Genomic DNA, 144,179 nt, shown 5'->3' with positions numbered 1-144,179 from the left:
TGCTGTTGGGCACACGCAGTGCCCCACAAAAATTCCTCTTCCCAGTGCCTGGAAAACTTTATCCCTTGCCCATATTCACCCATTCCTCCTCTTGTGTCTCAGTTAGTCATGCTCCCCTCCTTACACACACACTTCTTCCACGCAGACATTACAATTGTGCAGGCTATAACGCACTGGAAGATTTCTTTTCCTTCCTCCACAAACATCTAAACTTATCCTCAACTACCTAGCTAATCTGTCTGTAAGATCCAAATGTCCCCAATATCTGAGGCTGTTTGGGTTTGGGGTTCTAATTCAGGCTTATCTAGAGAAAACATTGAAAGGTTGCTCTGTGTGTTTTAATTCATCCAGCAAATGGTGCTACTGTAGGAATGTGCTGCCTGAAACCAATATCTACTTGCAAAACTGGTGGGACTAATTCAGATCTGACAGAGTTTTATGTAAGTATTGTTTTACTTTTAATATTCTCTTTACTTCTCATCACTTCTCTAAATCCTACCAAAGACATGTTTTCTCACAAGATGATGCCTTGGCACATTCACTCAACGATATTGACTCCCCAGTGGCAGCAGGGGAATAAACCAGGAGATTAAGCTGTCCAATCAATTGCCCTCCTGCCTGTGTTATGTGCGTTATTTCCCACTGTGCACATTCAACATTACACCCTGTGACCATTAACACAGTGGGTGCTGTTAGACATTGAAATGTTAGACAGGAGCACACTAATAAAAGGTTTAAGTTATAACATGATATCCTTAGCAGCAGCTACAGAAGAGCTGGTCTGGGGAAACAAGGTCTTTGAGCTGGGGAATGTTGTACGTGAAATAGGGGCGTCTGTGCTAATAAGCAAATGCTCCTTTATCACAGGGCTGGTGTAGAAACATCGATCTGGAGAGAAAAATGAGTTTGAGGAAAATATCCCCCTGTATTAGAGAGGTGGACAGAACAGGTATTACCTCACAACAACTCACTTTTTGATGCCATATGGTTTAACATCTCAGCAGGACATGAATGCCAAGAAATTTAAGAAGAATTTTTCTGCACTGCACTGGTTAACAAGGGTTACTCCTTGCTCCCCAAATCTGCCATTCAAATCTTACCTGCTGCTCTCTTCTGCTTTGTGAAACATGACACAAAACTGTACTTCTTCCCAAGGAGAGGTTTCAGCTTTGCAGCTGCCCTGTTGGGGCTTCTCATTCCCAGCTGACACCCTTTCCCACCAATGCTCTTGTACTTGCCAGGTTAGAGAAGTCTCATGGCCATCTTCTGGACAGCCTGGATTTGGCAAAACTGAATTTGTGAAAAAAGCAGCACCATTCTCCTGGCACACAATCATTTCTTGTTCAGGAAAGATTTGAACCAAGGAAGAGAAAGATGATTTCTGATGGGATGGGAACTAATTCATGCCCAAAAGAGCATCACAGGGAGTGCGAAGCCATTATCCAGCCACGGGCAGAGCAAGGGCATAGGGATGCCACCAACCAGGATCTGCACATAAAACTGGTCACTGCCTTGTGACATTCCTCAATGAGAAGTGAAAGGCTGAGGTAGGCCAAGGGGACATCAGCCACTTCCAGCTGGGCAGCTGAAGCTGCCCACTCCTGGCTGTTCTCTCTTGAGCGTTTTTTTCTCAGGTTTTCAATGGGCCAAGTGGAATTTCTTTCATTATGTCTCCTGCAAGATCACTGTGCAAGTTAATGGTGTGCTGTTAGGAAAGGGGCTGTTGACATATAGTCTGGCCTCCTCTTTACCTAGTTTCACCTAGTCATTTATGTTTGCTTTGAATTAGCTGGTGAAGGGTCTTTATCAACATTATTTATAGGTTTTATGCATTTCAAGACTGCTGCTTTGTTCCTAGGCTGTACTTTTCTCTTAATCTAACTAATCATCTAATAAATTTTGAAGTCTTTTCATTCTTCCTCATAAATCAATTTTTGGACCTTGATGAATCCATTTGCTGTGCTGATCTGAATTCTCTCTCTTTCATCAGATCTTCTTCATCTCATAAAGAAGTGAAGAGGCTATTCCAGGTGTGCCTGTGAAAAGATTTCATCTATGTATTCCAGTCTCATTATATATTTCTCTGGTTATTTTACCTTGTTATCCTGCGTTGAAGGTACAGCCCCCTAAGATTCTTCCCATGTTGTTTCTTTGCAGGTTTATTTGTAGCACATCTGAGATTTTTCTATCCCCTTGTTAATTAGAATAGCTTTTCATTTCGATTGCATTTTAATCCATAAATAGTATCTCATTTTCTCACTTTCTCCCTGTATTTTTTATCTGGGTGAGTTCCATCCTATTTATTTCAGGTCTTCTTTGTATTAGTCATTTCCTTCAATTTAATACATATGTGACTTCAATTAATTTATTCTCTGCTCCAGATAATTAGTAAAAACACAAAGGAACATATGCATGTCATTTAACAAAAGCCTCTGCTAGTGTTCTTGCCAATCTATAAGTTGTTAGTTCTATCATTTATTTCTAATGTTTAAATTTATTTATAAAAGATGTGTGATCATCTCTTAACCCTAATAAATGATGATGAGATGAAGATTTTAGGGACCTTCACATAAAATATTCTACAAATAACTCCAAATATAACAGTAGGAGGAGGTCATATGAGATGACCATTGCAGTCTCTTTTGTCTGAATAATCTGTATTACACATGTTGTTTTCCCATAGTTGCTTGGTTTGTAATGTTTCTGTTACCTATTAACCTTGACAAAAAGAGGTACTCAGAAAGGCATGGCATTTCTGTGCTTTGCATTACTGACTGTTTTATTTTTAAGTTAAATTTTGTGGCCCTGAAAGGATATTGCCTTTCAAAGGAAAAATAGATGGTCTTCCTTCTGTGACAAAATTACCCCAATATACTGGAAATAAAAATTACTCTTTCTAGCTTCAGAACTCCACAAAGCCTTTTCATTACTGTTTGTGTTTACAGTTGTCGTGGTTTAGGAATTTAGTGCTCCCACTGAAAACATGCTCCATTTGTGCCCCTCACCCCTCACTTCCCATTCCCCCTCCAATTCTCCCCTGTGTGGACTGGAGAGGAGAACTGGAGACACAAAAGGCAAAGATCATGGCTAGAGATGAGAACAATTTACTGGAAACAGCAACGAGAAAAGCAAAAGAACAGTAAACAAGAGTGTACAAGTGAGAGACAGAGTGATTCACATGCAAAATGCTCACCATGGAATCCAGCCCATCCACTCCACGCTTCCCCAGTATGGAAAATGAAGTGAGGTAGTACAGAGTAATCTCCAGGTCCTAGCCAAGCCCTCTCCTGGCTACTGCAGAAATCAACCCTGTCCTGAACAGAACCAGGACAGCAGTGAAATTCATCAAAATTCTGTTCCATCTGCTATGGAAGTCGCCTCCATGAAAGGTAAAGTACTGGATTTTACAGCATAAATCAGGGACTTGTTTTTTGAAACATGATTCAGTTCTTCCAATAACTTACTGACGAGTTATTGAATCCCTCTGCAGTTCTCCTTTTACAAACCATATGTACAAGAATTTAAAAAAAAAAAAAAAAAAAAAAAAAAAAAAAAAAAAAAAAAAAAAAAAAAATGGAATGTATGTAAGCATACTGGGCCAGAATTGCAAAAAGGGTCACTTTTCTGCTTCAAGAGGAAATAATGATCCCTGTTTCTCTATTAATCTTTGTATAAGCAACAAACTGATGGACAAGCAGTTACTCGTATTGCTTTAGTTTATCTCCTCCTGGTTTTGTGGTACTGCCTGCTTACAGTATCCCAGACTTCACACTATGAGAAGTGGTCCCAAGACCTTCAAAGACTTGTATGCTTGTAGAGAGAGCATCTGTTCCTCTCTTGGTGTTCCTGGCTAGAGCAGAAAATCAAAATCCTGAACAATTTTTACTGAACTTTAACCTTCTAGAAAGCCTTGGGCCTCACCAAATTTCTGAAGTTTGCATCTGTGACATGGTTTCTTAGCCCATACTACCAAAGACCAGTTGGGTTTCATTGATTCTCACCAACTAGTGGGAGAAGTAGAATATTTTCAGATCCTTAGGACACATCTCCCATCCTGATACCAAAGAACTTCTGCAAAATCTCTAAGCCCTTGCAAAACAATTCCTTATCAATATTTCTTTTAATAATGAGGGGCGAGGTGGGGTGGAGGAGTTCCTGTTCAATTAGAAACAGTCTAAAACAGCCCACAAATCTCCCATTACTATTATTTGCTTATTTAGAGATCATACCTGTATTTTGTGGAAGCAGTGCACAGATATGACACCTTTCCTTTGCCCCTTTTTCTTTGTTATGGAAGGTTTTTCTACACAGCTATTCAGCATGACAGCCATTCTCCATTCATCATTCATTTCACATCCTTTGTAACTTGTACACTGAATTGCAGAATTGCTCACACAAACACTGTAAAAAAGATGATTCAAAGTGCATAAAGGTCTCAGCTGAGTATTCCCTGTCTGTACAGATAGTTGTGCTGAGGGTAGTTTTGTAGCCCCAAAAGAGCTTCAAATATTTCTAATTGTTTGTTTCTGCAAAATCAAACTCACAGCAAAAAACACAGTGTGAGAAATGCCTTGACTTAATGTAAAATAAACAATGAGACTGAAAAAGAATGTTACTATGGCACATGACTGTCAGTACACAACTAAAGTGGTCCACAGGTAGAGAGAGAGGGTGTCAGGGTACATACATTTGTTTCAGACTTTAATTACACAGACCAAGTGGATCAGTCTGACAAAAAATAAAAAGCAATTGTTCTCACTCAATTCAGTGATATTTCCCACTGAAGAGATATTACTAAGTGATAGTGCATAATTTTGCTAGGGCAGCTTCACCTTTTTGCTTGTTTCTCCCTGGTAATAAGCAAAGACAATTAATCCCACGTGTTGAGCTGATGAGTAATGGTTCCTTGTAGAAACGATGGTGTCACATGCCAGGACATACATCAGCATTAATCTCTATTAATCACACAGAGAACAATGACAGTTTACTGAATTTTGTTGTTCAGTAAGCTGTACACCAATTCCCCAGACTGCTGGAACATTGTTCAGGAAACAGAGCTGCACTGTAAGTTGAAGAAGTAGATGGAAAATCTGCCATACTGCACACAGACCTGCCGAAACCTGTGCTGAGCTTCACTTCCAGCTCCACACAGCACAGTGACCGATTTCGTTGGAAACCTGTGTCACTCTTCCTCTGAGGTGCCACCTCACTTGTCTGCAGGCTGTCTTGTAAGTGCAAGTGCACTCCCTGGCACACAATTTTTTTTTAATGCTCGCATGCTCTCCTTTTTGAAAATAGTAAAATATTTAAGGTAGAAGAAAGAAAAGAAATGGAAACACATTCCCTAAAAGTCTAGGAGCTGGCCTGCTCTGCTTGCACATTGTCAGACATTCCTTTTCTTACCTCCTCTGCAGTGAGCTCCTTTCAAATGTGAAATCTTCTTCTGGGTGCAGGGTGCAACTACTGGCTAGTGCTGACTGGGATGGCTGTCAGACAAAGCTGGCTGCCAGGAGCTGCAAACACCAAGCCAGAAACACACGCAAGGACCTCGGCATGTTCTTTAAAACACAGGGCACGGGAAAGTGCTCCGCTAACCCAGAGTCAGGGAAAGGAGAGTGATGCTCAGAAAAAGAGGGACATTGAAATGTAGTTGATAACTTTGCATTGTACTGTGTCCCCCTGCACACAGAAACAGCTGGTAAGTCTCTCATTTCCCCAAGGGATGTTGTGAGCTGCTCCAGGCATGCTGCCCAAAGCTGCTGCTTCCCAGAGCTCCTGTGAGAACTCTGCAAGAGCAGCAGCAAGCGGCTTTGGAAGTGAACAGTCAATTTGCTGTATCAGTTGCCCTGGCAGTCTGATAATTGCAATGGTGAAAACTGAGCCAGGGGATCCAGAAGAGTTTTTTGGAACAGGCTTTCTGCAGGTTTCTGACTCCTGTTGTGGAACACCTTCAACATTCACAAAAGAGCAGTGACCTAATTGTGAAAAACTGCTCTCAAAGGCCCTGTCTCCTGTTTGCTGTTTCATATCATTTTGGTGAATTCTTCTTTAAAGGCATTTTCTTTCCATTTTCTTGAAGCACTATTCTGGCTTTGTACTTACGCCAAAGCCTTTGGGCTTTGTCTGCAGTGAGTCTGGAAATCTTTCATTCCCCTCTCCCCAAGCCAACCACGTTCAAACAGCGCTTGTGGAGAGGTGCTAATGTGCTTTCCCAGGCCTCTTCAGACATGATTTAAAAGCTGGTACTTAAAAGCATAACACAGAGAAATGCATTTGCAAAAGGATACATTTTTCTTCCACTTGGACAGAACTATCTAATTTTCTCTGAGAAACTGAGCCAGAAGTCATTTGACTTTGTGCATACTAGCTGAGTTATAATTTAATTGAGGATGTATTTTATCTTTGGTGTTGTTTTTAATCTTCTTTTTCACTGTTTCAAGCACTGTGATGGCTCTCCTTCAGACTTTACCAGGCTCACCTCACGTCCTCTCCACCTGTGGAATGTGAGTAATGTGTGATGCATACTGAAACTGGACGTGGTCTAGGTTCCATCTGGAAGATGGTGCCTTCCATTTTAGAAATAAAACTTTATCTTAGGTTTTCACTGTCAGCTCCAGATTTTCTATAATATTCGGCTCTTTGGATGTTTCATTCTTTCTTCTGAATAACTCTTTCAGACAATACATTTTTTCTGTCTGTAGCTGTACATTCCTGTCTAACTAATACCTTAATATTAAATCTTCTGCAGAAAAATGCTATTCTGTGGTCAAGTTTTCAACTTCCAGAAATTAAACAATCCATTCTTCCTTGTTTCACTCAAGGCTCCGTACTTACTGAACTCCTTTCTTTGCTTCTACACCTTTGGATGTGCTGACATTACTTTTTCTTGTGCTGAGGCTGTTCTCTTGCACTCTCCCAGACACAGCTGCCCCTACCTCTCTCCAGTCCCTTGATACACTGTGCTGAGGGGTGGAGGCACGCGGACACTTAGTGGCATTTGTTTTGGTAACCTTCATTATTTTCTTAACTGCCTTTAGCCTTTGGAGATAGACCACTGGTTCCTTTCATATTCAGCCAGTTGAGTCAGTGTTTTGGCAACTTGCTGCTGTCTCATTATGGCACATCCAGTAGACTGAATACAGTTTAGCCTGTGCTAGAGTTGAGGCAGTGCCTGTTAGATTACAAGCATCTTGTGATGCCACAAGCAAACCACTTGTTACAAAGAAAATAAGACACCTATATGTTTAATAAGACACCTATATGTTTCCCAACATGAAATCCATCAGCTTGGATCCTCACCTCAACCCTCACTGAAACTCTACTGGCAAGGAGCGGGTCTCAAGATACCTTCAAGGGTCCATGCTGAAATGTTAAGCTGCAAGTGTTGCTCTAATGCTTTCCCTGAGACTAATTTTTTTTCAGGTTCTGGAGTATGTTGAGCCTGGAACAGGATAGGTTGAACTTCCATATTAAACACTTTGTTCAATAAAGTGGAACAGTTTGGAGAAAATGCCATCTGTACAGCCTGGCCTGAGAAGTGATGGAGAAGTATCTGCCTGCAGCCCCTGTTTCTGTAAACTTCTTAATCAGAGCTGCCTGACTGCATCAATTTCCCAGGATGACCTCATTAGGCAGGTGCTTCCACTGTCCCTTTTAAGGTGGCTACATGCTCTGTATATGAGCAGATACTGCTTATTTGGGAGCTAATGACATAACGTGTATGTAAGAAAGAGCTACTGCAAAATACCTGCAGATAGAAATAATTTTCCCTGCTGCAATAAACTTCATGTGTTTGTGTCACAAATACTGCAGTACCAGGGAGAGTGCCTGAAGTGCAAGCTTTTAATATAGGTATCTTTTTTTTGATAATGGATAGGGAGGATGTTATTCTTAAAGAAAAAAAAAAAAATTGTTTGGTTTAGTCAGCAATTTACTGAGTTAATTTACTTCCTGTATATGAACACATTCACACTCCTGGGCAAGTGCTACATTATTATAAATTGAATTAAGTAATAGGATGGAAAAAAGGATTTGGATGAATGGTGCTTTATGTGAGCAGGACATACAAGAATCTTGAGCTTTATTGTGCTGCATTTTTTAATTGCTGTCCCCTATGAATGCTTTTTTTTTTTGCCACCTACAAGCTAGATGCTCTAGCAGCACGAGGTCAAGTCTGCCAAGTGATGGGGCTCTGGTACTCAATGGAAATCTAAATGTCTTTAGATTTAACAAGGTAGTATCTCCTAGGGCTTTGGGTCAGTGAGAAGATAAACAGCTGAGAGAATGGCAGTGGCATGAATTCCCAATCAGATAGCTTGGGTCCTCTTCCTCAGCTGTGGGAGGTCTTTTTTTCTCCCACAGTTGTGTCCTAGGCAGAATGGCACAATGAGAAACACATAGAAAATTGGTAGCATTCCTAGGTGTAAGCTGAGAAAAACCTGTTGGCTTCAATGGGGTTATAGAAGAGCACAGTATTTATCTCAAAAATAGAAAACTAAATAAAGACTAATATCTTTGGTACTATCATAAACGGAGGGAGGAAATCTCAATATACTTCTCTTAAGCAGAAATTAACATTAACTGTGGCTCTTTTTGGAATAAGCCTGGGGAAGACAGGCAGGAGGAAAAGTTGTAACCCTGCAGGGTGATTGTGTTGAGGCTGTCAAACAACGGCCAACTGAAGACCAGGTACTGTAGCTACTTCAGCCCCTTCGAGGAACAAAGTCTGAACCTCATATTATCATGGTAAATTCCTGAGCCACTCCAACTCCCCTGCAGCTGAAGGACTTCATGTGGCACACAAGGAGCAAAGGGTGTCTTTTTTTCTGTGCTGCATTGGGGTAGCTCTTTCTCATAGCAAGACTTAAATGCCTTGTCTTCTCAGTATTTCAGCTTCAGAGTTAGTGGATACCAAGAGATGGAAATGCAACTATTTGCTATTAAGTATAAAAATGAAAAAAAAAAAAAAAAAAGTAGATTGAGCTAATTGATCTACAACCTCCTTGCTTACAGTTTAGGAACCTCTTGGAGAATAAGATAAGGGGGTCTGAGTAGTACTGATCTGAGGAAATAAAGAATGCACACAAATGAGAAAGAAAAACATTCTCCTTGCCTCACTGCACTGAATTCCCTAGCAACACAGGAAAAGTTTCCACCACCTTAAATGGCTTTTTGTTCTGTGCTGGAACAAGATTAATAATCTCTCAAAATCACCAGGGACAGGACTGCCGACCCAATGGTGCCTACCACCCACCAGTAAGGCATTGATTACCTCTACAGCTCTGAGTGCTCTAACCACCCAGTTTCATGTGCAACACGGCAGTGAAGCCTGCTTAAACGTCCCAGTCAGCATCTTTGTAAACCAGGATATCCTTCTCTGGACTTTCTTAGGGGTAGAGAGCCTGTCAAATTTTTTAGAACAGCATTTCTAACTTCTGAAACTACTCATGCTCAATTTTCATGCAGCTTTGCGCAGTCTATCAGGTGTTTAATCAATTTTAATTTCTAGTTGGGCTTTGAAAGGATGTTTTGTAACAGGTGCTGTAAGGAACCAATGGCATCATCAGGCTAAAATAGCAAAATAGGATTTTACAGCAAATTTATTATAATAAAGATGAAACTTATGCATCTGCTGAGTCACTTTGAGAGACATTAATTGAAAGAAAAAGTGCAAAGGTTGTTGCTGACATTTAATCCATCCCCTTGGTTTTAATGATGACAGATAGCTAAGGACAGGAAAGAAGACCTGCTACAGGTGATGGTCTTCAGCCACACAAGCTCCCTGCTTCCACGCTGTACCCAGAGCTGTCTCAGCTGGAACTCATTTGAATGTTTCATGCATGCTCTTGGGCTCTAAATGAGCTATCACTTCTCCATTAAAACAAAAAATGCTCAAAAAAACCTCCCAATATGGAAATGATTGCTGGGTTCTGTTTAACAAAACTGCATGTCCAAAATACCTGAAAGAGGGCAGTGGAAAAGGAGTGAATTTTTTTCCCTGCAGTGATTCCTCTTATGAAAGCCCCAGCATGAGGCATCATTACATCTGCCTGGTGTGAATGCAGTTGATCAGGTTATAACGTGGCTAAGTAAGTCAGTTTTGCACTCCCAAGCACTTTCATCTCTGTCATGACTATTATATGACAAAAAGCATTTTGCCAGGAAGCAGCCTTATCTTCTGGCTGAGGTAATTCATTATTGGTCGAGGAGGAGCAGCCTGTCAGCTCCCAAGCAGCGCAGCACCTTCTTTTTCCTGAGCTACTTTCCTCTGAAACTGCCTGCATTTCAGAAAGCAAGCTGAAGGCACCCCAGGAGGCTGCTGCTCCTTGAAAAACTGCCTCACTCCTCCTCCTTGCTTGTCCACCCCTCTGGCCTGAAACAGATTCCTCACCGTGGAAGTGAGAAGGTTCCTTCATCACAATGAAGGAGAAGGAGCTGAAGGCAAACAGCTCTTCTGTGACACCTCCTGCTGATGCAGCCCCGACTGGTGCTTCTGAGGGATCACCTCAGTCCTGTGAATTCTGAAAATCGTTTTGTTTTGGTTAGGTTTCTTTGTTGCCAGAAATATCACTGACAACTCTGGGCATTCATTTAGTGGTAATTCAATCGCTCAACTTTCCTGACAATTCTTTGTTTGCTTGCTGTCAGCAGCTCCATTGCTATTAAGAAGTAAATGTGATAAGCAGTGTAGATAAGACATCAGTCTTGTTCTTATCAAGACTAAACACTGTGAGAAAAGCCTCAGTTATAACACAAATCTGCTTAAATAATTCTGCAGGTCCCATCGCTGAAATTACTCATGTTCTTCACTGCGGTGTCTTTCTTCAGCTTTGTGCTATAGCTCAGCCAGTGGCATTTTAAAAACCCAATAATTTAGAAATCATTCAATTTTACAACTGATGTAACATACACCAGAGCTCTCTTTACACTCTTAGCAGCATCTTATTTTGCTTTTGAAGACATACTGCTAATGTGAGCCATGACAGAATTAATGGGCTAACAATATTCCCTCCTTCCCCTCCAAACCACCCTCCTCTGGATGTCAGCACCTGCACTGCAATCTGTAAATTCTCACTTTAAAAAACCCCCACAACTGGCAGAGTTCACTGGTGACACTGACCACATTGCTGCCCTAACCTCCTCTTTCCATCAGCCACTCCTCTCTTGTGTGCTGCTTTCATACATAGAAAAAGGTTAGCATCCATGTGAATAATTTACAAACAGCCCACTGGTTGTCCAAAAGCCACCTGAATCCCAGAAGGTGACTGTGGCTGAGGTGGGTATTTGAGGTTTGTGTACAGCTGCTTGAGACCCACCTGTGGCCACCTGTTTTTCTCTCAAGCTTAATTGCTACATAAAGAGCAAAAGCACATTGGCAAACCTCAGTTTTCTCTAATCTCTGTTGCAAGCTGCTGAAATGGTAGCTCTGTTGTGTTTGTTGTTTTTTTTTTTAAAGATGCCATACACACCAGCAGCATGATACTAATGGTAACATGAGCAAGTCATTTACCTGATTCCTGTCTCTTGAGTGGTTAAGTGGAAGCCAAAAATAGCACATCCCTTCCTGACCCCTGAAATTTGTTTCAAAAGCTCTGCAATAACTTCAGCTGGCATTAAGAAGCTGGAAACATTATTCATAATATAAAGTCTTTAAAAAGAGCCAGTCAAATTCCCTAAGCCCACTGACGTGTACTGCATGTTCATTACAAATATGAATCTGGCATTTCCTATGTTATTTAATTTACTGTTTCTCGTGGCAAACAGACTGGGGCAAAAAAAGCTTCAGGGCTAGTTCTCAGTGCAGTCTTTATAATGTGGCCTTCACCACGGAGCACTTTGCAGAGTTAGTTCTGCATCAAATGCCACGACAGACTGAATGGTGCCATAGGCATCAATCTGATGAGTGCTTTTCTGCATCCTTTTTTCCATAAAATGAAAAATACCAACCTCTCTGCTAACTCAGGGAGTCCCAGAGCCACCCTTTAGCAGGTCCCCAGGACACTAGTCACCCCAGACTCACAGCACAGCCAGGCTGCCATCAGAGTAGCCCTTCTGTGAAGCCCTGCTCTGTTTCAGAGTACCTACACTAGCACTGAAGTCCAGATTACCCGCGATTCTCCCCACTTAGTGTGCACTACTCAATACTGCCCAACCCGAGTCTTTCTGCAGGAGCTAAGCTGGAAGATGTGCTTCAGCCACTAATGGGCTTTGAGTCCCTGGGAACACACCGCAGCTACTCTGAAGAAAAAGCTCCTGAAAGGCAAATGTTGGACCCTCAGCACCACTTTGCTCCTAATGCAGACACAGCCATCCTTCACTGCCTTGGCTCTGGGCCACTTTGTAACCCAAGTGCTACAATACCTGCATGGCAAGAGTAACAATGCATAAATTCTACTGGCCTGGATGCATATCCACAGAGGAAATTAGTGTGAAGTTAGTGAGCAGGACTGGGAACTTACTGTACACCCATTCTTCCTGTAGACCACTCATAGCGATAACTCACTCTTCCCCAAAGAAGGCATATTCTCCTTCTACAAAAATGTAAATGCTACTTTATAGCACATTAAGATTCCCATGTTCATAAGCCTTCAGACAACGGGAATGCTGGATGATTAAACATTAATCTGAATGAACTTTCAGAGTGATTTTGTTAAATTATTTTAAAATTCTGTATATTGACATTTGGAATAAAAGGAGATGTCTTTTTTTTTTTCAAAATAAACTATAGTTTACTGTTGAAATCTTAGTTCTGAATCAAAGAGCCAATACAAGAGCTTACTTTGGTTTAATGATCCATTTCAAGAATCTAAAACTAGTGAATTTGGCTTAATTTTTTTTCTGAGAACAACTGTGTGAATCACCTGCTCAGAAATCATTCTCATATTATTTCTCTCACTGTCCTTGATTTTCAGCCAAATGGATTAGGAGAACCCTTCAGACTGCAAAGCCTGTATTGAAGCAAATATAATACTTTGAGATTAGATGTTAAATTTACACAATGAAATGTATTTAAGAAGCAATTTTTCCCAAAGCAGGGTAGGATCAAGCTTAACACTGTTGGATTCATTTTCCATTTGTTTGGCTGCCTGACCACATCTTTATTCAGTAAGTATGGTTTCATCTCAGAGCCATGGGTGCTTACGTTTGGTTTGAGAGAAAAAATATAATTTCCAAATTGCTTCCAGTTTATGCTCTGTATTTCTTCCCATTTACGGAATGTTTTCTGCCTTGGTGTTGTGAGTGGGCAACCCCCTACACTAGCAAAATGTTTTTTCACCCTGAGCATGGCTGCTGGGATTTGTTATACCAACATGGAGGCGGACATATCTTGATTTTTACCTCCAAACCCTTTGTAGACAAGAAGTTTCTGAGCACGTGGTGTGGCCTGCAGTCAGTGCCAGCCCCTGGGTTTGGCAGCTTGGTCAGATCTCTACACAGGGATAGTTCTCAGCGTAAGTTTGCATCTGGCCTGGAAAAAGTTGAAATCTAAGAACACATGTTGGTGTCATAAGGCTCCTCCTAAGTGTTGATATGTATACCTGGGTCTCATTTGCAAATCAGAGCCAAGTAGCTAAGAGTTTCTTGCTTGGTAGAGTTACTCTCCCCTCCACCAACCCCATGACTCTGTCAATAAACAGAAAGAACATAAACCTTTGTACATAAAAAGCTTTCTGTTTCAGGGTAGATTTGTATATACTGCCTTAAAATTTAGTTTAGCTATAATTGGAAGGTGAACTTGTATGCTGTTTGTTATGACTGCTCTCACGCAACTTGATGCAAGAGATTACAGAGATACAAATTCATTGCTATGACTCTCAGCAAAACTACAAAAACACAACCTCATGTTCTAACAGAAGAGGAAACACCAGAGTTGTAACTCACAGCAATATTATTTCCACACAAAAAGGATATGGAGTGTTCCAAAGCCATCACCACAGTGGCAATCACCACATTGCTCTATTACATCTTCCATGACTTTCTTGATTTCCATTTTCTTTTTTTAACTTAACTCTTGTGATTTTCCAACCTGAGTAATTTCCCCTGAAATAATTTTAAAAATCGGCATTAATATAAAAGTGCATCCTGCTTGCAATGTTATATAATTTATATAAATAGTTTGCAGAAAACTCTAAAGTCTCCTTTTGATACCTTCTTATACAGAAGAAGATAAGTACACAGAAAATATTATATTTATGTAATATATACACATGACCACATTTATGTAATGTACACACATGACAATTGTTCTAATAGATCATTAATATTTTTCACATGCACACGACCACTTTAGTCCCAAATAACTTGAGGGAAAAACTACTGTAATCGATACAGTTATATTATCCTTCCCTTCTGCATTGTTATCATAATTTTTTAGCTCTGAGAACCTTGTTCTGATCAGCTGCCCCAAATGGAATCGGCTGCAGTCATGTAAATAGAAGTTCAGCTTAATTATTTTCCTGTTTGAAAAATCACTTTTACCTGAAGCAAGCAATGCTTCATTTCCCTTTCTTGTTTTCCCACCACCCCCTTCCCTCCCTTCAGCTACAAAAATAATTATCTCCATGACAGGTACCAAAATTTTGCTATCTGCCTCTCTCTCCCTTCAAAAACACACTCAGCAGCACTTTGTGACAATCGATCAAAAGTGTTGCAATAATAGTGTTCAACACAGTCTTCACAGACATATTCACATACCCATCTCTGGGATTTCTGTCTGCTATAAGAGCTGAAGAGTGGGAGTCAGGCTTCCAGGAGCTTCCTTTTGTTCCTGCCACCATCTCCAAGGAGCAAGTTTCTATAACCATCTCCACAGTCTACACACACCCCAGGTGGCCAAAGTTCATCACTTTTCTTTTCCCTTTTCATGACACCTTCTTGTAGGTAGACTCCTCTTTTTAACACATAGACTTCACCTCCTGCCTGTTGCCACATTTTTAGGCACATCCTCTGCAACACCTTCCAATTCTCCACTTGGACCCTTCCAGACAGACAGCTATGGCTTTTTATACCAGTTTGCAGCTAAAACAACCAGGGTGAAATTATAAAATTACAGCTTTAGTACATGTTCTTACTGCCTCTGGTCATATACTGTTTCTTTGGTCATCCGTGAACTAATTTAACCATGGTGAGCGAATTTAACAGCTTCTTCATCTGTAAAACACATGTACTAATACATGCATAAAGTCTGATCCCTAATACTACTTATCCCAAAAGAGTCCTGAGAAGCTGAATGTATTTGAAGAGTGCTTATTGACACTCAGCTGAAGCATCTTATTGACCTGTAAAATCCCTTCTGGATTAGATGACACAAATCCTAAACCAAATTCATCATGGCATTCTACAACAATTGAGATGCTAAAATAATCGAAAAAAAATCAGCAACAACGCAATTCCAGGAGTTATTCTGTTGTGAGTCTAAAGGAAAAGGTTCCTTTTCCCCTTCACAGCTCTGGGATAGCATTCCAGCTTTTCTCAGTTTTCAGTTAAAAAAAACCACAACAAAACCAACCAAATTATTGCATTTAAATCTGCTTTTTTTGCTTTACAGAAGCAGGTCTTGGTGAGCAGTGCAAGCAAATGGCTTTATGCTTATTGCTTTTTAAAAACATTTAACATTTTTAAGAAATTTAAACTAATTGAAGAAGTGAAACAGAGGTGTACTGTGTCTTCCACGTTTGCCATGTCACTGCCACTGAAGTGGCCATCTGTGCAACAGAAGCAATAGCAACACCAGTGGGATGGATTGAAAAGAAATGGGTAAACACACCTGCAAAGCATTTAATCATACTCCTCTGAGCTTGTTGGGACTTCAGATGGTGATTTCATTTGAAGCAGGACCAAGTCCAAGTAGAAAATGAAATTTTTAAACTGGAAGACTGATGAGGCTGCACCCACACATCTGTATAAAGAGAGCTCCCCACAGAAAGCCATATAAATGTGTTTTTAATTGCAGTAGAAAGTCTCGACTGAGAACCAAACTCAATTGTATTTACTCTAAGCAAGCCCAGGAGAAAGAGTAAGAAGGAATGGTTGCTATGCCACTCTTCTTAGGCAGTTTTGTTTATGAAACAAAACTGCCAATTTACCTTTTGTGGCCCACTTCTAGAGGCAAGGGTCTTCAGGAGGACTGGAATGGTGCCTGTAGCCTCCCTGCTGCAGCTGTGGCTGCTGTGTGAGTCAGGAATGGCACACGACGTGGCCTTCAAGGAACAGGAGCACAAAGCAGCACCAAAGCAACAGCACTGAAAGAAAAAGGCTGGAGCCAGAGACCCAGTTATCAACATCAGGTCTGCCAAGACTGCACCATTTTGATCCTGTCTAAATCAGTTAACTGCTCCATGCAACCCTTTCCCCATCTGTTTAGAAAACTGGAATTGTATTATTTTTAATGGTAACTGGCATAGACCCCATAAATAACATTCTGCTATTGATCTTCAATATTACTCTTCATTACCATCAGTGAAGTAAAGAAACTGCAACTTAGTGGAACTGGGGAGTGGGGGAGATGGAATACTCTTTAATATTTTGGAATTATTAAAAGTGGAATTAGACCTGTCCAGTCATGCTCACTCTTCACTTCTGAGGATGTACAACTAATCTCCAGTGCGAGCTGAAAGGTGACCTCTGAAGATAATAGTACCACATCAGTTTGTGAATAGGAGTGAGATCCTAATCTCCATAGCCTTGTCAACCTTGTCAAATTACTTATTAGGAATTGAGAGGGGGGGAAGAAAGAAATACATACCTCCGTGTATTTTAATACAGATTGTTTTGAGGAAATACAAGCCATACACGGGTGGGATAATTCCGTGCCAAATAAATAAACAACACAGAAAAGTAACTGCACGAACATCTCATGCCAGGGTAAATATGAAGTGTGTCTAAATATCTGTGCTGTCAAGCAGCAAAAAATGAAAATAAAAAGGTCTTGCTGTACTAGAAAGACAAGTGGTTGCAAACAGTTCTTTAACACTGATACAAACAAGGTCAGATATTGTGATGCCTGTCTCGCTTCCAGGCTTCAATGAGATAGCAGAGGGGAGTGATTCATGGAGAGCACACAAGAAGGAGTGCCAAAATGGAGCTAAGAAGGACACGAGCAAGGTCCTGCTTGTTTCTTTTCATAATGCAAGACAGAATGCGAAATGAAATTAGAAAGCAATGTACTTAAATTGCCAATTACTTCTTTAGTGTTATCTTGAAAACCAAATACTTCAAGAGCAATGAATTGTTCCCTTGAAACTTGATAGATTTTGTAGTGGATGTAAGCAATAATTAATAAAAGCCATGAAATGTATATACATGTATAAAGAGAATCTCCCTAATAGCCACAGATACTATAGGCAGAACTATGTCCTGCTTTCTCTGAGACAGAGTTGGCTCCTTGCATAGACAAGGAGCTGCCCGAGACTGACAGCTTTTATCAAGTTTGACCTAACAAATTCTTGCACTTGATCCACTAACTGAGAAAAGAGACTAATTAATACACACATGATTTTTGCTTCAGTACTAAGAGGCAGAAATCATGACAGAAGCCAGAATTAGCCAGAATTTTCCCCAAGAGGAAGGTAAAGGATTATATTTTAAAAATACACCAAGAAGTAACATTAATTAATACCGGCATCCAAATAAAATAAAATAAAATGTGCTAAGATTGACAAAAATCTGGAGTCAGGTACAAGCTACAGAGGCATTTTGAAAAAAGCTGGCAGGAGACAAAAGGGGCACCTCAGGAAAAGCATTTCGATCCTTACCAATAGGTTGCAACTTGGTACTAACGGGGGTTGTGAGGGATCGGATAGGGAGGAGTCGGGGTAGAGCATCCTCGTTACTAAAACCATAAAAGTTGCGAGCGTGGTATGCTTTTCGTTTGCCTGGCGGAGCGGCATCCTGCGGCGGTGTCCATGCGGTGTACGCGCGGGCAGAGCCCGAGCACTCCCACCGGCATCCAAAGGCTGAACATTCCCCCGAGCGCCCGCTCGCAGATCGGAGGCATCCGGCAGGGTAATGATGTCTCTTCCCGACCGTGTGTGAGCGCCGCTCCCCGCTCCGTCCGCCGAGGGCTCCTGGCAGCCCCGGCACACGCCGGCGCCCGGGACAGAGGCTGAGCCCAGCCGCGCTCCCTGCGCGCCGCTCCCGCCTCCCCGACGGGCTCCGGCCGCGCCGGGCTGGGGCAGAAACTCGGGGAAAGGGCTCTCCCCGCCTTGGGCAGCCCCCGGCACGGCCCACGGGCTCTCTGACGGCGCTCGCCCGTCGGCTGCACGGAGCCAGCCGGGGCTCGGAGCGGAGCGGGAAACTCAGCCGGGACCGCAGCGCGGCCAGCACAGGTCCGGCGGCCGGGAGAGCGCGTTCGCCGCTGAAAGCGCGTCACGGTGGGGCTCGGGCTGAGTGCTTCGGCAGGTCACGCCTCTGCTCGGGCAGCGGGGCCCGCGCTGCCCCGATGCGGGGAGGGGGCTCCGGTCAAAGACAGGAATGCAGGATGAAGCCTGCCGCCCGGCCAGCGCGGTGCCCCGCCGAGGCTCTCCGGGCGGCACGCTGCCCCGGCGGGGGCGGGGGCCGTGCCCCGGCGGCAGGCGGCGCTCCGGGGCTGGCGCTGGGGCTGCGGCGGCGGCGAGCGGGGCCGCGCCGGCCGGAGCGAGCCGGGAGCCGGGAGCCGGGAGCCGGGAGCCGGGAGCCGGGAGCCGGGAGCCGGGAGCCGGGAGCGGGGCGATGGAGCGGGGCGAGGCGATGGAGCGGGGAGCAGCCGGCGCCGTCCCCGGTCCCGGCGGGGAGGAGGCAGCGCCTGAGGTGAGAGCGGCTGCGGGCGGGCGGGCCGGGGGCAGAGGCTGGGCGAGGGAATGGCGCTGGGCGGCGGCACCGTGCGCGAAGTTGCCGGGTCCCGTCCGTGGCCGGGCCGTGCGCGGAGCGAGCGGCGCTGCCGGAGCCGGGCCCGTCGCTGCCGCCTGCCCCGGGCCGGGGCCCTGCCCTGCCCTGCCCTGCCCTGCCCTGCCCTGCCCTGCCCTGCCCCGGGCCGGGGCCCTGCCCTGCCCTGCCCTGCCCTGCCCCGCACAGCGGAGCGGGGCCCTGGCCGGACCGCCCCGGAGCGCTGCTGTGCTCGCTTGCCCGCTCGGGGATTTGGGCGCCGATTCGCTCTCCTTACAGAAGCGGGATGTGCGGGGCCGCCGCCGGAATGTCACGCTGCCATGCCCGTGCATGGGGCTGCGCGGGGGCCCCAGATCCTGTAGTTTTTGCTTAGGCAGAGCTGGTTTCCCGGGTCTTTCTCAAGCTTTACACAAAATTAAGTCTTTAGTCAGGCTCCAGCATCTCCTAAATGATATGTTTAGCTGACGTGATTATGAGGTTCAGTTTGGATCCTAGGCAAAATTTGCTCTGAATAGGCATGACAGTCATAGGTAGTGTTTGCTAAATGCATTACAATCATTTTGAGCGCATATTATTAGTATGATCAGACCGTAAATTCTGAAGGAATATGAAGGGGTTGTCTTGATTCAGATCTACACCGTATGGTTTGAATATTCCAGCTTTAGCACTGACCCTGGAAACAGTGGTTAAGGTTCGTCCCAAAGAAGAAGGTACCTGACCATAAGACCCTTGACAAGCCTGATCACTTCTAGTGGAGTCTTTCTGAAAAGGCAGTTCTCTCCTTTCTTTGAAATACTCGTGTAGCAGATACTTTTGCAGGAGGAACTTTTTACTGCATCTTTTTTCCCCAAGGTAAGATTGGATAGGTCCATAAAAAGTGGCAAACCTTCACCTGAGGGCATTTTTTTTAGTTCGGCCTGAAGCACCAAAGTTACTTGAGAAGAAAAGCTGTCTTTTGAGTCTGCTTATCCCTCCTCAGGCTATTTCCGCGGTTCTGAAATGACTTGAGGGTGACCTTCACAGAAAGAAGTCAGCTTTGCTCAGAGGATTTCAAACCTTTTATTTGCCCTTCTAAAGGCTTCTCTAAAACAAACAAGCAGAGCATTTGGAAGGAAACCTGTGATTGAATATTCAGCAATTCATTTCCCTTGAGTAAAAGCTGATAGATGTTTTCACTTTCCAAAGAAAGGTTTTTAGCCAAGCAAGAAAGATCTGACTTGACACTGCTGAAGTAAAGCATGAGGTAAGGCAAAGGAGGGTAGTACTTGTTTGGGACATGACTCCAGATGTGGGGAAACAGGAGCTAGAAACTGGGTGAACTGTTGCAGGGCTTTTTACATTATCTTTTATTTTAGTGGGTTAATCAGTGTGGCAGTTTCTGTGAAAACTCCAGACTCCTGCCTTTTCAAAAACATTAGGGATATCACCGGATATTTTCAGGCAGTGCATATCTGAGACACTATGGCACTCGCCAAGAGATTAACAGCACTTGGCCTTGTGCCTCTGGGCTTGTGCCTAATAATACATCGCAGGAGCACTGCATTAACTGTCAATAAATGTTGCCATCACTTCGGGCTTAAGTATGGAGTGGCTTTAAAACAGCACAGAAAGGAAAGTTTCAGCTCAGTTTTTAAATGTCACACAGCCCTTTTTATGACTAACTCTCATGGTGCTTGGATCTATTGTCAGGGTCTCCATTAATATAGCCCAGCTTTGTTTATGTGACTTTGGTTTTGAAAACCTAAAATGTGTGAGTTCCTTTCTTTAATTTCCTCTTAGTAGCTCTGTGTTGGTAGAACAGAAGAGAGAAGAGTTTCATTAGAATTGCATTTCTTTGCTGAACTTAGGCAGGACTGTGATGGTCTTTGGATCTTCCCTTTCCTTTGCCATTGTGTTTGATTCTGGGATAAAGCCTTTTAAAGGCCTGACTATGAGATCAGAAGATATCACACTATAAGAAATTACTCCCAGATAGTCAGATTGTGCCTTGCACTGGACCCAGCACTGTCCACAGTCAGACAGGATCAGTAATCCAGCCAGTGTTGGATGGATTTTCAGACACTGTGGAAACCTTTGGACTTCTCCAGCACAAGACCAGTCTGATTGGAGAAGCCAGAGCCAGAAAAGCTGGTGGGAGCTGACAGTGCTGTAGCTGTACCTGTGCTAATATTGTGCACTGGTACTCTTGGTATTGGGCGAGTACCCAGGTAGGGAATTATTCCAGAGTATTGTCTTCTGAATGCTGGGCATAGCTGTTAGCCTGTGAACTTGCATGCACACAGCTGTTGGATTGCTTGTTTTGAGCAATTTGGGGAAAGACTGAGATGGATTTGATCCCTGTGTCCTCAGATTGTCTGCACGAAAGAAAAAGAGGCAACATTTTAGGGCTGAATGAATGATAAAAATAAATGTTCAATTTAAATGGTATTAAGAGAAGAAACAGGAAACTGAAGATAGCGCAAACTCCTAATTTTTAAAATGTTTGAGTGATTGAAGAGCTTTTCTCTTGTTTTAAGAATGACATGGGCAGAGTCAAAGACCTATGATACACATGGGTTTCAATAGAAGGTTCAAAAACTTTCAAATGCATGTAGGTGATAAGGATTATTTCTTTTCAAACTTTTTTACAGCTCTATTAAAAAAATGAAGAAACCTGTCAGCTCTGGTGCAGTATCCCTTTAAATACTCAGAGTGCCTTGAACTGCATGGAGTAATTTATTTGCTCAGTTAAGACATTAGTTTTGAGTTACCCAACTTGCCTGTTTCCCTACTCAGATGGATGTCTTCATCAGATTATATAAGGTGTCTTAATCAGTCAGGGGGCCTTAATGATTTGTTTGCATCAGGCGTTTTTAAGAACCAATTGATTAAACCTGACAACTTTAGGTTACTTGGTACTGCTTCCCTGGTGTATGCTGCCTCTGCACTACATGTGTGTTCCATTTCAAGAGGCACTTTAGCCCCATGGAAAGTCAGGGTCTGTTGCATCTGTTCCTCCTGTGTAGTGTTTTGCCTGTGGGAGACTTTTTCTTTGCTCCTCACTTAGTTTTGTTCTTCACTGGACTGAGATACAAATGCAAACTAAGATTCTGTGCACTGTGGTTGAATGGTGAGCTGTTTGTGAAGGCTCTGGTGCTGGTCACAGTGCCTGATGAAAGACCAGTGGCTCTTCCCTGACTTTCCAGCAGAGAGGATGGACACAGCCTATGTTAATTAAGATGAGAGAAGGGCTAGAGTAATTCTGCTTTCTTAATAATTGTCCTTCTGCCCTTGCCAACTCAAAAATCATCTGTGATGGTTTACTAAATGCTGATATGTTTTACATCTTCAAACTTCCAGTGCTTTCCCTAACCTTAGGTGCATGAAATGCAATTACTGGAGCATTTTTCTTCTTATTACATATTTAAAATTTCTTTGTTTTTTCACTCTGGAATTAAGATAAGAAGTATGCAGTCTCTCAGCTTCTTAATATGAACTGACATCTCTCATAATTGTTCAGGTTCTACCGGCAAATTTGCCATTTCACAACCATTTGGTGATAAAAATCTTTAAAGCAAGTCAAAGGTTTGTGGTATTTTTTCCAAGTGACAGAAAGCTAAAGGAGGAATTTCAATTACTCTAATTGGATTAAGCCACTCTAGTCTATTCCTATTCCTGAGCAGAAAAGTCCCAAATGATTTCTTTCTTCTTCTCTTTCAGAGTTCTAAATAACTACTTTAAAATTAAGGATAATTAAGATTGTAAACTGTGATGCCAGCTATTGGTCAAAATAAATGTAAAACCACTATGTTTGCAGAATATCTGCACAAACAATGATTCTCTGTGCTTTGTGCTTAGTTAACCAGTGTCTTGCTGAGCTCTCAGTAGAATTTGTGATGCTTGTTGAAAACAAGAGATCCATCTAAAGTGTGTCAAATTAGAGTTCTGCACAAGTTGCAGGAGGTAAATCAGTGTTTGACAAATGGAAAGGATATGAGCATTTAAAAGAAAAATTGTACTCAAGATTCTAGGAATATTAAAGCAACCAAGATGAAGCAAAAATAAAGCATTAAAAATGTATCTTTTCCGTGTTGTTTCAAGAAAAAGAATTATACGTGTTGGTGTTTATGGAGATTATTCTCATCTTCTTATTCGGAGCTTTGTGTTTCTTGAAGACACAAATAATATTTAGACTGAGATGGTACCCACAAGAAGCACTTTGTAAATATTAATGTGGGGGATTTTTGGCAATTGTGTTAGAGCTGTTTGTCTCAGCCATCTATAAATGGTTCTGTGAACAAAATAAATAGAGTGATACCAACTGGGCAGGGAGTAATGGGTAAGATCCATCTTTGTGTGCAGACTGGTGCCAGAATGCTGACTGCTCACCCTTTGTGAGTGGGAGCAGCTGGGGCTGTGCTGGTGAGACCCTTCTCTGCCTGACCTCCATCATTCCTTAGAGGGGAAAAGGTGCTGACACACAGCAGGGTCAGTGAGTCATTCAGGTTGCAAAAGACCTTTAAGATCATGAAGTCTGACTGTTGACACTACCAGGCCTACCACTATGCTGGATTTGTTTGGTACACCTGGGATTTGAGCATGGTCCTCTGGGAACTTTGGAGAGGATTTATAAACATGTTTATTATACATCTCTTGCCATCTTGCAATGTTTGTTGGGGTTTCTTTTAACATTTCTAGTCAGACACGTTCTTGAGATGGACTGACAATGAGGTTTCCTAGGTGTACTGTGAAGCAGTTTTGTGCTGGCTGTGAACCAGATTGCTCACATCATTTTGTGCATATTTGCCCCACTGTCTGAGTTACAAGACATCTGTGATTTTAAAATGTTTAAGGAGAAACTGGACAGATGAAGGAAGAAAGAGAAGTAAAGCAGATTTAGGATAAACTGTCCTCCAGGGATTTGGCACGGCTGTGAGAATAATTTTTTTGTGCCTAGTCCCGTATCCCTGAAAACTATACCCAGCTTCTTCTAGCACATTTCTGAGACTTCAGGATTTTATCTGTCCAGGGTGTTGAACAGAACTGAATCCTGAACTGGAAGCGCATTTCCAGTCACTTTTTAATTTCTTAAGTTAGAACTGCACCTAGACTACTGCTTTTAAATGTTTATCACATCAAACCAGCTTTGTATCAAGGAAGATACTGCTTGGGATACCCGTTTGTCTGAAAACAGGTATCTCTTAGTGCAGATCTGCTTACTGTGGTGGCTTCAAGGGTGTAGACATTTGCATCCTTTCAGAGTCTCTCCCTTTTGCCTTCTCGTCCCCCCTTGGTCCCTCCCTTGCTATGGTATTGGGAGCCCTGCTTTCTGTGCTGTGTACCATTCCTGGTTCAGGTGGCTTTGGCATTACTGGGCTGTCACTGGCCTCAGCTGGATAGAGTTCTTTCACAGCTGAACTCTGTTTACAGCTGAAGCAACATTGAACTGCATGAGCAATAATAAAAACCACCACATTCAGAGTCAGCAACAGTGGGAATATGCTGGTTTAACTACACAAGTGATGTAGATTAATGGAAGGACCAGGATATGATTCCTGTTAATGGGTCTAGCTTGTGTTGTTTGCATGAGTGGTGTAAGGCAGTGTCAGCCAGGAACCTGTCCCACTGTCTGAGGTAGTTGTCATAATGATGGACAGATGTTTGCAGTGTACAGAAAAAAACATCTCTAGGGTTTTGTTCGGTTTTTGACTTAGAGGAGTTTTTTAGGAGGGGGGGTTAATATGCTTCTAAGAATAAGAACATCCTGCTTTGGAAATGAGGCGGAAACAATTGCTAGAGAAAGTGCATTGCCAACACTCTGAATCATTGAATGTTCTAAATAATAGGATGAGGGATAACATGAGCTTGAGGGAAGATGAGGATTTTTTAAACTTCTCAGAGTGAAGTGTGAGAATCCTAGGTACTCCATGCTGAACAGATTGTAACGGACATGAGGAAAAATAGCTGTTTTCCTTCAGATTATCAGTGCAATTTTTTTCAGCTGGTAAAGCCAGGAAGCCAGAGCCTCTATGGAGACTCTGCAATCACAATATAAATTAATTCAGCAAAACTCTGAGTGAAACTCAAGCCTCATTAGAGCTTTTCAAACATTATCCCAAGGCTAAAGTCTGTAAGGGTTAGAATTCTACTTTATTCTGACCCATCAGGATGAAATTTTTACATAGTTCTCACAAATTAATTCTCTTTCCCCACAAGCTGCCTTTGGTAATGTTCCAAAGTTAAAGAAGAAATACTTGAAAAAGTAGATATTCCCAGCACATGGAGCACATCTCATAAATTTTAGTTTCTAATTCTGACATCAGAAATTATTGCTGTTGGAGATCACTATAATGTGCTTCTAGTTAATGGAGATTAAGGTAGACCATCAAGACTGATTCTTGCAGTGAAATTGCAGTGATACTTAGATGGCAGAGACCTGCTACGTGTCTCCATGGACATTCTAGTACCACTTTGTTACCATTACTGGACCTTTTGCTATCTTTTCACACTGCAAGACCTTGTTGTTCAGTTGAGTTGTTAAATTTGATTGCAATAATGCACGCTGATGTACACTAATGCATGTTGATTGCAATAATGCACATTGACATATTTCTGAACTTACCTCTGAGGTCAGAATAATGACCAGCCTTACCTGCCAGGCTTAAGCAATCAGTGAAGCCACAAGAGGCTTGTCTGTGCATAAGTATGCTAACTTTGAATGGTATCATTTATGTGATGGCTTTCACTGTACAGGAGCACACAGTAAAACCATGACCCTGTTACATTTAATCAGACACAGTTTCTGTGGCAGTGTTCAAATTAATATATTAAGTCTTAGTTCTCAGCTAAGTTTTAGGGGTTTTTTTCTGGCTTGCATTCAGTTGAACTTGTGTTCATTGTTTAAGGGAAAGTCGTATCAATTCCTTAAGAAAGTCTCCTCTATTCAGCCTAAAAGAAGGCAGGAACAACTCTAGCCACACCAGTTCTGGTTCAGATAAAGCTGATTGTTATAAGTTCTGTACCTAGCATAATTTTATTGCCTGGTTTTGTCTATTGTGTTTTTCAAGGTCATTTTTTCAGATTTTGAGGAATAGTTTTTAATGTTATTACATACTGTAAAGTCATCATGGGTGTTTTAGGAAGGACTTTTCTGAATATGACTTTGAAGCCTACAGAAACCTTTGCAAATATATATGGATTAAGGAAGCTGATCAGAGGTTACATATCAAAGAGAGAGAAAAAAAGAAATTTTGAAAGTCTTTTCATGACAAGTTTAAGTAGTCTAGAAAGAGGAATAAGGCTCCATTTCATATCTACTGATTTAGAAACAAGAGGTTGAGTCCTGTGAGGCTGGGAAATGCACAGCATGCGCAACCTTTCCTTTATCCACCAGAAGCAGAAGCAGGATACTCTCCGGGCTTTAGAGAGTCCCAGCGTTTTGTGATTGTAGACTGTGAATATCCTCTTTCGTGCATATATTCTTCAATGTAAATGTCACTAAAATATTTCTCAATTTAATACTGCGTTTAGTGTTTCCCTAAAAGCCTGATTTTGAGCTCGGCCTCACCTGGTGGTTGTATGAGGCTTCACACCATGAAGGCTTCCAGAGGGACTGGAATTTGTTCTACAGACTGATGTTCAGGGCTCTTAATGGGGAGCAATTCCTGCCTGCATGGCAGGGAAATGTTCTTCTACCTGCATGCTGAGGTAAATCAAAGGAGCCTGTCTAGACCTACCTTTGTGTAAATGAGAGCATGCCTCAGTCCTGGGTGTTTGTACTTGTATTTTTTTGTACTTGTACAGTGGCCTAGTGTTAAAACCCTCAGAATTATGGATGAATAATATCAAATTACCCTTGGACTAAGCAAGAGTAAAACTTCTGATTTTTTTTTTTTCATTTCTAGCTTTAAAATAAAAAATTGTGAGAAGAGCGTACATTCAATGTCTAATCCTGATAGACTTCACCTTTAGAATCCTAGAACCATAGAATATCTTCAGTTGGAAGGAATCCAGAATGATCACTGAGTCCATGGAAACAATTTGTTCTATGGCTTCTCAATTTCCACTGCAGTCTGCTAGTGTTCTTGCCTAATTACTTTTCAATTAAAATAGGTGGTTCTCACTTGGCTTTCTTCTTCCACTCTGAGTCCAATGCGATGGTTCCTCACTTGGATCAAGTGAGGTGAGCCTCAGCACTGCCCAGCTTGGTCTGTTTGTAGACACATATGATCAAGGGTGCCCTTTCCATCTGGAAGTCACTTTGGCAAGCTCCGCTTTTCTCCTGCACGAGGGGAATCAGCAGAAAGACCTTCAAAACATGCATGAACTTGGACTTGGCACAGCAATACTTGCTTTCTGTAGGTGAAAGTTTCAACTGAGCAATTGCAATCAAAGATTAACTGCTTCTCTGCACTATCCCAGTGGCATTGGATAATAGGACACTATGAGCTGGAAGGGACCCTTCATGAGTAATTCACACGAATGAACTGCTGAGTACGTCAGTGTCATGATGCTGATGGGCCCACAGAAAGTAAGGTGTTTCTAGAGTGGGTCCTTACAGAACATTGAAAAGCCTTTTATTTATCAAATCTCATACATTCGCTTTTATTTGTCAAATCTCATTCATTCTAATGACTAGTTCACAGTTCTTGTGCTTTGTCATGTTAATAAGCACAGTGATTCATTTTTAATAACCATTGCGTTTCTCTGCAAGCTCTGATAGCATCTGTGGGAGACTGTGACAAATAATACCTGTTTAAATGCTGCACATGTGGATATGTATGCTTTTTTGTTTCAGATCAAACATGGCTCCTTGTTCAACAACCTACTACAGTTCTAAATACTGGATCTTTCTTTCTTTCTTTCTTCTTTTCTTTCTTTCTTTCTTTCTTTCTTTCTTTCTTTCTATCTTTCTTCCTTCTCTCTTTCTCTCTTTCTCTCTTTCTCTCTTTCTCTCTTTCTCTCTTTCTTCCTTCCTTCCTTCTTTTTTAAGATTATCTAGAATTTATTTATTCCTCAAATAAAGGGATTCACCTTTAGCTTAAGTGAGAGAAGATTGGTGTATGATCCAAAACTCATACTTGGATACTTTTTAATAAACGGGATTAATTGAGCTTCTTATAAAGAAGTGTTTTAAGGGGGGCACATTGCTCTATTCACCCGTAAGCATGAAGAGCCAAACTCAGATGAGGATTTGTCCTGTACAGTGGCAGCCACCTGATTCTTTTCTGGAGCCTCTGGAATCAGCATTTCTCTGGGCTCTTCTTGCTTCCTTCTTGGTCAAAAAGATTTTTCAAGCACATTCAGACAATCAGAGTTTGGTGACATGATTCCTTCCCCACCTTTTTGCTTCCTTAGCATCCTTTAATGTGATACCACTCCTGGCATTCTCAAAAGTGGATCATTATTAAAGAGAAAAAGTAATTGTACCACCAAAACATCGTACTCTGCAATTTTTGAGTTATTCTGTGCATCACTGGAGATTTCCGGGGAAAATCTTGAAGCAAGAGACACAGCTGAAGTTAAATTCAATAGCATAAAAAAGGTATAAAACAAATCAGAACCTTTGTTTTCAGAATGTAACTGAAAATGCAGCATTGGGGTTTAGAGGCAAACTGCTCCCAAGAGCAGGATACATCATGGCTGTGCAGTATGAGGTTCTTTGAACCTTCCAGTGAAGTGTTCTATTAACTACTGATTTTGTCATCCTGTTTCCACCTATGAGAGCTAGTAGGCATGGTCCAACTTTGAGACATCCATTGCTGGAATTTCAGCTGGCCATTAAATGTATTCAGGTAGTCATAGTGTAATAATCCACTATTGCTTAAAATAAGTTAGTGTAAAATTATCATGGACTGGTGTTTTGACCTAAAATAGTGCTGGGTCGCAGTAGAACAACAGTGTTCAGGCTATTTATCTGTACAGTTTGCATTATTTTCTGTCCTTTGTAGTAACAAGCAAGAGTATTTCTCCATTCATTTTGTGCATTCGCCTTCCCATTCACAGAGATAACAGGTGTCACCTAAAGTGGTTTCAGAGTCACCAACTGTATATTCATGGGACTGTCTCTGAATAAAGGTGTGGATTCCTAACAGCTAGGATCAACAATGCCTGACTTCGGGCTTCTGAATTAAATCCTCAGCCCATGTAGGGGCTGTGTGAAAGGCAAAGGAAAGAGGGAACATGACATTGTGCCCTACATTGATAGTGGCACTGAGCTTGTGTCTTGTACGGTGATAGTGGAGGTGGAAGATAATGAATGAGTGTGATAAGGAAAAAGTGTCCCTCTGCCCTTTCCATAATTTCAACCAAGCCAACTGGTAAATGTTGGAGTGCCAGAAAACAACATGTAGGTTTCCAGGATTCCAATGATGAATTTTAACATATTTTTGTGTTGCTTATTTGCCAATGTTACATTTTTGCTATACTAGTGGGCTCTCAACAGCACAGGAATAAGTGTATTAGTACAATTATGATTAGAGCTTTGTAGTTAGGTAAAGGCAGTCTCATTTATCAGGTTTTATTTCCCACCCACATTCCATCCTTTGGTTTTTATTATTTTTCTTGAGTGGACTGGCAGGCATGAGTATGAGAGGCAAAGCCTTTGTAGCTTTGCACAGGCAAAACATGTGGAAAGTGATGACAAAGTCCCTTTGGAGAAGAGGACAGGGCAGACAGCCCAGGGAGTTAGGAATGCCTGCTATGAGCTGGCATGCAGGATGTAGCTTGAGAGAAGGCTTAGGTGAGACTGCAAGAGGGAGGTCTTGGCTGGAGCTTCATTTCAAAGCTTTTTGAGCCTGGGAATACTGGAAATGGTTGTACCCACACGTGGCTGTAAGAGTTCCATTATTCCGTAACTATCAGACAATTCTGACTCCTGATGGGCACTGGTGTCACAGAACTCTTCAAGGAGTCTCTCTTTGTACAGAAGGTCCTGCTCAGCCCCAATGACACGTACTGAAGCTTTTGTTCTCTTTAACATGTTGCAGGGATAGATAGATTTAGGCTGGGCCTAAATCTAGCAGAGCTCTTCTCCCCTTGCCTATCCCTCTGCTCCCTTGCTGCAGTGCAAGGGAATCAGAACAACACTGTGACTTCCCTTCACCTCCTCAACCCTGTGTGCTCCTCATGAGAAACCAGAAACAAAAGGTGTCACACGCGGAGGGAAAGTCTCTCACCTCCCTCCACCAATGCTTCATGTCTGTGACACAGCCTGCCACAGACCCTCAAAGGATCATGTGTCCCTATGCCATCACCTGGTGCCATGTGTGTGGAAAAGAAGCACCTGCTCCTTTGAAGGGTGCCTCAAGCACCAAAAATGTATTTTGGCGCCCTGGGGTGGGGCAAGAAGACGTTAGCCTGCCACCAAGTAAAGTGCACACCGTTTTGGGGAAGCTGAGCCAATGGACTGAAGTACACAGAGCTGGTTTTCTCTGGAGAGGATGCCAGTGAGGGAGGGATAGGCAGCAGCATATGGCAGCTCAGCTCTGAAAAGGCGCTCTGGGAAACGGCAGCGCCTTATTTAGCTGAGCAGCTTCCTCTCTGCATGCCCCAACTGGATTTTGTAGAAGACCTAATTCTTTCCTTGATAACTGAATGGATTTGGTCTGGAAATAGAGACTCTCATGGTGCCTCTAACTGAAGATTTTTTTCTGGAGTGGAAAGACATTATCAACTTCAAGGCAAATAACATATGTTTGAGAAGAATTTTAGGAGGCAGCATATCAAGATTTTAGGCCAAACCTTGAGAAAACATTTGAAAAGCATTTCAGAAGTAAGTAAATGCAAAAGATAGAATCATGGAGGGGGAAAAATGTCCATTTCCTTTTGTCTGCTCTTTAGCTGGACAAAATCAGAAGAAAAATCTTTGCTTAATCATGGATGCATCTTGGAAACACCTGCAGGTTGATGCTTCAAATAACCTCCTTCCTCCTCCTCTGAATGTTCTGGAATGGGAAGCACAGGTGGGATGAGACTGGGGCTTAGGAGAAAGAGAAATTGTGTTTGTTCTGGCAAGTTGTACATTTTATTGTCATTTGAAGCTACCTTAAGGTAGCTCTCATGCTCTCTGAGTCACCTAGAAGTAGTGACAGAGCACTGCCAGGAGCTGGCAAGCAACTGATAGTAAGTCACTAACTTAACTACAGCTGTATAGTTGGAATAGACCCAGAAGCCCAGATATGACGAAAATAGCTTAGTGTAATTGACAGATTTTATTTTCCTGTGCACTTTTATGGCCACACCCAGTTATTTTTCATGTTTCGAGTCAACATAAGAAGTACTAAGTTTCAAAGTAAAAATATTTCTTTGAATTTTGACTTCACAGCATGTGCTAGTCTAGTATAAAATTTGCTGGCCTTACCCTCCAGAAGGAAAAAAGAAAACAAAGAGATGCTGACATAATCTATATCCATTTGCCTTAGGCAAAGCAGTCAGGTAATGTAATTTCACTAAGAGTAGTTGAAAAAGTGATGAGGAGAAGAACTGTTCCGGAAATGGAAAGAAGTATATATTTTTCGAGGGAAAGAATGCACTTTTGGCTTTAGCGTTTATATAGTGCACCCAAGTTATACTTCTAGGCATTGAATGATAGATGAAGTAAAACTGGGCAAGGCTAACTAGAGAGGTGTGCTCAAAATTTGTAGTTATCTCTTATCAGGGTGAGCCTTATGTCCTCTTGCATTAGTATTGAATTTCAGCAGACCAAATTTTGAAAGGTTTTAGAACGGTCATGGATAATAAAATGAGATAAATCTGTGGAGGGAAAAGAAGTTGAAGGATCATAAAAAGTGCTGACAGTTAATTTAGTAAACTGAAAGCCTCAGGGTTACATGTGATGCCTAGCAGTAGGAAAGAAGCCTAATCAAAGGAAAGAAAGTTTGATACCAGTCCTTGTCCTAGAAGGTAAACAATTGCATAAAGAGAGCATGGGGAAGGTTAAATGTAATTGTTGCAGATAGCCATCAGAAATTTCAAGCGGAAGTTTAGTTCAGAATTAAATAGAAAGAAATGAGAGATTTAAGGTAGCCTTTACTGGAACATAAAACAACTCATTGAAAAAGGGTTTTAAGAAGAACAGATATATGTCAGCAAAACAGAGTGTCTCTAAAATAAAATATTAATATACCAATTGCAGAAGTTGGCTTGTTCTGTTTATGGAAGCGCATTCTGCATTTTGTAATAGCCTCTGACCAAACTTATTTTCAATGGATCAAATGTGATTCAGCTCCATGAAGGAGCTGAAAATGTATAAAGGGATAGCACTAACTTACACTGTTGCAACTTAGAATGTGTTCCTTAATATGCAATATCCTCCAGATTAAATAGGCAAATCTTCATCTGACTTCTGATTTGTTTACAGTCATTCAGGTATGAAAAATCAACATTTGACTGTGTACAGATGCATTTGAAAAGGCATTTGAATAGCTGCACAGCTAATTAGCTGATTCAGTCCTGTGGATGTATTTTGTATGTACAGATAAGGAGGTGTTGAAAATTTCTGCCACTGTTTTCATAATTTAAAGAGCTGTTAGTCACTGCTTATTGAAGGTCTCAGGAAAGCTTCATTTGTTGCCCTGTGTTCTAGTAGTTACTCACCAGCCGTGCTGGGCTGGCACATGCAGCGGCGAGTGAGGATGGAGAGCAGATGACACCAGGGCACAGACCCAGACATGAAAAGTCAGGGTCAATCTCAGCTTCTGAACCAAGCACCGAAGAAAGCTTGCCAGGTAGGAAGATAATTAAAGTATTGTTTCAAAAATCAATTTCAAGGCCTGTGGGGATGAGATCACAAGAGCTTTGAAAGTAGGGCCTAGGTAGATAAATTTCAAGATATTGTTTCCGAAATACAGCTTCAGTAATCCCTATTAGTCAGCTTTTGACTTCATAGCTTAGATTTGATGGCTAAAATTGGGATGAAGTTTTGCAGTAGATAACAGTTGCAGGTCAATTCTTTAGAATATATGACAATGACTGCTGATTTATATAAGCTATTTCACATAATGTAATTATGCAGGTGTCTGCAGAAAGAAAAATGGAGATGGTAATGAGGAGCTGGAACTGATGTGTGGTGGGTTAACAATGCAAGACATTTATTTGGGGTGAAAGGGTCCTTAATAAGAGGAAAAGTTTGCTGCTCTAGCAAAAAAATCTTGGAGAGAGTAAGGAAGCTGCTCAAAAGGAGAAGAGATCTGCCCAGTCATGGGAAGTAAGAAAAGAATGCAAGTGACTCGTTTGCCTTTTCAGTATTAGGAAAGCAGCAGAAACTAGGCTAATGGATAAAGGTGATTTATTCATGCTGTGGAAAAAAATTGAGCTCAACATTTGATTGAGGGGATCACTCATTAAAAAGTGACATGGACATAAGAGCAGATGTCTGTAAGAAAGGTGCTCAGCAACAACTACGGAACTTTCAGGAGAATTTGGAATGAATATGTCTGTAACTTGTGTAGAATTCCAACCCACTATCTGGGATGGCTTGACTGGGGTTGTGGAGTCTTCATTGCTCCTGTCTTTCTGGGTTGGAAATAAAGTCGTTAAGGAGTGTGAAATGAGGCAACATGTTGTCTGTTCTCTCACCTTGTCCCCTCTTATCCCTATAACCTGAGAACTCAGTGCTCCAGAAGGCTCCTTTGTAGTGGTTTTCATATTGCTTCCTCTTCTTCCTCTCATTTGGTGGAACCACACAGAATCCAGTACATTGTGCTGAACGGAGGAAGCATTGATTCTCTGCGTGCAAAATCACCTCAGTCTGAAAATCTCAACAGGTTTACATGCAAAAAGACATTCTGCATCTTTCTCTATGGAGAATTAAAACATGTTCTCAGTTTAGGTGCATGTAACTTGTCTGTACTGCAAGACTTCTTCTGCAGTTTGTAGCTGTGTATTTACAAATCTTTATGACAATCTGACAAACACGCAATGTCCAGGCATTCCAACACAGCTACCAGTGAGTGCTCACATGATGCCCTGTACATACACTATGAAAAGTAGCTTGCTTTAATCTCATAGACTGGCAAATTAAGTGGTCCTTATTTTTTTGTCACTTTAACAAATTCCCAGTTTTGTCATGTCAGTGGGAGTGCAGACTATGCATAAAACAGAAGCAGGAGGCCAAACAAAAGCATGAGATTCTAGCACATGAAAAGGTATTAGGTGGTTAGGTTTAATTTATTTTTCATAACTGGGCTTTGGTTTTGTATAATTACAATGAGTAGTAGAATTTCTAGGGTTTGGAGGAAACTAGGACTTTTTTACTGTGGTTCATAGAGGATGCATTTTAGTTCAAAATCCTTATACTTTACCAGTCCAGGATCGGGAAGGCTATTTTTAGAAAACAGTATTTATCCAGCAGCAGAAGAGGTAACACCAGTTGACATTAACCATTGCACTGCTGTCTCTTTTTCTGTTTGGCTCTTGTATGTCCTTTGGAAGGATGAGGACTGTCAGGTTTTCCATAGTGACATTGTGTGACCAAGGTATATCCCCTCCAAAAATAAGGATGTCCATTAATGTCCTCTGTTTTTCAGCCTGAAGACATGTTCATTACACACATTATAACTATGCCCAGACTTATTTCCAGTGGTCCCCATCACAAGTATCTTTATATGAGCAGACACCTGATCAAGCTGCATACACTGGGAATTCACATGCACTGGCTGGGTACGTACAAAACCAGTATCTGCAGTGATCACATTTAACTGGAGAATTAAGGAGTTTTGCTCTGTAATGCAAATTTCTGAATGTGTTCAGCTTGGGTAAAACAGGAAACATTTAGGAATAAATATAGCCGCCTAACGTGAATCTTACAGAAACTTCTTCCAGGATAGTGTTTAACTTTAATTACAGAAAATTTCAGGTTTACATGCACCAAAGCATGGTAGAAATCTACTGGGGTTTTTTAACAGTGCTTCTGCTTTTTCAGTGAGTATCTTCTCCATCTGCATGGAGAGATCTGCTGATCCACAGCACTGACTTTTGATGTAAGAGTGCCATACTGTAAAAAGTTATGAATATGGAGGATCCTTTGTCTCTGCCAAGAGATTAAAAACAAACTCCCAAAGGCTCTGTGTGCAAAGATTCTAAAAGGACCTGTTAACCTAGGGTAGTTCTGGTTGCCCAGAGATGGCTCTTTGAGATGTACTAGGACATCATTCTTGGCATCCAGCTGTTGCTGTTGTGCCCATCTGCTACCCTCAGATATACCGAGGTGTCTCATATTGCACTGAGTGTCTCTGTGCAGGCACCAGATTTAAGCTGCTTGTTTGCACTGGAAGCCAGTGGGAGCTGATGACTGATTTGACCCTCCTTGGTGCTTCCTGGCCTTGTGCTCCGGAGCGCTGGTTTTGGGGACCCACCTGTGGAGGGAAATATATGGATATCTGCATAGATATGCATGTACATGGGGGAAAATACAACATTTTCAAGGGGAGTGCTTATATATACTTAAGCATATATATACTTAGTACCAGTTATACATTTACTTGGTAATAGTTTTCTTAGGTGATATAGCAGACTGGGTTCCTGACTCTGAGACAGGGAGAGAGCTTTTTACAAGCTGCTTGGCACTTGCTAACTTACGTGAAAAGTGTAGGGATTTGGCATATGCTTGAATTAGGCTCTAAAATAATGAAGTATCTGCTTTATACCATGTTTATCTCTGTCCTTTTATCCTTCTCCTCTTCCTTCACACTGTAATTACATATTTCTTTTTTGATTTAGTAGTTGTAAGCATAAAACCACCAAGTGATTTTAGTTTATGATCATATTTTATCTTAAAACAGTACCATTTGCATTTCTTAGCTGACCACAAGAGGTTTAGCTAAGTGCTTTCTCTCTCCCACTCTCTTTCTGTAAACCCATCTGTGTTTGCTCGTGTCTCATATTTATTTCACACTTTGTTTCCCTTCCAGCTCATGAAGCTATCCTTTACAACCACAAAAAACGTCTATGATGATGATAGAGACACAGAAATTCATCTTATGAATAGGGTTTACTGTATAGCATTGGTAGGATCTTTCCAGTTCTGTCCAGCAAGCCTTCCCAGTGGCACCCTCCACTCCAGCTCCTCAAAAGCCTCAAAAGGATGGACCTCTCTAGAATCCAATTCCATAGCCCATTCAATTCCTATTGATTCGGTTGAAGCTAGGCTTTGTGGAATATCATGATACACTTCAGAACAAGGTTTCTGAGACCAAACAGGGTTTCATGGTCCTGTCAGGTTTTAGAAGTATTCACCAGCCAAATAAAATTTTGCTCTTGGGAAGGGGACTGACTGAACTGAAGAGCAGCTGCTTAATCAGAATCAAACTAAATGATTCTGTATCAGTGAGCTACTGAGACTGAATGAATTAAATAAAATAAGGTCATTTAAAGTGTAAAATAAATAATACAAAAAGAATTATGCAGTACAAATCAGATTACATGCACTCCTTTTGAGCATCTTCATTAAGTAGCTGTTAGCTACTTATTTGCCGATCTTTATTCAGATTTTTAGATGCTGATGTCTGTGCTTACTTTTTACTCAATGAGCAAGCAAATTGGATATGAATTCATATTTTATGAGATGTCTTTTAATTAAAAATTTTCAGGAGGAGAGAGAAGGAAAGTTATTCCATTGCTTATTTTTTCAGTGTATCTTTTGTGCTGACAGTAAAGGTTGGTTGTTAGCAAAAAAAACTAATAATAGATTAATGAAGTTTTGTTTGGAACAAATACCCTAGGTTAAGTAAAACTGAGGTATATAAATCTGGGGTGGTCTGCTGTATTGCATGTTGCAAATATACAGAGCTGCTGATGACATAAGCCTCATGTCTGAGAATCGCTCCTATTCACTGCTGTCACTGTGGAGGGAGACAGAAGAGTTTTTTGTAGAGACCATGCCCCAGATTATTCAGTGTTGTAGGTAAACCTTGTGTTTACCAAAGTACAGGCTTGGAATAGAGTTGGAGCCCAGACTGTATGTTAGTATCTATGAAACTCCTCCATTCTGTGGTCTTTCTCATTTAGCTGAGCATCCATCTTTTTCTCCCTGACTACCTCACTACTGCAGTGCCCTAGCAAACACAACCTGATGAGTTAGACCACCTTATTCATCTGCAGAGCACCTTCCAGGGAGCCTCCTTTGATAGTCAGGGAGCATAGTTGGAAAGAAAAAGAGGTGCAAAATTATTCCCCCACTTGCCAGTCTCCAGCTTCTTTGAGAGCCTGTCAGATCTTCTGGCAACAAAAGATAGTGAGAGCAGCTTTCCACCGCTCAGAGTGAAATAGTCATGGATATCCTCTTAGCTGCACAATGAACTGGCCAGTCAGGTAAAGGTGGAATGAGGAAGCAGCTTCCTCAACTCTGCCGGCCCAGGTCACCTTCCTGTTTTCTATTGGCAATGCTAATAAGAAACTTTATTACTTTATTTATTATTTTATATATTTCATGCATTTATGTATTTTATCTATTTATATATTATGCATAGCACCCCACAATTAACATCTCTCACAGAGCACTGCAGTAGGAACCTGTAGGGGGAAGTTAAAACCAATGAGGCAACCATGAATGAGGCCTGGAGTGAAGTCTTACCTCCCGAACAAGGCCAGTGGGTTAATTAATTACCTCCTGAGTTTTTAATGTGAGCACCACAGACTATGCAGCTCATGGAGCCTTCCTTATAGAAGGCAGAGGCGAACTGGCAGTGAACTGAAGTAACTGGAAATTCCACATCGTCTTTCTGATGGTAATAAGATTTAAAGCCTGACAACATAGGGGAAGGAACCAGTAGCTTTGGAGTGTGCCAGAAATACTGGGATCTGGCAGTGATTTATTGTTTGTCTCACTTGCAGGATAATGTATGCCTTACGTGTAACAACACGTCCTTTTGCTGCATGAAAATAACTGCTCAGAAACAAAATCCTGCCAGTAGTGGTGATGCTGTAAAATGAATTCCTTAGTGGTATTTTATCCCAATGTTTCTGTGTATTTGCTGGTATTGCAAGTAGAATGGTGATGTACAATCTGGCAGAAACTGAAGGAATTCTAAACAGAGGAGAATCTTCTCCTGGAGAATAGGAATTGCTCATTTGCTAGCCCAACTGCAAAAACAATGAGTGAATAAATAGCCACCCTAAGCATCCTTTAAAGGTCTGGATTGTTGTCATAGTCTTGATGTTATTGCCTGCTTTCACTACCGCAAGAGCTCACCTTATTCAGTGGTACCTATTGAGTCAAAAACCTCCAGGCTGTGGAGCTGGTCTTAGAATTGAGCTTCTCACATGTCTGTCACTGTAGCAGTTCTCTGGAAATGTGGAAAGAGCGTATCTGCATGACATCTGATCTACCACGGTTCTCCAGCAAGATATCAGTGAAATGTTTTCATCTATTGCATACATTAATAATTAGCCTGTCAGCCTTCCTCTTGTATCCATTCTACTGTTTTTGAAAGGAGAGGTGATTTATGAAAGATTCAATATAATTGCTGAAAATACTGTATATTTTAAGCAATGATATTGAACCTTCATAAGGATTGCTTCATATCCATCACTGATAACTGTGATCAGCCATATTTTACCTGATTTTAAAGCCATCATCTTCATAGTGGAATCCATTCATTCCCACTGCATTGCGTAGATAAGTTCATTGAAATTTTATAGAGAACAAGGTCTTAAAAATGTTAACAACCTCAGTCTGTGAGGTGACTGAAATAATTGCATTAGAGAAAGTGCAAAGTTTCATAATCATTTTCGTTCTTTATTAAGCATAAAAACTGATAACATTATCAGATGATCCTTTAATTAGTGAATTTAGGTGTTTTTCTACTGAATACAGCAGTGGCAGTTCAGTGGAGGGGAAAGTGGGTTGCTGGTGAAGGAATTACGGAGATGCCTTAGACTATTACAGGTCATTTTCATCCTCTTCAGTAGCAGGGTAAGAATGTGGAAATGCATCTGTAAGCCCAAACTGCAAAAGGCCTCTCTCTACCTGTTTGAGGGGAAAAAACCATAATCTCCCACCTTTGCAGGAACCAAAAGAATCAGTGCTTCTACACAGGTGCTGTGGCTTTGTGCTGTCAGCTTTTGTTGGGAAAGTTGATGTTGCTACCACATTTTTCTAGGAGGAATTCAGGACAGAAGATGTCATGAAACTGACATTTTGAAAGAGAATTTTGTGTTACATTTATATAAGTACATGAGGGGTTTTTTGTTAGTCATAGTACTAGTTTTCCTATTTATTTGAGCACAAATTTTAATGTTTTAATTTGCTTCAAGCTGCTGCAGTATTTCCAGTTCACCACAACTGAAAGCTGCAAAATGAAGATGTTCCTGGGTAAAGACTGCACAGAATAGAAGTGAAGGGCTCTGGAAAATTCCCGCTCCAGGCAGTGATGGTCATTCCTTGTGGAAATGCACAAATAGTGTACAGAGCAATATCTGGAACACCTTCTCATTTAAAAACACATCTGGAGGTCAGGATTCCTGAATTCTGTCCACAGCAAGTAGGACAGGTAATTCTTCCTGCAGCAAGCAGCACTGTGTCAGTATTCCCCACGCTCAGTGTGGGCATCATGCCACAGAGTTAAGAACCCTGCTCTGTTTGGGAGACACCTCATCTGGGGGCTCTGGAACCACAGTCATATTAATCTTCTGCAGATGTGTGTCACTGTGAGTGTGGGTAGGAATATTGGGGCAAACAAGGCAGAACAAGCTCTGGGGACACCAGATGTGCACAAAGAGAATTATGAGCTAAAGTGGACAGGCTTTAGGCCAGGAGCTACCCTTTAACCAGAGTCTCTCTGAGATAATTCAATTGCATGTGGAGTTCTGTTTGATCCAGTTCCTGTTATCTCCAACCATGGATTAAATATACAATCTTAATTAATCTAAATTTAAAAGGTATTCTATGCAATGATGTTAATAATTAACTACAGTCATGGTAAATTCAGAGGCAGAATTGTATATAAGTAGACATGGGAATATTTTTGAGGTCAGTGCACAATTGACTTATGAAACACACATGAGAACAAAAACGTCATCTGGAAAAAACCCATGAAAACACATAAAATCTGATGTTCACTAATTCAAGCTAACAAGAGAAGCAAGGTGCATCTGTATACCATTTATCTTTTCTGCAAAGGATTTCATGTGGAAATTAAAAAGGCTAGATCTACATCTGAAATCTGTTAGCAGTTAATAAGAGCATTTACTCATGGAATCATTTAGCTTGGAGAAGTCCCTTAGGATCACTGAGTCCAACCGTTAACCCAGCACTGCCAAGTTCACTAAACCATGGCCCTACGTGCTGTGTCTGCAGGATCTCCAGGGATCTTGTCTCAACCACTTCCCTCAGGAGCCTGTTCCAATGCTTGGTAAGTCTTCTAGTTAAGATATTTTTCCTAATATTCCAGTCTAAGCTTCTCCTGGCACAATTTGAGGCTGTTGCCTCTCATCCTTTCACATTCAGTCATATGCGTCTAACAACCATTCATACAGACCTGTGAACGGCCCTGAGAGAGACACAAGGACAGGTACAGATTTTAGGAAAAATGCCCCAGCTAGTCTTTAGGAACTTATGAATTTGAAAGTGGGCCTAGAGTGACATCACACACTCAAACCTTATTTCCAGTCAGAAATCTAGTTGGTATATTCTGTACAAAATCAAGTGTATTAATCATGTGGGTGGGAAGCTGCTAAGTATAGAATTGCAAAAACCAGTAGGATGGATCAGAAAGGAAAGATCTGTGTTAGGAGCAAAGATTGTGTTAAAAACTGCTTTTTCCCCACACAGTGATCTGCAGACCAACTGGAACACTTGACTGATAATTCTGTGATTTTCAGACACCAAAACTTGTTTGGTTTTTTGTGCTTCCCAAATTTTGGCAATAGAAATGAGACAATCTGTTCAATTTCCTGGGCGAGAGGGATAAACAATACTGTTTTAAAATACTACAGTCTGTCACTTTTGCATTTGATAGTGCCATTCAGATTGTATCTGAGGCCAGCTGTGGGTATGTAATCATGACTGGAGAAGATACTTTAAAAACTGGATTTTGATGATTGTTTTATTCTTATATGTTATTTTTTGTTAACAGTCTAAGAACAGGGAAAGAAATATTTCAGATTGGCAACTAACTCATAGTACCTTATCTGACTGGTTGATTAAATGGGATACTAACAGGATTAATCAGTAAGGCTCCTAAAATAAACTCGTGAGTGATTCATGGAAGAATAAAAACTTCACCATCTAGTGGCTGCCAGTAAGGGTCAAAGGAACCGTGTTCACAGGACTCAATCTCTGACCAAGCAAGTGCAGACAGAACACATTTTAATTTTAGGCTCTTGACACTGTATACTTAATCCAAGGTTGCAGTTAAGGGCAACTGGATCAAACAAATCTCCATGTCCAGTCTAATCTTCCCAGAGATTGGGAGGTACAGCTCTGCTCTGAAGTCCCTTCCCTTTAGCCCATCATCCACTTGGTGCATATTTGGAGTCTGTTCAGTTGTTCAGGAAATATGAACTGAGGATGAAAACACATTTTACGAACCTGATTTTCTGGTAACCAGCTGAGGGTTAATTCACCTAAAAAAATAAAGCATGGTTTGAACACGATGCTCTGTTTTATTTTAAGTAGTAATAATTCTGTGGGGAAAAGCTTTTCTGCCTAATCCTTGCTGTGTCTGCTTGTTTTTTTATTTATAGTTCTGTTTAAGCAAAATACATGTTTTAGGACCTTTGTGAAATCTTGAAGCTTGCTAGCCTGAACTGAATTCTGTAATTCTAGGCAGAATGCAAAATTAAGCTGTGCTTCCTCTGTCTGTATTTTACCTAGCATGCTTGCCTTTGTCTGCTGTGCCACTGAAGTGTGCAAGTAGCTTCTTAGAAAGAATAGTTCAATGCTATTTAGGGTACAAAGATGAATGGACACCAAAAGCTTGTGGAAGTGCAGAGTAAGATTGAGTTTAGCTATGAAGATACAGGTAAAGTTGCCATACCTTCATGTAGGTAGTTGGATCAAATCCCTGATTTTTTAAAGATGTCACAATGTTCATACTTTCATTATAGAGCTCTGGCAAGTGCAGTGACACAAGATAACTCGTAATCTGTCTGATGGAGACAAATGGGTGTATGTCAGAATAATTAATGTTGAGTCAAGTTAATTTTTTCATTTAACAAATTGAATTGTTTCAGCTAATTATGTAGTGTGGCCTAAATGTGATGAGGGATGTTCAGAGAAGAAAATGATTACTTTTTTCCTCCACTGAATTAATGAAAATGTTAAGGAAAATGTATGCTCAGAGTATGCAACAATGCCCAGCTTCACATGCTGAATTTTACAGTATGAGTCTCCTGGGCTTCTTGGACTGACTATGGCAGTGTCCTCCTCAAGGCCCCCAAAACATTCTCTGGAGAAGACTGTCTTGGCTATCGTGCTGCATACCTGTACGAGAAACCCTCCTTTCTCTGTTAGATGGGGACATCTGAGCTAGGTGTGTAAGGTGGTGTCCCTGCATCCTGTTACTCTGAGGAAACAGACAAAATGAGGGGCTGTTGAGAATTCTAGTACCTTTTTAACTTTTTGAGCTATTGCCTTCCCTAAGCAGGGGCTTAGGAGGTTAGGGATATTAAAGTTTACTGATAATAAATACAGAAATATGTAAAATTTGACTGTGTCCAAGTTGCAGTTCCCCTGAGAGTGTAGTGAGGTAAGGTTCAATCTCTTCTCCCAAGTACAAAGAGACAAGACAGCAGGAAATAGCCTCAAGTTGTGCCAGGGTAGATTTAGATTGGATATTAGGAAGCGCTTCTTCCCTGATAAGGTGGTCAGGTATTGGAACAGGCTGCCCAGGGAAGTGTGTGAGTCAGCATTCCTGGAGGTATTTAAAAGACCATGGATGTGGCACTTTTGGAAGTGGTTTAGTGGTGGACTTGGCAGTGTCAGGGTAATGGTTGGCCTCAGGGATTCTATGATAATGAGTATGTAGGGAGCCTCAATCATGTTCAGTGTGGACAAACTCAGAAGCTAATTCACCAAATCCCGTAGTCTGCCTTCTAGGCTAAGCTGCATCTGTTTTACCATATCCTCCCAGTCCCCTTTTCAGTTTTGCTTTGTTTTGTTGGGATTGGGCTTGTTTTGCTTTTAAATATGTGTATTTCTCACACCCCATCTGTTTTGCATTTTGTATGCCTCGTGGGCAGGTACTCTTCATGTTTCCACAGTGACTGGCAAGGACTCATTATTGGGAATCCAAGTTCTACTAGATTGAGTATCTACAAGAGTAACCTGTATCTCCTAAGCCTCTTTGTCCACACTGTTAGCTGTAATACCACCAAAGTGATTGTGTATGCTGTGATTTATAGATCATATCACAGTAAGAAGTGGGAACTGCTTTGCTCCCAGGCAGCAATGCCAGGCTTCAGCACATCCCTGGAAATGGCTGAGCGCTGCAGAACAGATTCACTGACTCAACTCTTATTGGAATTGAGAGAAAACATCTTGTGGTCACCCTAAGATATGTTTCATGGTTGTGCCTTTAAATTACGACACAATTACCTGATGTCTGTCAAAATGTGCTTCATTTCACAAAGGAAATCTTGAAACATTAATTACTAAAAGGTCTCAGGGCTTCCTCTTGCTACTGCAGCACAAATGTAAACTTTCAATACTTTATAATTTACAGCAGCAGTTAAAGAGACTGTTCCCAAAATCACAGAGTAGTTCAAGTAGAAAGGGACCTCTAGAGTTCGTCTGACTTACCTGCTTAAAGTGGCATCAGCTCTAGAACACATTACTGGGGCCTGTGTCCAGATGGATTTTGAATATCCTCGAGGACAGAGCCTCCACCACCTCTCAGCATTGTCTCTCAGTGTTTGACCACCCTCAGAGTAACAGCTTTCTTCTGTGCAAATGCACAAAGAGCCTTGAATTCTCCCTGTTTTCCCCCCAGGCCTTTCAGAGCCTCCTGATCAGGCTGGTTTCTCAGAATGGGTGTGAGCGTTCTGCCCATGACACTTTCCTGTACCCTCATTTATGTGCACATGCTTTATATGGCCACCCTTCCTCAGAGGTCTCTCCTGCCATGGTGCCCTGCAGTCTTTGCTCCACCACTACCTGCCTTCCATTGCTGTTTTCAAGCTCTCCTTGCCAGGCTGCTCAGCCTCTTGGTAGGGATGATTTTACCCCATTTTTCATTCTTATCCAAGGCATCTTGAGACCAAGGGAGCCTCATGCAGAATCGCATGTGACTTGGATGCTGCGATACTGATAGAATGGGATAATGAGGAATGTTTGTGTGAAGAGCAGTTTTGGGAGCAGACAAAATGAAAAGGCAGAAAACAGAGAAATAGCCCTCTCTTCGCTGAGGAAATAATTCAACAAAAAGAAGAATATGAGGCACTTGTGTGCTTCTGACAATTATTGAATCATTAAAACCTTTGATGAGAAATACCTGTATTGCACGGATCTCAGTGTCTGGTGCTGACAAAATGTGGCTGAACTTGTGTGTGTGTGCAGATATCAACGTGTACATACACAGATGGCCAAATAAAGTACTTGTTAGTGAATAAAAATTGTTTGACTATACTTAAAAAAGAAGAATCCACACAATGTATGACCCACCCTGTATATGACACTCAAACTGAAATATTCATAAAGCATTTCTCCCACAGCACTTCAAAATTATGAACAACAAATATAGAGTCAAATTCTGTCCTTCATCCCTGTGATGGGCAGCTTATTCCAGACTGTGTTTTAATAGTCTTTCATGCACCCATGTGTCAGATTAAATAGTAGAAATGCCAACTGGATGATAATGTAGTATCATTTCTGGAAGTATTGGCTTTTAATGTTAATCTTCAGTGGGAAGCTTTACTGCAGGCATGTGCATACATTAGATAACCCCGGCATGCAGAGAGTATTTTAAGACCTACATAATTTTGAAACACCCTTTCATATTTAGTGGAAGTCATGATACATTCCATGCACATAAGATCAGAAGCAGACCTTCCAGGCTTGTTTTATTTCTCAGCACAGATGCCAAATTGGGAGCTCACAGTATTTTGGTTTTCTATAGGACAGTTAAAATGGCACCACAAACTGTTCCACTGACAGCTGAGCCCGGTCTTGGGCAGTCAGCTCACAGGGTGGAAGTGCCAAGGAGAATAAGAAGTATAACTCTCGTCACATGCTCATCTTTTAATCTGAGATTAAATATGAGACTTCCAAAACAAATGCTGCCAGCTATTATGGATTCTGGGATGTTGAACTGTGATGTCAGAAAATTCATTTTCGTTACTGAACTCCAGCATCTGGTGCTACCTGCACTGTCCAGAATCAACCCACAGGCGACTAAATAAATCACAGGCAACTTTAATTTGTAACTACTTCTCTCTCACTTTCTGTTTAGCCACTGATGATTAAAATAAAAATTAAAATTAAAGAAGCTGCATTCTTAGGCTTTAGATTTAAGCAACATCGTTTTGTATCCACAAAATAAAAGACTGACCGTCTGTAATTCATAGATTTTGTAGCAAACAACATGCTTACAGATTTTCACATTGAGTTAGCTGCTGCTTAGAAGGAGTAAGAAGTGCATATAAGATTAGGTTCAAAGCAGTTCTGTGAAATGCATCTGGCCCCTTTATGCAACAACCTGCTCCACGGGAGAGGGGAGAAGACAAATCCTGGCCTTGATGTCGAAACAATGTAAACTCCTTTTAGTATGTTGACTTGTGGAACAAGTGAGGCATGAAAACAAAAGTGCAGAGCCCTCAGTAGTGACAGTGAATATTTTATCTCACCAAGAGAAAGCAAGAAGAGGCCGAATCCTTAAAGCATATGCCGTGCTGACAGTGTGCTCTCGCTGTGACAGTAATGGTATTTGCAATCCCAGCTGCACTCAAGGCTGTGCTGTAAAAGCGCCCATTCCTCGGAGTGCGTCTTGCCCTTTACTGGCCTCTAGCCAGATGAAGGAGCTCTTTGTTGCTCATGTTGCCCAGTAGAAAAGGATGTTTAAACAAATATTTCTCTCCTCCGCAGTGAAATTGGAGAGATTTTAGCATCTTTAGCTCTCCTGAAATTTTCACGGTGCTGAAAAGTACCTTTAGGTGAGTGTAACTTTTTGCACCTAAAGCAACCTTTCTCTAGCTTTTTACAAATACCTGGTTTGAGTTCAGACCCAGCATACCCTCAGCTCCCACATCTTCATTGCTATTGCTACCTAGGCTTGGTGAATTTAGGTTGAGAATTACCCACATTTCTGCCATCGCATTTCTGACTGCACTGTAAGTATCCATTTTATCCTCACCCACCCTATAAGCTTTTTGTAATAGGAACATGATGTAGATGGGCCAGAATACTCAAAAAAGCATGTGCAACTGAGTTATTTTTTTAAGTTGCTAAACGATAAATTGCCATTTATCCAAGTGACTAGATTTCTCTTCTAGTATGCATTGATGCCCAGGATATAGCTTGAACCACTAGAAATTTCTAAAAATAGTAATGCACTGATTTTGTTTCCATTCAATCACTAACTAAACTCTCTAAAAGTAACAACATTGCTTCTGACCTGATTGTAGTGTAAGTACTTTCCCCAAGAGACAATCAAGCAAAGATAGTCCTAAAATAATGGGGGGAAAAGGAATGGCACAGAGAAGAGTTTCTTGGGAGGGAGGGGTTAAATTATTAAATAATAATGTTAAATGTTAAATGATTGTTAGCATTTAAGAGTGCCCTGCTTTTCTTGTAATTTAAAAATTCTGTTTTACAGGTAGTATTTTTGGTCAAGCTCCAGACGCTTTTGTTTGAGTAGCCTCAACTTCCCTATGGACTCAACAGATGTACCACGAAATGGCATTGCTCACTGGGAATGCAGATCCTGAGTTCAGCTCCCGCTCCTTCAACAACTTGGAAAACTTGTGTGAAGTGCAAACCAAGAAAGGATTCTTCTACAAAAAGGCCAAGCTTCTGCATCCTGGAGAAGACCTGTGCTGCTTAGCCCGCTTGGATGACCGGTCCAGGTTTGTGATTATCAATGTAGGTGGTATTAAGTACAAAATTCCCTGGACCACCTTGGAGAACTGCCCCTTGACCAGGCTTGGGAAGCTAAAATCTTGCAACAATTATGATGAGATCATGGACATCTGCGATGATTATGATGTTAGCTGCAATGAATTTTTTTTTGACCGTAATCCTAGTGCCTTCAGAACGATCATGACATTCCTGACAGCTGGGAAGCTGCGGCTTCTCAGGGAGATGTGCGCTCTTTCATTCCAGGAGGAGCTGGTGTACTGGGGGATAGAAGAGGACCACCTGGAGTGGTGCTGTAAAAAGAGATTGCGACAGAAAGAGGAGGAGGCAGCTGAGGCCAGGCTGTTTGAAAGGGAGATGGTGTTTAATGAAGCTGCACAATGTGCCTTCCAAGACAGCAGCCGACTGAGTTTGTGCATGCGAAAGCTTAGGGATATGGTGGAGAACCCCCACTCAGGGATCCCAGGAAAGATCTTTGCTTGTATTTCAATCTCTTTTGTTGCCATCACTGCTGTCAGCCTCTGCATCAGCACCATGCCAGATGTCAGAGAAGAAGAGGATCGGGTAAGTACAGCTTTTTTTTGGGATAAGAGTGTGTTTTGCATTCTTGTCTCCTCAGGAAAGGTGACAGGCAAAATCACTCCAGCAGATAGGTAGGTATTGTGTTCAGTACATATTCAGATGTGGAGGGCTGGCTGGGTAGAGCACAGAAAGTGTTACGTCACTTAAAACTGAGGGAAGATTGGGCCAAACTCTGCCCTGCCAAGCCCTGCTTAGTCAGTTCACACTAGCAGATAGCCTTACCCACCAGATTTGTTTTCTGACGTGTCTAACCAGATGACAAACTAGCTACTCTGGGGATAAAAACCAGCCTTTGTTGTGGTTTAATGTCTTGAGGTTGGGTTTAAAACTAACAGATCAATTTTCCCTAAAGGTACTTTAACAATTTGAATGAACTCTCAGTGCACCAGTGCAAAAACCACATTTAAAGTATTTTGATTCTGTAGGGTGATGTAAAGGCCAGGGAAGCTGAGGCAGCAACTTAACAGCAGAAACAGAGCAATTGTCCTAATTTTCAGACCTGCTTAGTATTCTCAAGCGTAAGCTGTGGATGATTCATGCCCTTGAAAATTGAGTCTTACAGATATTTTGTTTATTCTTTACTTCATCGAATTCCCTAAGGGTTTAGTCCCTTTTTTGTGCAGGCAGTTCACTTTCCTAGGATTAATTGTATGTAGGCCAGTGAGAGCTCATCTGAAAAATGGTAGTGGAGGACATTCACATTTTCTTCACTCACGTGCTGAAATGCAATCTGAGGAGTTGGAGGTGGGGACGTTTAGAAAAATTCATGCCCTTCCTAGTTTTACCCAGCTCCAAGCTTGGCACTAAATGTTTGGGCTTATTTCCCAGCCCCCATGGTCATTAAATGTGGTTGTGAACTTCAGCGACTAAGGCAGTACTTCACCCCATGAAGTGCTGCCTCTTAGCTGAAGGCTGAGGCCCCCTGGAAGCAGCTCTTCCCAAGTGCTGTCACCCAGTGCTTGTGCCTCCCTGCCACGAGCAGAAAAGAGGGTGATCTTCCCCAGACCAGAGGCATTTACTGTGATGTCACCTTTAAAGTAAAATGCATGCTGATGGAAAATGGATCCAGCTGCTCCAGAGAGACCCCTGCATCTGACTGAGCACCCTGTGTGCAGTTAAACCCACCCTTTGCTTGCGAGATCTGCTCAGGTTGCATCTCAGCTGAATAGTTTGATTTGGAATCAGACTCATTCCGGAGCAGCCAGGAAAAGAGAGAAAACATTTGGTATGTTGACTGATGTATGATTTATTATCAGATCTTTAATTTAAAGGCTTTTTCTGATTTAAAACTTGAGGATGGTAGTACTGGGTACTAGTTAACACTATGTTGTCCTAATAATGTTTTTAAGATATCATTTCAAAAACTCATGCCTTTCACTGTAATTAACCATCAGAGCTCCAGTATCCTGAATTCTAAGCACAAAGGATTATTGAAAACAGAGATGTATTTACTGTTTAATTGTTCCCAGGTTTAAGTGAGAGCTGAGAGTTTAGGAACCTTATGTTTTTACAAATGGTCTGAACATAAATAGGGACTCATAATAATAGGCTAATAATGTTTTTTGGGTGGAGCAGGATAATCATGAGGATAGGGCAAGCATATGAGAAAAGCCTGGATTTCTTGGTAAGCTGGAACCATTAGAAGGAGCACATTTTCACAATCAAATGCAAAAGTTTACAATAAGGATGAATGCAGGTTTGCTTGTGTAAAAGCAGGGACTCTGGTTCCCAAAATGAGGCTCTAAATAATTTTTAGGGTACAAGCAACCATAAATTCCTACTGCAGCATAGAGCCAGAAGGGTTAATGCCGTCCTTGAATATCTAAGCTGGGGAGTATTAATAAGAAACTGGAAGATTTTTTTGTGCCTGTATGCAGTATTGGTGAGACTGACACTAGAATACTGCAGTGAGTTCTCACATTCATATTTTTAATGGCGTTTTGAAAAATTGGGAGAGGGCTAAAAACCTGTAAATCTTAGACACCTGGAGAAAATGCCATACAATAAGAAATTTGAACATTTCAGTTGATTTAAATTATTGGAAGGAAGCTGAGTGGATTAGGCACATAAATGTTTTTTTTATGAGGGGAGAAGAACTGTATCATGTAAAATACCTTTAAATTAAGCAGGGGAATGATGCTTGGATAAAAGCTGAATGGTTATAAATTTATAAGGGAAACTATATGCCAGTATTTACTGCAATTGCTATATGCCAGTAATACCAAAGTGATTTATTACTGGAACAGACTAGGAAGAAAATTAGTGGATTTTGTGCTTCTAGACATTTTCAATTAAAAGCTCCATGCCCTTTTGTTTAGCTCTCAGCTAAACAGATTCTACTTCAATCAAAAGAAAAACATCAATTGCAGATCAAGTTACAAAGGTGAAATTTTTGCAATACAGAGAAGATCAGAATAAATTATCCAACGTTCTTCTGTGCCCTTAAACTCTAAAAGCACAGAGCTCCTGCAAATAATTTTTCTTCTGCACTTTGCACAGGGAAGGTCTATGGGCAGCCTGGAAATGGTCATTTTGTTTGAGACAAAGGTGGCTCTCTTCTTGCACAGGGGACTGACTGAAGGATCACTGCTGGCAAGGCAAGGAGTAGGCATCTGCCCACTTGGAATCAACTGTAGGGTCAGGGACCATGGCTGCAGACTCTGAGTGTACTCCCTCAGTGGCTGAGCAAGCCAAGGCAGCTCTACAATTAACAGGTGGTGAGACAAGAGAGCTTATGTGAATTCAAATTCATGGTAATCCTCCTGAGCTGTATCCCCAGTATCTAGGTTAAAATTTGTGCCCAGGGATAGCTCTTTGGTCTGGCTTTGCAGTCTCTTAACAAGCAGAAAAAGGATGTGCAACCCTCCTGACTAAGGAGCAAATAAATAGTGAATACTGTTCCAAAGACACACCACACTCAGTGTGCACATGTTCCAGGCGTTCTGGCTGGCATTGCTGTTGGTATGGTTCCATGTCAGGGCTGTCATAGGTGCTCTAGCTAGCAAAGAGTGGCCTTTTCCTTGAGCTGGTATTACTACAGAAAACAAAAGCTCTATGTGCCATCTATCTGTCCTGTTATTGCTTCAGGGAACGACAGAGAAGCCAATCATGAAAAAAACCATGCTGGGGAACAATTTTCCATACCCTGATGCTTTAATGCCATCTGAATGGACCAGCTGTTACACTCTGTGGTGTCCTGCAGAGGTGTAAACGACCTCACACAAGATGTAAGTGTGGGACCTTAAAAGTTACAAGTAATTGCCAGGTGGGTGAGGAAATTATTTTAGGTGCCTGCCTATCTCTTTTAAAATAGAGCAGGAGGCTCAATCATACATTTTGTTAACTTTATTAGCTGCTCCTCTGTCTGAATGACAGAGGCAATCCCTGGTGGTTTAACGAGAGTGGGAAGGCTCATGCTCCCCTGTACTGTAGATACTTGTACTTACTAAAGGTCACCTTGATTCACCTTGAGTGTTACTCTTTTTTGGAAGTAGTATTGTGTATTTCAGATGCTGCACAACTGTCAGTAGAGTTAACAGAATCAGATCCTGAGCTACTTTTCACCTGCCAAAGTAGCATATAGATTTAGTCAATCTTTTTTCTCATTTAGCTTTTATTTACCAATTAAATGAAATAAAAAAACAGCAATCCAGTAATGTATATAATAGCTCCTGGAAATTTCAGGAAAGGGACACTTCAATTATGTGAAGGCAGTCAGATTCTTCCATGTAAAGTAATAAGACACTGATAAACTTTTTATTCCAGAATTTTCAGAATGGGAGGTTTCAATGCAAGATTTAGATTTAATGGTGAAAAGTCTCCTCTAAAGGCAAAATTTGCTGAGACAAAATCATAGCAGGAGCCCTCAGGCACCACACTCTTTCAAGACCACCACAAAAGTCATCTCCAAGAGATAAAAGTAGCCAGAGGCACAGAGTATTCTCAAGGCATTTTAGGCATATGCTACCTTTAAGTGGACTTCTTACCTCTCTAAACAAATGGCAGGCATCGAGTGGCTCAAAGAAAGCAGCTAATACATCAGAAAAGTCCTAAACCTGTCAGGGATACTTTACAGCAAAAGTTTTAAACACCGAGTAAGAGCTAAACAACCAAAAGACATTCAGAGAGATTCAGCTGAAAGCCAGATGGTCATCATACTAAACTTCATTTTTTTTCTTGGTGAAAACAGAAATGTCAACCATTTCTGTCTGAAGACAAACCTCTTTTTTGTTACACAGCAGCCTTTGTCATCACAGAAGAAAAGGTGGAACTTAGAGAATAATATCAAACATTCTGTCCTGATTCAAAAAAGCATTCTTAGGCCTGAGCCCCCTGAGCTCAGTCATTTGTAGCAGCACAGTGCCGAACAGGAGAAGCAGATCAGAGAGTTCGTTCTTCACCATGTTCATAACTTGTTGGGAAAAGCCTAATTAAAGATGCTGTGATAGGAAGTTACAGTTCAATAACCTTCAGCTGAAGAACATTACAACAAAGAGACTTATAAATAATGAAGTTAATAGCTCGTAAAGAAGCCAAAAGTATTTAACCTTCTAAGCTCAATTTACACACTGTGCTTCAACTTCCATAATGTTGAGGATGGGGAATAGGTAAATTGTGAATGTGCATTTTAAACAATCTTGTGACTAAAGGTTTCATTTCACAAAGGTACACACAAAAGTAATCTCAGACATGGTTAAGAGAGTCTTGTATAATGATTCTCAATAGCTTTTCATAGACAAACTGTTCTGTAAGTCTGGATGAGCAGACAGTGAGGTTGACTGAAAACGGTCTGAAGGGCCGTGCCCTGGGCATGGTGCTCAGTGACACCGAGTGTAGCTGGAGGCCAATAACTAACAGTGTGCCCCAGGGCTCTATACTGGGTACAGTCCTGTTAGACTTATTTATTAGTGACCTGGAGGATGAAACAGAGTGTATCTGCAGTGAGTTTGCTGATGACACAAACTTTGGTCAAGTGATTGATAGGCCAGACAGTTGTGCTGCCACCCTGAACCGCCCAGGCTGGAGAAACAGGCTCAGGAAGCTTGTGGACCTGTATTCCTGGTGAGGAACAGCCCCATGTACACCAGTATGTGTTAGAGCTCACCCAGATGGAAAGGAGATTGGTAGAAAAGGACCCGGGGATCCTGGTGGACACCAAGTTGACTATAAGCCAGCACTGTGCCCTGGCTGCAAAGAAAGGTATCAATATCCTGGGCTGCATCAGGCAAAGTGCTGCCAGCACATCAAGGAGGAAATGCTTCCTCTCAGCTCAGCTCAGCACTGGGGAGGCCACACCTGGAGCAGTGTCCAGTGCTGGGCTCCTCCCTGCAAGAGAGATACAGACATGAAGTTCAGTGGTGCTTGCTATCCTAAGATGGCACTCTGCTTGAGACTCTGGAATTACTGGAGAGATCATTTTTATGACTTTATCTCTTTTCTGACTGTTTAGGTGCTGTTCTGCGTGCGATACTGAGACCTTAATTTTAACTTAGAGTCACATGTGATGCATAGATGGTTTATATCCATGAATGGAGGTATTAATAAAACTGCAGCTTGTGTTTTTACTTTCATTGTGGAATAAACTGTTCTAGAAAATGCAGCACAGTCAACAAAAAACACGTACTTAAAAAAAATCTCACTGCTGGTGTTACAGATAACTATTTATAGTGTATAGGCGCTGAGGGTGACTTTTTATAAAAAGAATCTTGGGGGATTGGACTAACTAATTTCCCTGGGGATCATCTGAGAATACCACTCTCAGTTCTGCTGTTGAAATGCAAAAATCATAAGCTATAACAGTATCACCAGTTTTGGCATCTGAACTGATGTACTGTACTTGTACCCTATATTGCTATTTTCCATTTTGTGTCTGCTCCAGGCCCCTTAGGCCACAGCTGGATAGAGGCCAGGGAAAGATCAAATGACTCAGTAGCAATGGTCACCTGCCTTTTCTGCGATGCACACAAGGATGATCCTTTTATTCACAGTTTCAGTTATCAGCAATAAGCAAATGTTTGCTTTCTTGCTGAAATTCTCAACTGGCCTCATGTAGTTCCATCACCTGTTCTGTGTAGTCCTGTCTTTAGATTGTGAAGGCTTTGGGACAGAATGTCTTAAACACAATGCCTATGGCCATCATAATAACAGAAATAAAAGCTGCATCTACCTGCTGTTCAGGTACATGGGCACCTTCCTCATGTCTCACCTGCAAGATAATGTTTCTAGGCAAGAAAATTCTTTTTGCAAGTGAGACAAACTTAGTCCATGCTGAATCCAAACTGAGGAGTAACTGCAAAGTTCTCAAGTCTGAGTCATGCTAGTGTGGTCTCCCAGCTCTTCTGATGATCAGAGACATTTGCTAGGCAAGTTGTCTTTCAGACAGCTGAGGTTTGTCTGAAAGCAGTGGGAAGTGATGAGGTTTAGTTTTGGTAACTGATGTTGCTTCTGTGTGTCACACACGCAGTGTTAAAATCACGGAGCTGAGAACCTCTTGCACTGCTCCACCTAAACCTTAAATGTCAAGTTGTGTGGGGCTTTCTGAGTGGTGTGCATCTTTTATCTGACTCCCATGACATTTATAAGTGTGAGACCAATGGCAAAATGTACTTTGGAAATATCAAGAAGTGATGATCATGTCCTTTGATCATTTTCCTGGGAACTGTCTGTGAGCCATCTGAATGATGCAATCCCTAAAGTAAAAGAATACATTTATTTGTTTTTGCTTTGTGGATCTGAATCTAAATCCCTCCTTTCCCGGCTGCCCAAATCCATCTGTTATATGGATCATATCTCGGTATCAGTTTATTTTGCTGTGTTCAGGATTGCTGTACCCACACACTGAGGAGACCCATTGGGTACTGGGAGTCCCCAGCATCACTGTGGCACAGCTCTCTGTCCCTTGCACCAGCTCTGCCCAGGAACCCCGCTGCCTGCAAAACACCTGGTCAAATAGCACACCATCTGCCGCCTTGTCAACTCTTTTATGAGACAGTCCTTCCCCTTTGCAAGGCTGCCTGAAGCTGCTCATGAATAGAAAACTTTTGAAGGAATGATTGGTTGTTTTTGCTATTGTGCAAGTGCTGTATAACAACAGGCTGCATTTCTCATGACTACATTTGGAGAGTTCTCACCATTTCTTCTCGTTGGCTTGCTTGCTCTTCTTGGGAAAAAAAGAAATTGCTTTATGCAGTTGTCCCACCCCTGAAAAAAAACCCAAACAAACAATGAAACAAAAAAACCACAAAACCCAAACAAAAATCCTTCCTGCTTCATTGAAGTTCTCTAATCTTTAGCAGGTGTACTTAGTTGTTCTGTTATGGCAGCTGCTTCTAGAGCAGAATTAGGAACCATGGTCCCAGTAAGAAAATCATCCTCTGTGGCATCAGGAGGGTTAGGAGGAATGTTGTATTTTCTTTCTCCAAGAATTGCCCTTATACTGGGGATGGGGACACAGTGCTGTGTGACAGGTTTGCACAGAGTCCCTTAGTGAGCCTGCAGACCTTCTGCTCAAGATTCCCCTCGCAGCAAAGTCAGCACCTGAGCTCTCCATGCCTGCCTCTTCCCAGCCGTGAGGCTCACTGCAGCTCCTGCTGTTGGGTTGCTTTTCCCAAGTAAAGCGAGAAATCTGTGTGGGTTCTGGGTCCTGGGAGCTGCCCAGGAAGGTTTTGAGGACAGTAGGTTACAATATAGACTCTGGAAGCCACCTGAGATTGTCTGCAGTATTTTAGGCTTAGAAGTAAAAAAATGGAGAGTGTTTCTCTGCACTGCTTGGGAACAAGGCAAGAGCTGACTAAGATAAAATAACTTTTGACTTGTTAATAACTTTATTCTGTGCCAATGAACTCTTTTGGTCTGCAGGATATCTTCTCATGAATAAATAGCAAGCTTAGGTCTCCTTTTAAATATTATATAAATATGCTGCAATGTAACATTAGTGATAAATCATTAAACAGCTAAAACTATTTCATAAAAGCCTTGGTAACTTCGTCATATTGTTAACTGGTTTACGTTTGGTGCAGTGTCGCTCACCCAGCAAAATATGCTCCATGTTTAATTTCTTTTAAAATCTCTCTGGTTCCACCACTGTAAGTATCCCTACCAGTGGGTTTATTCTCCCAACTTCCAGGTAAATCATCCAGGGAGTCTCTGAAGCAATCTCACAATAATAGTTGCTTGGCCTTCAGACATGTTTGTAAAATTGCTACAGCTACTCATCACAGCCCAATATCCTCGGGGTACAGCACAGCTCCTGTATTCCATAGATTGCTCCACTGCCCTTTGCAGGAGAGCTTGGGTGCTGTGGGCTTACTGAGTACTGACCCAGTGTTCTGAAAGAGAGAACTCTTTCATTTATTTGAAATGAAAATATAATCTGGAAGTTTCATTTGAGATCTGCAGGATACATTGCTATCAATTCTGGAGGTTTGGAATGAAAGAAAGCAGGCAGATTTACATTTGGCTACACCTCGTATAGCTAGGCTGAGGTAATGAGCTGATTCATGTGTATGGCACTTAGAAGAATTGCATTAAATCATACAACATTATAAATGCTTACATTTTCATTGCCTAGAGTGTGGCAATGGAGATGAAATATAAAAGGTTTTGAAATTGGGGGTTTTTGCAGTGCCCATGGAGATGATTATATTCAAGACAAACTGAGTGGTATACAGATGAAAAAATCCAGTTACAAGATTTTTTGCAAAAGTTTTTAAACAAAGGCTTGAGAAAGGAACAGGAGAAGACTATGCTGGGTTTACTAACGGTAAGCATGATATTAGTTCCAAGTAAAAACATCAAAAATATGGTACTGAATACAGTCAGTCACATTTTGATCTAGTCTGTGTAGAACACCACTCATTAATCAAATTTAATGTAGTTTTTTCAGGTTATAAAGTTTTCAGAAGAAAGCAACTTCTGATGTAGGTACTTCCGTAAGAGATTTGAATTAATGCCACACAACATTCTTCCTTAATAAAAAAGCATTTTTTTTAAATCAGATTCCTTATTTTTTAAAAAAATTCTCTTAGATCTCATAATAGCAGAAAACCAACATAAGACATCAAGTGAGGCTTGGATACTGTGTCTGGATTGATATCCATTTGGCGGGCAACTTGAAAAAAAAGTTTTAAAAATGGTTTAAAATCTGAAAGTTCTGCTTTATAGTGAGACACTAGACATGCTCTTAATGTAGTGGGAATCATAATAAGAGAACTGTGTGTGGGCGACAGTGAACTGAAATAACTGAAAGCTGCAGCTGGGCAAACCCATGCTCTGAATTAAAGTGTGTTACAGTGTGGGTAATTAACAATGGAAACCATTTATCTAGACATGCCTGCATGCATCTCACAGAGTTTTTAAATACATTCTGTCAGTCCTTCTAAACATTACAACTCAACTTATCTGAAGCCATGCGTATGATTCATGAGTCACTTGGCAAGATCCTCTGCTCCACAGGGGATCAGCTCAAGAGCCTGTTCAGTCCTTCCAGGGTGGTGAGGCATGGCCATCCTGTCCCTGACTCGCTGGTGCAGGAGGTGCCAGCAAGAATGCTGTAAATCATCTCGCTGTCTGGGGCTTCCTTGGCCCTTGTGAATATTTGGACCTGAAGGCATCAGTAAGATGAAATGAGCAGTGACAGTTCATAATTGTGATTAAAGGCAAGGGCAGCCAGAAAAAGCTCAGAAGCCCAGAAGCTCTCTGAAGACTGAGGTGGCATAAGTCTGGTCCCATGAAGGCAGCATCCTAACCCAGGTGTCTTTTCCAGCACTGCCTGTGTTTGTAGGGGGTGCCACAGGGGCTGGGACATGCTACTGGTGGGCCCTAGGCACAGCCTGACCAGGATGTTCACTAGGATATGTGCTGACCCACCCCCTGGCCATTCACTCACTCTGCCCTCCCCCTTCCGTAAGTCACACACACACGCAGATAATCCCTTTCCCTCTGCCCCATCTCATTTCCTGAGCCTGGATTCAAATAGGAAATACAGAGAATAGTGTGAAGGTCCCAGCCATGCAATTCATCCTGAGCTATGCTGGGAACTTGGCACCTGGTACACTGGGTGTAATAAATAAAAAGAATTGCCAATGCACCCAGCAATGTAGCAAAGTTATTAATTTGCTCCATAAAAGAGTGAGCAATTACAGCGCCGGGTGCACAGGGGTCACCGCCCCAGTCAACGCACAGATTCGGCTCTCGAGTGGTGGTCTTCTTTTTCCATTCTTGACATGTCACTGCCCCAAGTTTTAGTTATTTTCTGCTTGCTTTTCTTCATAATCAGCAATTGCGGTTTTTGAAGGTCTGTTGGGGAAGTGGTCCAAGATGGTCTTCTGATGTCTCTCCAGCCCCCCTCCAGTCTTTCTTTAAAATATCTCTTTCCACTAGCATTATTTTTGGTTATATCGTTTGCTTAATGAGCATATCTATTTTGTTAGCATACATTTTGCAAGCCTCCTTTCAGTCATTACACAACCCAAAGCTACCAGGGCCCCAACACCTGTCTACATGAGGCCCCTTTCTGAGTTACAAAACCTCAAAATTAGCATGTTTCAAAATATCTCTGTAAAGCTTGTCAATTTGTGTTAGTCCCAATTCCCCTTTTAATAGTTACAAATTCTTCTATACTTATACCAAGGACAGTTTAAAATATATACAAGGTAATCAAACAAGTACAATTTTGTTATTAAAACAAACAGTGAGCTAAACCCCTACTGTTATACAGTTTTTTACAGTTTTTTTTTAAACCCTTGTTCCATGCCTTACTTAGCTGATTTAAAACTCTTTTTTATAATAATAATCCCATGGTCTCTGTCCACATTGCCCACAGACACACATGATATTTGATTGACACGAATTACAGCGTGGTTTCTCACACTGGGTAGAGATGATAACAAGAGGAATTGCAGCACTCTTCCCAAAAAGTCCCTGCAGTGACTGGGAGCAAATGCTGCAGAGACTTTCTCCCAGTCTGCAGCTCGTTGCCTTCATACACGGCAGATATGTTGGGTATTTTGAGGTAAGCTCTTGTATGCTGCATTGCTGTCACAGAAAGCACTGCTTTTACTGTTGCCTGGAGCAGAAAGAGAGAATATGAAAGTGTGTGTGGTTTTGCCATGGTCACATCCACGTCCTAACAATCCACCACAACGTGGAGCATTTCAGTGCGGTGGCACTGCAGGAGCTCACTGCCAGCTGTGCCTGAGCTGCTACCAGCAGGAAGGGCAGTCTTCCCACAGGCAACACACACAAATCCTTCCCCTGCTCTCAGATAAGAGGATAAAGGGAGACTGAGGGGGAAGAGATACGGGTTGGGAAAAAAAAAGTCAAACGAAAACAGTAAGCTTGACTCTGTCCTCCTTTCCTCTGAGGAAAAAAACAGACATCCCCAGATCTTATACCAGGTTACAGGGTTGCAGGAACTAGTAAAATTAATATGGGTCAGTAAAACAGAACTAGCAGTGAGTGAGAGGCAGGAGGAGAAGTGCTTCAAAAAATGATTGAAAGAAGGGATAAACTGGGGTAAATAAGATATAAAATGCTATTAAGAATCAGTTGATCTTTTTATATAATTACTAAGTGAGAGAGAGAGAGAGAGGGACACGAAGACTGAGATTCTTTTTTAGTGAGAGGCAGGTTTGAGGAGGAGAAGCTGCAAAGAGGATGCTGGGTTTAGAAAGACCACAGTTGTAGGCAGTGGATATCTGTGGATATCTGTGAGCACAGCCAGGTGCCACCATCTTTTCCCAGGTGTTAGGTAGGTATGAAAGCTCTGGGAATGCCACTGCTTTGTTACACAGCCCTGTCTCTCTTGGGCTGGTTCTTTTGGAGGTGTGTGCAGGTGTTCCCATTCCCTGGGGAAACTGTTCACACTGCACCCAAGTGCCCTTGGCAAGAAGTCAGCCCTGCTCTGATTCTGCAGTGTTATGCAGGTCTGGTTTAAGGGAGACAGCCCTCATCTTTATTTCTGCAATCCTGCCCTGTCTGCAAGGACCAGGTGTGCTGCAGGTGCCAAGGGCCATGGCTCAAGCTTTTCCAAGTCACAACTGAATCTGTCTTGTTTTCAGAGCACTAGGGTAGGAAATACAGTTCTTCAGAAATCAGATTTGCTAAGTTGCAGTGTAACTGGGCTTCTTCACATGAAAGCTCAGGATCAAGCATTTGCTTAGATTTACAGATACTGGATGTTTTTTAGAAAAGCATTGTAAACTTCCAAGGCTCCGATGCCTCTGTCAGAGCTAGAAAAGAGAGGGGGCTGATGAGGAAGATTTCTATTCATGTAAAACCAGGGGAAGAAGGGGACACTTGTCAGCAAAGACACTCCTGATGCTTCATTATTCTCTTCAGGATTTTTACTTTCAATTTCAATGAAAAAGTGGGCCAAACCCAAGAAAAACTGAAAAACTGGAAATCTGAAAATAGAAAACTCCAAGGTAATTTTAGTCAGAAATACTAAGAACACTGGTGTTTCTAAATTGAAACTGTTCTTTGGAGGAGACCTTGACTTGGTGAAATCATCATTCTTTTTCCTGCCTTCCTGCCTCTGTCATGGCAGTGACTGATAAACAAATCCTCTGTGCTGAGCTGCCCCCTGAGGCCAGGCTGGGCAGGTTGTGCCTAGTCCAAGCACAGCGGACTGTGCAGGAATCATGGGCACACCTGGACCCTTGTGTCACCAGAAGTGTTTCCCACGGAAGGATCAGCTACAGGACAAAGACGAGCAAACCATATGGGGTGTGGTGTGTGAAATCTTGCCTCAACTGCCATGGGAGTTGATGAGTTTCAAATACAATATCTTGTTTTCCTGGACCTGTGTCTTCCCGTGTAGCTATTCATCTTCAGACAGTTTCCCAGTGGCACAGAATGGCTGTAAAATAGCCAAAGCAGACTCCAGGTACAAAAGTGGTGTTTTGATTCAGAGTATTTGTTCAAGCAAATGGCAATAAATCTATTCTTGTACATATAATTCTCTAAATACTAGTGACAGCCTGCTTATGTCTTACACTCATGCACAGACAAAAGCTGTGGAGCAGCCAGGTGGGGGCCTCAGACCCTGAGGGCCAACTCCAGCAGCACCAAGAGATCATTTCCTTTGCCAGCCAAACCTTATGGACAGGTAGGGCTTGGAGGGGTCCTCTGAGGTGTAGTTCCTCATGGGAACTACATCACACCACCAACCGTCAAAACTGAGAAGCTTCATCCTAAAGGTCTCTGGTCTTCCCTATTCTTGCAGGGGGTCTTTTCTGGAACCTCGTGTGTCTTCTAGAGTCTAGGTTCTGAAAGCTGGTGTAGCTGTTTCTTCTCTGGCCAGCACTGTCCTGTCAATTAGTGACGGGTTCCCTTTGCATACACTGAGCATGTAAGGTCCCTTTCCTTGGCCTTCCCACCTCCCCTGCTGGTTGCACCCACTCAGCTGGTGGTGTGGCCCTTCCAGCCACTCCTGGACCACATCTGCAGAAAATGTTTCCCAGGGTATATCATTCCTCCTTATGTCACCGTATAGCCCCTCACTCCTGGTGTGTGGGGTGATCAGAGTGGGAAACAGGAGCAGCTGGCTGCTGCAGCTCATACTGTTTCCTTAAGCGGCTCCCCGCCACCATCACAGGTCTAAGGAGCTTTAAGACATTGGATGTCTTGACACTTCCCCCACTTCCTTCCAGCCTTCTCTGGATGAGGTGCTGTGCTTGTTCCTGATAGACATCTGAAAATCAGGCAAGTTTTGTTTCACAGATACTTCATGGTCTGTTTTATTCTTTCTGTGTTTCCTGCTTCTTGACAATTTTAGGTTTTGGTTGCTTTCCATAAAGTAGAGCCAGATAGCATTTTTTTCCCTCTAACAAATACTATTCCTTTGTACAGTGTGTGCTAAAAAAGGGCATGGGCATGAGGAGAGCTAGTTCAGAAGAAGGTATTAATGAGAAGGCATTTTGTCCATCTCTAGTATACTACTTACCTGCTTTCCATTCTTCTCAACAAGCAGCTCTACTGGGGCAAAAAGAGGCAGGATAGTGGACCAAAGATTAGACCTGCATGTGTCAGGGACAGCCCATGAAGGAGGCAGGGAAATGGAAGAAAACCCTAGGATTACAGTAAGTCTTTCCTGATAGGCAGGTGATTGAATCCCTTGTGTCTGTGTCTTTCCCCATAATTGAGGTGTATATGCCAAATCCATGCAGTCAGCTGTTAAGGCATCTGTAGCATTTCCAGGAGGAAAAAGTGTCAGTTAAACAGGTCTCAAAGCTCAGTATTTATATGGCTAATTTTGGTTGTACAGTTTGGGGCTGAGATGGCCTAAAGCAGCAGCTGCTTGTGGATTGGGCAGAGGAACTCAAGGAAACACAGCTGGTTCCTTCTGCAGCCGCCTGGATCAGGAGTGCCATCCCTGTTTCCTGTCTCTTAAAGTCTGCAAGGGTAGTCATTGGTAAAGTCCTCACGTGGTCTTCTCTTCCCTGTCATTGACTCCCAGATCCTTTTCCCAGATTTCCATGAACACAGCCATCTGGCTTCACAGTTATGGGTCAGGGGAGAAATTTGAGACAAATGAAAGGCCCATGCAGAGATCTCAGTAACCCTTGGCTGCATGACTGCCAGTCAACAGCACAGCATGCAATTCCACAAGCTGATTAGGCTCTGGCTGAGGATTTCAGCACAACTTCTAGCAGCTGCCATAGTCTTTTGGCATCCCCCTTGTTCCTGTTGGTGTTCCATGTTTATTTGCAGCTTCACTGGCAGGATAAAAATGGCAGGCTGAGGGGTTTTGAGAAGTGGTGATTTGGAGCTGTGCTGTCTCAGGTTCAAGGGAAATCCAGAGGGGTAAGCCAGTGTAGCTCCTGCCCACCTCCTTGCCCTTTCTCCTCAACAAAGACAAGTTGTACAAGAGCTATCTTCTGTCCCTAACAGGGCTGCACAGAGTTAGCAACAACCTCCCCTCGGAAGGCACAGGTTATCTTTGCTGGCAGCTGGGCTGAAGATGAAGCACGAACTAAGCTCGAGTTACGAATCAAAGTGTGGATAGCAAGAAGCAGAGGACTCTCTGATGGCCCTTTGGTGACTTTAAAACCAGAAACTGTTAAAAAACTTTAAAACCAGACTTCATAGCCAGCCAGTTTTGAGGACAGGCTGTGCAGTTCTCTGAATCATCTTTGTTCGGGAGCACCAGGAAATATTGGGAGCAGGCTGACTGCAAGTTCAGGCTGACCCTGCCGCTAATGGCAGCAGCAGTGAGTTACAGTCACCGGGGCTGTGGGTGGTCAGAGCAAGGGCAGCTGCCTGTGCCCAGGGCGGGGGGATGCTTCCCTTCCAAGGCAGGTCACATCGCAGGAGTCGTGCGCTCATCCCTGCTGTGAAAATTATCTGGATGCTTTCACCAGAAAATCACTTTTCATCAGAAAATTGCCTTTCATCACAGAGTGCCAGCATGAGCAATACCTTTGAGTTTTGTTGGTGAGGCACATTTCTGGGAATATTGCTCTTTTGCTGGAATTTTTCTCAGGGAAGGCTTCTTCATTTTGCAGTGACAAGCGAGGGCAAATGATCCAGCACCCAGGGCTCCCAGCACGCCCACACACTGGGACAGAGCCAGATGCAAGCTTCCACTCTGCTCTCACAGGAGTGAAAGCAGAGCAAAGGCCAAAGTGTTGGGCTGCTGGGCCAAAGCCCAGCAAAGGCTCCAAGTGTTGGGCTGCTGAATAACTGGTAGTGGAGGAGTGTCTGTCCTCTGAGCCACCCTGCAGATGTGCATTGAAACAAGTGGCTCAGCCTCCCTCCCAAATCCAAGGGAAACACTCCAAGCCTCTGGACTGGGGACTGTAGGCAGACTTGTCAGCAGCCTCAGGGCTGCAGGTCTTTTTAACACAGATCTCTGATGCCGAGATTTCAGTTGCATCAGAATTTCAAGTTCTACACTGTTGTTAAAAAGAATTTGATCTGATGTGCACAGAGAAACATTTGAAATGTGTGATCCGAAAGGCTCAAGTAACAAGGGGTAAGTGGACGTGAACAAAAATATAATTTTAGAAATGTCACAACTTTCAAGCTTATGTAAGTACTTTTGTATGCATTGCCTCTTATGTTGAGGTTTCTTTTTTTCTTAACATACAGCTTTGACAGCGAGGGAAATCTCACTATAGGGTCAAAGTGGGTAGCATTGAAACTTCTTCCTTCAAAGTGCTGTGGAGCTACAGACCTCACAAAAAAGTGCATGGAAAGTAACACAAGAACTGGAGCGGTTAGAGGTGATCTGGTTTTTGACATCTTGTAACGCAGAGGGATTAGAAGATGGTGTCAAAGCCTGCAAGAATCTAAGGAAGAGTCACAATTTCTTCTCAGGAGACCAGAGAACAAAGGCAGGGCCAAGAAGTCACAACACACAGTGGAGATTTTTTCTGAGGTTCAGTACAAGTGAAATGGACCCTGCAAGCCAAACCAAAATGTTTCTGAAAAATGTCTGTAGCTTTTAGACAGGCCACACAGAACAATGAATACAGATGGATTTGAACTCCAGTGACACGTTTTTCCTTTTTGTAATTTTCCTTTTGCCAAAAGAACTTTTGGCAAAGAAAATGTTTCTCCAGAAGAAAGATGCTGTGGTTGGCTTTTTGACAGCAAATTTCTATAGATCCTAATGAAGTAGACTCACTTAATTTGACTGCACAGAATTTACTCACTGATGCCTTTCTTAATTTCTTTCCTTGTGCCCTGTGTTGACATTAGTATATAGCCCCCAAATCCTGTGCAACTGCAGACAATTTCCCATGCTCAAGAAATTTCAGCAAGAAAAAAACAAAACAAAACAACACCAAAAAACCAAACTACTCACAGTTTGAAAGAAACAAACGTACACAGATAAATAAATATACACACGTTGTGAAAAACAACTGTTTTCCCTGCGGCTCAATTTCATCAATCTAAATATAAAAAAGTAATGATAAAAATGTATCCATTAGATTACAGGGTGAAGAAATTTCATTACTTGGAATAAGGGAGAGCTGTTTTGCTTATAAAAAGTAAAAAGCAGTGTGTAGTTGTTAATGGACCTGTTTGTTTTCATAAGTTGGTAAAGCCTGATCTTTGTTCAGAACATACAGATTTGATGAAGACCTGTTTTGGGCAGGATGCCCTATTCTGTTAGGAGTTGTTTTTCTTGTGTTCCAGTGGCTGATTAATTCCTGATTTTTTTTCCATCTGTGTGTGCCTTTCTGAGAATTTTTGCCTTGTTTCCTTGAACAGAAAAACCTCAAAAGCCCAAGCAGAATTACAGCAACCAGTTGGTCTGGAACACATAGTTAGAAGTTTTAGAAAGCAAAACATTGCCTTTATTTTTTTCTTAACCAGTGCTGTAGCCAAGCAGGAAAAAAAAAAAGCAAGGAAAAGCAGCTGCAACTGAAAGAAATGAAGTGCAAAGAGCATGAAATACAATTCTGTGTTGCTGTTTTTGATAACATGTGAGGATAATAATAGGTCACACCTAGATAAAATTGAAACAGTGTCCAAGGGATAGGAAGACATTTAATTAGTGGCAAAAAGAGACCTCTGGCAGGTTGATTGACACACAGATCCATTTTCTAAAAGCATGTTCAGACCCTTTTATTCTTAGGACAGCCTTTGGACAGAGCCTAGCTTGTTCAGATTGTGATAGGTTAATAAGGATACTGAGCAAGTTGCTGGAGATAATTATGCATTAGCTGGAAGGGGGGATTGTTTGATCCTGTTGAAGTGAAGTCTGTATGGTAGAAAATTATCACTCCACTGTACTGAAAGTAAACATTTCGACTTTCATATTATATGTTGGCTGTGGAGAGTGGGAAGAGTGGAAGAAAGCCTGGGCCCAGCATCAGCTCTGTATGGAGGAAATTTCAGCTCCTCATTGTCTTGCTGGGCAAAGATGCAGGTTGGTTCTGCAGCGTTGGATTATCCCAGCTCCATATTCCACCAGGCTTCTTGAGCTCGGCTGAACAAAGGTTGCCAGGCTGCTCCTGCACTTGCGTTTGGGATTTAGTTCTGCAGGAAGACTGAAGACATAAATAGCAATGCTTTAGGTTTGTGAACCTGCACAGGATAAACGTGTCACAGTGCAGGAGAGCAGGCAGAGTCTTCCAAAAGTCATCTTCCCTGGTAGCCCATTAGTGAGGAACAATCTTCACTCCTGTTTTCTCCTACACCAAAACTCACACACAGAAACACTTCAGAGAGGCTCCTTTCCATATGCAGCTAATAGAAAGTGGTGGGGGAATTAGGTGCCAAATTAACTATTAATCACCTTAGTGAGTTTGTAGGTTTATTTTAAGGCTAAATTCTCCATAGGCTTCACTGAATTTCCTAAACCTTTTAGTGGCATGAAAGTCTATACCTGTACATCAGAATCCAGAACACTTCCTGCCAGATAGGGCTCTCAAGGCAAGGTGTGTCCCAGTTTCCACAGATGGTGGTCCAAGTAATGGTGCATCTGTCAGAGAAAGCAAATTTGCACATTTGGGTATTTATCTTGTCACTGTTGCTGCTTTGCTCAAGCCATAGCTATTTTTCTCTGGGTCGTCATCCTAACACCTCAACCTGATCCTCTTGAGCACCTGCAAGGATAGGATGAAGAGCTGCAAATTACCTCCAGCCATTGCCCTTAGGTGTGAGATCAAGCATATCCTGATGAGAGATTCCCAGGCAGCAGAGCTCTGGGACAGTATTTGTCTGAGGGCTAACTTCTGAGTCATAAGGAGAGAAGTTCCAGTGGTAGAGGCAGAGTCCTTCCACTGACTTTGTGGGCTTTGTCCTCTGGCTCACAGATCCAGATTTGTGTTGTGGTGTGACAGCATCTTGATTCTGTATTTGATAGGAGAGCCTGACAGCATAATTATGCTGTGATAGGAGGAAAACTAGAAACAAAATTTTATAGCCTATGTATTATGATCGTGACAAAAATACTTGCTTATGACCAAATTAGTTTGGTGAGGCAGATATAAATTAAGCTTCTTCTAGCGTTCACACATATCAAAATTTGGAATTTAAAGACAGGCTATCTGAGTTACTATACTGGTAACATAATATTATCATTCCTCCCTGCAATATGCTTAAAAACTTGACAGTAATTTCAGTGAGACAAGTAATTTTTCTCTCCATATCAGCATGACCCCCTGGGATACAGTGGGAGGTACATCATGTGCCAATTGAAAGTGGAATAAAAACCAAAAATCCATAAACACAAGGCATTAAATTTTTTTTATTGTGGTTACTACAAAGACCGTAAATGCTGGCTCTGAGGATTCATTTTCACATCTGTTTTTCTTGTTGACATCTCTTTGGTTATTGTCCCTTCTTAAGTGTAAGATGTGCCTCAGCATTTTGGTTATCATATTGAGGTAACCCAAGGCTTTGCTACAATGTGATGGCACTGCTCTCCCTGCTGGCAGTGCAACAGCCCTTGAAACATATCCAGTCCCTCCACATTTTGGGAAGGCTGCAGTTAGTGAAGGGGGTAAAAGCCTCATCAGTCTTTTGCTGCTTTCTTTCCAAACAGAGAAAAAGCCTGTGCATACACACTTCAGGAGGGATGAAGTTAGGATGTGGTGCTGTGCATTATAAATTTCCTTAGCTCTCTGGAGCAAAAGACTCCTGTGGCTAGTATGTGGGCAGAACTGCTAATAGATATGCCAGGTTCTCAGCTTCTCCAGTAGTGATACGAGGGCCAGCTTGACACAGCCTTGCCGTTCTCAACTGATGTTTTATTGCTGTAATTTGGCATAGGCAAGTAAAACAAGATTGGGCACTGAGACCTAATACCTGTTGTATCCAGTGGGGTGTCACACACCCCACTAGCATGGATGGATTCCTTACAACAAACTGTTCAAACTGGCACAATGAATAAATACACCCTTCCCTTAAATAAGTATACACTTGCCTTCCACACAAAGCCCCCAGAGCATTCACACTTTTTTACAAGCATTTACAGAGGAAACAGCACTAGCCCTATAATTGTCCACATCAAAATCCGTTTGTTTAGAGAAGTTGTTTATTATTCAGCTGGAGGTACCAAGAGTGATGTAGCAGAGAATTTCCACAGTATTAACAACCAAGGAGTGGCCATCACCAGCATTATTGCTTATTGCCTTTCCAGTGCACTGAGGCTGACTTGTTTACAAGCATCATAACTGAAGAGCTAGAGCTCTCTTTATTTGCCACCAAGTGAGTCCGCAGGGAAGAGCAGGGGAAGAAAGCTTGGGGAAGGCATCACAGTCACTAGTTGTTACAGGTGCAGTAACTAGAAACACTTCTTTCTCCATACTCCACTCTATCCTGTGGTATTTTTTTCTTTTAGAAATGCCTACATTTCTCAGTACTTTATATAAGCTTTTGACTGTAGGGGTAGTGTGTTAATAAATGTTCACTGGAATATAAAATATGTACTGTATTTAGTGAATAATAGATTATAGATAACTCCAAGCGTATCACTTAAAATGATGTCGGTGTTTATGAGCCATTAGTAAGCAATTTATTATTGATCAGGAAGGGAAGGAATGATCACACATTTATCACAATCCATGAATCCTGAAGTCTTGGTTAGAAATTAAGTGTGAGCTGCTGGCCTTTTAGCAGTAGGCTCTCTGGCCAATAGCTGATAAGATCACACCAAGTTCTTGGCAGCTTTGGGACACTCCAGTGCATTGTTGACCTGCCCTGTAGCCAAACATGTCGCCTCTGGTTCTAGTACCTCTCAGCAGCCATGATTTTGCTTTGGGACATCACAATTCGTATCAATTTCAAGTGGTGCTTTCTTTTAAGAACTGACACTCTATGTGTTTCACTCCCTGGCTAAATCTGTTTCTTCTCCCTTTTATGTGTTTCCCGCTCCTCCCCAGGGCGAATGCTCGCGGAAGTGCTATGACATCTTTGTGCTGGAGACGGTGTGTGTGGCGTGGTTTTCCTTTGAGTTCCTGCTGCGATCCATCCAGGCAGAAAACAAGTGTGCTTTCCTGAAAACGCCACTCAACATCATCGACATCCTGGCCATTCTGCCTTTCTACATCTCCCTCATCGTGGATGTGGTTTCCACAAAAAACAGCAGCAAGCCCGGCGGAGGAGCTGGGAACAAGTACCTGGAGCGCGTGGGGCTGGTGCTGCGCTTCCTGCGGGCGCTGCGCATCCTGTACGTGATGCGGCTGGCGCGGCACTCGCTGGGGCTGCAGACGCTGGGGCTCACTGTGCGCCGCTGCACCCGCGAGTTCGGGCTGCTGCTGCTCTTCCTCTGCGTGGCCATGGCGCTCTTCTCGCCGCTGGTGTACTTGGCCGAGAGTGAACTGGGCGCCAAGCAAGAGTTCACCAGCGTTCCCACCAGTTACTGGTGGGCTGTGATCTCCATGACAACTGTGGGCTACGGGGACATGGTGCCTCGTAGCATCCCAGGACAGGTGGTAGCCCTGAGCAGTATCTTGAGTGGGATTTTGCTGATGGCTTTCCCAGTCACGTCCATCTTCCATACCTTTTCCCGTTCCTACAGTGAGCTGAAGGAGCAGCAGCAGCGAGTAGCCAGCAGGCAGGTGCGCCAGCGGCAAGAGAACGCTGAGCTCCCAGGTGCTGACAGTGCAAGGGGGCTCAGTGCCATGTTCCCACCAAGTGCTGGTGAGCAGGAGGGTCTCCCCTTGGTGGACCAGTAAGCCAAGAGAAGTTCTTGACCCTGAACAGCTGAAAACGTATGTTGGCAGCACAAGAAGCAGTGGACAAGGGAGGTCAGTTCTGCAAGAAGAATGCCATGAACTGCATAAATGAGGGGCAGACACACACAAGGTTTCTCTAAAGAACAACTTCTGATCTTAAGGGACTTCTGAAAAGTACCCCTAGAAATTCTACAGCTCTGCTCCATTGCTTTTCTTAGGGCTTTTCTATTGAGCAAGTATTTTTGGGTATGCCCAAGGAGCAGCCATTGAACATAGCCAGCCAGCAGAATGTAATGTGAAGCACAGCCTGTGCCAGGTGCCATACGGCAGAGCAACCAGCGTGCCACCTCCTCCCTGCCCTGCTCAGTGGCACTCCCTGTGCAAGGGGCTGAGCAAGGGGCTCCCCATGCTGCAGTGCCCCACAGCATGTTTGTTTTGGCAGCAGCACCAAGGAACACAAACCTCAGACAAGCCAAGGGGTAAGGGCAAGAGAAGGGCAGAAGCATCCCGTCAGCTTTACCAGGGGCTTGCTTTTGTCTTCTACAGATGAGGCAGCGCAGCCAGAGCTGCCAGCTCTGAATTGTGTGTGAAGCAGAGTTTGCATTATTTAGTAGAGATGCATATTTACCATTCTAAGCTTTGTATCTTAGTCCCATGACAGAAATACACGTACAAAAAATCTTCCTGACTATGGTACTGAGTGTTAACTTGGTTATTTTTCCTTTGCTAACAGTCGAATATAAAAAATACCATTACAAATTATGTTTCTCCACTTTCTGTTAACTATTTTCATCTCTCATATATCAAGAAATGTGTTTAACAAGCAACTGAACCAATCTGAACTACATGTATCTCAAGAAGGGGAGGGTGATGTTAAACCAGCAGTGACTTGCAGTTCTGCACAGCCTTCCTCAGTGGTGGTGGCTTCACTGAGTGCAGCTGTGTGCAAACAGGAGTAGGGGAGTAGTACAAACAAGGTGAGGCTAGTGAAACACCTTCAGGCTCTAGCCTGAGCTGCAGTGCAGCAGCTGTGCTCAGCATTAGGAGTAGCCTTTTGGTTTTGCCCTCCAACTAACAAAAAGACAACCCTGTCATTAGAACAAGTGTTATGGTTCTTCTTCCCGATTCTCAAAGGGTTTAAGTCAATTTAAAGGGAAAATTAATCACATGGTGACATCTGCATGTTTGCTTATTGATGCCAGCCCCGTGCATGAGCTTACCAGCCCCGACCCTGGAGGAACTGTGTAGCTGTTCCAAGTCAGGATGCTGTGTGAGTCTTTCAGTGCTCCTACAGGTAGGATGTGATCAGGGAATGGAGGGAGATGGAACCCAACAGTCTCTTGTACCTACACTCCTATTTGTACTAAAGCCATGCAGTGTCACTGTCCATATTCTCCACTCACCAGGAAGGGAACAAAACCTGAAATACTGAAGATAGGATTTGTCTGGTCTGTTGTTTGGAGTTTTTTGCCTCAGCATATGTTGTAAAACCAATCCTATGTTAGCAAACTCTCATATTAAGCCATTCCTTATAGGAATGAAGCAAGGGAAATGGAAAAGTTACACTTTATTTTAATAAAAATTAAAAGCTTTGTTGCTTACTCTTTGTGTCTGGTGATTTGGGTGCAGAGGGAGGTGGTGTTTCACTGTGCTCATGTGAAATAACTCATGTTACTTGCTGCTGAGCACTGCAGGAGATGGAGGCAGCAAAACTGAGCTCCCCCCTACTCTGCAGGATGCACCTGGATCAGCAAAGCCCCGGCTGTATTGAACTACAGGCAAAGCAAACACAGGTGCCCCTGCCAGGCCTCTGCGCGTCTTTAATGGCCCAGCAGCACTGGGAAAACATCTTTCCCTTGTGCTAGAGAGGAGGGCCAAGGGCTGGTGTCTGGGCTGACTCAGACTCCTGAGAAAGCAATGCCAGCACTGGTTTGCTGTGATGCATGAAAGATTTTAATTTTATTGGTTTTTTATTCCTGGTGCAGGCATTTCTTTCATTAAGGATTACTAAGGTCTGACATCAGGCAGACAGCTTTGCAGCCAGCTGATTGCAAACCAGCAAAGGGAGTACTGGCGAGAGGACAGTGTGGCCTGGAGCTGAGGGGCAGCACTTCATCTTCTGGTGGCATTCAGATGCTTAGCCTTAAGGTAGCACTCAGTAGACTCACTAGGCAGACTCACAAATTCACTCCTCATGGGAATTTGGTTCATGTACACCAGGTGTGTTTCATGGTCCATCTCCAGTGTGAATGAAGTGACCGTGACTGGTGCATATGGAGGGTGCAGAATGCATCTCCTCAAGGTGGTGAAACCCACACCCTTAAGTTTCTACTAGAAAAGCCACGTTGGAGTGGATATCCTTGCAGATTGAAGTTTCACACTTGCAGTGCTAGCAAATAACCATGAATCAATGCAGCTTTTGGCCTTGCAGCATGACAAAAACAGTGCTGGGACAGCAAACTGCAGCTCAGCAGCTGTGTAGAAAAACAGATTGATGACACACACTAGTATTAATAAACAGCATTATTGCTGTTCTCCATCAAGTTGCTATTGTCCTACAATAGTCAGTTCTTTGTATTTTTAAAAAGGCACATAATTAATTCCAGCATGCACAGAGTTTTAATAAAGTGACAAAACCCTCTCATTATATCGCCTAGTCAAAGCCTGGCTTTCAATAAAGTTTCATTTCATCTATTGGGATGACAGATGAGGAAACAAATATAAACCAGGAGCCTTTTAAACAAATTATTTTTGGAAGCTGTATAAAGTTGTGTTGCACACATTGCCAGACATAAAAGACGTTCAGAGGAGAATGAATTTCACCCAGGGCAGCTGTTGTTATGGGTGATCCTTATTACTTTTGATCAGCTGCTGCAGAATGTTGGTTTTGTTGTGTATGGTGGTTGGGTTTTTTTGACACAGCACACAGATTATTTTAAGGCCATTTATCTCTAACTATAATTAATGCCACACTGCTGTCTGCAGGCACACCAGTGCCAGCAGGTATTTATATCTGTTTCTTTGAACAACTAAGTGCATCATGATTGTAGCACACTAGTTTTGCCTCAAGGAAAAAGAAAAGGAAAAAAAATATTCCTCTCTCATATGGGACAAAGACTCAAAACATGTGAGCAAAGCCATCTCTTCTACATGTCCACCTTGGTGGCAGCATGCATGCATCTGGACCTACAAATTCTGGCAACACTAGTCATGAAAACCATAACTAAGGAGAGTTAAGGATGTGTTAACTGGTAAAGGGACAGAGCTAAAGGGAACGGCACAAAGTCAAACACAACTTCAGCTCATACAGTGCATGTGCACAGCCACCTCCTACCGCACAATAACTCAATTAAGAAAAAGCAGTAATGCAAATAAAAATGTGACGCTGGTGTAATCTACTCAACTGTAGGCCGGACAGAGGCTGCTGTCCCATGCTGCTGAGGCCAGAACAGGCCCAGGCTATGGCAGCCTCACAGCAGATGCTTCAGGGGACAAAGCATCCTTGGCCTTCCCCTTGGCACCTACAAGCCACAGCCTTAAGAGGACTGTGGAGCCTTGGTGCAGAAGAGGACAGAGGTACATGGAAGGGCTGCTGGCCAACCTGTGGCTGAGCTAAGCCCCTCAGTCTCCCAGCTAGCACATACCAGAGCCAAGTGCACGTAAGCTGGGACACAGAAGGGCAGCAGCGGGGTCTGAAATGCTGTGTTTGCTGTCAGTGCATTTCTAGATGCTGACATCTACTTGGGACTGGCTGCTTTACAAGGCTGTTTACAGGAAGACCTGTCCCTGCCCTAGGGTGAACCTCCCATTATGTTCTAGTCCTGTCTTTTATTTACTGCAGTTGGCACAGGTATCCAGGCAGTGTTTATTTATTGGTGCACTGTTGACTTATGTACTGATGTCTTCTTTCTTACAGAAAGCCTCCAACAAAGCTACAGTTGTCAGTCAGGTCCTGGAAGCCTGCTTGGTTCTCAAGCCTAAGGATCACAATCAGATTTAACAAACAGAACCTTTGGGTCAGTTTTTGCTTAATACCCTGTACCAAATGTGAACTTTTATTTTATGTCTTAAAATGTTTTTAATGGCACCTAACTGCATGCATCTCAGACATGTAACCATGAGATCTCTCCTTCCATGGAGCCAGAGTGCAGACCACTGCCTGCCATGCACAGCAGCTCTGGGCTGCTGCCCTGCCTGCTGCAGCACCCAGAGATGGGGTTCCCCAGTGTTTCCTTTGGAGCCAGCCCCATTGCTGACTTCCTCACAGTGAATGCCAAAGCAGCAGCCAGTAACACCAGCAGTGTCTTGGAGAGAAGGTGCAGGCACTGTGAGTGCTGAGCAGGCTTGGCTGCTGTGTGAACTGCTTGGGTGTCCACTGTCAGCAAAGTGCAACAGAGCAGGCAGGGTTTACTCCTCACCCTCACATTCCTCCTCCTTTTCCCCCAGCTTCACTGATTTATCTACCTTTACCTTCATGTTTTGGTTTTCCTTCTTTCCCTTCCCTTCAGGAGTATTACCCTTCAGGCCCTTATTTGAGAAAGCTCAGTCTCCCCCACATCTCTCCTCCCACCCTTCCCAACCCTCTCTCCTATGCCTCCAGCCCTCTGTCCTCCCCAGCTCCCCTTCTGCAGCTCCTGCACTCATTGCACACAGCAACAGCAACCCACCTCTTCATGCCAGAGCAGCCCAACATCCTGGATCAGCAGCCTGGCAGGATTCAGGAGGGGCACAGCACCTGCAAGGCTCTTCCTGACAGTCTTGGCTTGTTTTCCTATCCAGAATGAACACGGAGGGTGGCCAAGTCTTCTCTTGGGGCAGCAGTTGGCCATGAGATGACAGACTGTGTCCTCATCTTCTGTGCAGAGGCTGCCAAGAGCACATCCCTCATCTGTGTCCCAATCTTCAAACTCATTCTGCAGTCTGCATGACACAGGGTTCTTTTAAAGTTGTGTAATAATCTGTTAGTAATTCGATTTTTACTGTGAGCATTGCAAACACAAGTTATGTGGTCTCAATGGTCAAGTTTACCCTGGTATGTATGGAAGAGCAGGAGACAGAAATCCAGAATCCCTGTTGTGCATCATCACTTCAGGACAATTTATGCCTTGTGCTTACTCACTCATCAGAAGGCAAAACCACACTAGTTATTCATATCAACAATGCTCCTGACAAGATGATTTATAATAAGAGTTAAGAAGCATACATTTTGTACCTGAACAAAAACAAAGCAACACTGCAATTTATATATAATAGGTTATTTTTATTATAAAAAACCATTGCAACTGACAGAAAAAAATGAAGTCCATGAAATGTGCCATACATTCAAAGAGATGTATTTAAAGTAAGAGATTTCTTATTCTCTGAGGTGATCATTGAAACAGATACTTCGTGACGATTAGAGAACAAAACAAAAGTTCTGTAACACTTTGTCCCTAAAGTACCTTTCAAGAAGTCTGGAGTTGCTGGCCAAGAGTCCTACTTGCTAAATGCCACATACAGAAGATGACTTGGACATGGTTTCACTGGCTTCTCTTCCAGCATTTGCCGCTCTGGTGTAAATGAGACTGCTCTGCAGAGCTTGCTGGTTTAGGTACTGATAACAGACTGGAGAATCTTCCCAAGGAAGAATCCCAAAAGGAAAAACCAGAAATTGTTTTATCCTCAGTAATATATGTAGTTCAAAGCCAAAGACGTGGCCAAAATGTGCACTCCCAGTTGAAGCTGTAACATACAAAAGCATGTTTCTTATGAACCATTAATTTCTTACATCCCTGTTTTGCAGAATATTAGAAAAAGACCACCAAATACAAAAATCTTACCATTACAAGTTATTAAAAAAACCCTTCAGACCATTAAAACACACGAGAAAGTGGTTTTTTTCAAACAGTAGAAATACAATCCTCATTAAAGCAGCATACCAGAGAAGCCAGTTGTTAAGTTTTCAATTAAAAAGGACAAAAGCCCAGAGGTTCTTGTAACACAACCAGAACACTGCAGAAAAGAGAAGAACAAAACATTCATAGTCTGCCATGCTGAGTACATTGTCTTTGTAAGGTCACTTCAGGCCTAGGAGAGTATGGTATTGAACAAAGAGCATGGAGTCAGTGCCTTGGGCACAGTGTGATTCCTCTCCACTGGACAGTTGGCCACCAATGAAGACAGTCCAGACTCAAATCGTGAGGTTCCCAAAGCATGGTCGGGGAAGTATCTGACTTACACACTGAAGTTATCAAACCTCAGACTTGCTGCCACTGCTAAGAAAACATAAACTCTTGGGCTATTCTTAAGAGAAAAAATGATTCTGAAAAATCTATCCAACACCTTGCTTGTGGCCAGACAGGACTTGCCCAGCAGAGGGAGGAAGTCTCCTGAAGGAAGCAGCATGGGCACAGCTGTTCCTGGGACCAAGGGCTTTGCTACAGCCTCCTCACATCAGTCACAATAGGAGCCCAGGGGCTTGGTCACAGCCCTAACAGGTCCTCACCACCAGCAGCTGCAGAGCATGGTGACCTGTGCTGGCTAACAGCCTTTAGAGACAACTTCTACTCATAAACTCTGCTCTTTCAGCTTTCTCAGTCCCTCTCAGTATAGGCTGCTGATTCTTCTAAAAACGGTGAATCTCTTCTTTAAGAGCCTAAAAATTCACAACAGTAAAAGAAAATCATGGATGCCTTCCTAGTTGGGCCAATGCAGGAAACACCCCAAAACATAACCTGGTTCTTGTTTGGCATTGAACAACATGAACACGAATCTCAGCCTCAACAAATCAAGCTGTCAGATGCTGGTCTTGCTCCAGGGGATACAGCTTTTTCTCTGTCTCAAACTTTTTCATTTCTGAGCCAATGAAAGTGGACCTGCTTCTATCTTTGTGGCTTAATCACCATCTAGAAATACTTGCCTGGCACTACTGGCAACATCCATCTGCTGGCCCCTGGGTTTGGGAAAGACACCCTACAGCCCAGCTCTGTCCTGTGCACAGCTGCAGGGGCAGTGCTGCCCCCCAAGTGTAGGGCAGGCTATTCCCACACCCCGAAGCTTCAGTGCACGACTACGTAAGTCCCGTGCTGGCTCCTCCTTTTGCCTGGATGCTTGACTGGCTGTGCCAGCTCTAGACGTGACTCCAGCACCATCAGACCCTCTCCATCATCTCCTCCATGTGTCCTCCTGCAGCGGGGATGAACACCTGTTCACTGTTTAGCTTTGGACCATCTATGGCTGGCTCACTTCTGGCTGCTCACTTCTTTGAAGGGCCTCCCACCCCCACCTTCTCTCACCAGACACCCTTAGAGAGAAAAGAGAAAGCTCCTGGATTTGCTCTTCAATACTCTTTCCTCCATCGTGGAGATACTGAATGCTAGTATATGCCACAAACTTCCCGCCAATATACAGACAAATTGTATTATATTTATATAATACAATTATTATATAAATAGGTAGACGTTTCAGACAAAATATCCTGTAATTTCTGTGGTGTAACATTTTTAAATAGCATTAAAAACACAAACCATCCAGCCCTTGTGATTAAATATACAAACATCTGTGAATTAATAAGGCTCATAGGTACGTATGCAAAAATAAAGTGTCCCTCCCCCCACCAAGAAACAGTTCCGTACAGCTAAGTCTGAAAACAGAGCAAGTTATTTAACACAGAACTTCCCGAGCTGGATGTGCAACCATATTTTCCATCCTAGTTCTTATTTCTGCTTCAACTTGGCAACACAGGAGTATTTACAAGTGGAAGAAGAGGTGCCATGGCTGACTCCGCTGACCTGCAACCTGCCCAGCCAAATTCCTCACAAGGCCTTGGTGCTGGCTGGGTGTGCAGTGTGGGACACAGGCTTCTGAGGGTAGTGGCTGTACAAATAAACCTGCAACAGGATAGCGATGTCCACGAATACCTGCAGGAGTCCACAGATGGAGAACTGGAAAGGGGCCTGATTCAGGATGAAGTAAACAGTCTTGAACGTGTCCCCACTGCTCCACATCAGCACCATCTTGATGCTAAAAGACAGAAAAAAGGGAAGAGTGTTTACTGAGAAGAACTTGGCTTTGGATTAGACCTGCTGTGCCAGAGGATCCCACCTACTGCAGCTACGATTTATACCCAACAGTGGGTTGGGACTCCCCTTGACAGGGGCAGACAGCGTACCTAGCCAAGACAGGCAGCACTGTACTTGGAAGGGAGGATGAAATTCTCTGCTCCACAAACTGCAGCACTCTTATCTCAGCAATTACAGCTCCAAACACCTGTGGCTATGAAGGTATCCAAGATTTTAAAATATCCCGCTAGGATATTTGACTCAGTGGTGCTCTGTAAACATGACTGCCACATGCTGAGAGCACTGACTATACACCGAAGTAAAGGACTGCATGGAAAAAGAACAGCATGGAAAAGAACAGCAATTCATCACAGCAGTTACTTCTTGTGCATGCCATTCTGTGCTCATGCAAGGTAAAGTAACACACAGATTGCTCTCTCATGCATGCATACTTTCAGCACCTGCTGAAACAAAAGAGATGGAAGAAACCACTCCTTATCGCAGAAAATGCATAACCAAAAAAAGCAGACAGACAAATTGTCCAGTAATACAGAAAGAGGAGAAATTACATGCCTGCAGCTGTTACTGGAAGGACGAACAGCACTAGGGATTTTTATCAAGGACACAGATCAAGAGCAGTGCTCAGAGTTTCTTTTAATAACCAAACTTGCTTTCATCTTGCACTTCTGCTGAGCATTCCCTGTCCTATAGTCCAGCTCCTGCTCCCCCACATCAGGAGAAACTCTGGGGAATAGAAGCAAGTTCTTCAAACAGACCAAATTATTTTCACTGTCCTCAACAAAATGTGAACAATCAAATCTGAAAGGCTGTTTCTAAGCTTCATGCACTTTATCAGGAGAACTTTTTAAGCAGCTGGATAAGCAGCAATGGACAAAAGCTTTGTAGTTCACAGTATGAGCATTGTACATGATTTGTCATAATTACAAGCAATTTACATTTTGTCAGCAGAGACTTCAATTCATAAAACACAGTCAGGCCCATGCAGCAGGGCAGGACTTAATGTTCATTTTTCAAACACTCAGGCAGGAGCTCACAGGATTTGTGTTTTGGGCACAAGCACACAATGCCATTGCAAGCCAAATGCTGCAGCCCATTCCTTCCCCACATGGGAAGGATGGCCAAGAGTATCAGTTTGTACAGCCTCATCACACTATGGAAATGGGAGCCTTTTGTAACTCAGGTCATGTGGCCCAGAGCACAAAACAGGTCTACAATAAGGACCTTCCACAGAACCTGTGTGGAACTGCAAGCAAGGATATGGGTTTGAGTAAGCAGTTATTCCTCACCCAGAGTCATTCTAAAAATGTAAATAAATAAGCAGAGAAAGAAAACAACTGCTGAACTCTACACATCACTTGAGCTTGGTGCAAACAGCCTGCACCACCTGCCCTGTGCACATTCCCAGTCACACCATGTCACCTTACAACACACTTACAGGACATTTATAGATGCAGGTGGTGGTCTAAATAGATTGAGATTTTAATTAGGAGGGCAGTAAACTTTGAGGGTAATAAAATTGGAACCTTGCTTGCTGTCAGTCAATATTTCTCCTCCTTTGATTTTAAGAGTATTAGTGTTTGCCGGTCAAACAATCACAATTTAATTGTGAATCTGTGCTGGCATGGCTAGGCACTCTCACTAAAAGCACATGCTCAAACAGACCAATCAAACTAACTGCTCACTGTTGACAGAAGGGCAATTCAGGGATACCGTGAGATAGCTGAATAGGAATTTAACAAATATTCTTAATACAAAGGGTATTTGCCACTCCTTCCCAATGGGGAAAGCCAGCTGGGTTTTTTTGACCTAAAGTTCAGTGCAGTTGTGGAGGAGAAGATACAGAGTCAGAAGATGTAAAGCCTACAGAAGAGTTAACCCCCCCAAAGAAAGAATAATCAATCACTGAGGGAAAACTTAAGGACACCTGCAATTCAGCAGCACCACAGGAGCCAAGCACACCTCTAGCTGCATCACATGCTGTGCCAAGTTTGCCAAAGCAAGTTTGTGTTTTGCTAGGAAGTCACCTGTGAACTCGAACAGTCTGCAATACCAGCTGGAAAACTTGGTGCTTGTTTTGACAGCCTCTGCACATTCCAGAGCCCACATCAGTTCGTACATCTGACACTGAAGGACATCACCATCATGCCTGGAGTCCTCACTAGGATATGACAATGCTCCACACACACGAAAATCTCAACTTGTCCTTGACAAAAAGGATCTTTAAAAATGCTACAGGTAGTTTAAAGAGCTAATGCCACTGGTCTGTCTGCATACAAAAAAAAAAAAAAATCCTTCTCTGTCCAGTAGCTTGGACAAAGCACCAGAGAAAGCCTGCAATTCCCCAAGGTACAACAAAAATAAAATACAGAAAACACTTGACATCCCACAACACTCGGTTCTGCAGCTGCACCGAGGTTCTCAGGGCTGATGCAAAGTAGTGACTGTGGGAGTGCTGGCTGCCCTCCCAGAGAAGAGGCTGGGACTGGACAAAAGGAGCATGTCCAGCAGAGACCAAAATGCACATGGGGTAATCACAAAGAGCTTAGAACAGGGAAATGGGGACAGTGTCATGCAAGAGGTGAGAAAATGCAATGAAGGGCCGCACAAGAAATCAAAGGAGACAGCAGGGGAGCCAAGAGGTTGGTCAGATGAGGATAGAAAAAAAGAGAATGGACCAGGACAGGGAATGACAGGAATGAAAGAGAACTGGAAACATGGTACACAAGTCCTTGAAAATGACCTGAATTTGGGGTAGACAGTTGGTGTGGCAAGGTTTTGGTAGCAGGAGCCAGGGAGGCAGGCTACAAAGTGACTTCTGTAAGAAGCTGCCAGAAGCTTCCCCTAAGTCCAAGAGAGCCAATGCCAGCTGGCTCCAAGATGGACCTGCCACTGGCAAAGGCTCAACCCATTAGTGACAGTGGTAGCACCTCTGGGATAATGTATTTATGAAGGGGGGAAAAAACTGCTGCACTACACAGCAGCAAGGTGAGAGGAAGTGAGAACATGATAACATGTGAGTTGAACAGCCCTGCAGGCACCAAGGTCAGGGCAGAAGGAGGGGGAGGAGGTGCCCCAGGCACTGGAAGAGAGATTCCCCTACAGGGCATGGTGAAGAGACCATGGTGAAGCAGCTCTGCCCCTGCAGCCCATGGAGGTCCATGGAGGAGCAGACATCCACCTGTAGTATGTGAAGGAACCCACCCTGGAGTAGGTGGATGCCCAAAGGACATTGTGACCCGTGGGAAGCCTGTGCTGGAGCAGGTCCCTAACAGGACCTGTGGGTCCATGGAGAGTGTGGCTCAAAGCAGCAAAGCTACAGAAGCTTTCTGTCAGGACTTGTTACCCCAGGGAAGACCTATGATGGAGCAATCCATTCCTGAAGGACTGCACCCCATAGAAAGGACACATGGAAAGGACTCACACTGGAGCAGTTCATGAGGAACTGTCTCAGTGGGTGGAACCCCAAACAGAGTATGGAAAGAGCATGAAGAGGACAGAGCAGCAAAAATAACATGTGATGAACTGACTGCAACCCCCATTCCCTGTCCCTTTGTGCCATTTATGGGGAGAATGTAGGGAAGATAAAATTATCTTGGGAAGAAGGGAGACGTCTGGAGAAGTTGTTTTAAGATTTGAGTTTATTTCTTATTATTGTAGTCTGATTTTGATTGGCAATAAATTATATTAATTTCCTTGAGTGGAGTCTGTTTTGCCTGTAATGGTAACTGGAGAGTTACCTGTCCTGATCTTGACCCATGAGCCTTTCGTTGTATTTTTCTCTCCCCCTGTCCAGCCAAGGAGAAGGAGCAGTATGAGTGGCATGGTGAGCATCTGGCATTAGTCAACATCAATCCACCATGAGGGTAAAGTTAGGGAATGAGCAAAGAGGTTTGTGCTGGCCCATGACCCTCATCTCACCACTCCAAGCACCCTGGAATGCCCCCAGTACCCTCTCCAAGTTCAGTATGTGTCTCACTCCTCCAGTGCCCACTCCAGAAGGGGAAAAGCTACAACTGCTGTTGGCTCTGTCCCATCTCAATCAGCACCCATTTGCACACACAGCCTCAAAATTTCAGCTTGCTGAGAAACCCATCGAGTATCTGTGTGGCACCTTGGGGGAAACAGAGCTGCCCCCACTACCACATCACAGGTCTGAGACAGTCTGGATGAAGCTTACACCATCAACACAGCTTCTGTCAAGTCTTAGTTTCCAGATTCACAGTGCAATAGCAATGTCCTTCCCCCAACTGGGGATATGCAATTGCTCTGTCCTTGCTGCATATGCAGAGGTCACTTGCAATGATGCAGCGATGCTTGTATGACTATGAGAGATGGATGGCATGGATACACTGTCACTGTTCTCATACCTTCCAGCTATTGTGTCACTTTAGGATGTGCACTTTTAGGATGCCAATGGCACAAAAGCCATTTTTTGTCTGCAGCTTCTCAACTTTACCGAGTCACCTGGGGAAGAGATATAATTCTTACATTTGTTCTTACTTTTGGGGTAGACACCATTCTAGCTCGGGCAGATGGCTGCCCCCACACCTTACCTGCCCTAGTGGAGGAAAGAGCAGTGTCTGTGAAAAAGAGAGCATTTTATTGCCCAGAGGAAATGGGAATTTTCAACTCGTTGTGGAGAAGAAAGAACAAAAAGGAGAGAGCACACACACCTAAGCCCTTGCTCCACTGCTTTATTGTAACCCTGTATTTGCTGAGTGAATCATAGAATCATTAGGTTGGAGAAGACCTCTAAGATCACTGAGTTCAACCATTAACCTAAACTCACCTAGCCATACCAAGTCCACCTCTAAACCATGCCCCTAAGTGGTGCATCTGCTAATCTTTTAAATATCTCCATATTCTGGTGGATGTCAACCAGCACCCCCAGGTCCTTTTCTGCTGAGGACTTCTCCAGCCACTCTTTCCCAAGCCTGTAGCTTAGGCTTGTAGCAACCCAAGTGCAGGACCCAGCATTTGGTCTTGGTGATGCTCATACAACCAACCACAGCCCAGGATCTGCACCTTTGCCATGTGCCAGGTATTATGGGCTATTAGATCAGACTCTGGCACACCAGAGTCTGACCCTTGGCTTCACAGTGCAAGAGAAAATGCTACATTGCTAATGCTGATGAGGCTTTGCTACAACAGGCAGTCAGGGCCTACCATCAACACTGCCTGAGACTAGAAAGCATGGCATAAAGAGGCTGCACACAGCAAAAATTTCCCAGACTATCTCACAAAGAACAGCTTCACACTCCATCTTCCTGCTATCTGCAAAGTCACACAAGCCAAGCTGTTTTGTGCAGCACTGGCTACAAAGCAAAGCAGGACATAGAGGTAAATATTTCTTTCCCAAAATAGCCCAAAGCTAAGCTGGGGAGCCGCGGAAGGCAGAAAATGCTCACCTTGTCGATATGGAGGATAAGCTCTAGGAGGACAGCACAACTGCTCTTAGCACATATGGGCAAGCAGGTTAGAGGTGAGCAGTGCCAGAGAGCAACCTGGGGATGCAGAAATAAACAAATGGCAGCATTTGTCTGTGTGACAACAGAGATGCCAACTGGAGAGGCAGGAGCTGCGTTGAAATAGCTGGTATTGCCAGAGGCTGAGGCAGACTTGTGGTAAAAATAGCACTTCCCAGTAATGTACAACAGCATCGCAGTATCCCATGACAACAAACCTCCTCAAAAGCAAGCACCTTCCTCACAGCCGAGCTCGATAGAAGGAGTTGTTAATGTAGTAACAGCCAGTGCCAAGGCTGTGTAAATTGCGAAGGATCACAAACAGAAAAAGCTGGTATTTTTTCAACTATTTCTAAAATCTGAAAGAGCACTTATTTATTCTGCTGCTGGAATTAATTCTCAGAGAGACACCAGCCCTTCTGATCAGACACTAGACTAGGGGTGGGTTGCTAAATGATGGGTTTTAATATGGTAATATGAAAATGCCCTATGGTGCTGCTGTTCTCTACCACTGATAGCAGATTTCATAAACAAACTGCACTGGTCTTCATTTGCTAAATAAATTAATTACATGCTGGAAAACAGCATTCGCTTTTCTCATGGAATAACTTGCTTCATTCAGGTTCCCTGAATGTTGTATATTAATCATGAAGTGACATCAACTAGAGGTAAAAACCAGCTATCAGTAACATTGTATCGGCACTCAGCCAACAAACCTTAATTTTTATAGAATTATTTCTGGAATTATTTATATGTAGAAAGAGCTACATTCGAAAGAGGAAAAAAAACCAAACCCAAACCATATTCTGTTGCTTTTTTCTGTGGAACTATATTAGAGGCTGAGTGATTTGCAAAACAATTACATCAGCCAGATATTCAGGTTCAATCTGCCTTATCCAGGACCAATACCATTCTAATCAAAGCTTTTCAGCATCTTCATTCTGTCTGCGCAAAACCTGGCTGCAACAGTCTCAAGTCTCTGATTTTCCCTCAGAGTCTTTGCACACTCTGCTCAACATTCGTCACTTGGATCATTACACCTTTCTTCTTCCTTCACCTGAAAGAACAAAAGCCACCAAAAAGAAGGATCTTGTATAAGAATATGAGATGTGAAGCCCCCTCTTCCACTTCACTGGTGAGCCAGTTTGTCTTAAGACTAGTGCAACCCTACAAACAGCAGCAGGGCTACAGAGCAGCAGTTTGCAGAACACAGGCTGGGAGCACAAAACATGCAGAAGGAAAAAGACACAGCAGTCCTCGCTTCCTGTTTGCACTGCAGATTTTCTCACATTGATGTTATGACTCTGCATGTTTGTAGCTTAAGACACAAACCCAGAAATACCCTGCATGCTGGAAGACACTGAGAGAATCAGACATTAGGCAATGACTTCCACTGAAAAATCCTGTAGTGGTTTGAGCAGATGTTGCAGCACAAATAGCAACAGGAGGTACATGCTGCCCTGATCTAATTACATCCTGCTACAGCCAAAAACTTAAGGCTAACTGCGCTCAGATATTGGATGAACTCAAAATTTCTATGTTTGATAAGAGAAAAAAAGAATATAATTTATTGACCTTTACCTATGTAAAGAAGAGAATTAGCACGGACTCTTTGTTCAAGAATCAGTGGATGCTGTCCACAGCTTTTACACATCATGGCCCCACATCATGGTCAATGTCCCCACATCTTGGCCATAACACGGGTTTTGCCAAATCAGAAAATCTGATTAGACCGCCACAGTTTCAGACCTTTCTTCATATATTAGCACTTGACTTTCATCCATGTTAAAACACAGTGACAAATCTTTGAATGACGGGATACAAAAGCAGAAAAAAATAATTTAAAAGCTGACAACATGGTATTTTGTTCAGGAATAAAGTCCACACGGCAGCAGCCTGTCAGTGAGTATTTTCAACACTGCATTTGGTTTTGGGAAGTGAGGAAGAAGGTACAGAAGGTATCTCTCCAGCAACCTTTTAAGCTGCTACCTCCCACAAGCCATTTGCACAGGAATATATGGAAGAGAAAGCAGATTCAGTTGTAACATCCTGACTTTGGAAAACTTTCAGCTCCCATTTGCAGCTCCAAAATAGTCCACTTAGAAAAGAAAGCAAGCATCCCTAACACTGCACTTCAATCAGAGGCTGGCATGCCTACAGCAGTGAAACACAGGCCAGAAAACATGAAAGACGAATGCCGTGTTATTTTTAACACTGCACAAAACAAACAAAATTTAATAAATAGAGCATTTGTTTCTAGCAAAATGCCATATGGCTTAAGAAAAAAGGAGTCCTCCTCATGCTAACCAAATTGCTTAGCTTGCCAAAAACTATTAAAAGGAAAAGAAGAAAAAAACACACTGATCAGATATTCAAAGTGTCTGAAGTTTGAAAACATGGAAACGAAGTGTGCATACCATAAGACAGGTCCTTCTGTGTGAACAAGCAAAGATCTAGTTTTAAATATTGCACAGCCAGCTGGGAATTCAAGCATGAAACTGTTAACCAGTCCTACGTGCCCTGCTTGGTGTGGGTGCCTTACCTCACTTCTCAATAATTCTTCTGAGACTGGAGCTGCACTGACCATCTCCAGAGAAAGACATTTGACCAGCCCCACAGTACTAGCAGGAGTTAAGAGGAGCATGTAGCAAGAGAGATCCAGCATTTATTTTGGACCTCTGTAACCAAGCTGAAGCAGTTGAGTTAAAGCCATATCCACAAGCAATTTGATTATGGATTACAGTCAGCTGTAATCCAAGAGCAAATTTTCTTAAAGTTCCTGTGATTTTCAGGGACTGTATTCATCAATGAGGAAAGATGAAATGCAAGATTTCACTCTGAAACACCATCAGACAAACAAACCCAAAAAGGTGCAGCTAAACAAGAAAGTTTCACAGAAAAACAGGGTAAATGGGTATTAGTCAATTTTTTTTCATGCATATCTGTTTTCTAAAGTCCCAAGAATGGCAGTGTCAGGCATTTTAACCTCATGTAGCATATCTACCCAAAAGCCAGTATTTGCTAGAACATGTCTGTGAAAGAATAGTCAAGGGGAAACTACAAGACATGCCACACAGTGCTGGTAGATAGTCCAGGATCACTAATATGGCCTCCAACTATGGCAAGCAGCTGTACCTAAAGTTCAGTCTGTAGGCATCCAGAAACTAGTAAGCCTTAACAACTACAAAGTACTTCTAGTACTCTACAACAGAAAGGGCAGCAAGTCTTAAACAGCACAAATCCCCCCAAGTTCTGTGAAGCAGATGTGAAAATAAATCTCTTCTGTGGATCAGATGAGAGATTTGAGCCACAATTCACATCAGTGGCCTTTCTGCAGGAGGCAGGAGACACAGATACATGCCAGACTGCAAAGCTCAGGTCTGCTTAGACAGACATGTGGTATGAACACAGATCAGACAGGCTCTGTTTCTGCTGCTGGTGAATTGGGAAGCTTGAGACCTGCTGCCATGGCAGGGATCAGACTTCCTCTGGTGCCAGGGCAGAAAATCACATCCTGCCCCTCTCTCAATAACTGCAGTCAGCTGCCAACACACATGGTACTGTCAATGTAATGAGAATGGTGCAGAGCACACCTAAATTACACCATCCTTCAACATCTCACTCGTGAAGTTGTTCTTGAGGATCTGTCCCTGCTTCCCTGTCTCTCACCTCCCACACACGGCATTGCAATTGGTGGAGCTGCAGGCACAGCTGCTGGCTCATGCTGCTCCAGATGCTCTCCTGCTGCCCATCTTCTCTCCAGGCACCTGGCACAGCCCACCCTGGGGCCCCACATCATGCACTGAAAGGTGGGTATAAAAGGACTTGCTGCCATGCAAGGGCACAGGGAAACAAATCCCAGGAAGCAGCATCCCTTCCCACAGCTCACTTTCCTGCAGGGTGAGTTGGCCTGCCACATCCCAATAGTTGCAGCCTGCCCACTGTCAGAGAGGACATCATGGCTATGTCCTGCATGGCCAGTGCCAACAAGTAGCAACGCAATGTCCCTTTACACCACCATTCAGTGTATTTCCTGTTCTAGTTCTAAATCACTTGGGACAAATTCAGTTTGAAAGGTAACAAAAAACCAGGAGGGAACAGAGGTTTGCTTCAGCACAGCTATGTATTCCAAGGCTCAAAGCAATGCTTTTAAATCTTTCTTTCTTCCTGCCCCAGACAACCAAGAGATCATCAGACGCTTCATCCAACTTGAGGTAATTTGAGCACATTTTCCCTTCATCTTCATATGGTAACAAGTACATCGCTTGAGCACACTGCCAGTATTCTACTTCAACAACTGCAACTACCTCTTTGGTCAACATACACAAAGTAACAGTCCCAGCTCTAGATCCCTGCTTTCCTTGTTCTAGATCACTGGAGTTCACTTGTCTTCAAAGACCTTGTCTTCACAAGGACAAAATCTAATGATGTTGCAGTCACTACTTTTCATGAATGATCACATCCTTCAATTAGTAAAAATGCTTCTCACATTCTAGGAAAACACTGGGAAATTAAAACCCCAAACACACAAGTGGGTAAAATAAGGGTGATCACTCAGGGACAAAGTCCAGATTGCTGTCTGGAAAGAAATTACAGATATTTGCAAGAACAAAGCTTGCATTCTCCTCCAAAGCACTCTAGCACTATAGGGAAATAATGGCAAACCTGGCAGTGTTGGGTCAGTGGCTGGACTCAGTAATCTTAGAGGTTTCTTCCAACCTTATTGATTCTATGAAATAACCCCTTGCAAGCTCTATATGAAGGTATGCCACCTCCTAATTCTTCATCTGAAATGCCAGGTTCCTCCCTTTCCTTCCACATGTTCATGTGCACACAGAGGTGCAGAAATGAAGTTACTGGTGACAGTGACACACCCTACACATCTGTGCTGCTTCTCAATGCAAAGCCCAGTGAGAAGGCTGTGCTTTGTCAGCAGGTGCCACCACAAACTAACCCTTTCTGAGCCACTTCCCACATTGCCACTGACCCACAGTGGCTGCAGAGCTTCGAAGTCCTGCTGTGGGCAGAACTGAATGCTGTAGGGAGGAAATAAAAGCATCATGATCACATCCCACACACAGTATCATGAAACAAATCTTAAAATTTCAGCCCAAGTAGGGTTTTTGCAGTTCAATAAGGATAGACATAGCCTATCTGCCCAAACTCTTGCCATCTGCTGCACTGTACACTGAATTCTGTTTTAGGAAATTCTCTCATACAAGACTTAGTGTCTCACAGGACAAGGCTTCCACAACTACCCTAAAAGCTTGCCTGACAATGCCAGCATCCGGCTAGCCATGTAATTCCCTTACAGTGTGATGTAGACAAGTATCATTCCTAGCCATCCTCCCCAGAACAAATTAAAACCCTACCTTTCAGCCTTGTTGAAACAGGTATTTCTGATATCAAGATTTTTTTCTTTCTACATTCCACTTAGGAATACTATGAGCACTTCCTCCCCATCTCAGTTTTTGGGCACATCATTCAGTATGTCAGTCTCTGCACTTCCCACTCTTCTGTTTGCTTGTCCCTCTGTGTCTGAGGAGCAGGGGACCAAACGTACCATTACAGGTCAAAGCTGAAACAGCAAATCTGTAGTCGACCAACTCACATCTGCCCAGCTCCCTTTCTCTACCCAGCTCTTCTTAGTAGTCTTTCTGGACTACCCTGCAGAATCACTTCTTGAGCTAAGGATCTATTTTTTCTGCTGTTCTGGCTCATCTCTTAACTACCTAAATTACTCACCATTCTGCTGACTTCACAGATCTTCATCACAGTCAGTACTACTATTATGGCTGTTTGCATCCTTGCATCTCAACCAACATTTCTTCAAATCCAAATCTCAGTTTACTTCCATTCCGTATTTCTAATCCCACTCAGTCCTACTGCACTGAGGGAGACAACTCTGCAATCACATAAGCAGGTAACAACCCACTTACACAATTTGCTATGGTGAACTCTAACAAAACAATACAGGTGCTGGAATGTCAAGAACTGAGGCACTTTTGTTCCCAAATCTGTTAGGTAACAGAGGAAGACAACATTTTTAGAAAACTTTTATCTCTTAGGTGTCTTCATGACAGGCTCAATTCCCACCTTTTGTGCCTTGACTTGACCTTATCTATGCAAAATATCTTGCATGATACTTCCTTGGCAGAGGAAGATGGAGCACTTAAACTTAATGGAATGGTTTTGTAACAAAAGTACAATAAATTTTCTCTTGCAATTCAAATTCTCAAGGCACAGAGAAAAGCACCTACGAGAGAGCACTCAATAACATTAAACATGCCAGCAGAGCTTTATTCCTATTACTGTACAGAAGCCTTGAACTATTTGTAAAAGATGAATACTTTTGGTTTGAAGTAATTTGCTTTGAATTTACTTTTTGAACTGAGGGGATGAGGTGCCAGGGGAAGAGAAATGAGAGAGAGGTTCAATATGTGCAAGAACTTTAGCAGTCCACACTGTGCTACAACCTTAGAGGTGCTTAAGGGGAGTGGATACTGCTGCTCACGCTGTCAGAAGTGCTCGGAGGCTAAGGGAAGGAAGGTCTTCCTCCTGGATTTTTCCACCTATCCCTTCCTTCAGTTCCTGAAATTCTCAGATGTGTTGAGTGTACAGGGCCCAAAGAACTGTCTTTGGAGGCTCATACTGTGCTGCTGTAGGTCTTGAGAGAATTGCTCTGGGGAGACACAGCCGGCAAGCACAGAGGTGACTGCAGTGCTGACCCAGCACAGCAATCCACAGGCCACAGATCTGCAGAGAGTCATGCAAAACGTGGACCTTGAACCTGGAGCATCAATCACAGGTCTGCTCCAAGTGAAAAGAGGGTCTGAAGAAGAAGAGAGAATCCACTTAATTCCTAGGATCAGAACAAAATAGTTCCAGTCCATCTGTTCACATGCTGACAGGATTCTGCCCTCATCCAGAGTGCACTGAGACCAAGCCTGTTTATTTTCCTGATGCAGTAACACTTTCAAGGGAGAAGAAATTAGAAGTCTTCTGAGGATTACAGACTACTTTCTTTAATCTCTTAGCCTTAAAACAGGCAGTTTCAGGAAAGGAATCTGATGTTCCTGTTTCCTATTAGAACTGCAAATTAAAAGGTTAAGAGAGAAAACAAGCTGTTTGTAGTAAGCCTTACAGTTGTACAAACACCTCATCCATCCAGTCTTGAAAATTGTTCACTGGCTATTATGCAAACCTGGATGTGTATGCAAAGTCCAGAAATGAAAAACTTTGGAATATTTTACATTAAAGCCATGATAAAGGACAATAGCAACCAGCTGATCAGTGCCAGGAGCAAAAAAGGAAATGTCAGCAAAGCAAAACAATCAAACAAGTAAAACTTCCCCAGAAAACTATGAATGCTGTCTGGAGACACAGATGCAATGACAACAATTGTCGGAGGCCCACAAAGAAAATTAAGGATCTGAGTAAAGAAGAGCATTGAGGAAGACGAAAGAATACAAGAATAGAATACTGTAGAATACTATGGTAAATTATACGTATAGTTTAAAATAGGCAATTTGTAAGCACAGTGACAGTTCTGATTAACTTAGTGCAATAGGAAAGGCAGCAAAACTAAGGAATGGGCTATACAACTCTAAGTAGAAACCACTTCTAAGTACAGTTAATAATTTACATTTACTCAATGTAGTTCTGGCTTATGCCTAAGACCTTGATTTCTCTATTTGCCAGGGTCCTATATTTAACTTTCAGGTCCTAATTAGTCCCTTGAGAACTACTTTCTCTTTCATAACTTAATCCCTATGATTGTCTGCACAATGCTTTATGCCATGAAAACCTGCTTCTTAGTTGGGTCACATGATTTGAATCCATAAAACTACACTGGGTTTTTTTTATTTGTTTGAACTAAATGGCCCTCACCTCCCATACCACTATTCCATGTTCTCTGTTTAATATATAAATCAGCTGCTATTTTAAGAATAACAGAAGACACTGCTTAATCAACACCTGGAGGGTACAATGCCTAAGCCTGTGGGAAACAGTTCTCTATTCAGCATCTTCCTTGGTGTTAGTTCTGGACTGGACACAATTTACTCCTAATTCAGGTCCTCACTGTACTAGTCAGTGTCTGCTTTGTGTATGTGACATACTCAGGAAAGGAAATCTTTCACAAAGGCATCCATTATTCCTAGTCCCATTTGTTTGATTTTGCTCTCATCCATGCAATTTCTGACAGTGAGAAACAGGAGCTGAAGAGAAAAAAACCATAACATTCAGTATGGCCATTCCCTGTAGCACACACTTCTAACTTTCCTTCTGTTTTGCACTTTTTAAGTTCTTTTCCAGTTAATTTCTCTTACTCCTTTACTGAGCCTCCCCCAAAAAGAACAGATACCTAGCAAAGTTGCCATAACAGATGTGAACTGCCTCTTTTTTAATGGAACTAAATTTATTCTGAAGAAGCCAGTACATAGTTGGTGCCTGAGCAGAAACATCCACCAGTCTTGCTACCTCCCTCTAGCACAGGGTTTTGGTTTTTTTTAAATAGCATAAAGGAAGTAACTCAAATGTTACTCCAAAGGAAGTAACTCACTGAAGCTGTTTTACTTATTCACAAATAAAAAATTCCTTCAGGCTAAGAAATCCCAAGAAACCACAGAAGTAGCATTTTTAGAGCACTTGCCCAATCTTTTTAAATCTAAAATCTCACTAAAGGAAGCCAAGCATTGGTTAGCCAGTCCTGAATAAAGCCTTCTACATCTGTTCATCACAGCAACTGGTTAATACAATAGAGGGAGAAAAAATATAGCAGCTTTCATTAATCTTCACAGCATTTGAATAAGCCTGGGATTTGTCTCTGGGACAAACACTGTTTTCAGAAGTCAAAAGTTTCTCCTGAAAAATGACATAGAGCTGCATGTCTCATAAAGGAAAAAGCTATAGAGCAGTACTCAATAAAAGCAACCAACAATAAGTCTTATCTCTCTAAGAAATACTGTCTTCTAGTATTTTTAATACATCTATGGAGGAGAAAAGTAAGTAATAAATATATATACACATATTAGAATAATTTAATAGAATTTATTTCTTTCATACCTCTTTATACCACACTCATTTCACTGGATATGTTTCAGATAAACACTTGCTCCTAACTAGCTCACAGCTGTAGCACACCTTATTAAACATTTCTGAATGAAAAAGCTTCTTATAAGTTGCATCTCTTGACTACAGCAGCTTCTGAGACAAAAAAAAGCCAACTGTTTCTCTTTCAGTGATCTGTGCTTTTTAAAACAGGATAATTACTGTGACTGACCCAGCACTGCCACAGAAGGGACTAAGTTAATATTTTTCTTTCATTGCACAATAACCAGACTGAATGAAATCCTGACATTATCCTCTTTCAGCCTTTTCACACTAGATTTCTCAAGACAGTCTCCTATCAACACATAAGCAGAGTCACTGATTGTGCTGGCTGTCTCCAAGCAGTGAAATTCTGCACCCCCCAACCCAATGTCAGCCAAACACAACAATTAAAGTCGTGCAGAAAGAAGGTTCCTTCCAAGCAGACTGATAGCTGTCCATGAGCAAGAGGACAGACATGGGAGACCTGGGAAAGTGCTTGCAGAGGGAAGACACAGATTTTCCCTAGTTGTGTCCTTCTGACCCTGCAGATGCATGTGCAGCCCTGAGTCAGGCAGAGCAAGGGCCATCCTGTGCCCAGGGTGCAGCCAGGGAAGAGACAACAGTGTGTATCAGGACCTCAACTACTGCTGCAAAAAGACCTTGCTTTATTGACCCAACATGTTGCTACATCTTTCCAAGCTAACTGATGGGCACATTTGGGTATCCAATGGACTGTGGCTTTTGAGATTTCAAGATATGCAACCTGGCTCTGTCCTACTACCAGACCTCTTTCTTGGACCAGGGAAGACTGTGCCATGCAGCAGCTCTGACTGAAAAGAAACTGCTTCTCCATGGGGTTTGAGCAGCAGCTGGCAGTCAAAAAGAGTTACTGCCAGGTGATTTTGAGAAGCCTTTGCAAAAAACTTTCAATGAAAGGGCAGTTATTTTTTTTCTGGAGCAGGGCAGCAGACAGGAATGCAATACTGTCCTGGAGCAAATCAACCCTCATGCGGTCCCAAGTGTGCAGGATCACACACTTAGAACTTGCTCACAGACCTTACAGAGGAACGCCCTCCATCCTCCTCCTTTGGTGGAGAGAGGTGAGACAGGATTATAAAGAGAGAATACTAACAGCAGTGCCTCCCCTAAGAGGCTCTCCCCATACCTGCACAAAAGCACACACTGCCCCTCTACAGGACCTCCACAAAAGCTGTTGTCCACACAAGGATGTGATTCTCCCAACGCACTGACCTCTGTGTGCAGCAGTGCTGCTGCTGCCAGATCCAGAGCCAACCCTCCTGCCCTTTCCACTGCCCCCTGTTCAACACCACCTTTTCTCACAAATGCAGTTTATTAGAAAGAGAAAGTGACTGGGAGGGAACTATTCTAGAAGGAGTGGGGACACAAAGATAAATGACAGAGTAAGTTCCTGTCTGTATGTCTTTTGTCCCAAAACAAAAGCAGTTAATAATACAAGAAGCATCAGATCCCAACTGTAGCATTCAGCAGCTCTGACTCCAAACAGGTGATAGAGGTGTTCTGGATGTCAAATATTGAAATATTTTACCACATAATATAAAGAAAATTTACAAGTGATGAACAATCTTTTAATGTCATAGTGCCTTTTTTTCCCTCAAATACTCTAAAGCTCTTTAACTTTGAGGCAGCTTTTGTCCTTTTTCGAACATAATCACTTATAATTCTAATCCACCCAAATAATTAAAGTAATTAAACTACTTTTACTAGGTGACCTAACAGAACTAGTTTAGTTCTTGAAAAGAGATTAAGAGAATATTTCTTTGATAGGTATTAGCACAACTCATTACAAAGCACTTCTATCAAGTTTGGTACCATAATTTATATAACTATTACTGTAATATTTAGGTTTGCAACCATTCAAAAGTATTTAAATAGAGCTCCAAGCTTCCATATAGTACTCATTCCAAAAGTAAACAGGTGAATTGCCAAACAGAACATGATGAAGATTTCTGTTGCTTTGATTAGCTTAGTTGTTTACTTAATGATAGGAAAATTTCCATCCATCAATCATCAAGCCCACAAGGACACACTACTCCAAAAAAGCTGTTACTCAGCATGAACCTCCTTTCTACTTCTATTATTTCCATTTCTTTCCAACTTCTCCTTTGGTCTTTGCTCTGTCAGAACAGAGGAGGAAGCTACAGGACCTAGTAGTAATAATCCTATGAAAAGAAGGAAAATGAGAGAGGAAGGGAAAAATGAAAACTTAAAAGTAAGACGTGAGAAGCTCTATCCAGCAGAACAGAGATATCAAAGAACCAGCGGACTCTTTCTCAGGAGCACTACAAAGCACATAACTGTGATTCCTTCACTCCAGCCATGCTCTATTACAATAAAGTAACTGTCTAAGCTAAGATGCCCTCTGGACATTTACCTTGGACATAGAGGACATTTTCAGAAGGGGACTTTGCAGGCAGTAACAAATGGAAATACAGGGGTAAGATGATAGAACCCTTTCCATAACAGACTCCTACAGGGTATCCTAGCTGCCACTGCAGCCACCTCTCCCATTTAGCTCTCTCATGGCCCCTGGTCTCCAAGTTTGTTTATTGGGAAATGACTGCTACCTCAAGTAGAGATGTCCTCAATTTCTCACTCAAACAGGTGTTACTGGGGGGAGGGGTTGTGGGTAGTGTGGCCTTTTTTCAGAAACAAGAGTATCAGAGAAGTCTGGCAGGATACTCTGACCAGATGGAGCCACATACTTTGACCTTATTCTCCTTTTTCAACAGTTAACCTTTTGAAAAGACTTGTTTGATAAATAGAATTGATGTATCAGCTGTTCTGACCCAGTTCAGAGACAGATGCACGTTACAGCTTTTCTCAGCCAAACCATGAGGACCTGTGAACCACTTTTCTGGCAGTAGTAAAGGCTGTGATTTTTATCAGGGACACAGACTGCACTCCTGCACTGGGTGACAGAATTACTGTGGTTTAAGAAATTTTCATCTCCAACCAGGACGTGATGATTGACCAAAAGGTCACTATATAGAACAGCTTAATACTCATTAATATTAAGTTCTCCTCATTAAACTTAAAGTCACAGAGACACTAGAAACTCATCTCTTTTTCTCTGCCACTGAGGCTTGCTTTAGAGCACAGCTGGCAGCCAGCCATTTTGGCCCAGATCCTCAGTGCAATTGCTTCCAACAGTATAACCATCCACACGTGCAGTTATTTCTGTCTTGAGCTGTAAATAACTGCACAGAGCAGTGGGAACCAGCTAACCTGGGTATCAACCAGCCCTCACCTGGTAAACACTCATGCAAGTAGGCTGACCACACTGTTGCATGCTCCCGTCAGTGTTTCTGTGACTGGGGTCTCTTCTTGATATGCTCTTAGAGGAGTGGGCGCAGGAAGGGACATTCAGAGGAAGTATTTCCAACAGCTTCTTCAACAGAAGGCAATACACTGGCAGAAGTCATTTACTCTCACAGGGGGAACAGCCCAAGAATGCTTAGAGAAAGTCAGTTTAGGATTGCACAGTACTACAAAGTGTGTGTGGTACCTGCAACATATATACAACTACAATTTAACCTGAAAAAAACAAAGAGCACCAGCACATGCATGAATATCCTCCCACTGAAGTACAACAGCACAAAGTCGGGCATTACCTCATCAGTGCCCAGACCCATCAATGTCCAATGCCACACAAAGTACTGCTTCAAGTGTGGAACCAGAGAGGGGAATGCATTCTGGAACTGTGGCCAAAAGTGATAAGGAGCGTGGCTATGCTTGACCTAGTTCTGTTCCATGGCAAGGATACATGAGGTTTCATACTATTTTCTCTTGACTAAACACAGCATTCTTTTGCCAAGCAGTCTTAGATGACAATTCTGCAATTCTATGCTTAGCAGTTTACGAATAAAGGGTTTTTTTAAATCCTTTTTCTAGGAGCACATACAAGAAATAAGAAAACTGAAACTCAAGCCCCCAGGAAGGACTTAAAGAAAAGCAAAACACAACCAGTGGCCATCATTAATATGCCATTATGATTAACAGATGAAAAATAGAAAGGGAAAAGTCAAACCAGAGCATAAAAAAGGTCTAGTAGATAAATTGCCTTCTGGATATCATGGGTACAGAATTTTCCAAGACAGTGGGTGCATGAAAAATACCCCAATAGTTTGGAAGCAAATCCTGACTCATTCCATACCAAAGGGTCTCCCAATCAGAAAACACATAAAGTATCAAAGCAAATTTCTGAACATTTCAACATTTCAAGTTAGAAAAGATTGCAGAGTAACTAGTATAAACCTGCTCAAGCCAAACAAGTAAAGAGAACAATGTGAGCAGAGGACAGAATTACTTTGGTTTGGGGGTGACATGGTTAATTGTTTTGACCAAAGTAAAAATTATCCCAGCAAATTTTAAAACAAATGCAGAGAAGTCATAATGAAACAATGAAAGAGAAGACAGAGTCACATATAATCACAGCACTCTGTGAACTGAATCTACTGCTGTATTGTTTCTACAGACCAGTGCACTGATGCACCACTGTGAAGGTTTCCTCTCTCAAAAAGCTTCACAAGTTGCCTTTTGTAATCTTAGTGTTACCATTTGAGTTATCCAATAAAGAGTGTGAAAAGATAATATTATTTATTGACTCAAGAGTGGGCACACGATTAAAGTTTTCTGTCCCATATTTTTACAGTCATGACTGTAAAAGTCGCATCAGAGCTTTCATAAATGTCAGTTTCAAGCTCTGACACAAAAATAAATACTGATGTCATTTGCTACAAATGTAGTAATGGATTATGAAGAAGTGATGAGCAGATATGTGAGAAAAAGCTAATTATGTAAGTTACACTGATAGTTATAGGCTGCAGGCAAAATATTTTCATCCATTACTTTTGATATGCAAGATGTCATTAGTCCATTTCTAATTATCGGCGCAGCACAGCTTCACTAGAACTGCAACATGTTGCTAATGGCAACATAAGTGGTTTCACATGTTTATTTCACTAGAACATGTTTCACCTTGGAACTCTCCAGCTGGACGTGGATAATAGGTCAGACTTCAGAGGTGTCATGCAACTCTCACTGCCTTCAGCAGTGCTGCACCGGCTCCTACTGACAGCAAGTCTACTCTGATTGCTGCTGTGTTTTCAAGTAAAAATTGTAGAGACAACACTGCCCTTGCTGGGAAAGTCTTCCCAAACTGCAGAGACAACCCACACAAAGGTACACACATGTGTTTGACAAGCACTGTACCTCATTCCTTCTGTCGATCTGTTCTGGTAGTTGCGGTACAGCTGGGGGACGCCCAGCATGGCCTCAGTGAACACAGCAAGGAACCCCAGTGTTTCCACAAAGAGCGACGAGTCCAGCCACAGGTAAGTGATGTAACCAGTCACACCAGTGAAGGTGAGGACGCACTGCACGTAGTCTGTAAACTTGCTCCAATGCCAAAAATAGTTCAAGTCAAAATCTGCAACACAACAAAAATGCAGGAAGAATGAAATATGTTTTCCCAATTAACTCAAAGTTAATCAGGGTGGAATTGAGAACTGCAAAGCATGAGGGAGCCACAGTCTTTGATGGAAGTGGTTAGTAGAAAATGAGGGACAGGATTAAAAAATAAAAACAAAACCACCAAACACACTTGCAATCACCCCCATCCCTCTCCCCTCCAAAAAACATCCCCACAAAAACATCAAGAAATATAAGAGTAATAGTCCTGATTTCAAAAACATTTTGGGGGGGTGTTTGATAAAGAAACAAGAAAACAAAGGCTTGCAAGCCAATAAAGTATTTACAAAGATAACATTTTAAAAGAAAGCATTTCAAAAATACCTTCCTGTATCAAACATGAAGGACTCTGTATACTGCAGTAGTGGAGTTGGCACAGGAAACATTTCCCAAAACCCTTCCAATACTAATAACAGGCCCTAGCATCACAGTCCAAGTGTTCCTTCTCTTAGGTTCTATCTCTGCCTTCCAAGTGCCATAATCCAAGCTGCTTAGAAGGTCACTTGAAGTCCACAGCTCTGTTCCCTGGTGCAGTGCAGCTGCCTGTGGTGAATGGCAAGATGCCAGTGCAACTGCTACAGTTTTACTGAGACAGGTACTAAACTGAGGCAAGATTTTCCCTGGAAAAATACCTCTCACAGACATCACCATTTTCATTCCTAGGCCAAAACTTTACTCTTGCCTTTGCCAGCACCAAGGAGTGCAAGTTGAGCACTCATTTCTGCATCCGCCCCAACAAAATGCTCAGCCACAAAACACAATATCCCCTCTTGATGGAAGAGAAGGAACAAACCAATCATGGCATTTGCATGGCACATTAACAGTGTATCACAGGAAGATACACAGCTGTCTTACTGATAAATAATAATATACACAATCCTATAGCAATTGACTGTATAGCAATATAACAAGTTCATTTTAAACAAAAATGCTACAATAACTGCTCATTAGCAGGTGCTGTTCCTGCCTTCCTTTCATAGAAGCACCTACTTCAGACCAATGGAACTCTCTGGATGAACTACTGTCCTAACAGGGATATTACAACCAGCCCAATGCCGTGCAACACACAGCACATCACTAGAAGATTTCTGTTGCTGCCACTTCAGAACTAGTCAAGAAAGCTACAGAAACAATCCCACTGCTAACTCAAGCAAGGAAGACATCGACCTCCATTGACTAACATGACCAGAAAATTCTTGAGATGGGAAGATAAGCACTTAGCTGCCTCAGGCTACATACAGACAGCAAGTGATAGTTTTATTTTCTGCATCTCTTCATACCTTCATATCAATATAAATCTGGCCCTCAGACACCCTTTATTAACTATTCTCGTTTTAGTACCTGGCAAACCCACCCCTCAGGACCCCTCCTGACTGCACCTAGCTGAATCATTTTATTTTGCCACCTAAAGAGGAAGGCACAACTGGCCAGGAGCCATACCCAACCTGCAGCATTGTTAGCCATTACCCAGAATTGAATGAAATTACCTGGAGCAAAATCACTGTCAATGTTGACTTTCAGTATTTTATGGTAGTGGCTCAGAATTCAGGGACGCAAGACTAAATAAAAGTTAGACCCAGAGCTGGCACAGCCCAATCCACTCGAGCCTCGTGCATTGCTGGAGCTTTGTGAAAGCTCTCCTTTTTGACTAAGATGAAGGGCCCATGGCCCTTCACTCATTAAACCTTCCTGCCAACTGTCACATATGCCCTGCATAGACTATGTTTTTCCTCCTGCAGTCTCTACATGCCCAAGGACCCTTTTAAAAACACCCATCCCTGGACATCAATTCCTAATTTGCCTAGGTCATTTTCATAATAGTAATCAAAGAACTAAAACTACATGAAAGGAGTTTAGGAAGTTCATGAAACCAAAAAAGTCAACATTCACACAGCTATCGTGAGGCAAACTACAAAATCCATGGATCCATGAGAACACTTGAGTATAGATGAGAAAAATACTGTGAAACAGGATTTCACCTGAAGCAGAACTAATTACTAGCACAGAGATTCTCTTTTGCTCAAAACTATCATGATGCTAGATAATCATCATTTCACTGTAGTAGTTTATAAGTTGTTGTTTCTGCTATAAATTTTGCTTGATAATATAGTTAAGAAAGAAAGGAAGAGAAGACAAAACAGATAAGAGCAATCATAACCTTGTTAATAGTTTTGCAGAAAAACATCTGAGTTACTGTAAAAATAACCCCATATATAATCACTAATTGCTCTATTTAACATATGTATTCTCCAGATGCAGAAGTCTATTTTAGGACATTACACATCACCCCACTCTGCATTACCAAAAAAGAGTAGAGAATGATACACCTGACTTTCCATAAGGGTGGTAGTTTCTTTATTCCTTATTTGAAATGCTAAAATGTTTTGCACTCGATTGCTTCTTTTTAACCAAGGCTGAAGTTTATTTTCTTTGAGAAATGTTTTCAAATATTTAGAGAGAAAAAAGTCACACACTCATCACTTCAAGGTCTGGAAAAAACTGTGACTCATTTTTCCAAGTGGCTCCCTTCTCAAGGGGGTCCAAACACATTAGTTCTGTAACGGGAGTGATATTTTTTTAAAGAAAAAATGTTGATTCTGCTGAATACATTGACAGGTATATGCAAAAAAAATTTAAAAGCTTAAAAAAAAGTCATTTTAAAAATAGAGCAAAATTCATGTGTGCAAACCAGTCCTATTCCAACAAGATAGGCAGAAGACACCAATCAGTGCCCCAGACTATGTCATCTGAGAATTGAACAAAGTTAAACACATTCATGCAAACATTATTCATGTTTGAAGAAAAGTATGAATAATAAGTATCATACTGGGATTTTTGGGGCTCCCCCCATCTCTTTTCCTTAGAAGGACAAATCAAGAAATGCCACTGTACCACCATTTATTTTTAGAGAAAATCTTCAAAACTGTTTAAGTTAAATGTGGATGTGTATCTTTCTACTCTTTGAAACGGAAAGCACTGCCTGCACAGCTCACTGCATTCTGCCCAGCAAGAAATCCCTGACATGGGTTTGTAACCACACTCAGCTGATGCAGTTCAAGCAGTAACTCCCAGTCACTAACATCCTGTGTGGATCAGAAACAGCATTACTGCCGTGAAAGGTACTGTATTTTATTACCCACGGCTGAGCTCTTTAAACCACTCAGTGAGTTGCATTTTAAGCATGTTAATCCATTGATAGATGAGAGATTTATGTTGGAAAATCCTATTAATGCTGGGGGAAGGAGCAGCTCAGTAGGTTTTTCGTGCATTGACAGAAGAAAATTCTACACGGCCTGAGGGTGAAGAAGGATGAGATTAAAAGACCTCCTCTGAGAGGCACTCTGCATGTCAGATATGAAAAATATAAAGCAGGCAGAGACAGCATTGTAAATAACAATGGTTATTACCAAAATGCAAGTAGTAAATTCAAGATTCTGGAGTGTGATAGATGCCAAATGAAACAAAGAAGAGTCCACAGTATCAACTTTCAAGTGAGGATGACACAGAGGTCCAAACACTTATATTATTTTTAGCCAAGAAACATTTTATACCAAGCCATCTACCATGCTAGTTCCTTTAGGGAAAGTGAAGCAAAGACTTTGACATCCTAAAAATTATTTACTGTAGCTCTCAATTTCTCTTACCAGTTGCATCTTATTTTGTGCCTTGCCTTATTTGTGCCTTTTGTGCCTTTCTATTTCTGTACCTGCATCCTTGCACTACATTCACTTACACTTGTCCTTAGACATTTGACCCAGCTCCTCCTTTTTGGTTGGTTCTTTTCTTTGAGGTCAAGGAAAAGCTTGCAATTTGCCTGTCTTTGCAAGGTGGGAGAGTGCATTTGAGCCCTTTGTATAGTTTTGACAAAGAAATAAACTCTTTTACTCTTATGAAGGCTGCTGGTTTTACCTTTTCTCCCACTCCTTATGAAAGCCATTACATCATAGTCACTCACCCAAACTACCTCCCATAATTAAACTCTTGACCTCCTGTATGAAAAACACTGCTCACTAACTCCTTCTAAGAGCATGCTGAGCAGACTCTACCCCTGAGTGCCCTTCTAAACAAATGATTCAGTGGTTAATCCTCCTATCCCTTGGTACCCAGCTAATTCTTATGTTTTATGAGACTATAGTGCTGTTCAAAGGAGATCCAATTTCCATCAGCTGGCTGTGGACCACAGTGCCTGCCCACCTGACCTGTTCCTGCCACACGATCAAAGGGGTCCAGCCCGAGCATTCAGATGTCCAACACCTCCCTCAACAACACTGCAATCCAAAACCTGGCTTAGATGCTGTGAAAGAGCCTGATAACAGTATTATATCCAACCTGGAACAGTTACAAAAGGCAGTCATGGCTGGGAATTATTTCAGGTTATTATCCATGGTCTGTTTCCTGTAAAACATAACACACTTTGAAGATGCAGGAACCACAACCTGCAACTCTGTGCTTCCTGTGGGTCGCAGCCATTGGGCTACAGTACAACACTCTCCTCCTCACTTGTTCTTCTGCTCGTCTCCAGAACTCATGGTCTCTGCTGTAAAAAGGGTTCAGCTCTAGCTACAGGCAAGTATGATGCCACTCTTCATCCCAGCCTGGCAACAAGAGCAACTCTTTGGACAGCTGGAAGATGCAGACTTGTGTCCCCAGGTTGACAAGAGAAACTAACTCAGACCTCTCACACTTTCTATGAGTGCTCTAAGCTATACACAGGTCCTTCACTCAGCAGTGGCATCTTAAAAATAAATTTTGCCACATTCTCTAAAGAGGACTTGCAAGGCACCTGCCACAGGAGGTTGAGCCCAGGCAGTGGATTCTGAAAAGGAGACTTTTACAATTCTTCAGCTGCAGCAAATGCTCAGACATTTGCCTCAGGCCTTATCCGTCTCCCCGGAAATCCTGATTTCAGCTGTCTCATCTAAAAACAGAAGTAGGATTGCAGAGAAGCATGCTGGCTAGCAATTCCTCACCTTGCTCGTTCTGAACAGCTCCCAGTCAGAACCTGGGTTTCTCTGATCCTCTGTTCTGAAATTCCTAAGTACCCCACAGGGCACTCAGGAAATAACTGGGGTGACAAGGGCAGTAAGACTATGCATGACTGTTACTGGGTGATCCAAAACTTTTTCTCTAACTCTCATCACCCACATATCAAGCTTAGGCACTTTCCCCTTTCCTTCCAGAAAGAAGAAAGAAAGCAGCATTACAGACAGTGAGTACTGATACATTTAAATTTTCTTTCTTCCTTTTTTAAGAACTGACAGAAACCTGCAAATGTTGTCTGAAGCCAGCATTTCTTTTACACTCACTGGGACTGAGAAGAGATCTTTTACTCATGGTACAAAAGAGAAGAAAGGAGAGTACAAAAAACTTCTGGCTCTAATCCAAAGCACTGTCTTTTTGAAAGGACATTGTCTATAAACAGACGATGCTCTTCATCTCCATTCCTTCAGGCCCATGACCTAGGAATTTCTCAAACTCTGAGTTATTTTTATATATCTACTCAGTTCTGCACTACTTCAGCATCTCTCAAACATTCCCTTCTATCTGGTCTTCACATTGACCCAAACATTGTCACTTTTTCCTCTCTACCCCATGCAAGATGGGAGCAAAACATTACAGAGTGTCTTGAATTTCTTTTGAAAAAATCATCCCAGCCTATACCAAACAAATAACTCTCTTCCAATGAAATCCATTTTCAACATCCCATGGCTCATACGCTACCTTCTCTTCACCACATCTAGACTAATGTCAGTTCATTAAAGCCACTCCTCTTAGTAACTAACTCTCCCTAAAGGAGACTCCTAGCATAAGTCCTCTAGTCAACAAAAAGTAACCAGCAGATTTTCATGTAAGAGGGGAAAAATGCCAAATCTTAATCACATAGAAAAAGGCTGAAAGTCTGACCCACACAAACCCTGAAGATTCTTACAAATAACTTTTGTTTTTAAAAGCTCAATGGAGCTTTCAGTATTTGATGGGGGACAAAACACCTGAGACTAGAAATTCAAGTCTCATGAAACTTCCTCTGCATCAACATTATCCCTATCTCCCCTCAGTCTTCTTCTCTAGTCTGAAAGGAAGTACTTGCCTTGGTTTCCTTTGTCTTATTTTATGTAGCTTCAGAATCTTCTATATTCTTCTATGCTGGGTCTCTGTTTTGTCACATCAGGTTCATATTTTTTCCCTCCCATCAGAATTATTACACACTCTTCTTCCCCCTTCTCAAAAACACTACACATAAGTGGGCTGACATTTTTTCAGCACTATCTTGCCCATCCAGGGCTTTTCACTCACATTCCACACTGTCTCCCAGCACACACCTACAAGCATCAGCAACTGCTCTATCTTTCCCCTTTGGGTTCTGCAGGGTCCACTGTATCTCCTCACTAAAGCAAATTAGAAATTGCATGGTTAAGAGACACATGAGTTACAACTACTTCAGAAAAATCTGACACATATGCACTAGTACATATGAAAAAGTCAAACAATCCACACTTTATTTCTTAATACCTTGCCTTTGCAATTAATGTACTATTTCCCTGATTTTACAGCCTTTGGTTAAGGGAACCTTTGAGTACCACCTAGCACAGTGATCCTCACCAGAGATAATTAGCAATACCACATATCTTGACTATTCTGTGACCCTTAAAAAGCAGCAATATAAAAGTTAAAATTTATTCTGAAGTTTTACCGCTGGTGCTAACAACACACACAACAATAGGAATAAAAAGCTAAATCAAAATATTCATACCCTGGGCACCTTCTGGGCAGCTGACAGCCTTTGCTGTGCTATCTGCAGTGTAATTTGCTTTGTACACAGCTTCAGCTTATGAGAGTCTCATAGTGAAGACAAAACAAAAAAAATTAGAGAAAAATGGAGTTATATAAACCCACAAAATTAGGTTGACCTTACCTCATTGAGAATTTCCGCTGTCTTACAAAAGGATGCAGAGTTGTTTACATCAGTTGTGCTGCACCAATACCAGCCCTGTCAATATTTTAATTTGTGTGTTTTTACCTAAATATGCCTGGATACGTGTACATGCCTCTTCCGTACAGCACAGCTGATGTTGTAAGAATGAAAAAGAAAACAAAATTCTAAAAACAAGGAAAGGAGAACAAAGGGGTTTTTTTGTTCTAATACAGAGAAAGTTTTAGCAAGTATGGTATTTGTGAACAAGGTTCCAACTGCTGGGCTCAGAAATTGCTGGTGAATGCCAGCTGAGCTGGCAAATCCTCACAGAGCAGTACAGCTCAGCTCAGCCATCTCTGAACATCACTGCAGAAGGAGTGTAAACAACCTGGGGGCAGCCAGAAGCAAACGCCTACCTCAGTCCCTCCAACAAAAAGCATGCAGAAGAGTACTCTGGACTTCTCTTCCAAAGCAAGGACATTTCTTTGGGTTCTCCAGATGGAAGATGCTTTTGAGGCAATCTTGCAGCAGGTACATATGCAACTCCCCTACCAGTGCACCTTGTGCAACATATCCTAAGCAAATTCTTTGCTTCCCAAGTCCAGCTGAGAGAATGCACCGGGTCTCTACTCCTGGTGTAGCAGTAGGCCAGTAAGATTAGGAGAAGAAAAAAAGACAACCACCTCATATGTGCTAATACTGCTACAAGAGCAGGGCACTTAACTTATGGCTAGATATATCTAAATCAAGGTACTTACAGCACTATAATCTTCTGTGCTGGGTATTCTATCGCGTTACTGCTACTCTTGCCTGTTCAGTATAGAAGTCTCCCTCCTTTCTATTCCAATGTAGTGATTGTTTCTTCTTAGTCACTGTGTCCAAGAGATTGTCTCAACAGCAGGCAAAAGCAGCAATTTAGCTGACTTATGACCAGTGAAGGAAAACAGCCTAGGAAAACTAGGCAGATCATGGGGCTTGGAAAGCCACTGGAAGAAGACAGCTGTGACCCAGAGGATTCAGTGGTACAGAAACATGCTCTGTATTTGAAAGGTGGAGTGAAAGCAGCATGAACAGCTTGGGAAGCCATGTGACTCAGAATGAGCATGGACCTCAGGAGGAAACCCTCCTGTAAATTTGCAGCAGTGGCAGTAAAATGGGAAACCCAGGGAAATACCAGAGCAGAGTTTTGACAACTCTGGGGCAGCCTCTGCTTTCACTACAAATACTCCTGATTCTGTTCACCTCCTACACCAGGAGCATCAAAAACCCCAGAGCAAGTCAAACTAAAGAAGTGCCCCAACCCTCCAACAGCAAGCAGAGCTGTGAAGTCAGGCCTTTGCTCCCAACTGTGCCAATGATGGAGGCGGCAGATAAGAGATAAGCTCACTCTTCTTTCGGCCAGATACGCCTTCCTGTGCTAACTATAGAAAGAGACTTCTTATTCTGACAGCAAGATAAGCAGAGATGATGAGTATGTCACAGCAAGAACATGTAGTACGAAGTTTCTATTTTTACAATAACTTTAACAATATTTTACACTATCATCTGCATAGTTTATCAAAGATATCACCCACAGCCCTAGCAGGCAGTACACAAAGGCCTCCAAAAAAGACTAAAATGGAGTAAGTTAAGCACTGCAGAGCAGGCAGCCTTGACTCTAAAATTCTTGTAGTTGGGAGTTACAAGCTTTATACGAAAACAGTTTAATTTATTTTGATTAGTACTGAAACTTATTCTTTGCAGCTTAAGTCTCAGAAGATACCAAGACAACTATAATATTAGAAACAATATGCCCTTTCTCATTTGAAGACTGCAATTAAAGAAATGAATAAAAGTTCTAAACATTAGAAAACCAAGCTGTGCCTTAGACCAGATGCAGTTTGACTCAGATTCTACCCTGCCAGAGATTACAATGCCAGGTTGCATGTATAATGCAGCAACTTCCTCCCAGAAACTCTGGAAGTAACTGGTAAGACTTTACCACCTTTTGAACTGCAGATCTCTGAGAAAAATGCTGATAAGTGATCCTTCAGCCTTGTCTGAGCTTATCTTGACTGAGACCCTATCTCCTCTATTGTAAAGACACCACAAAAAAAAAGGCATTTGTGATTTTTTTTCAGATACCAAAGTCAGACATATAAATGTCTAAGTATGTACACAACACAAAGCTAAACACTCTTCATAAAAATACAAAAATCTCCTCATTTAGGATTTCTGGGGGCAAGTTTAATCCTTGTTTCCTAGGTAACCCACCACCAGTCAAGACAAATTCTAGCCCCCAAACTTGCTCTAGTAATTTAGCACCCAAACAGAAGAATGCATTGTGCAGCTGCCTCCTTTGCTAAAACAATGTGATGTGGCCTGCTAAACATCTCTTGGCATTACCTCAGTTAACCTCAGAATAACCCATTTTAGTATTGATAGTTGAATACTTCAAAGTTATCACAAGAAGCAAGGAGGAAATTGAAGGAAGCTTTCAGTTCTTTTTTTCACTTGCCTCTCTCCCCTGCCCAGTCCCTGCTATACATATGAATACGTTAGACAAGTTTTCTTTAATATTTGAACTGCATTACAAAGATGCTAATGTCTCAAAATGATGGCACAGCCTACTCCATTTCATAGAGCTTTCTTTCAAATACCTATTATAGTTAATAATAACAGGGTACTCTGGTGAAAAAGAATCCCATTTTCAAAAAAAAAAAGTATTTCTCAATTTTTGTTCTTCACTGGAATAAAAAGAAAGACTGGGAAATCTGAGGAAGGATGAAGAGAGGCAAACATACAGATGGGATCTGGGAAATCAGTTTAAACTTTTAATGTCTCTGATTTGAATTAAGGACCTTCCACATAAGTTCTCCCATGTCCTATGGCAGTGGGTAGTGAAGCTATTCCACTCAAGTCTGGAAGCATCTCCTACATTCTGACCAATTTTTACCAAATTAATTAAAATAATTTATGTATCTGTGTTTGTGCAGACATGACTACTCACTGGTGATAACCTTTATCAGCAACAATCAATTCACAAATTTCTGGCCAGCAGCAACAAAAAAATCTCCACTTCTAACTTCTCATTTGCTACCATAAAGATCATTTAAGTGTACTGAAACTTCCAAGTGTAAAGGTGACTATGGAAATTCATCTGCTATTTAACAACAAAAAAAATATATAGGTAGATGAAGTTGGCAGTAATTCCAATCTCCATGCAACTTTCTTGGGAAAAGAGAATAAAAGGATTTCTGGTAGCAGATTTTCCAGAACCTCCATGCCTGCAGCGTCCCTTCACAACCACTAAACCAAAACTCATTCTATTTACAACAAGTCTGCACAGATCTAAATACAGACATTAAACAGCAGGAATTTTCACTGCACTAGCAGAAAGAATTTACAGGACGGGAGACCAGTAGAGAGTTTCAGCCGAGTGTTTGCAGATGGCCTTACTGATTACAGCACTTGTAACTGGAAGAGCCAAGCAAGACAGAGCTTTCCTGAAACAGAATTTCTCCTTCAACTTCCCAGCTGTTTGGTTTGACCAGAGAGAAATCCCTGTTTTGACAAGAGCAGTGGGTTTTTTTGTAAAGTGCACTTCTGAATACCACATTTTCTGAGCACCTTGTGCCTGCAATTCAATGCTCCAAAGCTAACAAACCTTCAAAACACAGATCAAAAGGTAGTTGATTTAAGTAAGTGGCTCTGTCATAAAGAGTTTGGTGGTGACATAGGTGTGCATTCACAAATTGTTCACATTTCCCAGAAGAAGTTCAAGCTCCTCTTACCCCTCTCAATCCCTAACAAGATAACTCTTTAGCTCCCTAAAGCATTTCCCACTGAAGCCACAAAATGTGTGCTTTTTTCTTCCTTTCTTTTTTTAAGATTTTAGACACACACAAAAAAAAGAACAAGCCAGCATTTTAAGCAAGATTGGTTGACTTCCTTGGTTTAAAACATAATCCCACAAACTGTTCTGTCAGTACAAGTGAGGGGGCAAGAACAAGTGGAGGAAAAAAGAGGATCAAGAATATTCAGCACTGCTGCTAAGCGTCCTGGCACTCAGTCATTGCTAGAGGCAAAAGACTTTGGCTGTTATACCCCTTTACAATTATTTTTACTTTTAAAAAGGACAACAGAAGACCTCCAAACCAAAGCATGCAGAAGAGACTGCACTGGAAGTGTTCACCTGAGAAATTACTTTGCCACCACAGGGCACAATCCTTTTACTCCTGGCCAAGTAATTCTGGGATTTGCCCTCCACTGCTGTTGTCCACTGTGTACTCAGGAGTGCAGGGGATGATGACAGGTGAACCAGAAGCTGCAAACAACAATCCCATCCACAAAATCCTCTTTACATTTCTGAGTTCTGCTGTGAAGAAATAGTGAATTTCTTTAAAGAGTGATCCATTCTTTAACATCTACTGTACACAAAAATTAAATGAGGAACTTGTGTACAAGACTATTTTAAGCCACTTCCATAATGTTTGCTCTACTCCCTAAGTGCAGTTACTTGTTCTACTACAACCTACTCTCAACAGAGGGTGAAGAAAGGCATTAGGGAGTAAATAGTGTCTCTGAAGACTCAGTAAAAAAATCTAAGACAAAAGACATTTTCTTAAAATAACTGCTCCTGTTTTTTTACATGCTAAGGGGTGCAAAGACAAGAACAGGCAGCAATGGAAAACACTGACATAAGCAAGGAGTCACTGCAAGTTTGTTATGGTTTGTATAAATGAACAAAAAAATAGGGGTGACAGGAAGCAGAGAATTTCAAAACCAGCAACTGGTTTTTCCCAGAGGCTATAAAAACTGAAGGTAAGAAGGGGAAAAAAAATTTACCTAGCAACAACTGCAGTTTGCAACCTACTAAAAACCCACTTTAAGAAAGGAGAGGATAGCATAATTTTTATTATCACAGAGATAAATGTCAAGTTTTAAAGATTAGCTACGCACACATGCCCACACAAAAAAATGCAGAAAACTTGCAAGGGCTACTGAAGTGTGTGTAACACCAACAGAGTATATCTATTTTAGAAACAGCAACACTGGTCCTGATTTTGATGGGAAAAAAATCCTGACATTCATACCTTACACAAAGAAACAGACATATTTTGAATATTTAAAATGCTCCATCTCCCAAATTCTCTTCAGACTACTGAGTTGCAATGGGTAATAGTAAAAAAGACAGCTTTAAGCAGCTTTTAAAAATAAAAGATGTTTCCATTAAATACCCAGGATCTGTCTTCCTTTCATAGATTTCTACTTCTCCATGGAACCAGTCAGTATGAACAAGACCCTTTTTTGTAAACTTACAATACAAGTAAAAATAAATCTTTCAGAACCGAATTCTGGGATTTGGATCCCTTCCCCCACCCATGGGAGGGGACATAGGATCCTGATGCAGAGATGTAATGCATACTGATCATAGAGCAGTGCAAAAAGAAAGTAGGGCACATAATAAATGCATCTGAAAGGAGATAACTTCATAACTTCAGGAATAATGGTGGTATAGTAATAACGCTGTTTACTAGTAATCCAAGTATTTGGAGAGAGACTGTGTCTGCCTCTCACCATAAATTCACAATTCACAAAAAAATAACACTTTTTTTGCTGCTGATCTGAGATGATACAGGAATCAGCTTTTAAGGAAGAGCTAAGTTACATCCTTTCTTCCCAACCTCACTCAGTGTTATGTCACCTCCTCCTTCAGACAGAGACTGCACACCATTCTCTTAGTTACAAGATAACATTCTGAAGCTAAAAACATTTGCTCTGAAGCATGAAACATAATCAAATTTTGAAACATGATTATGCACCCTTCTAATGAAGCCTATATTTGCCAGCCTATTAACATCATTTAAATCACTACAGCATAGCTTTAACAAGTCAAATACTACATCTGAAGACTCACTGGCCGGTGCACTGGAGCCAGAACTTAGAAGGCTTTGTCTGCTTCTGCAAGAACAATTTTTCTACTATTTCAGTTTTGCTTACTAAAAATATCTCATTTACTCTAACAATAAGAAACTGATTGGAGCTGAGTAACATCTGCTTTGTTCTTGGGTCTTTGAATAGTGACGGAGTGTATAAAAGAATGAGAAAAAAAGAGAAAATTAATTTTACTAAAAATCTATCTGAAAATAATATCCACTTCATTTGTTTTTTAAAAAGAAACATTTCCACAAAATGAACCTTCAGAGCAAACACTGCACTTCATTTACGTTTTTGTAATTTAAGTAATTTTGCACTTCTATTTTGAATCAATTTTCAACCCAAAGAGCTTGCTATAAGTTACAAGTAAAAGTAATGCAATATTTGACCATTTAATTAATTTTTAATATGATAAAAAATGTACTTTAAATGGATCATTACTAAAATATAGTTACTCCATTTACGCGTATCACCACGTGAATCAAACCTTCTTTAGTAAAGACACACAATAATCTATAACCACATTTCTTGCTTGTAATTTAAATCATTATATGCAAAGGCAACTCCAACTCTAACCTTTCTTTGCATAAATAGGAAAATAAAACTTTTACAGTATAAGATTTCCTCATTAGCTTTAATGAAGTAGAGTGTTTGGAAGTGAAAGGGAGATGGTTTACGCCTTGAAACGGGAACAACTGTCGGTGCAACAAGACTCTGAAGTGAATTCAGGAACTACTGTGACCTACAAAATAATCCTTCCACCTTAATTCTGTCTGTTCCTTGACACAATGTCCTGTACAACCCTCCAGCAGTCCTGGTTGCAATCTGGAATGCGGCTGTAAGCCAGCACTGCTCTACACTGTACTGTGACACCACTAAATGTTTAAATAATTTGCCCCAATATCTAAAGCAACCTGAAATCATCTATATCAGATGCATGCAATGGTAAAAAGTATCAAGCTAGAAGGCAGGGGGAAGATGACATACTGCCTGTCTCTGAAAGCTGACTGTCACATCTCAGTGCAGATGAGCATAGTTGATACATGGCAAATTCTGCTCCACTGCAGCATTCCCATCAAGCAGCCTTCACAGTTACTGCCAAGGTCTGCACCATCTCCCATAACAATGTCCCCCTTCCCAACACACAGGAACAGAACTGACGAATAATTTGTAAACAAGTTTCTTCTCTTCAGCATTCCTAAGCCACTCTTTGGGCATCTGTTAACTGCCAAACATCAGAAGTGATAACTTGGCATCCACACCAGAAGGGTGTTTGGTTTGGTGTTTGTTCTTCAGCACACCTTGGTTCATAAAAAATTATGAAAAAAAAAATAGATAAAGCCAGCTGTGAACTTACTATTGCAAAAGAAAATCAGTAAGTAAGTAAAAGTTCACAAGGTAGGCAGCTTTCCCTGACACAGTGCTGATCTCAGCACAACAGAAGGCAGTATTCATCTCATCAGACTTGAGATCTGAAGTCCAACCCACCAGGCTGAGCCTTGGATTCAAGCCCTTTGCAATTCATGGGGAGAGACTGGCTTGCCTTCAGCTTCTGCAGGCCACTCAGCAAGTCATGGATAGAACCAGACAGGATGCCTTTCTCTGTTAAGGAAAACACTGAGATTTCAGATGTTTCTTCATCCCAGGTCAGGAAAAAATCACACTAACATTAAAAGATGGGGAACCAGCAGTACCTAAACAGCCTAAGGGTTTGGATGCAGGCTTCAGGCTCCCACTGAGGGCTCTCTCTCTCTCCTGTCTGCAGCCTGGCTTACCAAGAAACCACCAGAGCCACTTTGCTGAAACTAATACATTTGAGTTACCTGTGCAAGCAGGAGCCTCCACCTCAGTCAGTCGTATCCCATGCAAGTGCCATGATATTGCTTTGCAGCCTGCAAAACTGGAGTGCTTAGCTCCAATCTTTACGAGGCTAAAAACATTTAGGGGCAGAGACAGGCACAATCTAAGTGGGCAGTGAGGGCTAAACACCTTCTTGTGGTGGCAACCCCCGGTGGCAACCGGGGATCAAGAACACACAGGAAAGCAGGAGCACCTAATCCCCCTGCTCTAATTCATCCTAGCTCAGGATTCACATGGGATACAGAGTACCTAGGTTCTACTACTTTATTTTCCTGCTTCAGAGATGAAACATGAAATAAAATTTCCTGTGTCATCTCTCAAAAGCAAACAGACAAGGGAGAGTGGCTAAAATCTCTCCTCTCTCTCACTTGAAATGTCCTCCTAGAGTTCGAACATCCTTTTCCAATGAACCTTTGGTGCATCACTGCTTGCAAAGTGGGAGTGTGGAGAAAATGGGAATCTTCAGAAAATAAACCTATCACAAACTGTTCAGTCCAGGATGGTCAGTGTAGTGCATTACAGGCTAAAAGCGTGACATTTGTGTCAAGCTTTTTGTGTCAAAATAGAAAAGGCTTTATTTTGTTTCCCGTTGATACAGCAATGAAAATGGCAAAGTGCTGATGTTTCAGTGAAAAGTGCCTTTTAATCTCTAATATAAGGAAATGTCTTGTTAAAATGGCATTATTTATAAGATCTTCAGAAGCATTGATTTATTAAATATATTCCCTATTTCTAGCTTACTAGAAACTAGTAACATCATATTCTCAGTGATTTTTAAATTATTAAATAATGCTAATAAAACCTATAGGACATACAAGGTAGTGAAAAAATCCATCAGGCTGCATACAACAATCACATTGTACCTGGAGCAGGGCCTCCACATGCAGTTCACAGAGCAAATTATAACATCTTAGACAACCACTGTCACACCTGCCCCATGCAGCATTTTAACTGGGTCCAAGTGAGCACTGCCACCCAGCTCAGCACTTCAGGTCACCTCATTGCCCATTCCTCCCACTGCATACAGCAGTGGGTATGGTTATCTCAGCAGGCTCATTTCCAACAGAAGGCCCTAACATATCAAATGAGCAGCTTTCCCAAATGACAACATCAGCCTTTCCTAGGGAGTATGGTTAGAAAGTCAGAAGCAGAAAGTGAGTGCAAGCTGTGCCCCATCTCCTGTACATGACAATCTTTTACACCAGCAGACATTGACTCTGATGACATACTCATTTGTTGAACTATCAGACTGCATACCACTTATCTAAATGCAAAGATAAGGTTCTTTAAAAACTCGTGAAATCTACAAAATCTGTATGTTCCAGAATCTATAACAAGATGGTAAAAATGTGCTGCAACCAGAAGTTTTCTCCCTAGCAAGCCTGTCTAGACAATCCATTATGTCTGAGGAGGCAGCACGGGGCAACAGTGCTTCCTTAAGCACACATCATGCCAGCCAGTCCTACAAGCCACTTAGGAAAATGCAAGCTATCAATATATCTGTACTAACAATTAAAAGCGCCTCACAGCCTGAAAGTTCATTCTGAAGTCTGCGGGGAATTGAGTCACACCTCAAAAATTTCTTCACTTACATCTTTTGCACTGTACTGGAAACTTGGCCATCATCTAGAAAATCATCGTTTCTTTTCTCAGTTTTTTGCTTACAGAAACTGAGGAGAGCTGTCAGGCAGCAAAGCAGGCCATCACCATGAAAGCCAGATAACTAATTGTCATCACAGCTCTAAACTCACCTCTTGCCTTCCTGCATTAACAATGCCTTAAAGTGCTTTCATTGGTGAGGCCTGCCCCCTACAGCTACTCGGCCCTGCCAGCAAAACTAAGGGAGTGAAGCAGTACCCAGGAACAGGAAAGCAGGAGTTTGAGACTACTTAAATTTATGCAAGTGACAGAAATAGGATGCATCTGAGAGTGCAGACTGAAGTCTTTGCAAGGCTAGTCCATCGTCTCTGAAAGATCATGGTACTGGGAGAGATTTTCTATTACTGGGGACAGGGGGAAGGAAAGGAAAAAAAAAAAAAAAAAAACATCACACGGATCTGCAGCAAGGAAGAGATCAGGCCAGTCAGGATAACCTCATCCCTAGGATGGTTATGGAAGAAGTCCTCATGGAAGTCACTTCAAAACACAGGAAGGACAAGAAAAGTGACCAGGAGAGCCTGCATGGCTTCACCAAGCGCAAACTGCAACTGACCAACCTGACCCATGGGATGACATCCAGCATCTGAAGGGAGAAGGGAGACTATCAAGAACTGGAGAGGGACTCTTCAGCAACTGTAGTGATAGGACAAAGAGTAATGGGTACAAATTGAAAAAGGAGAAATTTAGGTTAGATATTAGGAAGAAAATTTTTACTGTGAGGGGTGATGAGATACCAGAACAGGCTGCCCAAGCAGACTGTGGCTGTCCCAAACCTGGCAAGTGTTCAAGGCCTGGCTGGATAACGCCTTGAGGAACCTGGTCTAGTGGGACACATCCTGCCCATGGCAGCAGGATGGGGACTACATGGTCTTTAAGGTCCATTCCAACCCCTCAAAATTCTATGAATTTATGGTTTTAAGAGCAGTGCCTCTAACAAGGCTGCTGATGGTCTCCTGCAGTATTTTTATTAACAAATTACCAATCAGTTAGAGAACAACAACAACAAAAAAAACAAACAAACAAAAAAAAAAGGCAGAAAATTGGGTGGATCATCAGGCTCAAAGAATTTCTCCTCTCTGAGGAAAAACATACAATTTGTGACCAGTTACAAGGCAGTCCACAGTGCCTAATACTAGGGCCAACACTCTTTAATATCTTTTATTAGCAGCCTGGATGACAGTGAGTTCATGAATACCAAATTAGGGAGAGTAAGCAGTAAACTACTTCATCTCGATGGGAAGCAGAAGGGCAGATGCTGGTCTCTTCTTTCTGCTGACCAGTGTCAGGAACTCAGGATGCAGCATGCAGTTGTGTCAGGGGAGGTTAATTTTGTTATTAGGAAAAGGCTCTTCATCGAAAGAGTGGTTGAGCTCCTCTGAAAAGTGGTCACAGCACCAAGCCTGACAGAGCCCAAGAAGTGTCTGGGTAACAGCCTCAGGGTCACAGTGTGATTCCTGGGGCAGTCCTCTGCAGGATCAGTAGTTAGATTTCAATAATTTTTGTGGATCCCTTCCAACCCAGGATATTGTATGATTTTATGAACTGAGAGCAGCACTGGTATTTAAAGGGATCTTAGTCTGAGGATATGGGCTGACACGAACACCATTAAGTTCCAGGTTACTGTGCAACTGGGAAGGAGTAACCACACACCACAGCACCAATGCAGAGGGCTGACTCACTAGAGAACAGCTTCACAGAATAGCAGAGAGTAGCCTGGCAGGCAATTTATGCATGAGTCAAAGTAAAGGCATAGTAAAGGCAATCAATCACTTTCCAGGCTGTATAGTTGGGCAAATATGTGGCAAACAAATGGATGGACGTGCTTATTCCTCTCTACCCAATGCCCACAAGACACATTTTCTGGAGTAATGCATTCAGGGCTTCCAAGTACAAGAAAGACATTGGCCTACTGGAGTTACCTACTAGAGTGCATTCTCAGCAAGTTCACAGATAACACCAAGTTGGGTGGAAATGTTGATGTGCTAGAGGGTAGGAAGGCTTTGCAGAGGAATCTGGACAGCTAGATCAAGAGACTGAGGCCAAGTGTATGACTGTCAATAAGGCCAAGTGCCTCAGTCACAACAGCCCCATGCAGAACTACAGGCTGGGGCAGAGTGGCTGGAAAGCTGCCTGGTGGGAAAGGACCTGGGGATGCCCGACAGCTGCCAATTGCCAAAGATGAGCCAACATGCGAAAGTGGCGAAGAAGGCCAATGACTCTGGCCTGTGTCAGCAATAGTGTGGCCAGCAGGACCAGGGCAGTGTTTGACCTGCTGTACTTGGCACTGCTGAGGCCAAGTACATCTCAAGTCCTGTGTTCAGTTCTGGGGCCCTCACTACAAGAAAGACATTGATCAAAGTGTTGGAGCATGTTCAGAGACGGGCAATGGAGTTGAGGAAGGGCCTGGAATGTAAGGCATGATGAGGAGCAGATGAGGGAGCTGGGGTTGTTTCGCCCAGAAAAAAGGATGCTCAGGGGTGACCTTGTTGGTCTCTATAGCTGCCTGAAAGGAGGTTGTAGCCAGGTGGGAATCAGTCTCTTTTCCAAAGTAACAAGCAATAGGATAAGAAAAACAGACTCAGGTTGGATCAGAGGAGGTTTGGACTGGATATTAGGAAAAAAATCGTCACAGAAAGGATTGTCAAGCACTGGAACATGCTGCCCAGGGTAGTGGCTGAGTGACCATATGTGAAGAAATTTAGAAGATTAGATGTGGTGATTAGGGACATGGTTTAGTGGTGGATTTGGCAGAGCTTGGTTAGCAGCTGGACTTGATTATCTTGAAGGCCTTTTCCAATAAAGGAAATCTATTTCCAAATAATTTTATGATTCTATAAACGAACCCAGTGGTGGGCCACCAAGATGATTAAAGGGCTCAGGTATATGGTGCACATGAAGAGGCTAATAGGACCCATTCAGCTTTAAGAGAAGGGTTCTTGCTGCATACAGCTATCTAAGGGGGAAGTGTGCAGATCATGGAGGCAGACTCTACTTCAAGGCACCTGGGGACAGGACAGGAGATAACAGACACCAGTTATAAGGGAAATTCCTATTAGATGGAAGAAAAACTTTATCATCATGAACACAGTCAGACACTGGCACAGGTGTCAGTCAGAGGGATTGTGGAATCTCCGTCTATGGCGATAACCCACAATTCACCCAGACAAAGCCCTGAGCAACCTCATCTAACTGGACCTGCATCAAGCAGGGAACTGGATCAAGTAACTTTAGAAATCCTTTCCACACCAAATTTAAAGAATGAAGCTCACCATTCAGATCTAGATGTGACCAAGTATACAACAGCACATGACAAGCTCAAGAAGTAAGCAATTGCAAAAGCTTCTTGCCTCCACCAAATCAAAGCAGTAGCTTTGCTGCAGACACACTCCCAGATGAGAAGGATGAGCAGACAAACCAGCTGTTTGAAAATTTAAATATTTCATCGCTGATATTATTAAAGCACCTCATTATTCTGGCTCCCACCAAGAGGGAAAAGATTTTTTCAACATCTTTATTCTCTATTTCCACAGCCCCGGAAGCGAGCTCAGCCACCTCTCTGAGGTTCCAGTTGAATGGCTCTGCACTGAAGTTTTGGAAACCCCAGAGCACCCTCATGTGGCTAGATATTGCTAGGATTTCTCCTTCCTCGCTCTGAACTGTGTGAGGCACAAACAAAATCCACATTTTATTCACAGGTTTATCTCCACACCACCAACTGGGCATGGTTGTTACGACATAAAATATATTTCTGCTGCCTCACAGCTCTTCCAACAGACCCTGTTCCAAGTCTCTTCTTCCCACCAGAGCAGAGCTGGATGACACGCCTGCTGGATGGCTGGTCAGGGGCACCAGCAGCTAGAGCAGGTACCCTGAGCAGCACGCTCCAGAAATACACCCCTGAACCTTGCTCCTGTGAAGCCTCTAGGCATTACTGCTCACACCCGGCTGGGTAGGAACCCTTGCCATCTCTCTTTTCTCTCCAGACTGAACAACAGTTTTCCCTCAATTTAAGGTAACACTGAATTTTTTTGGTAGCAGATAAAGATTTTTTTCTTTCCCCCCCACTTTTTTTTTTTTTAATAAAGACAGGCTGGGAGAACAACAACTGCACTGCTTCTTTTCAGCTCTCCCAAACACTGCAATGTGTTTGGGATGCTGAAAACATCCCAATGTGTTTGGGATGTGTTTGTCTCATGCTGCATGGCAAAGGACAAAGCAAAACCCCGACACTGCACACACCTCCCTCACTCCACCTAACCCATGCCTGCCTGTCCATCCCCTTTCTCCTTGCAGCAGATAGGCTCTTGGAACAGGTATGGGCCCTTCACATGCTACATTTAGCCTGGCAGATCCTCTTAAACTATAAACACAAGCACTGTAAATGGCATTAACAAGTTCATAGAACAACAACCTACCCACATTTTCACGTTAAAGCCATTCAAAAGCAGCAGCAAGGCTGATGTAAAGAAGGGGTCAATAGGCTTAGGTCCAAACATACTACTCTACCACCAAATAACATCTTACTGAAACGACTCTAACTCACAAGAGATTGTACAAGTCTGCGTTTGGCTATTTCCCTACTGTCTGTAACCTGAAAATTTAAAGGGAGCTAAATAATAATATTTTAAAAAGTGGTAGCAGCAGAAACAGAATACTGTCCTCTGGGCTCCCTGCTCTGATAACAAGTAAACACAAGTAATGCCTTCTCAACTCTCGGTTTTAGGTACAGAGAATATGTATATTTTTTGATTACCACCAATGACAGAAACTAAGTTATTTAACATGTTATACAAAACATTACAAAGTTAATACAGTTGACAGAGGAAATTACAAATACTTTATTTACAATCCCACAATAGTTTGTATCAGAAAAGTCTTCTGCAGGACATCTAGTCCACTCTGTTCAACAGTAACCTGTGAAAAATTTAAAAACCGAGGACATTTCATTTTACAAAGTGGTACTTTGAACCCTGCTGATTAAGAATGGGTAAATCTTTAACCTGTGAAGAAGAACCAGTTTGACCACAAGTTACTGTGTGCACTACAATAAAATATAAACAAAATGTTACTGTCCACATTACATGAGATCAGAATAATCCCTTCAGTCCTTAAGGCTTCAGAGGATTCAGTTTAATAACTAAAAGAAGTTGCAGATGGCAGTTCCAAATTCTCAAGTGTTTTGAAAGAGTACTTTTTACAATAGAGCTCTCAAAGCATAGGAATGCTACCGCATTTATCACTGAATGCAAAATAATTTGTACAGTGTATCAACTCTGCTGGTGCAAAATGTGTGGATAATATGAAACAACCACTAGTCACCCTCTCTCACATACTAACTAAGGAGAGGAAAATTACTGGTCAGATAAGGTTTTCATTGCCAAAGGTGTGACCTCTGATCTCTGAGTGAAGCCCAAAAGATGAAAATTTTTCTGTAAAGTTGCTGAACAAGAAGTCTAGAAACTAAAATTATCAATGCTTATCAAAAATTACAGACTCTAGAACTGTTGGTTCATTACCCACTAAAACATAACCTGAAATACAACTCATTCCTCTACAATCCATGGTGGGTGTTCATTCCATTCTCCATCCCACAGGCAACCACGACTTGACAGGTGGCAACTATTCTTCCTGCTTAAGTGTTGTAACTGATACACAAATTAAACCTGGAGAAAAGCAGCTTCCACACTTAAAGGAGCTTGAAGCTCACAGAGGTCCCTTCTGTTACAAGAACTTGCACAGCTGAAAACACTTTTTCCCCAAGATGTCTATTAAATGACATTACCTCTCTATCTACCAATTCTAGTTTTATCTTAAGGTAAAATATCTAAGTTCCAAAACAAACCCTGAAATCAGTAGGAACCTGTTCGACCATCACTGTACTAACCAAAATTCTGGAAAAAAAGACTAAGAGTTACCACCCAAATAAGACCTCTCACTTTTGATTTATGCTACCTACATAAAGAAAACAGCAGGTCAGCAGCCAAAAAAGCTATTTACCTGGCATATACAAGTCATTCCATTTCCAGGTAACTGGCAGACCCAGTAAGAATCTGCTATGAAGCATGCTGACTAAAAAAAGACTTCAACTTGAGAAGGAGGACCCACGTGCTAGCATGAAGTAACAGGTGCTCCACAGATCTCCTACACTACTAAACCAGAATTAAGACAGGAGTCTTGGACTCTAAAAAATGCTGTGTGTCTTTCCGGATATAAACCACATTTCATCCCCTTACCTTTCTCCAAGAGGCAACTCAAGCATCTGTGTTTAGGTAACATAGGCCTGTGACAGCAGGCACTCTATCAAACATGCCTGAGATTCCTGCCCTGTTCTGGAGATAATCGAATCACAGCAGAGCCTGCCTCTGCTGGCTCACATTCATCAAGTGATCACATAAAGTGTAAGCAGCATGCTTAGGAGGAAGAAGCAGGGATGTCAGAAATTATGGATTTTGTTCTCCATCACGTCCCCATGATGAATTCCTACTTCCCTACAAATGTCTGAACGTTTCCTGACGGGAAGCAGAGAATTAAATCCTTGTTTTGCTTTTCTTGTACACACAGCTTTTGCTTCACCTATGAAAGTATTTTTACCTCAACCCGGGAGTTTTCTCACTTCTAGCCTTCTGTCACTCCCCTTCCACCCACTGCAGGGGAGTGAGTGGGTGGCTCTGCTGGGAAGAGACAACACAGGATTACTGCCTACGGCTTAACTACAACTACTGATATGTCTGCAGTTCATGAATGGAACAATACACCCGAGATCAGTTGGAAGACTTGGAACCTATTGCCTCATACTTTACATATTACTGCAGGTAACATCAGTCTTTTCAACTTCTACTGTCCAGTTCATCCATGCATCCCATAAAAAGAAATACTCTTAGATTTTATCAAGGTGACCACATGAACTCTCATGCAAAGCCATCACCTGTCTCTCAGGCCTACACTCACTACAATTACCATGCATTACAAGTGACTTGTCCGCCTGGATCCCTCACCACTTCATCTTTAAGTCTGTGGATTTACTGCCAGTCCCCCTCTCCCCTTGCTCCTCCCTCTATAGAACCATGTGGGCCAGTTGCCTCCAGCGTAGGGAAATGTGAAAATAAAAGAAAATGCATTGCTGACCTCCGTGGTCAGGAATGTGCTTTCACAGCACTCAGGCAGGCAGGACACAGACTGGCTCATGCCTCCACCTCACCGCAGAGGGCGTGTGTATTTCTGACCTCTCACCTTAAGGAAACTGCAAACTGCCAGAGGCAGGGATCATAGTTGCTCAGAGCCCTCAGCAATCATTCTTTGGGTTTCTCCCTTCCCAGCTGTATTTTCTGAAAGGAAAAGGTCTCTCTGAAATACAGAATTTAAACCTATCCTTCCCTTTTATATTCTCTGAATAATACCACATAAGCCTGCAAAAAGGTATGCCCTCCTACTGAACCACTTCCAACATTTTCAACAGGACAGAAAAGGCAACTTTTATTTTGAGGCCCATTAGCCTGAGGGGCTGAGGAAAGATCTACACTAAATGGAACATCAAAACTTGAAAGAGAGTATCTACTGGGAAACATAAAACTGGTCCCAGAAAACAGACTGATCCAAACCTATTTTTCTCATGTTTTCTGAAAGAAAATTATTTTGAACATGCAGTGGTTCAGAACAAATTCCCTATGAAAATAAAGGAACAATTTTTTAAATTAAACTATTCCTTCTCTGTGGCTGCAGTTAAAAAAAAAAAAAAGGTTATCTGTTCAATCTTTTCAGTATGCCAACAATTTCTAAGCTCCTTTAAAAAAAATAATGTTTTATTTGGACTGAATTATTCTGAAATGTTTGAATAGTAAGCAGCTTAGACCTCCAGCACAGATTCATACCTGTAAAGACAAATTATTTTCCAGACTTATGTTGGTCTCATTTGCAACAGCAACTAAAAATAAACCAAAATTATGTATTAAAAAAGGCACCAACATTTACCACTTAAGTATTTACTTTAAAAAAAAATAAAATGGCCCCTACATCCTTATAATCTCCATTTCTTACTCTCTTTTGTCTCCTGAAAGGTCTAAAAATTGATGCTGAGAAATGGGGAAATAACTGTTCCCACTATACAGAGAATTACAACCAAAGTGTAAATGCAGACAGGTGCCATTTTCTCAGGCAAAGTAATCCTGAATTATTCAACAACTAGAACTCTATCAATTTTTTAAATCATTTTTTTAGAAATTAAAAAAAGCAACAAACAAACCACAAAACTAAACAAAGCAAAACAAACAAGCAAAAAAAATCCTTTTGGCATCCTATTTTCTCACAGACATGCTATTACAATGCCTTCTCCTGGACATCTTCCCTGAAATACTAACAAAAGCATTCTGAAATTAGTCTAACGAGAATACATATAATCCTGAGAAGGAGGAATCAAAATCATTCCAAGAGCACTTCCATGGTCAGTTAAGAACAGACAGAGGTGGTAAGAGCCCAGCAGTAACTCTGCTCTTGTTGTTCCAGATGTACGGGGAATGCAGGAACTGGGCAGCACAGTGCACAAGTTAAGCACTTTCAATGAAACCCAGGTGCTGCCCCCAACCAGCAAGGAAAGCTGTACCTCTGCTGTGCCCCCAGCTCTGCTCAGGGTGCTGGGCTGGACAGAGAAGCACATTGTGCATGCTACCTACAGAGCACTCCTGGAAAAACAGTGTTCGCCCACGAGCTGTGCAGGACACCCCCCTGAACCCAAACAGACCTAACACTGAAGAAGTCAGAGAGCTGATCAAATAAAGTTTACATCCTTCATGGCACATGTAATGCAGTAGTGCTGTTCTAGAATATGTCAACACTGTGGTGGTGGTGTTGAACAACACAAGCCAGCTGATGCCCTGAGCTAGCTAAAGAGCACAGACAAAAAGGAAAGGTGGAAGTGTGAGTTATTCACCAGGCTGTCACACTGCCAGTGGAAACTGTGCCACAGATGGCTGCACCTGCGAAATTCAAATTACTATTTTCTCCTCATTATGCAGATGTAAGTCTGCAAAGTCAGCTATACATACATTTTACATTTTTCCCCCCTAAAAAAGGTTTAGTAGTTTAAAATATTTTGCAACACATATTCAATTAATCTAAGGTTTTGTTGTTTCATTATCACTTTTGGTAATTGTTTTTATTATTTATGATTTAAAATTTAATGTTATTTGATGAGTTTCAAAGGTTCAGGATTCAGTAATACAGCAAGTTTTAAAATCATCTTCAGAGAGGGAAGGAAATCCCAGAAATGTCTTTCAAAATGTTTAACTGTCTATTCAGAAGGAAAAAAAAAAACCCAAGTCGTCCCATCCACTTTGCGGCTCACCTGCCACACACTGAAACCACTCTGAACAACTTTAAACAATACAGGCTCCTTGGAGCAATGGTAGTGTTTTGTTACTCATTTAGTGATTTTGTTACCCCAACAGTCTCCAACACTCAAAGGGCTCAAGATACATCTATGGAATTTGTATTTTAGCAAAACAGATTAATACACTTATTCACATTTGTTATAAATCATCTCATCATGAAACAAGAAACAAGCAAAAACCCAGATTTCAACTCAACTGCAGCTTGCTCAGTCTAAGCAGTTGCCATGCTACCAGGCACTAGGTAGAACTAGAAATCTGAATTAGAAAACAAAAGAAATAAAGCAATAATCCTTCACAACTGGAGCTACTTCTTTTAATCTTTCCTTCGCCAAGAAGAAAAAGGAAAATAATTTTATTACTTTATGGAATCAGAAAACCCTACACCCTGAGGCCAACCTTACCATAAATTTTTTAGGTCACTCAAAATGCAGTAACCTTCCCCCACACCCTGAACTCTCTCTCAGTGCTGACTGACAGAAAGTCACTTTTCAGAGTCATATGACAGAGATAAAGGCTTTTTCAGATAATGTGGAAAAACAGTGGTATTAAGTGGTTTCTTGAACTACTGACAATAAAACAAACGTAAAAGCAACCTCGGGGAGCTCAGCAGTTGCCAGTTTCTATTCAAAGAGAGGCACCAAACAAATGCCCTCTGTATTAATCTAACAAATTCACCTAAAATTCATTGTTAGTCCAGCATATTTTCAGATTAATTGTTCAACAGCTCTATAACAAAACAGCTGACATAGATCATCTTCAATTACAAACATAATTTATTACATCACCAGAAAAAGGAAGTAACAGAATAATCACTGAAGCCTAAAAATATACTAAAAAAGTTTTTACACCACTCAAATATTCAAAGGAAATTAAAAAGACAAACCGTTCTTCTTGGGTTTTAATTAAACCCAATTAAACGGAGAACTGAACTGCTGAGCTCCCGAGGTTGCTTTTAAGTCTTATTTAACCTAAGCAGGGATGGCCCTATGGCTTCAAGAAAGCACTCAGGTTAATAACACTCTTGGGCAGTTCCTCAGAACTAACTCCAGCTTGATCAACTGCGTCTTGAGAAATACAGAGATTCCCTTTGCCCCAATAATGTTCTTCTGTGCCTTGGATAGTGCCAGTTGATCTGTCACTAACTCAGGGACTGCAGCAGAACACAACTGGTACCAATGGAAGATTCTGAATCAGTTCAGTTAAAACCAGTCTAAAAGTTGACTTAGGGGAACTTCTGTGTCAGCATAACTTCTTTGATGCAATACCTCAACTAATTTGAAACAAAATCACAATGACTTGATTAAACTTGTCATTCCAAACTATTAAGAGTGGAAAAAATACTGCAAGGCTGGTTTGCACCTAATATTGCCTGTTCCTTAGGTAAATTAAACAACATAGATTTCAACTCTGAAACTGAAGATTGGAAGCTCTCATCTCCTTGGGTATTACTAATTCCCAAACAGCAATTTTGAGGCTGCTCTATAATGAAAAAGAGGAATATTCACAAGGATACAGGCACTTAGCTTGAATATCAAGTGTTGTGTGAAATTTCTTATCTAGCATTCTGCACACTGCTGAAAGATACTTCTGTGCATTTCCTAGTTTCCTCCAGCATTAGAGTTGAAAGAGGACAACTGAGTCTAAAGAGGTGGATCTCTGTATTATGTAATATTTTTTTGTCCAGCTTGGGGAAGGAGTAAGGAAGATATCCTTGAGACATACAGTGTGGTCAATTCAACTGCATTCAAAGAACTGGTTTCTGAAATAGAGTTGGAAGCATCTTTTCCTCTTTTCTATGAAAGCTAAAAGTGGGCAGGTGAAAAATTAAAGAAAAAAAAAATCAGACACCACGTTTTAGTATGTCAAGAAAAGGTAATGCAAGCATTCTCTAAAGAAATGATCATGCAATCATTTCCAAAAATTATCACAAAAAGTAGCAAATCATGAAATATGTAGTTAAGGGGACAACTTCATGCAGAATGGGTTTGTACAGTACATACCCAGATAGGATCTCTTGGGAGGTGCTTTGATTTCTTCATCCTTACTATCTGCAGCTACATAAAAAAAGAGTTGAAGGAAAAAAAAAAAAAAAAGAAAGAAAGGAAAGACAGACTTTTATGATTAAATGCAACAGTGGTTATTTGACTTACAGTTTAGTCAGTTAGTACATTTTATTCATTAAAAAATAATAGCCAGACCAAAACATGCCAGAAATTTTAGTCCCCGTGCTTTCTATAAGGCTCCCACCCCACAATGTTAAGGTAAGACTGAGCAGTAGAAGTCCCAGAACAGTCTCAGTGCACGACCCAACAGCAGGATACCTATGAGGGGAAAATAAAGGCCTTAAAACCCAATGAAATAGACAGCTTGATTCTTACTTCAGACTACATAAACTCTAACTTTTCAAGATCAGAGAAAACAAGCTGTTACCTCGGCAACATAGGGTGTGTGGATACCTATGTATAGACAGCTGAGACAGTCTTGCCTCTCTCTGGTGGAAAATACTGTTCAAAAATACTGTCACAAAGCTCAACATCAAGAAGGAGAGAACAGACCTCATCTGCAACCATGCTGCATTTTTCACTCTAACCTTCCTCTGCCAGTTGAAAACAATGTACACAGGAGAGTACAGTGCCAAACCCAAAGCTCTTTAAAGGATCAGAGTGCTATAATAAGATACAAGTTATAAAGCAGATTAAGTCAACCAGCAATACTAGATTAATGACAAGAGGAAATCATCTTCATGTAAAAACACAGGAGCCCATGTTCTACTTGTGGAGCCTGGGCTGCACAAGCAAGGAGAGATGTCCAACTGTCTCCTTTAAACAAACGCTGTCCACTGAATTTCAGTATAGTTCACATTCAGGGAGCTCAAAAATCTGTCACCATGTCTTGGGCATAACTAGAATCTTTACTGGAGACAGGCGGGAGGCTGATTTGGGGAAAGACAAAGAAAGTTCTTCATAGAATTTTCATTCTTACAAGAATATGAAGAAACTGCTCTGGCCCGCCAACATTCCCAAAAGTAACCCGATGTTTTCAGCTGTCTGTATCTATTGCTACCATGCTTCAGTCACCTCTTGGCTCTCAAGTCAAGGCATAGCACACGCACCTTTTTGCATTTCACTATTCAGCTCTTTAGCAGGGTAGCACCATCATGCCCCAAAATACTACAATACTTTGAGGAAAAAACAATAACAACAAAATTAGCAAGAACTCAGGCCCTTTCTGTGCTGAGCCAACACTGCAGCATACATATGGCTGCACAGACACAATTTTAAAACTTTGAAACAAATATGGAAAACTATCATTATCACATCAATGGCACCAGAAAATTTGCACTAAAACAGTTAAGATGCAGTGAGGTTAAATACAGGATAAAAGATGAGAAGCTATTGTTCATGCCTGCTGATTTCACCTGAAGAGATTCCTTCATGTAGCTTTCAAAGTATTCATATACAGGAGAGAGAACTGTCCTGTCACTGGAGGTTTTAAAATCAAATTGGGGTATTTGTTGGTTTTGTACTTTACCTGTTTTGAGTGATGGCTTTTCCCAATCTGAATTGTTAAAAACAGGCTACACAGTCCATGTTTTAAAAACAAAAGTAATAGAACAGACGGATATATGAGAGCACTTGCTCTGTTTTCAATCAATATGTACTGAAGGATGAAGTCTGTGTATCTCAAACAAAAAATCAGAGAAGGCAGCAACAGCACAAAGATGGGTTGCACCACTTTCAACTTAATTTCATTTTGCAATACTAAAAGGAAATGGGGGAAAATCCCGTAATTGAGAAGTAACTGTGAGAAGTGAAAAAATTTAAGAAAACACATAATCTTTTTAAGTTCTCTATATATAGAGTCTAAAAAAAAATATCAAACATTACTAGAAAATCTAGGGAGACTGCATTTCTCATGCTATGATAGTTAACCTACAAATCAAAGTACAAGCAAAAATATACAGAACAAGCTGGTCAGGATTTGAAAAGATTCCTTCTTAATGCATCAAGATACAAAGCAGATTCCTTCTGAACTAGTTATTACTTAAGGGACCTAATTTGTAGAAAAATAAAAACAAAAGGAAAAACAGCAAATCCCACATAACTGAAAACACACTGCTAAGCATATACTTATGGCACTTGGAAGAAATACCACATTTAACAATAATATAAGAAAACAGCAAATTTTCTTCCACTGAAATACTCAATTCTTTCTAAGTATTTTGGATTATTTTGCCAAAACATTCAAAGGGAAGACAGAAAAGGAAAATGTTTAAAATTAAGACCAACCACGTGAGAAATAATTGATTATATTATCATACAGAAATGGTGTACCTTCCCTCAGGATTCTGCAAGGTTAACCAAAAACAATGACTTCAAACCTAGCTCTTCACTGCCCCAGTAAGTTATAAGGAAAGAAAGTACACAGATTTAGCAGCTTGCCTAGATCACCATAAAACTTTAGAGATAAGATTAGATGTATGATTAGAAACACAGTTCTCACTCCTACTCATATTGTGCTTGAAACCTATCATTCTGTCCAGCTTGAAAGGAGCTTTGTATACATCTGTATGTTTATTCTGAGCCCTCATACAGTTGTCCTTACTCAAAATCAATCCCATGTAAGAAAAATATTCCAACTATTCTCAGTGTTTGTGGGAAGATGCAAGCCTTTCAATGAAAACAAATAATTAAAGACCACAAGTAGGTAAAAATTAAGTCTCTCAAATTCCATATGACAAACTGAGTTTTAGGAAGAAGGATTAAATAATGCAATGCAACCTTAAAGAGTTTCTGTCAACTGTCAGCAGAAGGACTGATTACCCCTTAGGAGACTCTATGTCTTTCAGGGAGAGTTGATTAAAAGAGCACTACATATTAAACTGAAGAGCCTCCCTTTTCTGTCCAAAGGTTACTGAAGGAGCCTGCAAACGTGTGTAAATAAATGTGCACAAGAACAATTTCCTCTCAGAGAGAGCAAACAGAGAAACCTCTCCGTCACTCCACAGAATGCTAGTGCAAACAGCAGAGGAGGAAGAAAGCACACATGCCCCTTCCAAATGCTTCCTGGGTTTTATCTGCTGCTAAATCTGGCTGAAAGTAGTTTTTAAGTCGTTCATCCCACCAGACTGAAAACCTCAGTGAACACACCAGCTTGTGTTTAGAAGCTGGAGCATAGCTACTCTTCCACATGAATTCACTTACCTGAATAGTTTCTCACTACACTCCACAATCAGCAGGAATGGAAGTAGCTTCCTTAACTATTAGATAAATTACCCTACTGCACAGCCAGGAGCTGCTGCCTTCTAATGATGGCTGTGGGTATCTGGAATTGGATCAGACCCTCAATTATTAGAGAGTGTGGAAGAGAACAGATGGAGAGAATAAATTATACACCCTTAATGGCAAAACAACTGACAGAAAGCTGACAGTGTTAATTTTGTTCTTGTTGGTAATAAGCTGTTACATAAAATGTTGTAAGTCAAAGTCAACACAGAGAAACAAAAACCTACCCGGTCTCACATTTTTTATCTGCAGGGAAAAAAGCAAGGACTTTGCACAAAGATTGAACATTTTATTAAGTAGAGGATGATAGTCTGACTCAACTGAAAGTATCAAAATTAACCAAAATAAAAAATATGGGAAAATTCCCATAAATCTTAACTAATCCCTCACTAAAGCCAAAGGAAATGGTACACAAAGAGATAGTTTTGCAACTAGGATAAGAAGCACCTGTTTTTTAGACAGTCAGTAACTCAAGTAAATAGAAAATTATATTAACTACAAAAGCAAATGTTTGCAATTACAACATTTAGATAATAGTGTAAGATCATAACTAAGAACTTGGTTAAAAGTACAGCTGAAGAAAATAACTTCTTACTCCAGCCAAGATCTTTTAAAAAAATCCAGGCTAGCAAAACAGTGTAACAACCAGCTCTATATTCAGAAACATTAGGGAGAACTCCAAATTCTACACTGAACCAAGACCTGTCTGCAATAAAATTTCAGCTGTATATTTTTATCTGGAAAATAGGCAGTTTCCAAACAAAAAAGTTCAGAAAGTGCTACAGTGGGGAGACTGTTCAGAAAATGTTACAGTGGGGAGGCTGAACTGCAAGACAGAACTATTGTACTAAGCAGAGTACACCATATTTTCAGAAATATTTATCCTAAAAAAGCCAATTCCTGTCACTGACCTGCAAAAGAGCGGCGTTTCACGTTCAGCTCATTGGACACACGAACTTCAGTGCACAGCTTCAGCATCAGTAACATTGTAATGATCATGATAATGCTCTGCCACAAAAGCGGGGATTCAAAACGCCTTCCAAACCTAAAAGGGGAAAAGAAAGTATGTGAAACATCCAAGCACTGGAAAAGGAAATGCTAACAGTAACAAGTATGGAAGGCTGAGGAAGTCAGTCACCAGACAGACCCAGTTGCACATACAGTAGCTCAGAGCAGAAGTATGTGAGAACCTTTTTTCAACATCCCAGTGGACTGATCCTAGAGATGCTGAAGAGAGAAGCTTAAGTCTTTGCTTCAAAAGCCAGCAGCAAACCTGTTGTTTTGAAAGGAGAATCACATTCATTAAGCAGTAAGTCGGCACAGAAAGACCAGAGAGCTTATGCCACATTAACATCAGTTATGTGTGCTCTCCACACACACACTCCAAAGATTTCACACAGACTTCTGTGCAAAACTTCCCTTTATCAATTTTTCATTTTTAAATTAAGTCATAAAAACAACAGCACTTGCCCTACGAAGAAATAAATACCCACAGCCCTGTCTAGACATCTGAATGGAAAAGCCAGGCCTTCAGTATACACCAACTATTTAACAAATCTTGGTCTTATTTGGACCAAGATTGGGGGAAGTAAGGAAGGACAAACTACATGTTGCTGGGAGTTAGGTGTTGTTCCTTTTTACTCTAAAGAATTTTTCCCCATAAGTTACCAAGGAGACTAAATGTCGTACTTCAGACTATTTAACAAAACAAAGGGGTGGTCAAAGCTCGGAGGGGGGTGGGGGTTTGAGGCAGGTAACAGGCAGGGCTTCAAGCAGCCTTTCTCTGTGGTTTTTGGCGTTCAGGGAGAAAGCACGGCTGGGTTGGTGCTCCTGCTGGAGGATTTCACTGTCTTTGGAGGAGTCCAGTCCTGGGAAATCTGCCATCATCTGCTCACCCTGGAATTCTGAGCTTCTCTGCTGCCCTGTGAGAGCTGGGCCAGCCCTGCCCTGCCGCCGTGGTTCCATCAGCACTGCTCCTCTTGCTACAGCGTGACCCTGCATCCCCTGCCCTGCCGGGACCCTGCCCCTGCCTTGCCAGGACATCCTGCCACTCCACAGCTACCGAGACTCTTTTCCCACTGTTCCCAGCTTGGTGCTCTGAGGATCCTGCAGAGGTACCAAGACCAAAATGCCCTGGGTTTTTGTGAAGCAAAGTCTTCGAAGTTCTTGGTACTGTTTTTGTTATCAATGCTGTAGTTGGGTTTTGTTTGTTTGTTATACATACTAGTAAAGAACTGCTACTTCTATTCCAAAATCTTTTGCCTCAAAGCTTTTAACTGAAAAAATTGTAATTGGAAAAAGGGTGGTGGTGGTGGTTTACATTCTCAGTTCCAAGGGAAGCTCCAGCTTTCCCTGGAAGATACCTGTCTTCCCAAACCAAGACAGATGTCATGGGAGCTTCTGAGCACTCCCTTCACACAGCAGAGAAGGTGTATTGGATTGTGGCCAGTCTTGACTGAAGAGCTTACTCTTAAGTGATTACACAAGATTCTGCTGTAGGAAAAGGAGAACTCTTCAGTGGAGATCATTAATGCTCCAAGGTCCTCTTCCTACACTACTTGATGAAAGCTCAGCAATCCCTAACACACAATGAGTAAGTGCATAAAGGGTAAAGGATGGAAGCTTATCCATCCAATGTGCAGTCCTCAAAGCACATTGCATTTTCAACAGGAAGGTGACACACACATCACAGTGAGCTGCTTCTCTGTGCTCAGTTCTGCCAGGTTTTATGCCTTGAAGAGAGATGCTGAGGAAATGATTTGGTCAAAACATATTGCTGTGCTCCCCAGCTCCCTTGCCTGCACAAGGCACATAGGCTCTTTCTAAATTTCCTAACAGCACAGTTATTAAGGTCAATCTTTGACCACACTATGCTGACCCAGACCCAAGCCTCACAGGCATGGCAATTATTGCCCCTCTTCTTGACAGTTCCTGTTTTACAGCACCCTGGCAAAATGTAATTTGTTAATGCTTGGGCTACTTTCACAGCCAAGCTCCATGCTAGTAAAAAACAGCTAGGTTCACCATCATGCTGTCTCACACTATTGTGTTTCCACTGCAGCCATTTCACCAGTGAGAGATTTTTTGCTACAAGTCAGCTAACAAGGAACAGGAGAGAGACTGGAAAGTCCTTGACTAGCCTCCTTGGAAATCCTGTGCAGAAGAGCCAAGCAGCTACATCAGTGAAAAAATCCAAGTATTTCCTGCCTAATGGCGTACAGCTGAGGAAAAGTACAACTCCTTGAGCCTCCACACTACTGCCAGAGGGCCCACCAGTAACAACTGCAGGAACAGCTGTTTTGTGACTTTTAGTCCCCTATTTCTTTCTACCCCGATGGAGCCATTACTGTAACAAACTGGAGGACACTATGAGGAAGGAAATAAAGAACGCTGCTGATAATCATAGTCATATGGGATTATGTGTGCGCCCTGGCTAAGGCTTTCACTGCACTAGTTCAAAATGCAGGGGAAAAGTACAGAAGTTTAGCCCCGCCTATGCCTCAGGCTCATGATTCCAGAGCTCATTCAAGCTGTTTTCCTGACTGTGGCCAAGTACCCCTCATCTACTGGAATTCAATACTATTGTATCTGTCTCTTACTCAGGGATGAGAAAAAATATGGGAAAGACTTACTGAGAATTATGGAGCAGTAAACTATAAACCAGTTCACATCAGGTTTAGAAAAACCATCTCCAATTACAAATGTATTTGCATGTAAAAATACAGTAATGCATTTAAAAGGGGCTGAGCTAGCAGCACAAGTTAGAAGCTATTATGACAGTAAATCCAGTCACAGGTCACTGCAAGGTTAGTTTCTGCCTGCTGATGAGATTATTGGTCATTCACTAATGGGTGCCCCAGAAAAATACTGCTTGCAGTATAAATACCCACTAACTACAAACACAAATAAGCATAGCTGCCTGCTTGTCTGATCAAAACAATTAGTCATGATATTTAAGTACTGCTGCAGACCTCCTCCCCTGGGTGGGAAAAAAGTAAAGCAAAAAAAGTAAAGTAAAAGTAAAAACAAAACTCACAACACATAAGAGAGTTAAAATGGAAATTTAAAAATTCTTATGGGAACTTCAAACAATGCAAACCACCCATAGGGTTTTTCACAACCATCCAGTCAAAGACAAAGGTTACACAACAAAACATACTCTCGTGCAACTGATCTCCCCAAACACCAGAATGAATCTTGCAGGCAACCCTCTAAACTAGATCACATATACAAGAAAACAAACAGCTGCCATGGTGACCAACAGGGAGAGCAAACTACACCACATGGATTACACACTACCTGGGCAGCAAAACTGAAGGGAATACCACTGTCCAAGACCACTCTTGGGTTCTTGAAGCTGTAAAAGTAAAGCCAGAAGATTCATTTTGCTCAGGATCATGGACAAACACCACTCCGACCTGCTTACCCTACTTTGCATTGATATCAGGGCCTGCTAAAGCAACACTAATGCAGTTTAAGACTCCTCAGGCCAGCTTGAGCCAGGAGCACTATGGGATGTAAGCCCTGCAGGGAAAGCATGCCATTCCATGTTCTGTTTCCTTTCTGCCTCACAGACATTATTCCTGTCTCTGCGTAAGCAGTAGCCAGGAGAGGAGGAACATTAAGTAATTAAATTAAAGCACCTTATGAGAGAAAGATGAAGATCCTTAGGATACACTAGAACAGGCTTGCAGGAAAGATCAGCTTTGAAGTCCTGGGGGTGAGAGGGTCATCACCATTATTCTGCATTTTCATCCTGTAACTATAATGTTGTGTAACAAAGTGAACAGTGACACTAGCAGTATTCAAGGAACTCAGAATTCATATGTCAGACTGTAAAGAGACAAAGAGCTCTTCCACTGTTTACTTCATTTGTAAAAACAAAAGAACCCTTTCCTTCCTGTACTAGTCAAATATGCAAATAAAGGGGGAGAATGGCTTACATGTTATTAGTGTTTCCACAGCCTTTAAATGACTAATGCATGTTCAGGGTGATGATGACAAGAGAAATGCATGCTCAAGCCAGAGCAGAGACTAATGAGTTATTGAGAAAATGACGCATTCCATTGGTACAATTCAATTCTGCAATAATCCTGCTATTCCAGTCCTGGGCCTATTTGAAACAGCCAATGCCAATTGTGAAAAAGAAACCTAAGCAAGACCAAACATAAAAGGTTTGCTTATCGCTTTTCCTAAGACATCTTTGAAAAGAAACTGACTGTTTTTGGTGCAGCCAGATCACCATCACCCTGACTACTCTGTTTCCTCCTACTCTTGGGACACTGTTCCAGCTTTCATCTGCTGTCTGCTTTTCAGCTCTGTTGGCAAAGATGGGACAGGAAGGGTTTATGGATATGACTGTATGGTAAGAAATACTGGAGATGTAAAACCTGTGAGTGAAATAGAAATGAAGGCCAGCTTTGAGATGGAGGCATGGCAGGCAGGAAGACAGTGATTAACTGCAGATAGGTTGAAGGACAGAAAACAAAAGGACCCAAAAACGCAGTCCGTCCCTACCCTGCCAAGGCATCAAGGAAAAAGTAAATAAGAAGAGTAGTCTTTAGAGCTTAGAATATAGGATGATATGGAAATTTAGTAGCTCTCATAGGTTACATGCAAAGTTTGTAGGTTTTGTATCTTGCGCCGGTTGGTCACTGTAAATTAGAATATTCAACACAAAAGGAGATTCAATGTGTTGGAACAAGGTCCTCGCTCTCTTGCTCCTTTCCCCTCTCACCACTCTCTTTTTCCCTGCTCTTCTCCCTGCGCTCTTACTCTCTAACCTCTTCTCTTCTAACCCCTTTTTTTCTCTTGCCCTCTCTCTCCCTCTGCTCTCTCTACCTCCCTGACCCCGGCAATCCTCTTACCTCATACCTCCTGTCTCTAAGGGCTTCCCTTCAGCTGAGGCTGGTGGCTGAAAGCAGGCCCTCTTTACCCACGACCCTTGCAATAGAACCACGTGTTTCTAGAACATCTCAGGTCTGCAAAGTACCTTGTCCCTGCCATCCACGGATGCCCCTACATAGCTCTTTTGAGATTCTAGGCAACATGGAAAGCACACGGGATACACCACACACTACTAGGACAATGACACATAGCTCAGGGTAGCAGCATGGCAGCTGTCCTGAAAGCCATCCCCTACAATTACAGAATTTAACCTGTAGGATTTAAGCAGGAAGAAGAAACAAACTAGTTTTGCAACAGGATCTTTTAATACAAAGTTCCTCTTGACATGTAAACTTCCAAGACTTTATGCATCATCCCAAACCAAGCTACTCACTTTGGCATACAAAATTCTACTTTATTTCTTCACAAAAAAGTAGCACATCTTATCCCTGCTCTCTGGCACTTATACAAAGGAGGAGGAATTGCATAACACTTTTGCTCTCAATAGCTGAGCAAGATTCCACCAGCAGGCCATACATAAGGCAATCTTTCAAAGTTGTAGTCATTCTATCACCTTGATTCATAGCACCATGCCACATTCCACTAATGGTAAAAGCTAACAAGATCCATCTTAGTAACAGAAGCCTTAAGAACACCAGTTTCTCTTTCTCGCAGAAAGTCCTTCAGACATCACTGCTTCACTTCCTGAAGCCAGAGCCAACATCGGACAGAAGGGAACTGCACCACAAGCGGCACTGTAGGTGTTACAGCATAATAAATACCTAGCAATCTACCCCTGACAAGAGCAAGTTCACCATTTCTCTATAAATTACCTCCAGGTCCACTCTTGAGTTTCTAAACTTCTGTTCTTAAACAGGGAGGTTATTCTACTGACTCCAGAACAGAGAGCTCCCAGTTCTATTGATATTGCTGTTTTAAGAAGACTTTTTGTTTCAAGTCAACTGATGTGGAATGGGTAGAGGATTACCTTTGCTCAAAAATAAGACAGCCCATAGTCTCCATCCTGTCCCTCGCCGTCAGAACTTGTTCCCATGGTTTGCCTTAAGGCAACTATTTTGTAAGAGCAACTCCAAAACTAGATGGTTTTATTTTCTGTTTTTAGATTTCTGTGGCACTGCTGTATGAGCGTCAGGACAGTGTCCCACAGAATTGCAGCTCAAAACCTTTGGAAAGAATATTGTCTTATTGGAAAATATACAAACTCTATTTTATAATTACATCCATTTTACAAAACGTAAAACTGAAAAACATCCAAAAAAAACTTCTGGGGATAGCAGGCAACGTAAGTACTTTTGGGTGCACTTAGTCATGGTACATATAAAAACATCTACGCTGCTTTCTAAGAAATTTATAGTTCCTTTTCCTCTAGTTATTTATCCTCATTTTGATATTAGAAGAAACTGTAATTTATCTCTTCATAAGCTCTGTTTTAAAAAAGAAATGGCAAAGAGAAAGAGGGGGAAGAGACAGAACTCACAAGTAAGTTTTTCTGCATCCTCCACCCCCAACTGATTACACAACTCTCACCCGCCTTCTCATTCCTGTTCTCCACCATGACAATGCAAAGCTACTCCAGCTAGCAGCCTGCAGGCCACACCAACCCAGAATACACGTGCACCTTGGTCTAGTGCCACTGGGAGCTCTGGATCCATCCCAAAACTTCCAAATAGCCTGAGACAGCTTAAACAGGTAATTAATCACCTCAAAGCTCAGGATATCCCTTGAGCAAGAACACAGAGCTAACTCAGGAAAGTATAGGCACAAGCTATCAAAAATGGTAATGAATGTTTAATTAAAAATGCAGAGGGAAGAAAACTGCTATCAGGGGTTTTTTTGGAGCAGATCATACACTTTCATATGCACGAGAATTACAAAGGACTGGAGTTCTGCACTGCCTCTCCATGTCTGTCCACAGTGCAGACTTTTCCCAAGCTGTGGGGCTGGAGCAGACAGACAGGAGAAGCAGTACTGACAATGGAAGGACTAAACAAAGGGGCAGCGGATGCAGTCATGAATCATGACAGCAGCTATACTAGCACCCCAAAATAAATATCATTTCGATGTGTTAGATGAAATTGCAACAATAGATTACTACTGAAAATAAATTAGTATTAAATCTACTACAGCACAAAATCTGCTCTTCACACTGCTAAACAGAGACTCCCTTGTGTGATGCTATAAGCACAAACTACCTACTTTTCAAATTCTTTTTAAGAATCCTCTTTAAAACGGCAAAATATTTAAACAGCCAAACTTCTACTTTCTTTTTCCTAAACAAAAGCCATGCATGCATAAATAAAGTAAAGTAGAATCATGCCCATTGCTATCCATAACCTGTCTTCATTCTTCCAGACCAACCCTTTCCCAATGTTTTCACACTAGTTCTGGCACATTGCTGGAACATAGCAAGGCCAAACACACTTAACTGAAAGTAGAAACTTCTCTTTAAAGATGACATTTTGAGACATTGTGTGAAAGAGAAGCATGAAAAATGGACACTGTGCTACTGTCATCACTAGCAAACTAGAAGTTCTCTAGGCACATCTTGAGTGATTAGATGTTAAGTGATTAGATGTAAGAAAGACCAGGAGGAGTGGCATTGCACTGAGTCCTCTTGACTTCGAAAGATGGCTTGCCACTGAAGACAGTCTAATCAGAAAGACAGAATTTGTGAGAACAGGAAACTGGAAACAAGATTGTTATCCTTGATCTCAGTAGTACTTTGTTCACTGACTATTGTCACAGTGCAATCCACCAGCTGTGTCTATTGACACATAAAACATGCCAAGAAGATTAGGAGCAAATCTCCTCCTCCATTTGGAGGGGAGATGAAAGGTCAAACTTAACCCACTGCAAAACCAGACATTAAACCAAAAAAAGGATAACCTCTGAAATAACCAAGTACATTTAGAGGAACCTGTAGAATCTGTCATTCTACAAAGAGGATGTAAGGGAATTGCCCCCAAAGCTGAGGAGAAGGAAGTATAATAAAGCCAGAAGGGAAAGGTGGGAGGACTGGGTCTGTTACAAGTAACACAAATACAGAAATACCAGCACTACCCAAGAGCAAAATACAGAGGCATATAACCAAAAATACAGAGGCATAAAAGGCATTACAGGCAGGAACAGTCTGCTCTGGTGAGCCACAAATTCAATACATGAAATTTCAGGGAAAACCTGGAAGTAACAACACAAACAAATTATAGAAATGTCTTTGAAGCTAAAAACAAAACAAACAAGCAAAAAAAAACAATAGAAACATCAGCCATCCTAGGAAATGATTAATTAAGTCCTGAAAAACATCACTATTAAAACTGGAAAGTTTTTAAGGCCTAACAATTTAAGTACTTATTTTTGGATCAGGGTGGAGGGGAAGTCCGTAAAAAATGACTCTGGCTTAAATCACGTGCTTAGTAATCAGAAGTAATGAAGAGAAACCAAATGAAACCAGGAGCTATATGGCAGTAAAGTTTTCAGAAGAGAGACTTGGATTGATAAATACTGAGTTTGCTAAAGGGAAGGAGATATCTGGTACTTGGGGAAAAAAGTATATACAGAACAAAATTACTTGTAGGAAGAGTTCTCTTCCGGCACCAGAATAGAATAAAATAGTTAATAAATTTAAAACAAAATAAATAAAAACCTCCTATTTTTTTTCCAAAGAGTATTATATATACAGTTAAAATAATTCTGCTGTTTATGTAATTATCGAGAGTGTTGTGTCCCAGATAATGCATCCGCCACAGGTGACATTAACCAAACAATGCAAAAATTGAATTGCCAAGATGCTCGATGGGTTCATTTCAATCATGTTCACAGAAATCACAGGCTCTTGCTCTACAATCTTCCTTTAATCATCCAGATGCCCAAGGATAACATCTACCCTCAACGCTGGTGACTTACTGGTGCTTATAGCTACCAGGGATGCCTAATTTTTTAGGCAGACAAGCAAAATATTCTCTCCCAGGAACACTGAACTATCATTATACAAGTACTCTTTTGTCTTTTAGTTCAACAGAACTAGAAAGAGACAATTCATTGCCAGTCCAGACAGAAAGGTTTCTGCAGGCTCCTCTGCGAAGCCATTCCATGCCAAGCTCCAAGGTGACCAGAACTTACACAGTGCTTATACGTGTCAAGGAATGACACTATTACGTGGCTTAACTACTCACAGTAAAACCATTACCTGCTCCTATCAATCTAACTGCATTCTCTCTCTCTTTTGAGGTATTGACAAACCCTTCAACATTGACGAACTTTTCATTACTTGCAGCATTTATACTATCACATCTCTCTTAACTAGATGTACTTAAAATGAATTCAAATTGAAGGTCTTTCAGTTCTTCCATAGTCTGAGTCACACTTAACAGATGCACTCACCTGAGTTACCTAGAAACTGCCAGGATCTCCATTCAGGTGTAAATAATTCCTGTATTTTTACTACCTCCAGTGAAACCAAAAATTAGACTATTTCTCTTTCTATAACTGTCAACTCAGGCTTTTCAGTTCTCCTCCTCCTGCCAGCTCCTCTACTTTCCTCTTGCTCTCTGCTTTCTCCATATACTTCTCCCCAGGAAAACACAATGCCAGTGCAACAAGTAGTTCTGATCTAGTGACGACTCCTCTGTTTGACTGCCAGCTAGTGGTGCCAAGAAAGGGTCTCCTGTTTTCCACTCCAGCATAGCACTTACGTGGTGCATTTTGCTGTAGCAGAACCCAGGAAGTCATTATACAGTCAGAGGAAGTTTCTTTAAAAAGAAACTGGAAACCAACAAACGGATGCAGCCTGTTACCTATCAGTTCTTTATGGATTAAAAAGCATTATTTTGTAGTCAAAACAGAATCACAGAATAACTGCCCTTAGTTGCAGTAACTGCCCAGACCATTTCATTTTTGGAATCCCAAGTACATTCTCAGAGGTGTAGCATCTATATAATAAGAAGTAACAACCAAAATGTTAATAACACTGATTCACAGAAATCATGCCCTAATAACATTTTCTTTGTCCAGCAGCACAAGACCTAAATATGGAAACATACTTGCTCTTAAGTACTGAAAGTGGCATTGAAAGCAAAAGAAAATTGCTTTTGAAAGGCAGCACATCTTTTCCTTGCTAATCCAAGAATGAAAATTTTCATCTGCAGTTGTGCGTGAAGATCTACAAGCGAACCCCCTCTGAAGCCAGCTGGCATCCTGTAAAAATGCAGGAATATATGGCAAGTGTTCCAGCGACGTTAATGCCAACTAGACACTAGAATAAGTGTGTGGTACCCAAGCTTTCACTCTGAAAATTGAGATAGAGGAGCATGAGAAAAGTAAAATACAGTCAGAAAAAAAAAAAAAAAAAAAAAAAAAAAAAAAAAACAAAAAAAAGACTTGACTTAGCATAAAGCTCTTTACCAACAAGTTAAAAACTTTCATCTCGGAAATCAGAGTGCTAATTATCAGCTCTGGCAAGGGGAACAGACTATGCTCCCCAGCCCACTTCATTCTATTTAATAGACTCACTGATGGAAAGATCTTCAAGATCATTTAGACCTTCAAAAGAAGGGAAAACATTACGTAAAATATTATTTCCTCGAATATTCCAATCAAAGCTTTACAGCTGGAAAGCAAGCACGAGCCTCTAGAACCGAGCAGAAACACAGCCAACTTACCAAAAAAGTATCCGCAGAATGTTTGCGACCAGCAACACCAGGCAGACGTAGGTGGAGAAGCCCTCGGCGTTCTGGGTGCGCCGAATGTCCCGGTACTGCGGGATGTAGGGCACGACGCCGCCGAACACCATGGCCCCCGCGGCGCCCCAGGACACCAGCTGCTGCATGGGCACCAGCAGCCACTCCAGGCCGCCCGGCTCCATGCCGGGGGCGCGCGGGGACGCGCTCAGGCCGAGGGCTGCCCTCAGGCTGAGGGAGCCCCGCCGCAGCTCTCCGGCCGCGGCCGGCTCTAGCCACGGGCGGGCTCCCGGCCGGGATGCGGCACCATGACTGCGCCCGCTCCTGCGGGGCCCGGACCTGGGGAAAGGGACGGGGCGTCAGCCTGCCTCGGACCGGGGCGGCTCCGGCGGCTGCCAGCCGGGCGCTGGCGAGCCCGGACCACCGCCCTGCCGCGGGCGGCTCGGGGCCGCCCCCGCTCCAGCCTCAGCCCCAGCGCCAGCCACAGGAGAAGCCCGGCCCCGGCACGGCGGCCGCGCCGCTCCATCGCCGAGGAGAGCGGCCGGGCAGGGCGCGGACACGCGGCTCCGCCGGCATCCCCGCCCGACCCCCGGGTCGTGTCTCCGAGGGGATTCCTCCGCCTCCCTCGCCCACCCGCGCTCACCCCGCCCCGCACCTGCTCCCCGAGCTCCGGCCGCCTCCATCCCACGGCGCCGCTCCGCGGGCGGGCAGCGGGCCCGGGGCGGCCCCGTGACGCACCGCCAGCGGCCCCGCCCCGCCAGTGAGCGCCGGGCCGCCCCTTCCTCCGGCGGGGAGCGGCGGCAGCGGGCCCCGGCCCCTTCCTCCGGCGGGGAGCGGCGGCAGCGGGCCCCGGCCCCTTCCTCCGGCGGGGGGCGGCGGCGCCGGGCCCCGGGCCCCTTCCTCCGGCGGGCGGCGGCACCGGGCCCCGGCCCCTTCCTCCGGCGGGGGGCGGCGGCACCGGGCCCTGGCCCCTTCCTGCCCGCATCGCGCTGCTGCCCGCGGCCGGGACTGGGGCACGGCGGGCGAGAGGGGCTCGGCTTCCCCGGGCGCACCTGGGCACCGTCTCCGCGGGCTGCGCTGAGCTGCCACCCCGGACCCGGCTCCCCAGGAGTTACGGAAAATTCCGTCATGCCTCATGGACAAGGGGGAATGGCTTTAAACTGAAGGGGAGTAGGTTTAGATTAGATATTAGGAAGAACTTCTTTACCTCGAGGGTGGTGAGGCACTGGAACAGGTTGCCGAGAGAAGCTGTGGCTGTCCCGTCCCTGATGGTGTTCAAGGCCAAGCTGGATGGGCTCTGAGCGACCTGGCCTAGTCTGAAAGGTGTCCGTGGCAGGTAGCTTGGAACTAGATGGTCTTTAAGGTCCCTTCCAACCCAAACCACTCTGTGATTTCTGTGCCTCTCTGAATTGCACTGGCTGGGGAGAGAAAATGTGCATCTTCCACCCGATGTAGGGCAGGCCCAAAGTGACCAGGGAGTCTACTGCTGCTTATACCGGGCCAGCAGAGGACAAGTGCTGCACCCAGCTGTGTGGAGAATCACAGCATGAACACTGCAACCACCTCCTTCAGCCACACTTAAAAGGATGGATCATCCACCGTGCATCCAGGTGGCTGCACAGCTGTCCTCAAAGGTTGTTCCTTGGGCTCCCCATAATACTACCCCAGACATGCTTCCTCCTACCTTGTAAGTGCCCCTGCTGCTCATCCAACAGGTAGGAAGTGAGATGGGTTTTCCTGCATCTGAGTGAGGTATTATTTTGTGTCCTATAGCAGCAACTACAAATGTTTTTTCTGAGTCTTAAAGGGGAAAAGGTGCTGTATGAAAAATAGAAATGTCTGGTTTGGGACTTCAGAAGCCTTTTGTTTACTTCCCGCATAGCAACACCTCACTCAACCGCAACCATTTCTTCCACTGGGCAATTCTTGCAGCGTATGTGCAGCACATGAACCTGCACATTACCACAGAATATATTTGTCAAAGACATTTGACAGATGGAGTACCATCACACAAACATCCAAAACAGCCTCTTATGTAGATCAGGTGACCAGATAACATTGGGACCTACCTTTCCTACGAGGAAGCAGCAGCTACACTACTTGAACAAAGCTCTATTCCATTACACAGACTTGATAGTTTGATTGCTGATGTTAAAAATACAGAGTGGATGGTTTGAATTCTGATTTTTGGATGAGGATCCTGAAGCTCCTTATTTCATTGCATCTAACTCAGAGAAAGTATAACAATCCAATTATGTATAAACTGCATTATTTAAAACATTTTATTATTTAATGGCTCGTATTTCATATATCACTTGTGCATTATCATCAGGCAGTTATGCCAACTTCTTTACACACTTTCCTTGGAGCCCTTAGCACACGATTTTTCCTTAAGCACCATGGTCTAAACAAACCTCAAGCTGAAAATAGCAGTTGCCCAGATTAGAAAGTCAATTTTTGTTCATGTAAATACAAGTATTTTGAGAAATCATGAAGAAATTATCTTGAGAAAATAGGTATTTTGAAGTAAGGGTTACCAAAGTAGAAGAAACTGCCCAAGCTGGCACCAGATCCCCAGGTTAGCTTCCAGAATTATTCCAGTGCTCTTAAGTGTACGCAATAACAAATTGTATACATTATTAAGATCCTAAAATACTCAACTGGAAACAGACAACTACCTAAAGTTAGGTTGCTCTCCCTTACTCTAAACTATAAGGGTAAAAACTGTGAATTCAGCACATTGCTGCATGAACACAATTCAGTTCTGGTCACTGAAAAACATCCTAGTTGTTCAGGAGTTAATCCATGGCTGTAAGTTAAACTGACCAGTGACACCGGACACTGGGTATGAGGAGGAATGACAGATTGGCTGAGCTCCTCGGGCTGAGCAGCTGCCAGCATCAGGGAGGGATCCTTCAGGTCTCAGGATATTCTGAAAAGCCAGGCTAAGGTTTTTTTTGGTAGTAGTACCATCCTGAGGTGCTTGCTGCCTCCAGCATAGCATCCTGCCTGGCACAGGAACATCCAACCATAGCAGACCCAGCAAGACTCCAGTAGGAGAGTGTGCTGGAAGAAATTTATATAAACCTGGGGTGATAATAGGTGATTGGAGAGAGTCTTGCATCATCAAGGAAAAGTTCTGCAACCTGCAGGTCTGAATGCAGTCACACAAGACTGAGCCTTATGAGGCTTCACATCCAAGCAGATTTCTTTCTCTGGGAGCTAGTAACTGAGAGGGAGCTGAGAAGGACCACTCTCTTGGTAAAAGCACAGTCTACCCTAGAAACAGTACTGCTTCACTGCCAGACAGCAATCCTCTGTTTCAAGTGAGGAGAAAAAGAACAGGTGCATTTATTTTTTCACACAGACTGGCAAAATTCCCCCATTCGGAAAAAAAATCTCTATTTGCTAGAACTACATTACCCATTCAGAAAACAGAAGCAGACAAAGTCTCAAAGAAATATTCCTGTAGTGCCTTTTGATATGGTTTAAGCAAGCTGAAAATGATGGACAGACATGGCATGTTTCAAAGGGCTTTTACCTTTAATGTTGGTAGCTGTAGTAAAAATTACTATATAAGGTTTAGTTTTTGCAAATAGGTCCACTGACGTTAAAAAAGTAAGCAGAGCCCCATTTCTACAATTGGTTCCATATGGTCATATTCCTATCAGAACGACACTGGGACCAACAGGATACAGGAATGAACCACCCAATGGACCAGTTTCATAACAAGCCTTAGCTATCTCTTTGCAGTTTTTTACAGGAAAAAGAGGAGGAGGAGAGCTGTTGGTACTTCACTTGTAGTTACTGCAGTAGCAAAAATAGCAGATTACTGCAAGTCTCCCAACCAGTCTGTTGTTCTGTCAATTGATTTTGAAAGATGAGTATTAAAATTATTTTATATTCTACATTAGAGAAATGCTGTTGCACAGAAGCAAGAATATGAAGTCCCTGCAAGACCCTGCCAAAGTGCAGATAAGCTCTAAGTTACTTCTTGAACACATTTCACAATAAATATTGTCGTAAGGATAAAGTAAGTCCCTATGGTAGCCAAATTCTCTTCAATTATCACATTATATATCTCATTCTACAACTACAGCCATGGGGAGATTAAAAAGAAATATTCACTGTACTGTTCATGGAACAAGTAAATGAGTCTTAAGTGTCTTGAAATTGGCAATTCCTTCCATAATGTATTATCACTACATCAGCTGTCCTCTTCTCAATGTTTTGATTTTTTTTAAGTAACCCTGCTGCAACTGGCAGAAGCTACCTCCTGGCCCCTCCTAGCCCTGGTAAGCCTGTTTTGGCAGCTGATGGAGAGAATCAAGCTAGCATTAACAGGAGATACAGTTTTATTGCACATCTTCACAACTCTTCCTT

At 42.2% G+C, this 144,179-nt stretch overlaps 2 protein-coding genes across 4 annotated transcripts; one reads left to right on the top strand and one right to left on the bottom strand.

Moving 5' to 3' along the window:
* Nucleotides 1–46,593: 46,593 nt before the first annotated feature.
* Nucleotides 46,594–70,667, top strand: KCNG2 (potassium voltage-gated channel modifier subfamily G member 2). The gene is made up of 2 exons (XM_066323731.1): nt 46,594–47,413; nt 68,272–70,667. Exons 1-2 carry the CDS (start codon nt 46,658–46,660, stop codon nt 69,064–69,066), a joined length of 1,551 nt encoding a protein of 516 aa, XP_066179828.1. The 5' UTR covers nt 46,594–46,657; the 3' UTR covers nt 69,067–70,667.
* Nucleotides 70,668–74,305: 3,638 nt separating this feature from the next.
* On the bottom strand, nt 74,306–140,504 carry SLC66A2 (solute carrier family 66 member 2). 3 transcript variants are annotated; one of them, XM_066323752.1, is made up of 7 exons: nt 140,452–140,504; nt 139,779–140,135; nt 129,126–129,259; nt 124,930–124,983; nt 96,938–97,154; nt 76,836–77,067; nt 74,726–74,787 (listed from the first exon to the last, which is right to left on the bottom strand). In XM_066323752.1, the coding sequence occupies exons 2-6, from the start codon at nt 139,979–139,981 to the stop codon at nt 76,860–76,862; spliced, it is 816 nt and encodes a 271-aa protein (XP_066179849.1). In that variant the 5' UTR covers nt 139,982–140,135; nt 140,452–140,504; the 3' UTR covers nt 74,726–74,787; nt 76,836–76,859. The 3 variants fall into 3 exon arrangements, with proteins under 3 accessions (XP_066179841.1, XP_066179858.1, XP_066179849.1); XM_066323744.1 differs by having other exon boundaries at nt 74,306–77,067; XM_066323761.1 differs by lacking the exon at nt 124,930–124,983 and having other exon boundaries at nt 74,306–77,067.
* Nucleotides 140,505–144,179: the final 3,675 nt, after the last annotated feature.

Source organism: Sylvia atricapilla, chromosome 1, assembly GCF_009819655.1.
Source record: "Sylvia atricapilla isolate bSylAtr1 chromosome 1, bSylAtr1.pri, whole genome shotgun sequence".
Classification (NCBI taxonomy): Eukaryota; Metazoa; Chordata; class Aves; order Passeriformes; family Sylviidae; genus Sylvia; species Sylvia atricapilla.
The sequence above is the reverse complement of the archived record's forward strand: the minus strand, read 5'-3'. Positions and strand labels throughout refer to the sequence as shown.

Bases quoted from the DNA above. Each gene is read 5' to 3' on its own strand.
- KCNG2 (XM_066323731.1), top strand. From the start codon at position 46,658: ATGTACCACGAAATGGCATTGCTCACTGGGAATGCAGATCCTGAGTTC. The intron at 47,414-68,271 runs GTAAGTACAGCT...GCTCCTCCCCAG, and splicing joins TCAGAGAAGAAGAGGATCGG to GGCGAATGCTCGCGGAAGTG.
- SLC66A2 (XM_066323744.1), bottom strand. From the start codon at position 139,981: ATGGAGCCGGGCGGCCTGGAGTGGCTGCTGGTGCCCATGCAGCAGCTG. The intron at 129,260-139,778 runs GTAAGTTGGCTG...TTCCCCTTTTAG, and splicing joins ATTCTGCGGATACTTTTTTG to GTTTGGAAGGCGTTTTGAAT. The intron at 77,068-96,937 runs GTACAGTGCTTG...TCTGTCTTTTAG, and splicing joins AGATCGACAGAAGGAATGAG to CATCAAGATGGTGCTGATGT.